Source organism: Perna viridis, chromosome 9 (genome assembly GCF_037379345.1).
Source record: "Perna viridis isolate PV_CMFRI_1.1 ecotype Kerala chromosome 9, ASM3737934v1, whole genome shotgun sequence".
NCBI classification, from domain to species: domain Eukaryota; kingdom Metazoa; phylum Mollusca; class Bivalvia; order Mytilida; family Mytilidae; genus Perna; species Perna viridis.
Window position 1 is genome coordinate 34,309,493 of NC_142453.1, and position 126,282 is coordinate 34,435,774.

The 126,282-nt window shown below is 32.4% G+C and overlaps 4 protein-coding genes and 1 pseudogene across 6 annotated transcripts; 1 reads left to right on the forward strand and 4 right to left on the reverse strand.

The window, feature by feature from the left end:
• Window positions 1-15,834: 15,834 nt before the first annotated feature.
• LOC148607939 (uncharacterized) lies at window positions 15,835-18,911 on the reverse strand (annotated as a pseudogene).
• A 19,991-nt stretch (window positions 18,912-38,902) lies between these two features.
• On the reverse strand, window positions 38,903-50,139 carry LOC148607940 (nucleoside hydrolase-like). The gene is made up of 6 exons (XM_088545567.1): window positions 50,100-50,139; window positions 43,221-43,410; window positions 42,388-42,562; window positions 40,648-40,764; window positions 39,818-39,954; window positions 38,903-39,365 (listed from the first exon to the last, which is right to left on the reverse strand). Exons 2-6 carry the CDS (start codon window positions 43,398-43,400, stop codon window positions 39,036-39,038), a joined length of 939 nt encoding a protein of 312 aa, XP_088401693.1. The 5' UTR covers window positions 43,401-43,410; window positions 50,100-50,139; the 3' UTR covers window positions 38,903-39,035.
• A 2,690-nt stretch (window positions 50,140-52,829) lies between these two features.
• On the reverse strand, window positions 52,830-66,771 carry LOC148607941 (uncharacterized). Of its 2 annotated transcripts, none has more exons than XM_088543617.1 (8): window positions 66,664-66,771; window positions 63,281-63,431; window positions 62,799-62,903; window positions 60,825-60,948; window positions 58,623-58,834; window positions 58,309-58,358; window positions 55,871-55,978; window positions 52,830-55,625 (listed from the first exon to the last, which is right to left on the reverse strand). In XM_088543617.1, the coding sequence occupies exons 2-8, from the start codon at window positions 63,410-63,412 to the stop codon at window positions 55,433-55,435; spliced, it is 924 nt and encodes a 307-aa protein (XP_088399743.1). In that variant the 5' UTR covers window positions 63,413-63,431; window positions 66,664-66,771; the 3' UTR covers window positions 52,830-55,432. The 2 variants fall into 2 exon arrangements, with proteins under 2 accessions (XP_088399743.1, XP_088399744.1); XM_088543618.1 differs by lacking the exon at window positions 66,664-66,771 and adding an exon at window positions 66,406-66,424 and having other exon boundaries at window positions 55,293-55,625.
• LOC148607942 (E3 ubiquitin-protein ligase RNF10-like) lies at window positions 66,744-86,839 on the forward strand. Of its 2 annotated transcripts, XM_088543615.1 has the most exons (18): window positions 66,744-67,144; window positions 67,510-67,679; window positions 70,370-70,575; window positions 70,962-71,052; window positions 71,279-71,336; window positions 71,643-71,769; window positions 72,309-72,448; window positions 72,646-72,761; window positions 76,444-76,488; window positions 77,950-78,069; window positions 78,858-79,191; window positions 79,733-79,866; window positions 80,209-80,326; window positions 80,724-80,837; window positions 81,734-81,871; window positions 82,922-82,983; window positions 83,303-83,504; window positions 85,296-86,839. In XM_088543615.1, exons 1-18 carry the CDS (start codon window positions 67,048-67,050, stop codon window positions 85,397-85,399), a joined length of 2,376 nt encoding a protein of 791 aa, XP_088399741.1. In that variant the 5' UTR covers window positions 66,744-67,047; the 3' UTR covers window positions 85,400-86,839. The 2 variants fall into 2 exon arrangements, with proteins under 2 accessions (XP_088399741.1, XP_088399742.1); XM_088543616.1 differs by lacking the exons at window positions 66,744-67,144; window positions 67,510-67,679 and adding an exon at window positions 68,441-68,574.
• A 12,491-nt stretch (window positions 86,840-99,330) lies between these two features.
• On the reverse strand, window positions 99,331-102,705 carry LOC148607943 (ficolin-2-like). Its single transcript, XM_088543572.1, has 4 exons — window positions 102,664-102,705; window positions 102,190-102,283; window positions 100,862-101,029; window positions 99,331-99,584 (listed from the first exon to the last, which is right to left on the reverse strand). The coding sequence occupies exons 1-4, from the start codon at window positions 102,688-102,690 to the stop codon at window positions 99,331-99,333; spliced, it is 543 nt and encodes a 180-aa protein (XP_088399698.1). The 5' UTR covers window positions 102,691-102,705.
• Window positions 102,706-126,282: the final 23,577 nt, after the last annotated feature.

Sequence of the window (126,282 nt, forward strand, 5' to 3'; positions counted from 1 at the left end):
ATATATTTGGATTTAATACATTCTAACAATTTTAATCAACACAAAATTTATGATTCATACAAAGCACCTCTTAACACTAGCCCAATGCCGCATTGTTTTATTCATTATTGCCGCACACTCAATTGTCCCATACCTAATTCAAAAAGGAAGTATATCACTCTAAAATACCTAATAAAAAACAAGTTAGAGTTACAGCTTAGGTTGCGGTCAGAGGTAGTGGTAAATCGTGGTCATATGAATTTGCTATGATAGGAGTAGGGTGAGTATTGAATCTATATATCTATATTTGCACATCTATACTGTTTTTGGTCTATATTCCATGCCAACGTTGATAAATCATTTCAGGATTTGTTTAATTATACCTTTATAATTATTTTGAAATTAAAACATTCGCAGATGACATTCAATGTTCGTTATGTATGTAGATTCAATGTTAATTTGTTTACTGATAACACCTGCAGCTGTCTGTAGTATCCAAAATTTAGAGATGTTATTGCTTTAATTTCCAGTCTTCAGAGCAATTAATTATGTTACCATTGAAGCAAGATAATTAATAAATAGTGATAGTCAGTTCATTGTTTAATATTGGGTGTAGTTTTAAAAATTGTAATCGAAGTATATAGACGTAAGTTCTTTTGGTCTGAATTAATTGTTGGCAAAGAGCATATCGGCACATCGTATCGTAATCATATTCCAAAATCGTCATTAAATTGTTAAGTAAAATGTGGATGTATATTTTGTTCAATACAACTAGAATAGAACTTTCATGTTTATTTCCATAACGGAAACTTCGGGGAAACTTAGTAAACAAGTATTTCCAAATAAATGTTTAGAAGTGACACCGTAACGAACTCTTGAAGTAAAGGTCCAAATATTGAAACAAGACGTTAACAAAACCCGTGCACTTGATTTATGCTCCGGGATTGATGTGGCACAATATTCCTTTACTTTCATCATCATAATGGTAATCCCATTTTATTAATTTGTTTTTCCAATACTGCAAAAAGTGGACATGAACAAATATTAACAGCAGAAAAAAAGCATTACGCATAACTCTTTAATGACACAATTGACAAAATATGTCTTTATATTTTTGGTGTTCCTATCTTCGTTTAAATTGTGGTAATTTTTTGGACCTCTATACATGCAATAATATGGAAAAGTTATCATCGTTTTTTATCTACTCATTTACACTGTTTGTTTGTGCTCATTTTCCTGTTCTATCATAGTTCTCCCCCATTTCGAAACTATAAAGAACTAAAATTTACGATAAAAGGGATGACGTTTCATTCCCTATTGTCAGCTATCCGTTTTTAGATGACGACCTACCCTTGTCACCATCGTATGGTGTTTACATATCCCAATTGGTTCGATTTGCTCGTATTTGTAACAATGTTTCAGTTTTTAACAAAAGTAATCTTTATATAACTGAGAAATTATTAATGCACCAAGGTTTTCGATATATAAACTCGTAAAAATATTCACAAAATTTTAACAGATACAAGAAACTCATTCTAAATACAGATGTACTTGTAAAGGATTAGTACGTGCGAGTATCTCTCACCATTTGATTTGCGGTAGTATTCTACACAAAGCACGGACAGCTCGATATTCACCCAATAAATTAACTAAACCGTTAAAATCAAGGGAACCAAGGCTATAGCGGTAATCAAAATAATGAAATCCTGGGAAAAAGACCATGGAAAACAGACATACACAACAAAGAACATAAAATAACTAAAATCATACACACAAAGTTATAAAAGCAAATGAGCGACTCGGACTCCACTAAACTAGGAGCATGTACCAGGTGCACCGGTAGGGTAAGCCTCCTCTGCTTTTCCGAAAGGTCGATTCTTAGAGGGTATAGTTATGATACTGCCGTCAAATCGTTCAGGGTAACCTTTTTAGGTATAAACATTTAGTCCCTTATGCGACCTTTATATAGAAATTAAAACTTTATATTTAAAAGAAGGAGTTATTGACATGACATGGGTTGTGTCCTTATTGTATGACTTATTATGTACCGTAATTTTCAACCATACATTGATTTTACATACGATTGGGCCATAATTTTGTAGGTCTAAAAGGTATGGAGCTGACATGCCAAGTAAATGATTGTAGTCCTTAGTATGTACATTTGTTAAATTAATTTTCAGTTTCAGTATTTCCGCTGTAACTAAGGACTCCGCCCTTTTTTTATCAAAATTTAGGTGGGTTCAATAGTGAAATACTTTTCCCACAGTGGTCAGATTTTAAAAAGAGATGGTTGAGAGCCCGCCTGAATTCTTTAACCCCGCTGCATTCTTTTTTGCGCCTGTCTCAAGTCAGGAATTTCTGGCCTCAGTATGCCTGGTTTCGTTTTAGTTTATGGTTACGTCGTTGAAGAATATAAGTATACAAGCAACTCATTCGATGTACCTGTGTATAATGATGTTTTAAACGTCAGCTGGAAGTCACATTTATATGCACAATTCAGTTTCTAATAATTTTGAATTTCATTTTAAATTGATTTACCTTACCATATTTGTTGTACACTTTACAACAAAGGGGTTCCTGAATATATCCGTACATAAATATAACCCTATGTGGAAATGCTATAATTTGCAAAATATGTCAACATATGGTTAAAATTTGAACAAGAATGTTTAAAAACTAAGTCAAGAAGGTATATTAACTTCGCATATTTCGTGAAAGCATTTTTATATTTTACTTCACCGCGAGAGTCAATAACAAAAAGTTTTATATAGCTTAAATACATCACCTGCATATTTGAAATTATTAAAAAAAACATATTAACAAAGTTAAAGTTGAAATTAAGGAGAACAAATAAACCAGGTAAAGCGTTTAAGGGGTTTTACATTTTATATATATAGTCAGGCCAGTCTAAGTTTTGAGCTTGTGAGTAGTTTAGAGGACTATGGCCCATCAGCAGTGACATCGACCCATTGGTTTCCAAATACAAAATAGTTTATACCCCGGACTTGACATTCTATGAGGAACTAGCAATCGGCAGGTGTACCTAGAAAAACATACCCTACCAGTAAATCTGGTCAATACTTCCATTTTTGTTTTTTGTTTGTTCTGTTTTTTTTATGTTTCTTTTTTGTTTTGTTTGTTTGTTTGTTTGTTTGTTTGTTTGTTTGTTTTTTTTTTTTTTGGGGGGGGGGTTTGTCAGAGTTGCTTATTTACTTTTGTTTCTTTACATTTGTACGTGTTGTTTTGGTTTTTCATGTTCTTTGTTGTTTTTGTCTGTTTCCCCTGTCGAGTCTTTATCCATAGATTGCATTTTTTATTTCCAATAAAATCTTTATTATTTTTCCAATATGATTACAGCATTTTATTTATTTAAGTTCGAAAGGATAACCAATGTATATCCTTTTTTACTCCAGGTGCCGACCAATTCATTTTGGATGAAAATAAGGAGGAGAAACTTTATAAACAAAATGAAGACTTCAATTTAAAAGACGCATAAAGGCGTTTTCTTCAATTTTAATATGATATGTTCAACTATAGAGATACCGGTCTGTCGGACTAGTTTCGATACATATAAAAGAAATTTATTGCATTTTCTTGCACAATTATCCTGCTGGCCTTTGTCTAACACAACATCACAGGATATTTTTTTCGTGTTTCGTTTTTTTTTTTTTTACTTTGCGATCTCTACTTTTTGTCATTTTGTTTCGAATCTTTTAATATCTAACATTGAACAGGTCTGCGTTCTCAGCAATATATCATGACACCGATAATAAGGTGTCATTAGGCACATAAAATATCGGTGTTTACTCGACTTATTTCCCTGTCCCCTGTGGAGAATTGGGCTATGAACAATTCCTCTCTATTATGATCTATTTGGTGCAATCCTTAATATATCTGTCCAAGACTTGATGCATACATCTTCATTTCTTGTCGACAGATCTCCGCCAGGTTCCCTTGGGTTTCCTATATTCCTCTTTTATTCAGGGGCCAGTTAAGATCAGGTTTAGCAATCATGTTGTTGTCCATTCTTAACACTTGCTCTATCCAATGTTCCCTTCTTTTCTTTACCATAGCACTGATATTTTCTAGTTCTGCCCTTTGCCTTACTTTAGTATTTGAGATTTTTTTAGTCAGTACATTGTAGATGATTATGATGAGCTGTGGAGGAAGATTTCTAAAATCGTTACACATTTTGTTATCTTCCGTTTCACTTCCATATTATAAAACAGTTATTACGTTAGACCTGAAAAGCTTTACCTTGGTTTTTCTTCCGATTTGGTTATTGTCTATACTGATCATAACTTATGGTAGGCTGTTCTTGCAAGCCTTAGAGTTATTCACTTTTCTTTATTTGTTTCTCATCTGTGACTTATTGTTGAACCAATTGTTGTTCAATAATTTATACTGTCACACAGTCTTTTATTATATCTTTTGTCTGATGTTGGATATCATCCTCGTTTCATTGTTTTTTTTCAGTTTTTTTTTATCTTTAACTCAGTTGTTCTTGAATAGATGTATAAGATTTTAAATTTTCTCTGCAACTGATCTTTTGTGTTGGATGAAAGAGTTTCGTCGTCTGCGTTATATAGATCACCTAGTTTTGAGGGTAAGTTCTATCTTATATCAGTGTCATAACTGGAAACTGCTTTCCTCATAATCAGGTTCATTTTTAATATGAACAAAAAAATCAGTATTTACAGTTAAAATAATATTGACCATGTTTAAGCAACTTGTCCGTAGTTTGAGCACTTATGAGCCTGGATCGGGTCATTTGCTGCCAAACAGACCATACAAAAGCCGAAACATAAAAGGAACGAACATTATCTACTATGAGTGACAAATATTGGTATCAAAGACATCATTATGGGCTTCGGAGTAAAATACAATACTATCACAGATATCAAAAGTATCTCTTCGCATAACAGATGAACGACTGACTTTTAAACTTGTTTCTTTCTTCTGAGGTTTTGAACTACCAACAATCAGCAATGGACAGCTATCAAATATGCAATTGAAATGTTCAATAATTCACATTGTTAATACAACTGACGCCACCTTACATAATAACATGTTTATCTTAGGACAGTGAAAGATAGACAAATCAGACAATGTAAATGAATAACCATACATCAGAAAATGACAAGAGTCTGTCCTTTAACATAACCGACATATGAAATAAAAAGACATCTGCAATATTCCGTGCTCAACGATAAACAGGCGAGGTTCCGATTGAGATATCTAATTCATCTCGGCAGTGGTATGTGAAGTTGTTAACATGGAAACGATACCTGTGAGAACCATTTATCTTTCACATCGTCACACTACATGATGTTATACACAAAGAGTGCCAAAGGATTGACAAAAAAAGTGCGATCTACACAAATGGCATAATTTATGACATGAAAGCAGTTTTACATCTGAATATATCTCTTACGTGATATATAGTTTGTTGTGTGATTTTCTTCTGAATGACGAGTGTTAAGAGTCGGCTACTTGATAGGTTTATAAATTTGATGATTGCCCATTCAATAACTCTTAGATATGGTATTTTATCGTCCAAAAATATTCTAATGAAAATGTTGCAGATTTGAAAAGTTTTTATTTTTTAAATTGGATCTTTGTTCGTTTCAAATACAGAAATACAGGAGAATTCTTCATATTAAAAAAAAAAAAACAAACAAACAAAAAACTTGGAAGTTTGCCGTCGCCCATTGATGTTACTTTAATACGAATGGCAGGCTCAATCGTATTACGAAACAATATTTAATATGTAAAAACAAATTGTGCGTACACTGCATAAACATTATGAAAAGAAATCGTCGAAAGATGACATGACATTTGAATAAAAATTAGGATGGAATCGTTCGGAACTATCTTTAATAATATGTCTAAATTTCTTGAAAATATCAAAATCTATTTATTTCACATATAAAATATGTGTGCTAAATATACCTTTCTAATATTTAGCACCTTTTAAACATGTCCTTTGATATATATGCAACTCTGGTTCTCCGTGTTTAATACATCAGGAGTTCATCTCTAAGAACATCGAGTATTGGACTAAACAGTAGTCTACTGTTTATTATTTTAACTTGGTTATTTGCATAGTTATTTCCTGTAAATATATGTTTATAGAATTCCAAATTTGTAATAATGTTATCAGCTGGTTCGTTCAAAAAAAAAAAACTTTATAGAAAGCACATTTTTAGAGACCAACTCCATTTATTAATTATGTCATTAGCATGTACACAGAAGTAAAAACAACTGCTGAAAACATATACAAGACACAATTGTAAGTCTTGATACAATTTCCAACCTCGTTAATCGCTATAACGGCAACCCTAGATTAATGAAAACGACAAACAAAAGTGACAGTCAACTTAAAAGCCAATCCGATTTGGCTCTCATGAAAAACAACATATTCTTGCTGTGGAGTTTGCTTTCTGTAAATAAAATATTTCAATTATCACTTTAAAGTATACCAGTACCCCTTCAATGTGACACCTACTTACTGACGCAAATAACAAATGTATAAAATGAGAAGGAATCGAATACAATCTTTAGTAGAAATACATTCATTCACAAATAAAGAAGAAAACATAATGGATTTGTGGAAAAAGTACGAGCAAAAATTAGCAAAATAACACCGTCAAAGAGAAAGAAACAATTCGTTAAACAATTAGATTCGAGAAAGGTTTTTGAGGAAATACGAAGGGTAGACGTAGAGGCGACGCGGGAACTCGTTTTGAAATTAGAAGATCTGAATATAAAAGACAGTTCTGGGGCAAGTTTAGTGAGTGTTTTGTGTCAGTCACAGTTTGGCGAAGAAGATGTTTTGCCCATAGTCAAGCATTTACTTTGTAAAAATGTTATAATTAATAGTAAAGATAGACACGGTAAAACTGCAGTCGATTATGCAAAGGAACGAGGATACAGAATAATATACAAGACACTTTGTGAGGCTGATATTCAAAACTTTCTTTAAACTCTTAGCATTCTAACGGATTAGCTTATGTGATTGTAGAGATCAAATTAATATAAGCATTAAGAAAAGCATTGCATCAGTTAGAGTTGTGCGTGCCCTGAGTGAATGTCGATAATTCTCGAAATATGTTAGCAAAGAATGGAACTACACGGTTCGTTAATATACAATAGCAGGTGTACCCCAAAATCTTGGATATTTTTTATAATTGATCAGTGATATCTAAGTAAAAGCAGTTAAAAATGCTTAATTCAAGGACAAAATAATATATGAATAATTATTCGATAATTTTTGTATGAAATAAACGGCTAGAAACTCTAGATTTAGCTTTAATTTTAATGACATACTACTCGCTTTTTCCGACACAAATACATTATCAAAATACAGATGTTATAAAGATATACCAATGCGTTTTAGGAAATATAAGCAAATGTAAAGAATACAATGGTAACGGACTGTTTCAAATGTTATTTTCTCCGTTGCCGGACTAAAGTCATTCGAATGCCTATTTTGCATTATTCCATAAGGCTCAACGCAGAAGCTTAATGTATGACGATAAAACAGCAGTTGACCAATTATATTTGCCCAATTAACAAACACCTTGCTCCTCTCTATGGTACAGTATCAGTCTATCATACACATGTGTTCCACGTTGAATGTAATTAATGATCAAATTGGACACTTCTCATAATTTCACTATTTATATTATAACTTTTGATTACCTTTAATCAATTTTATATTTATTTAATTTTCAGAACTTCCACGTTGCATGTTTAAAATTTTCAAATCTAAGTAATTTCCTTAGCGAATATGAAATATGGGGGCCATTAAAGCAGACATCGATACAATTTTCGAATACATAAGTTCGAACCTTACACCCACATCAAAGATTATACATAGGTTAAATAAAAAAAAGTGTAAAGTAAAGGAGAATATACAATTAGTGGAGTCTGAGTTTTCATAAACCTTTGTTGCTTTGTACGAATTATTGTGTTATGCTGTTTGTTGTGTGTGTCTGTTTTCCACGTCTGGTCTTTGTCCCTGGACTACATTTGTTTGATATCCGCTAAATTATTTGTTCCCTTCATAACTTTAAAACATTATAAATATATTATGATTTGTTTCTATATGAGCAAAATATGGACAAAACTTTTATTTTATTAAAAAAAACCTCCGTAAATATGTCGTGCAATTAATCGGTTCGTCAATACATTCATATTGCAATACGTGTGGAATATAAACTTCGAATATTTTCTATGGTACTTGTCTCCCTGTCATTTGTTGTATTTATAACATTTGCCTCGTTTGGGTTAACTTGGTGTCAAATAGATCGTTAAAATATTACAAAAACATCAGAGGTAAGTGGATTTGCCCACATTGTCATCATGAAAATTGTAAAATATTTTGTGATAAATCAAATACGACATTATACAGAAACCAAAAGTATTCATTCAAGGTACGTGCGGGTGAACTTTTTGTAGTTGATATTTTCCCGCTTCCTGGGACTACAATGTATCTGTGATCAAGTACATATTTTTTTTCAAATATCCAATTGAATTGTTCGATAATGCATACATTGGTCATGCAACTCTCTCAATCTTACACTAAAACGTGTTTATCTCAGGGCAATAACTCATAGGCCTATTTTATACAAGAGTGTTGAAATTGGTGGACTTTGTAAAAGCAAGGATATGCCATTTACTATGACATACTTCCAACTCTAATTACGAGCAAAGTTTGATAAAAATAACTGTTTGCTTTTGCTCTGACAAAAAAAAAATCTATCTAGACAATAACACAATGATTCATCGATTATACAGAAATATCAAATACATGACTTTATACATCAAAAGGACAAAAGTCCATCCATCGACGTTGGACATAACTTTATAAAATGACATATAGAAATGTAAACTGGGAGAACACCTAGTATACTGACTTGGTCCACGATTTAAGAGTGAACGTCAGAAAGATGTGTGTAGATGATCTACGCGACGAAAACTGAAGTTATTATCCGCGGATTTATAAATGTTCGATTTTTTTTGGTTTTCATTTTCATACCGTTACCCTACATGATATCATATGCGTTTCAAAGGATAGGTTCCTAGAATCGGCAAAACAACGCCATACCTACAAATGATAGCTTTTGAAAAAGTAGCATTTTTTTTGCAATCGATTTTAAATCATACCAACATTAAAAAGAATATCTGTCACTTCCTATATTACATGACAAGCGTCCCTGTTTGAAGTTCACTATTTGATTGGCCAATAAGAAGTAAAACTTACAATTTTCATTCGGAAAATTTAAAATGAATACTTCGTCCCTCAAAGAAATACAAAACAGCCGATTATTTAATTTTTTTATTTGAACATGCTGAAATAGGCAATCGCCGTAATTGCAGTAAATATTTGTTTTAAGTTTGTCTTAGTAAAATAATGTATACGTTTTTTTTAAGTCACATTAAATTTTTCTTTTGAAAAGTACTCTACTTTATAATTTTTATCTCTAAAGCACAACAACTAAATAAAAACTAAGACTACATATGTGATAAGTAACTCTTTATAATTAATAAATTGAATGAGTGTGATGGAACTTTTACATGCATGCATCTCCTTTTGTCCGATTTTTAAACCTGCTACATATACTTTAACACTTATGGCCTTCTTCACTTATTCTGCTGACGAGAGGTTATCTCATTGAAACACATATGCAGCATGCCTAAATTTCAATTGTGATTGGTATGTTATTTATTTACATAACTACGACAATAACTTCAACATTTTAAATATGTTTCCTATTTTGAACCAAGTCATCAACATATTTGCCAAGTTAGTAATTTTGTTGCATTGTAAAATCATTACCCAACACTGATAATTATTTGAATATTTCTGACAGTAAGAAGTTTGAAGAGAGGTTTATCAGTTTAATATACTACAGGTTTGTTCACTTAAAAATACATAGAATGCTGGACCAAACTCCGAACATGTAACGACCAGTGCATATCGCACATACGAATAGGAATAATACTTTTAAAGCCTAACTTACACATGTACGTGAGCCCATTGGAGATATTTCATACTTTGGTTCAACGTGTGGGGTTCAACGTAGAACTAACGTTAATCGAAAGATGGCAAATAATAGTTGAAAAAAGCCCAATGTTTACCAACTTAGAAAAAAAAACAGTTAAAGCAAATGTTCTTAGAGAAAAATATAAAATAAATGTTAAGTTTGGAAATAGTTGGACCAACGTGATACCTTTTAAAGAATGAAAATAGTCAACATAAAAGCTCGTTTATACCGTGATCTTTTGATATCTGTAATTATGTTTGATATCTGTAATTATGTTTTATACATCACCCCGAAACCTTTAACGAAGTCCGATGTGCTACTTTTCTGATATTGTATAACAATCTATTTTGGACCCACATTGACCCAATCCAGGTTCATTAAAACTAAAATAATTGATATTCATTGACTTTAGTACCATCTTCTTTTGTTAACTTCATTGCACACTGACGTAATAGCCTTTTAATTGTCTTATTGAATTCATTGCCATAATTCAAATGGTTTAAACCGGTATATATTCCGTTTGTGACGATTTGGATTTGTCCTGTAAAAACATTCCTTGCCTAATCTTCAAAACTGTTTTTATTCATAATACAAATTCACATGATGCATAGTTATAATTTAAGAAAACAAACAAGAGAAAATATGTGTCTTGTATAATCATTTCTATTGTAGCAATTATCCTCTAGAGAGTATTTTGTCGAAATAAACCATGCTTTCCTTTCAGGTTTTTTATGTACTATATTTAAATATCCTTGACAGTAAAAAACATTGTAATTTTGATCTACAATGTAGTCGATTAGAAGTTGGCAAGAGGTTTTTTAAATATTTTTCGGTGATTTGTATCTAACATCGGCTTTAAAAAAATCGACAAAAATTGTTTTCGAATCTGGTTTATATTATTTACTAGAATTTATACTGTAACAGTTCTATTTGAGCAGTCGAAATACATTGACCGTATTTTTACAAGTGATATACGGTCACTGACTATATATAACTGTTGTGACGTCACATACGTTACATTGTTTTGAGATTGCCGGGATGTCGCTAGTTTCGAATAAACACGTTGTTTTTCTTGCTTTAAACATCGTTCATCTTTTACATTCTTGTTGCAGTTTAAAGACAATAACAATGCTCTGACTTTACTAAAACTTTGATATACGAATTTGCTGGAACCGGTGAAAATGCTCGAAAAAGCCTGAAATTTCCCTGCGATTCTAAGCCTCATCCGTATTTCAGTTTTATGTGAAGTCAGTGCATTGTTTTGTATGTATAATGATAACCATCCTCTTCAGACAGCATACATATTTTTGTTTATTTTTCCGTTTTTAAATTCTTATGAATGGTCTAACATATAGGTTTTAGTTTAAATTATATTAATACTAAGTTGAAAATCTTTATACATTGTAAAGTGGTTAGAAGTCTTATCTAGATCATATTTCAAATTGTTTGGCACTGTTTTACTTCTGTCTGCATATATAAGAGTAATCAAAGGAACCCAGATACTAGCGGAGACCATACGAATATAATCCAGGGATAAATACCAGACATAAAAAAACAGATATGCACAACAAAGAAGATACAATAACCAAAATAACATACAAAGTAACAAAAGTAAATGACAAACTCGGACTCCACTAAAAAAACTGGGAGCATTGGCAAGGTGCACCGGTAGGGTAAGCGTCCTCTGCTTTTTTAGAAACTCCCACTGAGTTGCTCATATAAATTGACGTCCAGGTTAGACGAACGAGGAAAAGAGACTATGACAATTTGAACAAATCAGTTTTCATGATGCAGATCGATAGACCGTAACGGTCCATGATTTCATGATAGGGACAACAAAACTTCTCTTGTGATGATTTCAACCTTGTAGTAACTTAACTCTGTTCCAGAATCTTAACTTTAAGAAGTCTAAATCGATACAAAAGTCTGCGTAATTACACGCTCTGTCATAACGTATGAATTGGGATATGAAAACTCCATAGGTAGGTGCTGAAGGGAAGTTGTCACAGATGAAAAGAAAGATGACAATAAAGAATGAAAAAATCATTGCTTTTTTTGTATAGTTTGGTAAATAGTGTAAATAGTTTTTCTTTACTATTGACACCTAAGTTTAGGTCAATCTATGAAGCTGATTTCTCAAGTTCTTTGGGGTAGGTGCAATGTGTCAAACCCCCGAAACTAGGATTGCCTAACGATAATACGTCATCTATAAAGTGGAAACCGAGATTAAAGGATCTAGCAAAAAGATGTTCCTTTTTTGGATCAGATCAGCTATAAAGTTAGCCTAATAAAAGAGAATGAATAGGTCAGCAAGCAGAAGAGCACAATTTGTGCCCATTAAAATGCGGACCGTTTGTTGCAAAATGCGTCCACCACACTGAACTGTCGATCTTTTTCGGTATATTTTGAGAATGATTTGGAATTTCTTTTTACAAAATATGAGGAATCTCTACCGACAACTACATATGTTTATCTAGGTGTACCGTCTTTTTTTGTAACAACGATGTATAATGTTTTTGAGTATATGGAATAGAAGCATAAAGAGTTGAAAAATTATAGGTTTTAATGCTAGTGTATTATCATAATAATCTCGAATTGAAGGTTTTAAGGTCTGTCGAATTTTTCAGGATCAACATTGAATTAATACCACTGCGGGAGTAACAAGTGTCGTGGTAGGACTGAAGACCTTCTTTGACTGCTGTGAGTATAGAATTTTTAAAACAAATCGAAAAAAGTTTGGTTGTACACTTTGCAGATCCAGCTATTTAGCGCTGTTTGTATTGATTCTTGTGGAGTTTAGGAATGCAGGACATGGACGGTAGATTACAATCATTGTCTTTGGAAGAGAGTCATTGATAAACCAAAATAATAAACGTAAAGACGAATATTTGTTCCATTCCGGACTAATTGCCTCTAAGTTTATTTGGGATTATAACGTACTAGAAAATTCTCCATTTTAGTGTCAAAACGATTGCAGAAACTTTTGAAAATCCACCTCTTTCCCAAACTGACCGAAATTAACATATGAATGATTTTAAGATACCTAGATAAGGTACTTAGATCCAGTATCCTCTTGGTTGATCAATCTATAATAAGAAATTCTAAAATGAATAATCAGGAATAACCGGTGTTGAAGTAGATGGCTTTGCTAGTCAAAGTCGGGGTGTTGAATAATAGCTCTAGTTCATTGAAAAGGGCACGACCGATTTTAGATTGTGTTTTGTTTATTTCCTTTACTCCTTGTGTCTTCGTAATTATTTAGTTTCAATTACATTAAATCGGGTCAGTGGGGGTCCCAAACAGATTTACATGTTAAGCATGTTTATATGAATGATCTTTTGTAGTTGTTTCGTCGTGTTATCTGGGTTTGAAAAATCCAGTTGAATTGTTCAATGATACACACAATCCTTAGGCAAATGTTTCAACTTTACACAAAAATGTCCATTTCTAAGATCAATGGATCGTAGATCAATTTTTAGGAATATGTAGCTAATCCTAAGTATGGCAGCTAAAATCATTAGCTTCGATACGGCATTTTAGTGTGACATACTTCCAAATTCGAAATATAAAGCAGTTTTTGCCGGGATTCAGTTTTGTCTTGATCTGACAAAAGTACATAATAATGCGATTTTAATGGCCTTACATTTTAAAAGGACAAGATTTTCGTCATTACTTTAGATGATGACATATAGAAATGTTTACTGAAAGATGCCTATAATGCCTTGGTCTACGAAGAATAGGTGAACGTGATATGTGTAGATTACCTACGCAATGAAATCTGAGTTTGGTAATTATACCAGGGAACTACAAATGTCAACTCGTTTCATTTGTATACTGTCACAAAGCATGATATCATACCAAAGAGTGCCACCGATTTTAATACAAACATTTTGTATATACATTAAAAACTGCTTCCTTGTATATTGAATTGATAAGCATTAGAACGGAAAACAATAATTACATTAACTTAAGAGCCGAGTATGTCTTCTTGAACAGCCTTTGATATGCAAACTGTGTATGTGCAGTAACAACTTTTATTTTAGTAAATTGATGAATAATATTTTTTTTGCGTAACGTATCATATCATATGACAGACGTCTTACTGTGTTTCTCCATTTTTACTCCCGGAATGTCAAGTTGGTAAGTTTGTTAGTATAAAGTTCGCATTGGCTAAACAATGGTAGAAAAACATTGGCCAAATGTAACAGCTGAAACAGTTTCCCTTGCGTACTGAAACAGTTGGACGATCGAAGGCTCAAATGTGATAGATGGACCGTTTTTTTGTTAGTTTGTTTTTCTTGTTTTTGTTTTGCAATTTTGACTATATTCATTCTTTAAAAAGGTACTACGCTCAAACAGTGACAGTACTGGCTGGCCACACTACCTCTCTAATTGTCTCAAAACTTTTTGTAGATAGTTATCATACAACTATTTTCTAAAACAAAATTCATGATTGATGTTGCCATGGTAACGGCCACACCTTTATTTCAGGTTGTGCATCCAATAAAAAGGGGCACAAAATGTCATTTTTACTCATTTTTGCAGGAAATACCTACTATTTCAGTTAATATTTACCGTTGAATACTTTTTTCCTTAAAAACTTTCATATTTTTAGGTTATATTTAATATATTTTTAAAACGATTTTTTGTTGTTGATGAAGTACTGGCTGTACAATAAAAATCAAGATTTTGGCAGTAAGCCAAAATTTAGAATTTGCCTAAAATTGATGACTAAAAACGATTTTTTTCAGCCTGATACCCGATGATTTGCAAAAAAATGTTAGTTGTAATGGAAAGAACATACCTTCATGTAATAAATCAACACATTCCGGAATAATGGATTTTACAAAGTAAATTTCTTTTCCAGACGAAAACTTTTGGTTTTTGACCTAGGGTTGTGGTATTAAGTATGAAGGTAGAACACATGAAAGCAATGTGTCATATACCAAATTTGATAATCTTGATCTTTGACCTCAATGTCAAATACTCAAACTAATATGAAATTGAGACATTTGTTTAGTATGTTAAAATAGGTTCCCCTAGTGCACTTTTAAAATCATTTTTTTCTTACCTGTGAAGCAATATTACATCACCTCTTGCATATCATGTTTATATTGCCCCAATTGATTTCCTATGCTGGAGCAATTAACAATTACTCTGATTTCAATGAATGCAAAAAACATATGCATAACAGATGTCTTAAGAGTATTGAGAAATATGTCTAAAAAGGCATCCTACTAAATTCTTGCAAATATCAATATTTGGTCCATTTTTTGTTGCTTCTGAAAGCATGATTGATGATTGTTTCTTGTAACTTTTCCTTTCTTGTGTTACATACTACAAGTTGTTGGTGGATTAATTTATATTTTTACTTTTTGTGTGTTATAATTTTGTTACATGTACTTCATGTGGTTTTTGTTGTGTATGTCTGTTTTATGGATTTTGTTATTGACACTGAACTTTCAAATTCGCCTATCGATACAATCGCCTTGTATTTTGTTTGAAATGCCTGTAACAAGTTGGAACCATTGCTTTTCCAGCCTGTGATAACATCTTTGTCATATTTCAGATTTATTTCTTTTATGCATGGACAGATTGGTGTTTTGAATTGTATTCTTGAGATAAAACAATCAAAGCCGATGCAGATTGACACATACATCAAAGATATTCCAAGTTTTCCTTATAATAAAAACATACAATTCCCTGTTAATGTAAACAACAACATGCATTGATTTTTTTTTGCTGCATACCAATACATAATATGATGATTTATTATTACATCTATATTTCAAAAGTTCGAATGTTCACTACTCCATAAACTACATGTGCATGGAGTCTTCCATGAAAGACATATGTTGCCTGCTCCTAAGTTTTCAGTAAACAGAAAGTTAATGAGTCTGATTCTCTGGTCTCGAGAAATAGCTTGTTGTGTAGTGAGAAACTGTGCCCGACTTAATCTGTTGACGCCATTCTTTTTTGTAAGCTCATTTCCTCTGAAACTTTAGACGGATCTTCTTTCCTCCCGGTTTTCTTTCCAACATTGAATTAATCAGTCAAAAAAGCCTTTTGGTCTTCAGTAAAGGTCATTTTCGGCTTATTAACTTTAAATGCCCACCCCTTATCACAATGGGCACTATTATTTTCACAAACATTTACGGCATTTGTTGAGTACATTGCACAGAAATTTCCTTTTTCCAGCTTTCTTGCATCGCAAAGCCTTGCTTTGTCGGCAAGATTGAGTTTTTCTTCTTTGATAGAACAATTTCCTAATTATACATGCTGATCAAGAGATGATGCATACTTGAATGTCCGTGAAGATCCCTCCTCCGGACAATGGAAAACTTTCAGAACAGTCTTTTTTTTTAATAACTGGTTCAATATCTTTATCATCATCACCATCATTATCACCATCAGTGGCATCATCTTCATCATGGTCATCATCATCATTAATTTCTGCAATTAATTAAGACTGTTGATTTGTCATATTAAATTACTACAAAATTAACTTTCAGGACACCAGACCAAAACATGTAAATTTTGTGTAAGTTGTCAGTGCATGCAGTAAAATTGGAAGAGAAAACAAATTCCTGAATCTACAATTCAACTCAATAATTTCATTTTTTTTCTACAGTACACAAAATGTCCACTCTGTCAGTGATTAGCATTTATAGTACAAAATGTACATCCTACAAGATATTGAAAGACCAAAAATTATTCACTTAGAAATACATAATATAAAATTCTACTGACTTCATGCAAACTGAATTTTACTGTGTTCTGTAATATGTGTTATTTCATTCACATTGACTACACTTGTGGGAAGTTAGGATCCAAATGAACTGCTTTAACCCCACAACAGTTTTGCACTGTATTAAGTCATGACTTTGGCTTATGTGTGTATGTTGTCATTTCTCCCTTTTGTTTATACTGCATGTGTATTTTGATACACCACTTTTTAAATTGTTTTTTTTAGAGTTTAATTGCAGTCTGTCCCAGGGTTTGATTATACCTCATTATTCATTGAATATAGCTTGGGGTCTTTGGTTTTACTTTATTTTACTACTACAAACTGACAAAACAGAGTTATCATTTCTAAAGATGAAATTATTTTAAGCATAATTACCATCGACTACTATTGTGAATGTCGGGCATATCCAATCTTCATGGACAACAAACTGCATCACAGGAACTTTCTTACTAGCAATGCTATTCCATGGTATCAATTTATTAATTGACCTAAAAGATAAAATTAAATTACATGTATTGACCTTTCCATCAACACAATTCAACTAAGGATACCATGCTTATTACAAAAACCAAATATCGTTTAAATACGAGCAAATGTAAACACTTGCTGGAGAAGTTTGGCCATATTAAAAATGGCTGCTTGGTTCAACTTTTCAACAACACCTTTTAAGTCAGGATACTATATTTTTTATAAAAAAACTAAATATAATTGAAATTCGAGCAAGCATAGAAAATGGCAGGGAAATGACTCTATATTTGTTTTTTTTTTTTTTAAAAACAACATTATTGTTTTGGTGCATACATGTATTAGGGTTTATCACACGTAGTGCAATGAACAGTATGTGCAACAAAAATTAATATTATTTTTCAATAGACACAATTTTAATCATTGTCGATCCTTAAGTTACTAAATTTTATCTCTCTGTATTATTTGACAAATAACACAAATGTTAAAACAAATCATCAATCAATTTATTGCTATTGATCATGATCTCTTGATTTTGAGAGTTGTGATTTAATATTGCTATGATAAAATTATCACAGAAATAGGATGTTCTTGTAATTAACTAAGTAAATTCATTTATATACCAAATATCATTGACCTACATTGTATGTAAGTAGTTCTTTAAAAATTGATGTGGTCAAAAACAATGGTAGACGCCGCCGTCATCGACTTTACGAAAAGCAACACCTATGTGTCGCCTTTTAGAAGAGACAAAAATCTTACAGATATTTCAGGTTCATTTTCTGTATTCTTCTCTCAGGTATAGACTGTACCAGTGGAAGATGATCCTGAGCCAGAGTAGAGGTTCTTTCTGCATCTTGAACAAATGACTGAAAAAAATAGCATATATGTACATATTGTATGTCTGGATGTAATAATTCTAAAATACATGTACTTTTTTTGCCATTTACTGGTCATTGTTTGGTAGTCCTACATGTATAACTTGGCTTTAAGAAGGTGGTAAAGGGTAATATTTGTGCAATATGTTGGACACTATTCATATATTTTTTTGTTCAACATGATGACATTTTTATTTTGTGTCATTATTTTTACCAACCGACACTTTAATTTTTTAAGGTGTTACCCTTAAGGGTGAGGGGTGGCAATAAAAGACCAGTAATTTCGTGTATCATTGTGTGTAAAAAGAAATCATATGAGGCTTGACAGGCCTGAAAACCATACACGTTTTTAAAAGTTTTAAATTAAATATATAAATCATTGAATGTTTCACGATGAATTGACACGTTACACGTAGCACGATGTACACTAAATGTACATGATACATGTTGAAAGCATTATAAAAAGCGCCCGGGAAGATATAAGTACAGGTAAATCAATTATTTTAAATATTTTGTGGTATTAAATAAGCATTTATTTTTACGTAATTTGTTCCAAATTAATAAAGTACTAGTATTTGAAATTGAAATAGAAAGGGGAAACGAATATTTCAAATGAGTTAGAGTTATTTTTGATTAATTTTAAAAAGTTTTATTAGAATTACAAACAAAGCCAAGAAGACATCATGACATTCGTATTGCAAAGTGTACTCTTTAGTAAAATTTGTTTTGTTTGATTTGCACACAGTAATGCTGTTCTAGCAATCGTTTTCTACTATTTTTTACCGACATTTATAAGTTTGTTTTCATCCATGTCCGGCGTATGATGTGTTCATAAAAAGGTCGGTTTAATCTTAACATGTATTTTGTCAACCCAGCTCTTCTGTTTACATTTTTGTTTCTTAATATTCAATCAACGGTACGAGACCTCTTGATGGACACATGTATTTTTAACCGAGTCTTAATACAAGAACATTCAAAGATTTACTACGTTATAATTATCCTCCCATTGTCATTATTATGGAGGCTAATATTTTCTTTCATTTAAAGGGGAGGGGGGTATTTGTGAAAATCATGTACTGTACAACACAAACTATAGGTGGCCTAAAAGACTATTTAAGTAATGCGAATTTGATGTGCTGCATAAACTCATGGTAATAATCACATCCATGCGAAGGAAGGCTGCATTTGGGGGACATAATATTGGGGATAAAATTGATCAAAGTGAGACTGTTTTGCTTGTCAAGTTACTGAATATGTGTTTTAGATATTTTTTTGCTGGTCGGACTGAAATATTTTTTCTTTTTAATATTTATTTGGCAATATATCCACTTTTTTACGATAATGGTTAAGATAACTATTGGGAGTTTGAACTGTCGGGGTTTATCATCTGATAAGGTTAAGAGACAAGATATTTTTCAAAAATGTAGACAAAAATATGACATAGCTTTACTGGTTGACACGCATTGTAAAAAAGAATTAGAGACATATTGGAGGTCTGAATGGGGTTATGATGCAAAGTTTTGCTCTCATACAACCAACAGTAGAGGTGTTGCTATTCTTTTTCAGAACTCTTTTCAGTATGAAATTCTGAAAGAATTGCATGACGAGTCCGGTAATTTTCTGATTATTTCTATAAAAGTTCATGATTTAAAATTTACCTTAGCCGTAGTTTATGGTCCTAACAGTGACAACCCTACTTTTATTGATAATTTACAGCAAAAGATAGAATCATTTGGAAACTCATCTGTCATTGTTGGAGGTGACTGGAATGTTCCTCAAAATTATGCCATGGACACAATTAATTATGTTAACAAAAATAACCCTAAATCTCAGGAAAAAATACATCATATGATGGAAGAGTTAGACTTGGTAGACACATTTCGTGAATTACACCAAGATATAAAAAGGTTCTCATGGCGAGGCCCAAATAAAAAGCATGCCCGTTTAGATTATTTTTTATCTTCGTCAGATTTTCAAGCTATTATAACTGAGTCAGAAATCGGTGTAGCATATCGGTCTGATCACTCCCCCATCCATATTACTATTAACTTTAACGATAACCCTAGGGAAAGGGAACATGGAAATTCAATAATTCATTACTTTACGACAGGGATTATATCGACCTAATAAAAAAATCTATTAATGACCTTATTAATCAATATAAAATTGATGATAATGATGATTTATATGAATCTGCATTCAGTATTGATGATCAGCTTTTATGGGAAACGTTAAAGATGTCGATAAGGGGTAAAACAATTTCATACTCCTCATTTAAGAAAAAAGAAAGAGACAAAAAAAGAGACCACTCTAGAAAACGAACTAGCGAAATTGAATGAAAATTTTGCACAAAATGAAGAATTAATTAAGCAAAAAGATCAAGAATTAAAAGCTATGCGTGAAGAAAAAATTAAGGGAATTATCATGAGAACAAAAGCAAAATGGAATGTTGAAGGTGACAGAAGTACAAAATATTTCTGTAACCTTGAAAAAAGACATTTCACAGAAAAAACTATACCTAAACTTATAATGGAAGACGAGTCTGAAATAACTAACCAGACAGAAATTCTCAAAGCACAAAAATCTTTCTATGAAAATCTGTACTCGAGTAGGAATACTGAAATATCGGATAGACATTCTGTTTTTTTCGATTCAAATAATCCTTTCATTTCTAAATTTAATCCTGAGGATACTGAATCTTTAGAAGGTAATATATCTTCTGCGGAAATGCTCTTTGCACTCAAAAATATGAAAAATGGAAAGTCGCCAGGTATAGACGGATATACGGCAGAATTTTATAAATTTTTCTGGTCTGACTTAAAGTTCTTTATAATTAGATCATTCAATCAAGCATATGCTAGAGGTGGTCTCTCTGTGTCCCAACGACAAGGAGTAATTACATGCCTCCCAAAAGAAGGCAAATCTAAATTTTATTTAAAAAATTGGCGTCCAATCTCATTATTAAATGTAGACTACAAGATTTGTACCTCAACTATTGCATTTAGAATAAAAAAAGTCTTACCTAAGATTATTTCTGACACTCAGATGGGGTTTATGAAAGGTAGATATATTGGGGAGTGCACCAGGCTGATATGTGATATTATTGAAAAATGTGAGGAAAATGAAATTCCAGGTCTTTTAATGCTCTTAGATTTTGAAAAGGCTTTTGACTCTGTAGAATGGAACTTTATAGAAAAATCCTTGGAGTTTCAAGGCTTTGGTCCATCTATTATCCACTGGTTTAAAACAATTTACAGAAATTCAGAAAGCTGTATCCTTAATAATGGACACCTCTCAGAACGTTTTAAAATTGAAAGAGGCGTACGACAAGGAGATCCGCTATCACCTTATCTTTTTATTTTGTCTGTTGAGTTACTCAGTGCTGCCATTAAATTTGATCCGCAAATTAAAGGGATAAGTGTAAACAATTCAGAATTTTTAATCAGTCAATACGCCGACGACTCGTCTTTGATTCTTGATGATGATTTACAGTCTGTTAATAAGGCATTAGATTTAATTGAGCTTTACTCTACTTGTTCTGGGTTGAGAGCTAACTTTGATAAAACACAAGCTGTATGGATAGGGGCTCGAAGGGGCTGTGGAATGGAGCTTCTGACAAAAACTACTGTAAAATGGAATCACTCCGGTTGTTTTAAGTTACTTGGGAATAGTATTCTCTTTCAAAACAAGAGAAATATATTGATAACTTCACTCAAAATATCACTAAGATAAAGAAACTTTTAAAAGATTGGTCATTAAGAAATATATCACTAGTAGGAAAAATTACAGTCATAAAATCTATGGCTTTACCCATTTTAGTGCAATCATTTACAGTTCTTCCTGATCCACCGGGGCACATTATTAAGGAAATTCAAGACATATTCTTTAACTTTCTTTGGAATAGTCAAGTTGATAAAGTTAAGCGAACCACGGTTGTGGGAGCTTACGATGAGGGAGGGCTAAAGATGCCTCATATCCTGTCTTTCATGCATGCTTTAAAAATTTCTTGGATTAAGAAAATCTTGGATCCAAATAATGCTGCCCCATGGAAAGTCCTACTGGCTGATATTTTAAACAATCATGGCCAAGAAAAGTTTTGGTTTTATACTAAAAGTGCACTAAACAATTTTTCAAATAGATTAAATCCATTCTGGAGAGATGTTGTTAATATATGGGCATCTATTAAAGAAGATCCATCCACAGCCCTTGAGCATATAATTTTTCAACCACTTTGGAATAACAGTAATATTAAGATTGGTGGACGACCCATACCTTTTTCTCGCTTTGCTAAACCAGAACTATTTTTTGTAAATGATATGATAAAAGAAGCTGGAATGTTTCTAACCCCACAAGAATTACAAGAAAAATATGATATAGCGCTTAACTTTTTAGAATATCACAGTTTGGTGCATGCTATCCCACAAAGGTGGAGAAATTATTTAATTGATAATAGAGTCGAAAGACTTGAAAATATCACAAATAAATATATATCTCTGATTCGTGCCAACCAGAAAGTTGTGAGACCTTTTTATAATATTCTTTTGGAAAGATGTTTTGAATCACCTAAAAAATCTCAAAACAAATGGATTAGAGATCTGGGACTAGTGGAGGATGAAAACTTTGAAATTTAATATGACATTCCATTTAAAACCCTACTTAGCACAAAACTGCAATCATTTCAATATAAAATAAATTTAAGAATTTTATATACAAATAGTCTTCTTTTGAAATGCAAACTCTCTGAGACAGAGCTATGTAGCTACTGTTTTGAGACAAAAGAATCCTTAATTCATTTATTCTTTGAATGTAATTTAGTGCGCACTCTTTGGCTCCAGCTTAGGGATGAACTGAGATCAAAATGTAATATTACAATGGATATCACTCCAATATCATGCACATTAGGTTATCCCCCTTTTTATGAAAATTGTGAAATATTGAATACGTGCCTCATAATCATTAGATATTACATTTATGTTTGTAGAATCAAAAAAGAAATACTGAATTGGACAAAATGTTTGGAGACCTTAAAATATTTTAGAGATACTGATCTAAAATCATTATATCTATGTTCAAACCGACAGTCTCTATTCACCAAGTTAAAATGGCAATCTATAGACAATCTTTTTCAATCCGATGAGTGAATTTTAACAAGTCATATGTTGTTGAATGAAAAAATAGTATAAAACCAGTTTACCATATATACTTTATGTAACATATATGTTTTTTCTCATACACTTTTTTTTTTGTGTTAATACCATAAAATGTCACTTTTGATCATAATAAAATATATTTGACAACAAAAAGAACACATCATACAAGAATGTACTAAATCTATCAGCATTTTGTCTTACGTGGGGTGTTTAAATCCAATTCAACTATAATTGTTAACTACATTGTATAATATAATTTTATAATAGACGACTGTTACTTCCTCAATCCTCGATTACTTAGTATGTTATATGACATAATTATAATTTGAATTTGAAACGGAGATAACATAATACGGTGTATGTATCAGATAAAATAATTTGAAAGTTTTTTTTTCTCTCAAAATCATAAAAAAAAATCATCAACTGTTCTTGGTTTTATTTTTCTTATTTGTTCATGTCTATTGATTTACAGATCTATGCGCATGTCGTCCTGGGTGCTTTTTTACAGTTTTATTTATCTCAGGGCTTTATACTACTCATTGGGCGTTTTTTATTACTCCCCGGGTGTTTTGTATTCTCTTCGGGCGCTTTTGCTCTCCTCGGGCGCTTTTTAGTAAGCCCATGATATACATGTAAACGATGAACACAAGTTAAAAGCTTAAATAATCAGGGTACTTGAGTGTTTCAGGGGCTGCATCTGTTGCCTTTAATATTATATAGTTGTATATAATATGTTTTAGTACAGTACAGATGTGTATATGTACATGTAGAACACTGATTTATTTTGTTGGTAGTTTTCATACTTACGCTGTGCCAACTGGAACATTGACTCCTGTTTTTGCGTGTACTTCGAGGACCTTCTCTAGAGATATGTTTCGGTCTGCCTTCACCCAAAACCATCCACCAAAAATGTTATTCTCTTTACTATGATTCGAAAGAATGTCCGGTATGGCACACGTTTGTTTGATTGCCTGATTCTTTGATGATAGTGAAGATACTTGAAATAGGTCGCTAGAACAATTTTCTGTCCCTGATTTGGAAAAATTGCAAGACATGATTCAGACTTCACATTGTTGTTTACTTTTTGCTTTCTTTCAATCAATGGAGAGTTCTGTGAAGGGAGATAACTTTGCAAGAAAGTAAAAAAAAGTGGCAAATGTTAAACCATTATTTTAAGATTGTGTACGAATGTCCCACAATTTTTAAAAGATATTTTTTTTTATTTGAATCTATTGGATTATACTGCATATAAGTAGCATATTCAAATCAATGGGCATTAATGTGAAAAGTTAAATTGTTTATGGAATGTTTCCACAGTAATGTGCCCTTTATTGACTGTTTTTCATGGAAATTGGTGGTTTTAGCAGGTAAAAATTTGTTTTCATTACTTTTTAATCATAATTAAGTGAAATTTGTGACGAAAACATTGGCACACCATCAATTTTCATTTTAATATAAAAGGACTTTTTCCACACCTGTCAAGTGTCCTGGTATAGATCCACATCTCCAGCAGATCAAATAGGAAACTATTTTTAGATTACATGCAAAACATATCATATTTCAATCATATTCAACAATTGTGAAGAGTTTCAATCAAAGTGGTAAACTTGCCTTGTCATCCAATTTTGACATTTACAGAGAATTTATATTAAAGACCTTCCAGAACAAGTCTATGCACGAACAAATATATGGGGCTCCTGAAACAAGTTGTAAAAGAGTAATCAAGGGAACCAAGGTTATAGCGGTAATCAAAAGAATGTAATCCGGGGACAAAGACCAGACATGGAAAACAGACATACACAACAAAGAACATAAATCAACCAAAATCATACATACAAAGTAACAAAAGCAAATGAATGAGCAACTCGGACTCCACTAAAACTGGGAGCATGGACCAGGTGCACCGGTAGGGTAAGCGTCCTCTGCTTTTCTAGAAACACCCGCCGAGTTGCTCATAAAACAATTGAATTATGGAATAAATTCACTTTAAGACACTCTGAACACAAAAAAGTAACGTGTTTTGAGAGTGTTAATTTTGTCATTAAAAGATAGATAATAATAGTGGTGATAATTATTTTCCCGGAAATTAACTTACCTTGTATGTATTATTTTGGTTGTTTGTGCTCTTTGTTGTGTGTTGCGGTTTTTTCATGTCTGATATTTGTCCCTGGATTACCTTCCTTTTATTTCAGCTAGAATCGTGGTTCCCTTGATTACTCTTTTAACTGAAAAGGGTGGTCCGTTGAAACACTTTGTCCTGATTTACGTTCATATAAATATGACTGTGCATAAGATTGTATAATATAAATATCAGGGTGGGAACAGTTCCTTGTAAAAATAAATAATGGAGATACCATTTATCAACACAATGTTGGATAAAATAAGGATAAATGACATTGTTAATTGAAAATATATAAATGTGGCACCAAAATACCATCATCGTCCTTACAAACGACATTTGTTAAAGTAATCATGACCAGAAAAGTTTATTTCAAAACTTATCGCAACTTCATAGTTCTATTTTCAAACATTTTCTGTGATACTTTTGTAACTCGTTTTGTTTTCATATTCAATACGGTGGGCGTTTATCTTTTATAACAAATAATCCAAACAAATATTGTAACTGATGTTATAAGGGAAAGAGAAACATAAAAAAATGTTTATTTGTCCTGATATCAAAATTTCCCATATTGTATTGCAATTCTTTTGCAGCCAAATTTTCATCAGTGAATTATCAGAACAACAACAGAATCGTGTACTTGGTGTAGAGTTGAAATGTCTTGTTCAACAGTAAGACTATTAACTCTAAATCATACTGTGATCTAGTGTTAAATACTTTAACTAAAACATGTCTGAATATAGCTGAAATATTGCTGCTCGGACGTTAAACCCCAACAAACAAACAAACAAAATCTAACTAAAACATGTTATGCATTAATTAAAGTTTGCATAAAAATAACATCATGCACATCCTCTCTATGTTTACCCTTTACCACAAAGAACTATCACGTTCAGGGGAAATAATGTTTATAATTCAACCAAATCTAAAACCGAAAACATTAAATAAGGTAAAACATGTTTTTTTGTTTGTTTGTTATATGTTAATAGCGATGCAACTATTTAATAATGTCATGTCAGCCGGTTCAAAACCTAGACAATACAGGTTTCCCCGACGAAACTAAGTTTTATTCAAATGTGATTTACATGTACTCAACAACTGTAAACGCATAATTTAAGACAATATTTTCGAATAATTTTGGATCATCAATCTATAAACGATTAATAAGGATTTTGAAAGATCAAATGATACATAAATCAGTTACAAATAAAAACAAAAACAAAATAAAGAAATAACGCCGTAGAATCGTTATTATAGATCTAAAAATGTTTAATATCAAAGTTGGAAAATATGGTAGACGACATGATATGAAATTGATTGCAAACTCATAAACAAAGATATACATTGTATATACATGCATTATGTACTATAACATGTATAAGAAGATAATGAAATCATTACCGAATTGTTCAGTGTCGATGTTTATAGAAAGCAGACAGAAGATACAAGTCAAAAACCAACAAAATTCACTTTAAATTCTTATTTCTAAACAGTTGTAGGCTACACAATGATTCTTAGTTTTTCATCTGGTTGTTGCACTTTAATTGAAACTGAATAGATTGAACACGCCATTGGCACTCTTTTTCCCAATACAAATTGTATGCCGAAATACTAGATTTAAGTGAAAGTATGACGTAAGAGGAAAGAAACGGCATCGTTTGTTTGGTGGGTTTTAAGCATCATGAATCACCTCTACCATTGACAGTGTCATGTTTTCATATTTAAAATAAATTAGATTCAATGACAGTCAAAGAAAAAGAGGAAATATATGGCGATTTTGGGTTCGAGAAAGGTTTTTGAAGCAATACGAAGAGAAGATGTAGAGGCGACACAGGAACTCGTTTTGAAAGTGGAAGATAATATAAAAGACAGTTCTGGGGCAGGTTTATTGAGTGTTTTGTGTCGGTCAAAGTTTCGTGAAGAGGACATTTTATTAATGGTTAAGTGTAGGAGTAACAATGCCATAACAGATGGTAGATATAGACACGATTATGCAAAGGAAGGAGGATGCAGAAGAATATACAAGATACTTTTTGATGCTAAAACTTCCTACGGAACCTCAGCATTCTAACGGGTTGACTGATATGATTTTAAAGATATAAATAACGTGAGCTGCAGAAAAAGTATTAGCAAGGAATGTACGAAAGAAAGATTAAAGGCCGTATAAAATATGTTGTCGTAGACCACAACTATACGAATGTTAGATACAGATACAGGTGTACCTAAAAACATGAGATGTGTTATATATGTGATATCTTAATTAAAACAGTTAGAAATTCAATGTTTAATTTTAGTTAAAGGACGAAATGAATGTATAAATTTAGTTATTCTGCACTTGCAGCTTGCCATTAGAATATTTATAGGTCTATCGGCCCTATCAACCAACGTCAACAATATAATTTATTCTTAATTTTGAATTTATCCCGTACACGTACATGTAAAGCACGTGGACAGAATTACTATTCTTTTAATTGTGTTTCGAATTATCGCGCTTTCAGCATTTAAAATATATTTTCTTAACTACATCTACTGCGTATTTCTAAAATAATCATATTTGTATATACACTTAACTTTCCAAATTACGTTACATATCAAACCCAAAATAAAATTCTCTAATTTTAGTGAATTCGATAGCACGTACAATGTAAAGGCAGCAATTCGGGCAAAAATGATAAACAGAACTTTCAAAAACAGACATTAAAACTTAGAAGAGATTCAATAACAGAAGTCAGATTAAAATCAGAAGTGAAAACCAAAAAGAAACTAAAAACATATAGATTTTATAATATTTGGATGTTTTCCATGGTTAAAATGTGGACCATAGTATGTTTTTAATCCAGATGCTGTCTATCTCCGAAACATTCTTGTTCAGCTTTTGTATAATTATTCGAACTAATCAAAATATGATAGTTAGTTGAACACGTACACTGACATAACATGAGATTCATAGCACATCCATAGACAATTGCCGTGATAGTCTAACTGATTAACAAAAATCCTGGTTTTGGTCAGCTTTGGTGCTAAATAGATAAAAAAAGGTCCACATCATCAAAGGGGAAAAAAATCAAAACTGGATTAAAAGAAAAGTTGCATCATGGACTTCGTAAAAGGTTTCGTAGTTATAAATTAAATACAGAATTGTGTCATAAATCAAAATTATATATTTGCGATGTGGATGGGAAAACAATTCGTAGTTGTTACTTTTTGCGTTGTCGAACTACCGGTGATCAGCATCGGATAAATTCAAGATCGAATAACTTAATAATGCTTTGTTCATACAACTTTCTCAAACTTACAACGAAACATCTAAGGGCAATGTTATAAATACCATTTTTACACAAGACATTTAATGCATTGTAAGAATTGTAGCCAATGTTACAACTGAAACATAGACATAACATTCACTTTGACAAAAGGAAAAGTTTGTCTAGAATAACAGTTTTATTCAGACATAATTAAAAGGACTGCACAATAATAATATGCTTTGTGAATTGTTTTAAAAAAAACAAATTGAATGAATGACTACATATCCCAAAAGGACAAGAGTTCATCGACTTGTGGCACAACTTTAGATGATGACATATCAAAACATTAACTGGTAGACCACCCTGTATACTGCCTTAGCCTACGATTAAAATTCTAATTTCAGGTAGAGATGTGAAAAGATCTACGCGATGGGATTTGAGTTTGTTAACCAGGGAATTACAACTAGCTGTTAAAACTTTTTTATTTTCACACCGTTACAGTGAAAATATATTATTGGTTCTTTGAATTGAAAAAAAAAATGTTATAAGGACAAATGGTAACTTGTATTACATCGAAGGTCTTTTGCAACTGTATACATGGCGTACATTAAAATGAATTTTTGTCACCATTTTTGTGAAGTAGAAATAATTGTCCTTGTTTGAAATCCGCTACTTAAAGTCCAAAAAGGTCAATTTTACCGTCTGCATCAGGAAAGTATAAAATGACTTCCACACAAATCCTTCTTATTTCTGATGAATATATTAAATCAAATAAGAACAACCAAAAAAAAATGTCAACCTTATAGCTCATTATTTTAATTTTCTAATTAAATATGCTTTGAAAGTGCATTAAACATTTATTATTTTATGTTATGTTAGTGAAATAAACGATTCTTTGTTAGTCACTTTTCAATCGTGTTACCGATGTCAAAGTTTGTTCCGTTCTGATGCTCTAACTTCTTTGTTCGGTGGCTTTTAGTTGCCATGAACTAGATAAAAAATGGCCTAGCGTAGGATTAAAAATAGTTTCCTCATGTACTTTTACCGCATACAGGAGCTTAAGCACGATACATTTACCGTTTCATTCTTTACAAAGGAACATCATTGGCCTATTGTTTCTCAACGTTGAACAAATTACTTCAAAACTAACTATTCATTGCATGTTTGTTTTTAAGAATTCGTTTTCCAACTACTTATTTTCCAATATTGGCCAGTCGTAAGTAAGTTGTTGACGTTATGTTAGGCCAACCTTTGTCCAATTATTTCTTGCCATCGTTTGGCCAAAGTTGGGTCTACATTGAACATCAAACTTGGACTCAAAGTAAATGTTTTTGTTAGGCCAACATAAATAGGCTGTTGGGGAGAGTATTAATCCTTTTGCCAGACAGTGATGTCCCTTCTTGTGTGTTACATATATTTATCGTTACTAGTTCCGCGTTTGTTCGAGCATTTTTATGTACGTTCAAATATAACAACTTATTTTATGTTTTAGTGTAAAGTTGGCAAATTCCTTTTTGTACCTGGCGATATTACAAATGTTCTAATAATTATCATCGTGTAAAATGCGGGTAATGGTCTTCTCATACTACAATATTAATAACTTGGCAACGATATTGATACTGTATTTCACTTATTTCAAATGACTTTGTTGTCGAAATTATACAACTAAATAGAATACCAATCATATTGGAAATTTGGACACGCTATACACGTGTTTCAAGGTAAATCTTTGATCAGCAGAAGCAGTGAATGAGGACATCAGTTTAAGTATAGAAGAAGTTACAATAAAATATATCATGATTATTATCATACTGATAATTCCAGTATAGTTGTGCATTCCCATTACATGTTAGTAATTTAACTTTAACCCTGTTGCTTTAATTTACTTGTGTAATCATTGTGTACTTAAACGGTCATGATATTCTATTGTTTTGCAATTGTTCCTAATGTTATATTGTATTGTTTTTGTTTCCTTTTGTGTTTTTGTGTTATCTTTTTTCTTGTTGTTTTTGCTTTTGTTTAGGTTTTGTTTATGTTTGCTTTATTATGTTTTTAATAAAACTTGTTGTAAGCTTTAAATTCAAGTTTTCTTGGTCTAACATGTTCACTTATCAAATATCGTTTGATAAGTAGTTATTGAAAACATTACATTGTTACAGGGTTGGGAAAAAAGTTACCGAAGACAGAAAGCAGAGGTCATTTCATGTTCTTGTTTGGGAAACCCCTGAAGCGGAAATACTTAACAATATTAAACAATATGATTTTAACATATTTTCTATTACTTTCCTTATGGAATAGTTCAAATTCAGGTGGCTTCCGAGAATAAATTTTTATTTTGATTATTAATTCAAAAGGTCAAACATATTCAAAAGATTACATAAGAGAAGAAAGTGTTATACTCAATGAATGCCCACTAATTCGTATATAACAATATATAGGTGTTGCATACCTCTTTACACATGCATTGTCTGTTAAGTTGATACAAATAGACCGTACTGATTTAATTAATAATCATAGTAACATGTTAACATGTACATTTATTAAGTCTCTTTTGTATCAACATTTAAAAACATTTTTAAGAAAGTGCAACATTTGCTCAAAACGTCTTCTGCTTGTTGACATTGCATAACAGAGCATTTGTTCGTTCCATTTGTCTCATCAGCAGCAGGAAAGAAAAAGTGTCTGATAACTAGGGTAAATGGTAAGTGACAAGTTGGAAGTGAACATAAACGTTTCATTAATTATTAACCATTTACTCTTTGCATACTTCTTATTGTTTTAAATATTCATTACATATAAAATTAATTCATGTTTGTTTTTATAAGGTTGTATTATGTATTAATGCGTAAGACGAAATTGTAACTTTTCTTTAAATGTATGCAAACTATTCAAAATACGATTGTGGAGAATAAAACTCCTTATTAAGTGATTTTTTTTATTTTACAATATCAATTTTGTTAGCACTTTATTTAAAAAAAAGCTATATATATAAAGTTCATCGAAATGACATCTAAAACATTGGCCTTTCCAATATCAAATGACTTAATGATTCGGACATCAGCAGGATGATCAGACCTCCCCCAATACAAAACAGACACAAACTGGCCTCTAGTATGTACGCCCCAGGCGGCAACTGTACCATACCTGGACAGAATCAGTAATGACGGAGTTATCTACCGCTTTGGCTATTGCCATTAGATCTCATGCTGCGTAGTCTGCTTTTTGACAGCGTATTTATTTCTTGCAGCTGTCATTCTGGAAAACTCCATGTGGAAGTGACCTTTAACGGAATCAACAGCCGCCCACGTATCAAATCATTCCTAAAACAGACAGTGCATTATCACAGTTTCTAGAAAATACTTGCAATTGTCATGTTTGATATGATTCTTAGTTTGTCCATCTGGTTGTTGCACTTTTATTAAAATTGAAGAGATTGTACATGCCATTGGCAATCTTTTGTCAAATACAAATTGCATGCAGAAATACTAGATTTATGTTTGTTTATGTTATTTTTATCGTTTGTTCGATAGGTTTTTATCACCATGAATCACCTCTACTATTGACAGTGTCTAAACCTATTATGGTTTCATATTCAAAATAAATTAGATCTAAAAATAATATTTGTATACATTTTAGAATCGATGTTACACACAAATAACTACAGAATATATGATGAAGAACTCTTGCTAAAGCTTCCAATTGTCAAATTCAAAATAACGTTTTCGCAGACTAAGATGATACTAAAGTCAACTAAATGCTAAACCATATATTTTTGCTCCTGTAATAAACAACATGTACTTGCGATGTGGGGTTATTTTCCTTTTTTTCTGTAAAAATAGTATTTTCACTATATCCTTTATATACAATAGTACCATCTATATGTGACACCTACGTATTGACACACCGTGAAAATTTAAAAAAATTAAAAGAATCGGATAGAATTTTCAGCAGAAATACTTTCATTCAGAAATAAAGAGTACACAATGGGGATGTGGATTAAAGTATGAACAGAACTTAACACAATAACAAAGTCAAAGGAAAAGAGGAAATGTATGGTAATTTTGGATTATAGAAAGGTTTTTGTGGCAATACGAAGAGGAGATGTAGAGACGACAAGGGAACTCGTTTTGAAAGTAGATGAGATAATATAAAAGAAAGTTATTGGGCAAGTTTATTGAGTGTTTTGTGTCAGTCAAAGATTCGTGAAGCGGACATTTTATCAATGGTTAAGCGTTTGATTTGTAACAATGACGTAATAGATGGTGGAAATAGACATGATTATGCAAAAGAAAGAGGATACAGAAGAAGTTACGAGATACTTTGTGATGCTGATATTTAAAATTTCCTACAGAACTTTAGCATTCTAACAGGATTTTAGAGATAAAAACAACGTAAGCTGCAAGAAAAGTATGTAAAAGGAAGGCACGAAAGACAAATTAAAGGGCGTTTAAAATATGTCGGCGTAGAACACAACTATGCGATTGTTATATTCAGTTACAGGTTTACCTAAAAACCTGACAAATGTTATATATGTTATATCTAAATTAAAACAGTAAAAAATACAATGTTAATGTTTAGCTCAAAGACAAAATAAATGTATACATTTAGTTATTGTGCACTTGCAGCTTGCCATACGAATAATTATAAGTCTATCGTCCCAATCAACCAACATCAACAATATAGTTTATTTTTAATTGTAAATTTATGCTGTACACATATATGTAAACCACCTGGAAATAATTACTGTTCTTTAAAGTGTGTGTCGAATGATTGCACTCTCATAATTTAAAACATATTTTCTGAACCACATGTACTACATAATTAACGCATTACATATCAAACCCTAAACGAAACGAAAATTATCTAATCTTAGTAAATTCTATATCATGAACAATGAATAGGTAGCAATATGGGGAAAAGTGAACAAAACTTTCAAAAACAAGCATTAAAACTTAGCATATGTTCAGTAACAAAAATAAGTTCAAATCAGAAGTAAAAACCAAAAACAAACTAAAAAAATAGATGTTGTGATATTTGGATGTTATCCACGGTTAAAATGTGGACCAGTGTATTTTTTTTTATAGTTTTTGTATTATTATTCAAACTAATCAAAATGTTATAGTTAGTTGAACACGTTCACAAACATAGCACATCCTTAAACAATTGCCGTGATAGTCTTCACGGCATTTCATTTATCGTGTTCTTTTTGTCGTATCTTTCCTTTTCGCTTTTGGTTTTAAGTCGCTTAAAATAGACATATCGAAAAGGTTCATAAAAATTTGAGTAATTTATCTTTTTTTTCAAGACGACCACACTGTTATTCGTGTAAAGATGTAAAAATTTATCAATAGTTTCTTTGTTCCATGGGTTCCTGTATGAATACAGGAAAAATAAAACGCATGACAAAAGAAAAAAAGACAAATATGACTATAGAATAGAACGGATAAAAAAGGATGGGTGAATTATTAAGAGGGCTTAATCCAGTTCACTGTAATGTATTATCTAACTGAAAATATGTTATACATTTTTAGTTAGTTTGCGGCATGTAGAATATTATCATACAAAAATATTTCCCTTTTTACAAATTGATAATCCATATGAAATACTGCAAACAATAAAACCAAAAGCAAAAATGCAATCAAACATACACTATGTAACATCATATATATTAAACAGAGTGCTAAACTTTCATAAATATGTAATAACGGCATGTTGTCTGGTTTGTCTATATACGGTACGGCTTTCAGAGACGAAAGTATGTTTTGTTCGAATTCATTAAAAACGGTTAACACAATAAATAGAACACCTGTCTAAATACAAACATGACGTCCATAAGGCATATGGTGGGGAAATTACGTCAATAAAAGTCAATAAAAGTTAAGAAAACAAATGAGATGAAATTAAAGTCAACGAAAATGCCAAACCGTTCTTGCTACTATGATAAACAACAAGTACTTGCGGTGGAGGTTGATTTATTTAAATAAAGTTCTTAATTATCACCTTTAAACATAACCGTACCTCCACATTTGACACTTGCCTATTGACGCACCTTGCAAATATATAAAGAGAAATGGTCGGATAAAATTCCCAGTATAAATATTTTCATTTAGAAATAAAGAAGAGTAAATAATGGGGTTGTGGATTAAAATACGAGAAGAATTTAACAAAATAACAAAGTCAAAGGAAAAGAAGCAATATATTGCATTTTTGGATTCGAGAAAGGTTTTTGTGGCAATACGAAGAGGAGACTTGGAGGCGACAAGGGAACTTGTGTTGAAAGTAGAAGATCTGAATATAAAAGACAATTCTGGGGAAAGTTTATTAAATGTTTTGTGTCAATCGAAGTTTCGAGAAGAGGATGTTTTACCCATAGTTAAGCATTTAATTTGTAACAATGTGATAATAGATGTTCGAGATAGACACGGTAAAACTGCAATCGATTATGCAAAGGAACGAGGATACAGTAGAATATACAAGATTCTTTGTGATGCTGATGTTCAAAACTTCCTACAGAACCTTAGTATTCTAACCGGTTAACTCTTGTGATTTTGGAGAAAAATCGATGTAAGCATCATGGAAAATATCGACTGGAAAGGTGAAATAGAAGTGTTGAAGGCCAATAATTCACCAACACTTTTGGTGTAGAACGCAACTACAAGTTTATCATTAGATACAGTTACAGATGTACCTTTGGATTTGATATTTTTAAGTACAAACAGAGTTTTAAACTCAATGTTATATGCTTAATGGACAAAATAAATATATACATTTAGTTATTATACACTTTAAGCTTGTCATTAGAACGAATACAAATCAAGCAACGTCAACAATATATAAGTTATTGTTAATTGTAAGACTATCCTGGACACGTTCGTGTAAAACATGTGGGAATTAATACTGTACATTTAATTGCTTGACAAAAGATCAAATTAGACACTTCAAAGAAAATGTTCCAATTTACCTGTAGTTACGTATAACTAATCTAATCATTTTTGTATTTTCCCTCCAGTTCTGTACTACCACATTGAATATTAAACACAGAACGAAAATCACCACTCTTAGAAAATCCAATACTATGTACAGTGTAAAGGCAACCATTCTGGCAAAACAATCGACGGAAATTTTAAAAACATACATTATACAAGCACAGAGTTCATAACAGAAGTAAAATAAAAATCTGAAATGAAAACATAGAACAAAAATTAAAACCAAAAAAAAAAAAAGAGAGAGAAAAGAAAAAACAAAAGTAGGCTTAAAATTGTACGACAGATGCCTATGTCAGACGTTTGTCCCAGTAGATATTTGGGCCAGTACATTTGCTTAATCCAGATGCCACCAAACTCGTGTATCATGGGATCATGGGATTTTTTTCAGCTTTTGTGTAATTGAACTGACTAATTAAACATGTAAGTAAGTCGAACGGGTTTACTTACATAAAATAAAATTCAAGCACACCCCAACACACTCACGGAATTATTATTATTGTGTTCTTTTTGTGTCGTACATGTGTCTCTATTTTTCGCTAAGTTTGAGGCTTTAAAGCGCTAAACTAATATAGTCGAGTAAGAAGTAATTTTTCAAGATACCGGTGTAGTAATTGGCGAAAAGATATAAAACTTGCCAGTAGATGCTTTCATTCCAGAGTCTTTTGTATGGATAGATACATTGTAAACAACAGGTGACAGATAAAACTCTTTACTAAGCAATTAGTTATGACTCCCTCATTTTTTACCCAAAAAATACCGGTATTTTCAGTTAAAACAATTGACAATGTATAAAAAAAGATTATTTGAACAGGATCCATTGTATTAGTTATCTTTCGTGCCAAATAGAGGTCCAGAATATCATAGAAAAGAGGATGAGCAAAAATGAATTAATGAATTAAAAAAAGTTACAACATGGACATTGTTTGAGGTTTTTTTTAAAGAGTTATAAACAAAATACAGAACTATTACAGAAATCAAAAGTATCTATTCCCGCTACGTATTTGTTTCTTTTTGCATCGTCGGTTTACAACTGATCACATTCAGAAAAAAATATAGAATGTACAACTCAATAATGCTCACGTTGTTCATACAACTTTCTCAGCCTTACATCAAAGCGTGTTAGCTAAGGTCAATGATATAAAGACCATTTTTGTAGTGAATGTTATGACTTGTAGTCAATGTAACCACTTAAAACCGAGACATGACATTTTCTGTGACATACTTCCAACTCTTTTGTTTGTTTGACGAGAATAACAGATTGCTCTGACGCAAATACAATACCTACACAACAACATGAAAGTATATAACTTAATAAGAGGATACAAATGAATGAATGAATTTATTTCTCAAAAGAGTAAAACACTATTGTCTTTCGTCATAGCTTAAGAAATGACATATAAAAGCATAACCTGAAAGAAACATCTAGTATACTGCATTGGTCTACGATTAAAAGGTGAACGGCAGGTAGAGATGCGTAAAGATCTCCGCGATGGAATTTGAGGTTTTTAGCCAGGGAACTACAACTATTCAAACCTTTTAATTATCACACCGTCACACTGCAGATGTTATACACAAAGAGCGTTATCCTAAAATTGGTAGCTTGTATAACATGGAAGGGTTTATTGCAACTGTATACAACACATACATTAAAAAGAATTTCTGTCACCATTTTCGTTAAAAAAGAAAGTGTCCAGGTTTCAAGTTCGCTACTTTAAAGGCCAACAAGAGGCTCCCAGGAGCCTGAATTTCTCACCTGGTTAAAATTTGTTGTTCATGGGTAATAAATTTAACAAGGAGATGTCCAACAATTTTGACTCAAGAAGACTTTGGTAGGACTTATCATAAGGATCATTTCAGCAATTGAAAGTTACTTTCTATCTATTATAGGTTTCAAGATATTGGCTGAAACTGTAAAAAAAAATAATTTTTCACCTTTCAAAGGCAATAACTCTTACACGGAGTCGCCTGACAACTTTGATCCCTGAGAACTTTTGAAGGCCTCATAATAAGGATCATTTCAGCAATTGAAAGAGTTTGGCTAAACCAACGGTTTTGAGATATATGCGAAAAACTACTGTCTAACCCCTTTGTTCTATTTTAGTAATGGCGGCCATATTTTTCGACGAATCAAAAATCCCCACGTTAGTTCTATGCAGGATATCCCAAGAAATAATCAGGTTCTAATCAGTCAAGTAGTTTCTGAGAAGAAAAGTTTTGTATAATTGTGGGCGACGACGACGGACGCCAACTGATGGCAATAGCTCATATGGCCTTTGGCCAGGTGAGCTATAGAAGGTAAATTTTATGGTCCTAATTAGGAATGAATATATTTAGTTAAAAAAAAAACAACTTATAGCTAATGCATAGGACTAAATAGTAAAAGAGCAACCAATAGCAAAATAGATTATACGCAGTAACTATTTGTTAAAGGAGACATGACACAAAATATTCATTTTTAAACGTTTATATTTATATAAAAAAAAACTATAGTATGTTTAGATACGAGTATAACACATGTTTTCGCATCAGGTTAGCGCAAATAAAGTTAGAATGATTCATTTGTGTTATCACAACGACCTAATTAGTATTCATACATAAAAACCGGAAGTAACACCCACTTACCATATATAGGAGTGCTACGTCATTGGTTCTCAATCTCTATTTGAGTGCATTGAAAATGTACACACGTGCCCGAAAAATTTTTAAAAATCTTCAAAACAAGCTTGTATATCTAAAGCAGAGTGGTCCATTGATCTGTGTATGAGTCAGATAATCGTGTATAAAGAGTAAGAAGACTAAAGTATTTCTCGTTTTCTGTCAGCGTTTCATTTTCGTTAGGCATACATCCCCGCGTGGCGAAAACACAACTACTTTGCACACTACTTTTAGGACTAGGATAGACGGGTGCAAATAAAATAGAGACACTCTGTGTACTGTTCTTTCTTTGCAGCTGGGTTTATCATTTAACAAGCCCGGTGGACTTAATTATGGCCAAGAGAAAGCGTGAGCTGCTTCTTTTATCTTTACATGGTTCGGCGCCTCGTGACACAGGTGTCCAAGCAGATGTATGATATCGATAATTGAATATACTTGCATTTCTTTTGTCTTACGAATTTTGAAATAAAACTATTTACATGGAGACTTACACAATACACAGATATATGATTATTGCCAAGTATTACCAGTAAAAACTACGTTTTCCAAGTTATTCAAAAATCGGCTGGCCAAACTTCGATTGTTGATATGATTATTTCAAATACGATTGAAGTGACTTAAACACTTTCTAAAGTGATTTTGTTTTTATTATTAGAACATTATTAACAACTAGCAGACACATATTAATATGTTCATCAAAATGAATTCATCAAATATACTGTTCATCAATTTACTGATTATAAATCACTTGCCATGTGTTACTTAACCATATCCATGTACATTTCTTTGGCCTTTTCGATATCAACTGTCTTAACGATTCGGACATTAGCATGATGGCCAGTTACTCCACTCCAATCAGACACAAGTTGACCCCTGGTGTTTACACCACCAAGCTCAACCGTACTCCATATCAGGACAGAATTAGTTATTATGGAGTTATCTAGCACTATGGCCATTGCCAGCAAATCACATGACGCGTAGTCGGCTCTTTTGATGATGCGTTTATTTCTGTCAGCTGTCAGTCTTGAAAACTCTTTATGGAAATGACCTTTAGTGGTGTCAACAGCCATCCACTTATCAAACCATTCCTAAAATTGATATAGCATCCAGAAACTACTTATAATTATTTTTTTGTTGTATAATTATGATGGGTGTAGCTACCTGAGAAATGATTTCAGCAAAAGTCTGTTTAAATGTAGAAAACTATTGCTTTCAATTCACGAAATATGAGTTTTAAATTATTTTTTAACAATAAATGTATTTTCATTCCGAAATTATTTTTGTGAATTCTTGTATGTATTCTTTACCACATTTCTTCAGATGTATTCATAAATTGAAAACGTGTGTGTATGTGTGTGTTCGTTTGTATTTGTTTGTGGTCACATGATTTGGAAATGGGATTTAAAGTCAAGGAAATATTGACTTACATTTGATGCACTTTAATATTCACCTTGGCAAAACAATATCAACATAAAGTGCATCGCGAAATATCCCGCTATGGTAAAATAGTAACATAAGAGAAAAAGGTTTTAAAACATACCCAATCAACACCAATAGATTTACATGTTTCCAATGAAACAATCGTGACTGGACACGTCAGCTCCTGTAGAGTTATGTGAGCGGCCTCAGGATCAGCCATGAAGTTAAATTCCGCAGCTAACCGGTCCGTTCCCTTCCCTAAACAATTAGAACGCACCTTCAAGTAATTATACAATATCGCAGTCTTACAGATGTAAGTTCTCTATTAACTTCAAATGAAATAATTTGGTATACATTGGCATGAAGTATTGGTACATTTAACGAGTTGTGCCGTGAAATCACTTACTGGAAATTTAACATATTAATAATTGTTTAATTGTGGTTTTAGTGTAAATAATTCTTTAGATTTCGAACACTTGATCCATTATGAAATGGTCTGTCACTTTACGATGCTTTGAAAAGTTACAACTTGTAGTAAAGCAGTCCATGTTGAAGACATATTCGTACAGTTATACAAAGACACAAAAAAGTCTTCCATTTCTCTTCTATAACATTTATAGTAGTAATGTGTCCAGGTACGAAACCTTTGACATAACGCATATCCACACCATATGGTCTGCCCGTACATGATAACTATTAAAGGCGATCTTTGCAATAGCTTTGAAATTCATATTTAAACGAAATGGTTGGTGTGACATACATATACCATGAATATATTTAGATGTTCCGTTTAATTTCCAGGGAAGAGTTTTTCTTTAAAGTAAAACAAGTAACTATAAAACAAAAAATGTGAACGCACAATGTTATTTGCACAAAATTTGTGCAAATGCTAGGAAAAAAAGCTACATCTAAAATTATACATATTAGACCGTCAAGATAATTTAATCATACCTTCAATATTTCCACCCATAATATAGACATCCTTTAATTTCGTCCCTAATTCAGGGCATTGACGGAGGGCCAAAGCTACATTTGTAAGTGGTGCCAAAGCAACTAAAGTTATTTCTCCTAAAAATAAAGAAATGAATGAAATGAAAAAAAATAATTACGTTGCAGTTAAACGCTAATGAATCGAAATAGGTACTGTTAGCACCAGTGAGACATGGAGTGTAATTTATTATATGATTGATAAAAATTTCTAATGGCTATATATTATGGCAACAATGTGTTTGAAGAAATAAACTTAATCATGCAATCGATATGAAATAAAGTACATATCAAATGTGGAACATGTACATCGTAAATCACCCGAAAAGGTCAAGTAAACTCTTCAATATTCAAAAGTCGAAATATAAGGGATAAATCATTAAAGTTTGGCGATGATGACACTATTACGTGGTGAAAGATCTATGAGTTAAGAGTTAACATTTTTTAGACTAAAATATGTTGTTTCTGAAATTTATTGTTTATAGACTTAGTGTTAAGTATATTTCGTGCCACTGAAACATGACAGATAATATTACGTAATATGCAAATTGATTAAAAGAAAAAAACGTTAATATAGATATTACATCTAGCTACGATATACCTATAGATTATTACATAGCATGTTCCATATATACCCTGGTATCAGCCCGAGACATAGCCAAGGGCTGATATCTTGGCGACTTTGGTAAATGAAGACTTGAATATGTCATTAATAACTTATTTATCAATTATAAATTGCATACTAATATGTACATACAAATGCATGATAATTTACATTTCAATAGAATAACAAATATAAAAAAACAAAAACAAAAGTTTTGATCAAAGGGAATTTACCACATTTTGTATGATCACTTATCACGACAACAATTAAATGCCACTTTGTTAATAGAAGCATTTTGAAATTTTAAATTATGATCTAAGCCCCCTTGATGTGTTTATGGCATTATAAGTGCGTGTTTTTTTTTTTTTTTTTTTTTTTTTTTTTTTTTTTTTTTTTTGTTTTTTGTTTTTTTTTCATTCTTCTGTTTTATGCGTATTTGACTCTGTTGCAAGCGCGATATCTGCAATTGTACTATCACCTGGTTCATAAATGGTAAACACATTGTTTTAAACGGTATAATTACGCGCATACTCATTCAATTTGCGGAATTCAAAATTGTAACGAGTCCCGGACTGCAAGATTACTGGTTATTGCCCGAGACTGATGGCACACTTTTAAGTCCGATATTATCAAAAATGAAAAAAAATGTACGTCTCAATATTGAATATGTGATCATATATATTATCACCAGATACTAACTGTTATTGTCAGTGCTACTATCAAAGCGTCAAAATCGCGATAAGCGGATAATCGATAGACCCTTCTGTGTTAAGCTGATGAACATGATCAATATACACTTCCACGAGGTAGGGCTTGGTTAGAACAAAAGAATTTTCCTCGTGGAAGTGTAAATTTTGCATGCTCTATGTATGCTCATCGAGTATCCCACAGTTAGAACAAAAGGGTTTCCAATTCAAGCGAGAAAATTACTTGCCTGAGTGATTAACACTAATTATTAATTACTTATATACACTGACCTTTGACACCATATTATTGATACATTGCTTATATAAAAAATTTACAAGAAATTTCGATTATGGAGGTATTTCATTTTTTCTTCCAATTGCGTTACATGGCTATATTAATAAAAATATGGTTACCAGGGTTTTCCTTTACTATACGTATTAATGCATTGACTGCATGTTCTTCCTTAATCAATGACGTGTCTGCTGGTTCTGGATCGGGTACATCTCCAAGCCCGTCTTTACCATGATAATGTGATGCTCTTCTGCCCTCTGCCAGAATAGATTTCTGTGCACCCTTGAAAACTGGAATCTAAAGTAATTCTATTTGATGCTCATAGTCTAAGCATGTAGTAAAGTTCTAAGCGTGACGTCTGTTCATAAAAATGCAATGTTCGTTTGATTTCGAAAATTTAAATGAGACTGAGACTGAGATAATTTGATCATTACTCGTGCTGTAAATGGATTTAAAATTTATTTGTAAACCCCTAAAGTTAGATTATCTTTCTCCGGAGAAAAAGAAATTTTTACCTTTATCCCTTGGGTTGCTTTCAAAGAAATTGCGCTTCCAAGAAATGTGGACAAACAAAATAAGGGTAATAAGTTATACCATCCTTAACTTTTTGTATTGTGTGTATAACTAATATGATATTACAATCGTTCTATTTGAGCAACCAAGATACATTGACAGTACATGTATTGATGATATACGGTCACTGACAGTATATAACACTTTGGCTCCGCCATGTCTCTTACCCTTGCACGAACTACCCGTATCCGCATCGGGAACCGCTTGTAGGGAGCAAGTCGCATAAGAATTGAATTGATTAAAACATGATTAGGATTGCAGTATTAAGTCAATAATAGTATATTCACTAGAAATATATATCCGCCCGTAAATACACTGCATTTGTCTATTTAAACACCTATGTTTCAACTGATATACCAATGTGCAAAAGAAGTGAACTTACGTCTAACCGGTCACATACTTTCAGCACCCTAAGTGTGTTTCTGCAGACGTTTTCAATATCGACATTTCCATTTACACACGTGATCGCAACAATTTCCACATCCGGTCTTGAAAGTGCCAACATTATGGCCTCGGCATCATCGACCCCTGTATCAACGTCTATGATTATCCTTTGAACCATCTTTCCTCCACTGGGCAAATGATACAAAATGACATATAAATTAACAGGTGTGGTACTACTCCACACAAATACAAGAAAAGGGGTTGCACATTAATTCCATTGTTCCAACTTATTTAGGAGAATTTTTATTATCGGGCAACGTAAAATGCAACTAATATTTGATTATGTATAATTATAATAACAGCCAATTATCGACTGTTCCCTATATAATTAATTTCACAAAAATGGCATGTGAAATAAATCCTGTATTTTCATTCTCAGACGATTTTCTCCCACAAAAAAGTAAATGATGATGTTAAAAACACTCGTGATCATTACTTCTAAAAATAGCTAAGAGCCAATTTAAACAAATCTTTTTTTTAAATGAATACAATATACATTCATCTGAATGTACAGCAGAAAGTATCAAAATTAGGTTCTGATATTTTTATGCGTCTCAAATCCGATACTTTCTGCTATTACTTTAAACAAATCTAAATTGTATTCATTTTGAAATAAAATGATTATATATATATATACTTCGGTTAATGATTCTTTCCAATTAATTATCCAATAAAGATATGATTGAGCCATGTTTACATTTTGTTCTTAAGTAAACTTATCTCGTAGTATATGTTTTCATTTGTTATAATTACATTTAAAACATAGAACTATCTACAACTGTTTCTATCAAATTTGTCTGCCTGAAGTCTGTATGGAGTGTTTAACCAAAGTATCTACCTATTCACTTTTTTAATCGACATTGATATATTCACAACTTTAAGTGTGGCTTAGAATTCATAGACAGGGCTCAGATGTCATAAACAGAGAAGGGGAAGGTCGCTTATCGGGTTTTTTTTAAGTACACACATACACCAATCATTTTGAATTCATTCAGCGGTATTAGCATACTTGTAATGCATAATCAACATTTTACATAACATAACATAGTAATAAGTCACTTTGAATGTTTGTGTTTTAATATCCGTTTTGTTATCGTGATTTGTGACAATTGTTTTTTTTATTAAAACACCAGTAATGTCACATAAGTTTGTGTGTTTTTAATGCACTTGTATCGTGTGCATGCTAATAGGATTTTCTGTATTTTTTTCAATTACATTTGCCATGGCTAATTTTGGTTATACTTTTCTGTGTGTACTTCCTTTTTGGTGTGAAAGTTGTTTCCTAAATGTTTTCCTTTGTGTTGTGTATAATAATAATCTCTTTTTTAAACAGAATAACATATTTAGTCCGTTGTTGTATATATGTACATAGTAAATAACATACAGAATAAAATGTAATAAAATGAATACTATAAAAGGACAAAAACAAACAAAAAAAGACAAAACAAAACAAAACAAAAAACAAAAGATAATTAACTGCACTTAATACTATATATAATATTGGCAGTAATATTTCTAAAATAATATTCTATGTATATTTTAAACTTCTCAGTTGTTGTACAATTTCTATTATTTTTTTGCATATTGTTCTATAATTAACTACCTGATATAATGAATGATCCTATAAAATATTCCATTTAGGCTCTTGTTACAAATAACGTATTTCATTCACTCTTTCTAATATTTCTATAACTTATTTGATGAAAACATTAAAAACATATAAGTACTCGGGTATAGTTGATTCAAAGAATTAAACACTAGGATAGCTTAATATATATAATATAATATATGGTGTCATAAATTATGCACATTTAAAATGATATGAGCAGTCTTTTTGTAATTTGAATAGTATATTTACTTTGTTTACACTTTTTGAATAGGACCATACAGTACAACAATAATTAAAATGTGGGAAAATTACGGAATTGTATACTTCAAGGATGCTTACCCTACCGGTGCACCTGGTCCATGCTCCCAGTTTTTAGTGGAGTCCGAGTTGCTCATTTCCTTTTGTTACTTTGTATGATTTTAGTTACTTTATGTTTTTGTTGTGCATGTCTGTTTTCCATGTCTAGTCTATGTCCCTGGATTACATTCTTTTGATTACCGCTATAACCTTGGTTCCCTTGATTACTTTTTCAAATAGAGCTTCAGTAAATATAAAACTTCCAAGGCGTTTTAACACACCAATTTTTTTTTAAAGTTTATTGGTTATGATATCACTATGATAAGACCAAGATCAATCAATATTAACACCTAAAAGTTAAGAATTTTCCGCAGTTTCCAGTACAATATTATCTATGTTAATAAAAAATATTTTCCTACATTTAGTTTCTGCTCAGTGCCAATAAGCATGTACTGAGTCTTCTATAGAATCATTGTAAGTTTGTTACACGTCATACATTGAATACAACATTCCAACCAATACATTGCTCTGTTAGACAAATATGAATTAAACCATTTCAAACTATTTTCACACAAGCCACACATTTTAAGAGTAATCAAGGGAACCAAGGTTATAGCGGTAATCAAAAGAATATAATCCAGGAACAAAGACCAGACATGGAAAACAGACACACACAACAAAGAACATAAAGTAACTAAAATCATACATACAAAGTAACAAAAGTAAATGAGCAACCCGGACTCCACTGAAAACTGGGAGCATGGACCAGGTGCACCGGTAGGGTAAGCGTCCTCTGCTTTTCTAGAAACACCCGCCGAGTTGCTCATAAAAAGTCAAGTCCGGGGTAGACAAACGAGGAAAGGTAAACTATGACCCGTTGAATAAATCAGTTTTCATGATGCTGATGGATACATCATAACGATCCACGAGTTCATGATGACGACCATAAAACTTCTGTAGTGATGACTTCAATCTTGTAGCAACATAACCCTGTTCCAGAAGCCTATTTGTTAGAGTTCTAGCGCGATACAAAAAGTCTGCGTAGTTTGGGCAAGCTCTGGCATAACGTATGAGTTGTGATATGAATACTCCATACGCAGGAGCCGAAGGGATGTTGCCACAGATGAAAGGAACGTTGACAATTCTGAATGAAAAGTCATCACGTTTGTCGTAAAGTTTGGTCAATAGTTTTCCTTTACCATCGATTTCTAAGTGTAGGTTAAGATATGAGACTGACTTCATAGTGTCTGTAGTATCCTTTATCTCAAGTTCTTTTGGGTAGATGCGATGTATCAAATCCCCGAAATTAGGATTGTTTAAAGATAATACGTCATCTATATAGCAGAAACTGAGATAGAAGGATCTAGCCAAACGATATTCTTTCTTTCTGATCAAATCAGCTATAAAGTCAGCCTCGTAAGAGTGAAGAAATAGGTCAGCAAGTAAAGGAGCACAAGTAACGCAACAATATAAATATGGTATCAAACTCTTTACTCAGATCTATAAAACAACTGTTAATTTCCTTTCAACTGTATTTTTAAGTCAACAATTGATTAAAATGTTTTAAAACAGTTTCACATGAGTGCTGCAGTCTGAAACAAGACTGGCAATTTGTAATTAATTTATTGTGTGACAAATTCTCCGTTTGTTGTCTTTTTGTGTTGTATGACATTTCCTTCGTTTGTTGGCCTTCGTATTTTGTTGCTTGTCTATTCCAGTACAAAAATTCTGACTATTTTAAAATTAGCAAACCATGTTCCATCACTTTAAACGCTATATTTGACTACAACGATGACGAACCGCATTGTACCATATCAAAATGTGGTATTAAAAATTGCAAAACATGCAACATTCTTATAACCGACCCTTACTTCTCCAGTTCCCCTATAAACAAAACCTTCCATACAAGAATTCATGATGACTTAAGTTGCAAATCAACAAACTTAATATATGGATTAGAATGCAACTTACGTGGTTTAATATATGTCGGAGAAACGCAAGAACGATTAAATAAAAGAATGTGCGGTCATCGTCCGGGAATTAACACCACCAAATTATTAACACTTTAATCAACAAGATCATTCAATCCTCTCCATGAAAGTTTGTATTTTAGAAAAAAAAATACCATCCTACGAACAGTCCCATTCTAAGTAAAAACAATCGTAAGGAAAGAGAGGAGTACTGGATACGCAGACTAGGTACTGCAATACCTTACGGATGCAATGACAACATCAAAAGTATAGGAAACCTTTCAAGCCAATATAACAATAGCATAAATGTGATGAATTTATTTGACAAAAATCCAAGACGGGAAAGGAGTTATGGCCATCGCCACTATACGTCACCTAAGTTACATGATGTCTCCATAGATGGTCTCCTTCCTTTCATACAAAAACCTCTTGTACTTCATCACATTAGAACCAAACATTATTCTATACCTCTCACTCTACTACACTCCCTTTACAAAACAAGTCTTGACACTCCTGTTTCTGACCCCACCTCATTATTATACAGACTTGTTGCCATCATTTTGGATATTGGTTTCCACAGACTCTTTAAACCAGTTTATGTGAAAAATCAAGATGAAGAAAAACGATCATTTCTTCCACTACCGTTTGTCAACAAAGGTATAGATGCAATTAATTTGGCTAACATCCTCCATCACAAAAACGTTACCAACAAAATTCCCCCATATTTCAAAGACAAATCCATACCAATTATTTCATATTCCTATACTTCACCCATCGCATCCAAAATTTACAAGTATAAAAGGCTATTGCAGAACCTCGAGATTGAGGACTTCAAGGCTAAACCGCCTGACTGTTCTTGCAAAACCTCTCCATTCAAATATGGTCCTTCTGTTCACGTCGTTTTGGGAGATTTAACCATTATCGAAAATGAATCTCTGCGTAATATCCTTTCTAAAGGTCCCAAGTACCGTGAACCACGCTCCATAAATTGGAATTATAACTTTAAAGTTCTCATGGATGCCGTCGAGGACTGTGCAAGAAAATGGACAAAACGAGAACAAGAAGACATTGATTCTCTGTCAGAGTGGTTAAAGGCCGTGAGGTCTTTAATTTTGAAACGAATGAAAGTTTTAAGTAGGTCAATGAATGCCAAGGCTACATCAGTTTTTAAAGACCCCTATGTAGCAAAAACATTGTCTACTATACATGACAAATATGTTGTCGTACCAGCAGACAAAGCCCAAAACAACATTGTTTTTGTCTGCAAAACGTTTTATATCCAATGTTTATCATCAGAGGTAGACGTAGAAAATAATAGCAGTGATAAGACCTATACTGCTGCCACTCTCTCCAAAGAAGAGATTGTGGAAAACCATATTTGTCCAGTGTGGTGGACTTGTTTTTCAACAAACAGTCGGCATTCCAATGGGAACAAACTGTGCTCCTTTACTTGCTGACCTATTCCTTCACTCTTATGAGGCTGACTTTATAGCTGATCTGATTAGAGAGGAAAAATATCGTTTGGCTAGATCCTGTAATCTCAGTTTCCGCTATATAGATGACGTATTATCTTTAAACAATCCTAATTTCGGGGATTTGATACATCGCATCTACCCAAAAGAACTTGAGATAAAGGATACTACAGACACTGTGAAGTCAGCCTCATATCTTGACCTGCACTTAGAAATCGATGGTAAAGGAAAACTATTGACCAAACTTTACGACAAACGTGATGACTTTTCATTAGAATTGTCAACTTTCCTTTCATCTGTGGCAACATCCCTTCGGCTCCTGCGTATGGAGTGTTGCCGAAACTACGCAGACTTTTTGTATCGCGTTAGAACTCTAACAAATAGGCTTCTAGAACAGGGTTATGTTGCTACAAGATTGAAGTCATCACTACAGAAGTTTTATGATTGTCACCATGAACTCGTGGATCGTTATGGGGTATCCATCTGCACCATGAAAACTGATTTATTCAAAGGGTCATAGTTTTCTTTTCCTCGTTTGTCTACCCCGGACTTGACTTTTTATGAGCAACTCGGCGGGTGTTTCTAGAAAAACAGAGGACGCTTACCCTACCGGTGCACCTGGTCCATGCTCCCAGTTTTCAGTGGAGTCCGAGTTGCTCATTTACTTTTGTTACTTTGTATGTATGATTTCAGTTACTTTACGTTCTTTGTTGTGTATGTCTATTTTCCATGTCGGGTCTTTGTCCCTGGATTACATTCTTTTGATTACCGCTATAACCTTGGTTCCCTTGATTACTCTTGTCCTTTTACTTTGTCCTTTGTGTTTTGTGACTTGTTTTTCGTGTTGTATGACTTCTTCGTCGTCTGTTGTGTGACTTTGTTCTTCATCTGTCGTGCTTTGTGTTGTGTGACTTGTTCTCCGTCTGCTGACCTTTTGGAGTTAGAAGGCTTGTTTTATCTACAACTGTTTGCTTATCTGATTTTCGTCATTGTAACTATTTGTTTTCCTTTTGTATTGTGTTACCTGTCTTTTGTCTGTTGTTCCTGTGCTGTAAGACTTGCGCTGTGTTGTCATTGCGTTGTGTGACCTTGTTCTTCGTCTGTTTTCCTTTGTGTTGTGTGCATTGTTTTCGCTTATTTCCCTTCGTGTTGTGTGACATTTTAGATTGTTGTGCTTTGTCTTGTGTAACTTGATTTTTCGTATATTGTCCCTGAAATCTATCTACAATCTATCACAGGCCGTTTGAACCCTTGACCTATATCAACCAAAGTGTGTAAGGATGCGATAATTGAAGGTCTATAGGTGTGTGATATAGATTAAGCGACATAAAGAAAACGATACAGTGTTCAAACAATTACTATGCATATACAAAAAAAAAAACGTTTGAACAATAGGACTCCTTAGATATCGTTTATGTATTTTACAAAATGCACGGATCAGGTATAAATCATTGTTTCAAATTACTTACGTGTTTCTCAGTTCAATATTTAGTACAACGTAAAGTACGAAGCGCGAGAAAACCAAAACGATAATCTTATCACAACGAATTGCTAAAATTACCCAAATTGCCCTTAGTTTGTAATGCGATTATTTAGAAAGTGCATCATATATGATCTTATATAAACAGTCGTATGGCAAGCCAAAGTGGACAAAAATCAATATTTTGTCATATTACAAAATGAATTTTTAATATTACAAAATATTTTTTTTTAATATTAGAAAAAAAATTAATATTAGAAATTCATTTTGTAATATTACAAATTCCTGATTTAGTAATGTTATAAAATACCACACACTTTGTAATTTTAGAAAATGAATTTGTAATATTAGAAAATGAATTTGTAATATTAAAAAATCGTTTTTTAATATTAGGAAATGCTCATTTTTGTCCACTTTGGCTTGCCATACAGTCGTGATAAACAATGAAATAATTATTTATGTTACTTAGTAAACTTCATCCCAACATAAATCAAAACAGTAGGTGCACAATGGCATCACCTAACAGAGAATATTCAAAGAAATATTAAATAATTACATGCATCGGAGTCGTTGGAAAAAACATTGTTATAACTGTAATCTACATCGAGCATACTTAAAAAAGACATGCCACTCCTAAATGTACAGGCACTTGCTTGTCAATGGTCGTTTATTATTGTAGTAGCCGGCCATTATTTAAGAAATTACGTGACTGTGAGAGGGAGAATCCTTTTTTTAGTATGCTCGACGTATATTTCAATTGTAATAATTCATGCATTGGAAATTCTCTTTTACTGTTTTACTTAATTTTGAGATGCTTTATTTCACTGTTTACTTAAATTTTGGAATAATCCCAAACCTTGTTCATCTCAGATGTGAAAAAACTATAAAATGTACAAAAACATAACTGAAAGTTTATGAGAGACTCTTATAATGGTGTTCCTTTGTATATCCTACGCGAGTACAATGTTGGTTTGCAGCAATAACCTCAGTGCAGAAAAATGCAGAAATACCAATCATATGTGTTGCTAAATCCATTTTTCAAGGAGTTACCTCTAACCAGCAGCATTAGAATCAATTGTATGGGAAGATCTAATCATAAAAATTATAACAGAAGTACTCAAAACCAAATCTATCGAAAAGGAAACCAAATCCATCACCATTAGGTTCTATCATAAGCAATACAAGTAATGAAATCGATCCAGTTGTTATTGCATACAAAAATATTAATCATAAATATTGCCAATTACGATATGCTGCACACGTGTTTCAATGAGTAACCTCATCTTATCAGCAGCATCAGAGGACGTTTACCCTACCGGTGCACCTGGTCCATGCTCCCAGTTTTTAGTGGAGTCCGAGTTGCTCATTTACTTTTGTTACTTTGTATGTATGATTTTAGTTACTTTATGTTCTTTGTTGTCAAGTGAAGTCCAGGACAAATATGTTGTCGATTAGAAATTACAGCATTTTGTAAACATCTTCCTCTGTATATTTGGAAGATGATTTGTAATTATTTCTTACAAAGTATGAGGAATCTCTAGCAAGAACTATATATTTGGATCTAGGTGTACCATCTTTTTGGGAAAAACAACGATGTATAATGTTTTAAGTCGGGATTTTAACTGAGTATGGAGAATAGAAGTATACAGTGTTGAAAAATCATAGGTTTTAATGCTATTATATTCAGATAATAGTCTTGAACTGATTGTCTCCAAAAGATCTTTCGAGTTTTTCAGGATCCACATTGAATTAATACCACTACGGGAATAACAAGTGTTGTGGTAGGACTGTAGACCCTCTTTGACCATTGTGAGTATAGTTAAAAGTTTTGAAAGAGGTTTGGTGGTACATTTTGCAGATCCAGCTATGAAATGTTGTTTGTATGGATTCTTGTGAAGTTTAAGAATCCAGTACATAGACGGTAAATCACAATCATCGTCCTTGGTAGAGAGACCAAAGGAGGATAGCACAGATTTAAGATTTTCCACAATCTCTTCTTTGGAAAGTGTGGTAGCAGTAAAGGTCTTATCACTGCTATTTTTTTCTACATCTACCTCTGATAATAAACATTGGATGTTTAAACGTTTTGCAGACAAAAACAATGTTGTTTTGGGCTTTGTCTGCTGGTACAACATATTTGTCATGTATGGTAAACCTTTATTAACTTAAGGCTTCAAGGAACATTCTAGTTATTCAAACTGGTTTTAAAAGCTTGTTTACTTGAATTTGATTTTTACAGTCAGATAGACTAAAATTTAAAAAAAATAATGGGATGTTTTTTTATACTGTGATAATGTGACCTACTTCAATTAATAAAATGGATTTATTGTTATTGATGGAAGATTTTTTTCAAAATCGCTGAAGTTAAAATCACATTTTCAACTAAAACGACATAATGGTAATAATTAAGGTACCCATTAATTTCTGAATATATATATAGTACTCCACTGTTTAACACACAAAAACATCCGTCACCTATTGTATGATCAAAATCATGCTTTGGACAAGAAAAAATATACCATTTAAAGAAACTGGCATTACTGGTACATTACAGTTTATAATTTATACCCTAAACATACAAAAAACCAAAATTCAGAATCACCTTCAATTTATAACGACCTGAAGTTCTTGATTTAGACAAGCGCAAAACATGTGGAGATTTTGACGTGGATTCAACCCTCTCTCACCTCCACACATTAAATAATAAGACACAATAAAACTCAATTCATGGTTTATTTGTACTTGAAATACTTTCACTAAACAGGTGCAAAGCTTTATCACAACCAACTACAGTAGTTATTCAGACAAGAAATTTATTACATTTAAAGCTAATGAGCAATGTTTAATATAAAAGTGTGAACATAGATGCATATTGCTCCTGAGCACATGAAAACACAGAATTGTTATGTTTGAGGCACATATGCTAAAAAAATCAGTAATATGGTCATTTTTGACTTCTGCAGACTTTCCAAAATTAAAAAAAAGTATGAATGAATAGTCAGCTAAGTACACCTACAGAATATCTATGTCTAATAAACTGATCACTTTCCCTCTACTAATTTCTGATATTGACATGTTAAATTCATTCTATAATTCACTCTCAAACAGTATGCTACCAAAATGTTTCAACACTTTCCTCTTGTGATGCCAACTTTATTTGACGTCACTAATTATTTAGAGTACCAATCTGCCAGTAATAAAATTTAATATTTATTTGAAATAACAATGAAGTATTCAGAAATTTTCAAATAAATGGTTATCATGAATAACCAAAATATCATCACTCTTGCAAACAATGTCTAAAGATTTAACTCATCCATGTGTTCTTGTTAAATCTTGGCCTCCTTCAACACTAGTGATCATATTTTGGTTAATCCCTCTTACCATTTAATTATTCCATGTCTTCTCAAAATGTCATACAAATTTCAGACAATTACCCAAAAAAATGAAATTAACCCTCCCTTCAATGTTAAGATGATTAAGTAATATATTGGTTCTCCAGAACTCTGAAAAAAGCCAAAACGTAAACAAATTGAAAGAGTAATCAAGGGAACCAAGGTTATAGCAGTAATCAAAAGAATGTAATCCAGGGACAAAGACCAGACATGGAAAACAGACATACACAACAAAGAACATAGAGTAACTAAAATCATACATACCAAGTAACAAAGCAAATGAGCAACTCAGACTCCACTAAAAACTGGGAGCATGGACCAGGTGCACCGGTAGGGTATGCGTCCTCTGCTTTTCTAGAAACACTCGCTGAGTTGCTCATAAAAAGTCAAGTCCGGGGTAGACGAAAGAAGAAAGGAAAACCATGACACGTTTAACAAATCAGCCCTCACGATGCAGATGGACACACTGCAATGACCCACGAGCCCACAATATTGATAGTTCCATTTGTGTCATTATACTGCTTCCTCAAAAAACCAAATGTAATCACAGTGATCTTGTTAATTGTGGAACACTTACAGATTTCCACAGGTATATCAACAAGAGACTTCAATATCAAGAATGAGATCTCTGCTCCAGGGTTTATATGCAGCAAGGGACGATATGGAACAATGTAATGTCATAAATCTCAATCATTATCAAACAAATTCTAGATAACTATTTCATGTCATATTTGAATGTAATTTCTTCATAAATGAATAAATTATTTAATTTATAATCAGAACATAACTTCATTTACTGATTGCGTTTTCAATGACTGTGGGCTGATATCAATGACAATGCCATGGGTAACAGGCCAGCTGATATCAGATTGCAACTAACGCTATCATCAAAGGGGCAAAGATGTCTAGACCACTTCCAAATATGTTAAAATTCATCAGTTTGGCAAAGTGTAAAATCTATTTGAATTATTTTTTACCATTCATATACAGGCAAATGTGCCACACATGAGAATCAGATGGTTTGCATCATATGATGATCATATGAATATCATATGAATCAAGCACCATATGATTATCATATTTGGCACATTTGGCTATGTACTGATATGAAGAGAGGTGTCACAATTGAAATCTCAATGTAGGATATAATAAAAAAAAATGCATGTATGAGAAAAACGTGCTTTTCCAAATATTTTGGATGAGGAAAATTTATAAACCTAAAATCAATCACTACATGCATGTTCCAATTTCACCATTGCTTGAACTACAAATATATATATAAAAAAAATACAGTAAAAAAAAAGTGCATTGCTTTAAAAACAAAACATAATATCCATGTACTCATGATTATACTACACAGAATAAAATCAACTTATACAATACATGATTATATTTACATACATATAATAATCAGGTACTCTAAAGCACATGATTCCTTTTGTGCTTTATGTTCCATATTTTTAAAATAAATACATATTACTTGCATAATCAACCTGGCACATTGAAAAAAAAAATACAATACAAATTTTAAAATATTGGTTAAAGCAAACAAATATAGAATCAACTACAACATCTGTCCTATAAACAGTCTTTATGTATACATGTATCTTCTTCATAAAAAGGAGCCTTTTACTTCAATTTGTTTACTTTAGAAATACAATTTTTTTATGATTTATTATCCCAGTTCTTGAAAATTTAGAAATACACAAAAACCACAATCTTTGAGTCATACTTCAAACTAAAAGCCAAGCAATTTCAATACTTTGCACCCTACTTAGCACAATATTTCTAAATGTTTTTGTAATTGCTACATAAACAATAGTCACATCAGTATCTTTACAAAATTTTCTGCATCCCTATAAATCTAACACTATTGTTATTAAGGTATTGATAAGTATTTTTTCCATGTCTTTGTCTCACTTTATTATCATGGAGTAAAGCCAGAAGGGGACCGGCACTGATCAAGAACAGCAGGACTTGGTGATCGTGTATTACGGAACTTGTGATGCATGCCACTAATCAGGGCTTTGTAAAGTGGTGTTGCTGTGCTGTATCCATTGCAAAGATTCGAAGGACTGTTTTCTGAGTGGATGTTCTTTCTTGGTGTGCCACCAGGAGACCTGAAACATTAAATTACATGTTAATTGCTCCATGAAAATCAAAGAAAAGCAGGTTTCTTCAAAAACGTATTTTTTATTTTCAAATTGAAATATATTTTTCCAGCTTTAATTATATTATTTATACATACTTTATAAATTATGCTTCTTCGTAACACAAACATGTCATTTTACAATAAACAAATCATTTCCATTTTCTTCTTCATCAACGCGTCAACTAAATGACATCTGTTAACTGTTTCACATACCTTGGATGGCCTGTTTTTAAGAGTTTATTTGGATCAATGGACAACAGTTCATCATGGAGACTTCTCAGTGATCCTATGGATTTCCATGTACCCATTGATGCTATAGACCTAATAATAAGATTGACATACAAGCAGTTCCATTGCCTCACTGTATGTAGGAACTAACAACACTCCATCCATATTTTTAGGATGTCCTTTCTGATCAACCAATACAATTTCAGCTTTCATGATTGTAGAGGTATTTAAGTAGTACTCCAGAAAAGAATCATGCAAAAAGTTATACATGGTTGGGAAGCCTACATATTTTCTTCTTCAGATATTTTGTTTAATATGTTACAGTAAACAAAAATTAACATGCGGGTTTTCATATAACCCCTGTCATAGGAGATATAAAATATAAAAAAATGTAATATAGAATTCAAAATTAAGGGTGATAACTCTGTAAATGACACTGAAACAAAAGAGAAACTACATATGTATTGAAATTTAAATGTGAATTATCTCCTAACAGCAGACAGATTGGAATGAATGATTATACATTTCATCATATAGATCCACAAAATATCTTAATAACAAAATTATGTGTAGTCTTTTTTGGGGGTATCACATATTATAGAATTTGCATGATTCTTACAAAGACTGCTACTTAATATGGAAAGGGAAGAATCTGAAAAGTCTGAGATGGTCATCTGAACAGACAGTAAAATGGGGTGGTGTTAAATCCTACATCAGTGATTAAATGGAACAGATAGTTGGTTTAATCAAGTTTTATTGCAGCAATTTTCTTTTAATGTAATAAGTAATGTTGAAGACATTCCCACTCGTTTTGTATTTCAAGCAGACACTGGTCAGACCTAAGGACATATTACATAAATTATCATATCAAAGCAATGTAAATTTATAAACAATTGGTCAGACAGAAATGATTGAATTTCATTTAACAGGAAGTAGATGTCCGACAGGCCTGAAATTCTGATGCCACGATATGGGACCCGTACCTGAGGCTGGATACCAAATATCAACAGGCTGTGATTATCAGTTGCTAAGAAAAGTGTTATACAAGTAATTTCTCTGCTCAGCTGCTGCCTGACAGACATTCCACATATTATAACCCGATTTTCAGATGTGAAATTTGGTCAACAATTTATCATTATCAGCAGAATGGACCACACTGATACTTTTACTAACAGCTAGTGAAAATGTGACGAAAATTTTACGTATTTGGATGACATGCAAATAAGGTTCTTGCACAAAGTAAATAAAAAGTAGTAATACAATTATCGTTCTGATATACTCGAGCATGTCTTGGTAATACTTAACAGAAATATTCGAAAGGAAAGTTCTTATAACTAATGTCAATATCAAGGCAAAAATTATAAAGTTGAAAAAAAAAACTAATTAAACTTAGACATGTAGTATCTAACAACATTTCATTCTACTCTCTGTTCAGATTACCTTTCTGATCAGCCAATCAGAATTCATCTGTCATGATTTTGAAAGCATAATTCAAAAGGGAAACCAAGGATTCTGAAAAGGTCATCTGAATTGAAAGTAGAATGGAGTGTTCCTACAGGCTGTGACTGACTAGAACAATTGATAGGTCTAATTTTAATTCGACTGGAAACAACTGTAAATATCCCAATACACAGAATAATCAGGTTAACTACTATTTCAAATTTTTCAACCTGACATCATTCAGCCTGACAAAAGCTTAAAAATATTCAATAAAGGAATCTAGCCTATGTTATGATATTGTCTTGTAAGCTGAAGTCTAGAGAGCATCTTACACTCTTACAAAATTTTCTATCAGAAATTTGCTCATGGAATAGACTCATGGGTATTTTTGTACTTGTTTAAGTGTGAGTTCAGTGCTCAATATACTCTGCATTGAAAACAATAAATCTGTGCCCAATGGCTCACGAGTGATACCCCCTTTTTTCCGCAATCATTAAATAGATGTTATACAAGTACAAAAATGCATTCCCACACCAATAAGATGCTTTGTATAAAAAGTCAACAGCCTGTGATTTATAGAAGCTGAAAATTATTAAGTCAGTGGGTAAACAGGAAGTAGATGAGCAAAAAACCAGAAAAGGGGAAACATGGTACATGTCATCATTCAAAAGCAATACACTAAATATCTAAGCATTCCCTCCAATGAAAGCTGAGAAATTTGCTACATAAAAAAATGTGTTACAGAATAAGTTCAACAACAGAATGACAGACAAAGATAAAAGAGTTTACCAATTCTACCATAAAAACAAATCTTTTCTTGTCACATAAGCCTTCTTCTATTCCAAGTTTTTTTTTTAATTTATTCTGCCACTGATAAAAAAAGGATGTTATAAGATAAAAAGTTGAATTAAATTGCCATAGTATATACATTGGTGGGGGAATAGACATATAAAAGAGACTTATTCGGAATGACACCAACTTACCCCCGTCTGTTATCCAATTTTTTTGATTTCATACTGGCAGGAGTATCAACCTGAAATAGAATTTAAAAACTTAACTGTTTAGTGTTTGGTAAATGTTGCAAAAAATTAAAGTCAAGACAGTCTAAAACTACACACCCTTAAGGCCTTTTACATGAGTTCTGTAGTGTTTTTTTTCCGATCCTCTCTTAAAGTTTTATGAAAACACGTGTGGATGTAAATGTAAAAAAGTTTCTTATCATCACATCATTAAAAAAAATTGTTTCAAATTAAAGTGTGTAATATTTAATTCACAAGACAATTTTAGATATACATACTTGACTATTCACATCTTTCAATGGTGTACGTAATCTTTTGTTATAATGGTTTGGTGGACCAGCTGTTTTATCTGGACTAGTCACATGAACTTTGACCTTTGAACTTGTAGGCAAAGGTGGAGGAGGCGGAGCTGTTGGGATTGGTGCATTTTCATCGGATCTCAATTTTTTCTTTTCTGCAAGTCGTTTAGAAAATCTCCTTCCTTTGGATTCTGAAACAGTCGGCAATAAATGTTGACTATTGTTTTGTACCATATCATTTTAGATGACTACTATGAAGTTCAGTTTTATTAATGTGTAAATGGCAAAAAACGTGCCAGAGGAGCAAATAAATAGCAACTTCCAATACATGAACAGTCTTCTTCTACTTTTAGGGAAGAACATCTTTGCAGAACTAATATATCATTGTGATGGAATCCATCTCTGTGGACCCTGCTGTGATAAAAATGCTGTACACCAGCCATTGTTTCATCATGTGACCACAGTGCGGATAATATATTTTACGAATTATGTTGTTTTGGTTGTCAATTTTTACACATATTTACATAATGCAAAAATTTAAACATTAGTTAATTACTGTTATTTTTATTTTTTTTTAATATGGTAGTTTATTGGATTTGTTCCAATAGAAATTTGTAAGTTAACATTAACTGATCATCCTTCATTTTACATGAAAACTGTGATCAGATAAGCAATTGGTCATCTGTTATTGGTTTATAATAGTAAAATCCAGATTGAAAAAAAGCACAAGAAAGAAATCTGTGTCAAGCAAAATTCATTTGACCTAGAGGTCAAAGTTCCAGGCTAAAGGTCACCAACCACAGTATACTACACATCATCTTGGACTCACCTACCCTCAAACCCAAAATCAAATCCCTATACAAAAAGACAAAAAAAAAATAACATCCTTGACTGAAAGATTTCAATCTCTTATACTAATAATGCTAGGGTGAAAAATTAACAGAAAAAAATATCCTGAAGTAGAAATTTCACTTCAAGTGTTAAAAAATAAGAAAATCAGCAGAAGAACTCTTGATTTCAGGTTGCAATTTTTAATGGATTTGTGACCAAGTCAACCAATAAAAATGTTAGATATAAATTTCCATGAAATACATTTTATATTGCATTTTAATTATAAAATCTGATGGTCTACGGCAATCCATATCGAAGAATTACAAAAACGCTAAATTTTGACAAACTCTTAAAACTTAAAATAACGAAATAAAAGAACCAGAACAGTAAGAATCATGTTTTTTTAGGAATTTATTTTCACGCAACAATTCAAGGAAAGATAACTCAGTAAAGAAAATTACTACCATGTCAGTGAGGAACTTTTTTCTATTTTTGCAATCCCTATTTGATTTAATTCTATGAATGCTAACAAAGACTTGCCCTAAAACTAATTGTAACATTAAAATTGTGTAGTCATATGTCAATAACTGTTGGAAAAATGTGACATTCTATGAAAAGTTAGCAAGAATAATAGGATAACTAACTGAAGGAGTTAATAACCAAAATATTATTACAAGTGCCAAGGAACATCTAGATTTAATGAATGTTCTGAAGTGTTAATTCCTCAAGCGTTCTTGGCATGGGTGATCACATATTCATGATAACCAATTGATTATCCTATTAATTACATAGTTTTTTTCCTAATTTATCAATATTTTCAACATGAATTTCAAATTCTGTGATTGGCAGATTGATATCAAAGTTGTGCCGTTTTGGCAGGATAAAGTCAGAGTGTGAAATTATTGAATTTATTTCACAGAAAGTATATTGTCAATATAATGGTGTGTTTGTTATTTATTATTTTTTGTGTTGCTTTCATATTTTGTATAATAATATGAAATCACGTTTGCGTTACCACTACAAAATGCACTAGACTGTGGGGGTATATGCATAAAATTGGCATGAATTTGTAATGCAATGATGGTAATGCATCTGTATACCAATATCACTGACCTAGCATAAGGGGTTCATGTTGAAATGAACTTATCAGAAAACTTAACGTTAAGTTTGTGGACGCCATTAACACTGCCACCCGAAAGGCAAAACATTTTGGTTCATATCACATCATTATTTGCATATTAATTCAACAAAACAAAAAGACTACACAGGCACTATAGTAATTGGTAATATAAGCATGTCACTGCTAACTAATATTAAATGGTATCAAAATCATTATCTAATTGGCAATACCTAATGAATAATTGAAAGCCTTGGTCATTCCATTCTTCAGCTGCTCAACTTTCTGTTCACACTCAGTATCAGAAACTGAATAGCGGGCATCTATGTCTGTTCCAATCATGCTCAGCATTTTCAACTATTAAAAAAGAATTGAAACTAAGTAATGGTCTATTTAAAATGAAGCAAAGGATTTTTTTTATTTTTAAAGAGGTCTACATGTAAATGTAAATGTGTATTTAATTGACCTCTAAATAATCCCAGCAACTATTGGTTCCCTGGAAATGCTGTACATAATCGCTGTGAATATGGGTTATGGATTATTTTATTCCCAACATCATACAATTAGTTGATAAGGCAACCCAATTTTACTGACATCACAGTTTTGTGCCAAACATAAGCTATGTCCTTTTAGAATGAAAAGAATGTGATTTACAGACTCTATTTTACCACTGCTTTATGTCATTATTTAATATGCACTATCGTTTAAGGAAGATAAAGTGACATAAATGGCCAGGTCATGGAGAAACAATGATTAAATGGAGTCACCATAAATTATTAATTAATTCTGGTTTTATTTCCAGTCAAAATATGCTTGGGCAATAGATGAGCATGAATCACTAATTGTGTGTGTTACATGATTTTAATGAGGAACTTCATGCTTCATAAATGCAGCATATTAGAAGTACACAAAATATATTTGATATCTTTCCTATAAAAGACTATAGCAGGACTTATAAGGATCATTTCAGCAATTGAAAGTTTCTTTCTATCTATCATTGTTTTCAAGATATTGGCGGAAAACTAAAAAACTGTCATTTTCCTCTGTCAAGGGCAATAATTCTTACAAGGAGTCCTCTGACAACTTTTATCCATAAAGCTTTTTTGTCCTAATAATAACAATCATTTCAGCCATTGACAGAAGTTGGCTAAACCTAATGGTTTCAGAGATATATGCGAACAACTACTGTCTAACCCCTATGTTCTACTTTTAGTAAGGGCAGCCATGTTTTTTGACATATTAAAAATCCCAACATCAGTTCTATGCAGGATATCCCTAGGAACATTCATACTAAATTTGGTTTCAATTGGTCAAATAGTGTCAGAAGAGAAGATTTTTTAAAGAAATAACATTAAAAATAGCAAAAAACGTCACAAAAGGGCAATAACTCCAACATGGCTTAACAGATTAAATCGAATATTTGATCACAGACAGATCTCATCATACTGAACAGTTTCACGCACATCAAAATTTAGCTAAACCTAACAGTTTTGGAGACATAGGTGAAAAACTACTGTCTGACCTCTATGTTCTACTTTTAGTAACGGCAGCCATGTTTTTTGATATATTCAAAAATCCCCATATCTGTTCTATGCAAGATACCCCTAGGAACATTTTAACCAAATTTGGTTTGAATTGGTCAAGTTGTGTCAGAGGAAAAGATTTTTGAAAGAAATAACATTAAAAATAGCAAAAAATGTTGAAAAAAGGGCAATAACTCCAACATGGCTTACAAAAACTTGACTGCAGATGGATCTCATCATGCTGAACACTTATACCCTTGTCAAAATTTAGCTACACCTAACGGTTTTGGAGATGTATGTGATAAATAACTGCCTGACCCGTATGTTCTATTTTTAGTAATGGTGGCCATATTTTTTGACAGATCAAAAAACCCCACAACAGTTCTATGCAGGATTACCCAAGGAACATTCATACCAAGTTTGGTTCAAAGTGGTCATGTATTATCAGAGAAGAGTTTTGACAAATTGTTACCAGGATTACCCACTCATACATGTTATACTGAATACTGAGAAGCAGTGACCACTATTTAGTCTTTAGTGTAACTTGGTTGGGAATCAAACCAACAAATGCCCAACTTTAGTCAAACATGCTACCCCAAGACCAACAAACCGTTTTTATAAAAATGTAGAAATAGATTTTTTTTTGTGATACTGCAGTATCACAAAATAAACATTTATATGTACCTTCATGTATGAAAAGAGTCCACCATTTTCTTCTTTTTCTTTTTTCCTCTTCTTTAGCAAATCTTTTACTACCTCAGGACTGTTATCTAAATGTTCTATCAGCTCCTGTTGGTAAAACAAATATTGCTTTAAACTTCTTACTGCAATTTAATTTCATTGATGCTGATATATGCATCGTTTTACTAGCTTGTGGGTTTAGTATAAAATCTACAAGGTGCATGCCTAGATAATATTCTGGCATAAAAATAAGTGTAAACTGTAAAAACGGTAGCTCTGGGTAATAAATTCATAAAGGTTCTATTCTGTTGAGTAGTTATAAAAGTATGCAAATATAAAAAAAAAAAGGTCAATATTATTTTTCACTTTCCACAGTTAAGCCTATATATGTTAACAAATATTCCCAGGGACTCCAACTGGAAGGTAGTCAAACTTTAAAAAAATCAAATATAGTGTCTTTATTGTGGTGTTGTTGTTGAAACAACCTTCAGTGCTTTTTCAGTTTCTGTTTCTGCCTGATCTTCAAACTGTTCTTCAGTCAATAGTTGACAAAAACTTCTCTTCATAGGAAAGGCATCATCAAATTCCTCAAAGTTTTCTAAACGTTTATCTCCCATCTTTGTTAAAGTATAAAATCTAAAATGAACAATATAATTATATTATGACAAAACAAGTTCCAATGTCAGAGTGGCAACCCTCTAGAGTGTTTCAATGGGAAGTGTCATAAAAGCCCTATACACAGGTATGAAAAAACATAATTTCAGAAATGTTTATTCAAATTTGTTTACATTTAAATACCTCACAAGAGATTGGTTTGCTGGAACTAAAGTACATGTTGTATTTGGATTGATTAACAGATCATAGTTTTATGTCAATTTGGCAGGGATATTTATCAATTTCATAATGAGCATGTCAATAAATTGAACATGAACTTTATATTGCAACCCCTGATGATTGGTCAGTCATTAATATGATAATGTTTGCATAGTCCACAAGTGCCTTATATTTTCAAAAAGAAATAGCCATTTATGTGCATGTATGTATATGGAGGAAAATTTAACAGTGTTAGAAACAGTTATTTTTTTGTTGTTGATATAGACCCATCATAATTTGAGCAACTTGAGCCGATTTCATTATAGACCTGCCTGATTTTACATAGACTCGGTTCGTAGGTCTACTGCTTAATTCTTTCACTGATTTAATATATGAAATATAAATATTCCCCATATACATGTACAATTTGTATCCTATTTTTGTCATTTTAAAACTTCAAGTTCATGTTGTGTTTGTAATGGAAAAATCATTTTCTTTTTTATTTTACAGTACAGTAAACCTTTCTTAAATTGCCACCTTTTATTCAAGTGGTTGAATGTGTGTGTATCAAGTTTGACGAAAGCGAGGTATGATCAAACTGAAAGTAAAAGTGTTAGTTAAATGATCAATGGGAACCACAGAAAAAATGTTATATTATTGCATTCCTATTAAGGTAAATCATTCCTAATGTTTCTAGCAGATAGATTTTCCTAGTTTTCTCAAAGATGATGTCCAATGAACATACTTTTAGGCTTTTAATTTCAAAAAACGAAGGTCACTAAACTTAATTTTGAGATACTTGAACCTTAAAGGTAATCTTTTACAACATTCTATATCGATTCTGTAAGGAATTTTCAATACTTAGTGAAATACACATATACACTTGAAGATAACAATTGATTAGGTTATGCTGTTGGAGGTTAACAGGATCAATTTATATCTTTGGTACCTGAAGAGCTGTATCCACTAGCAATATGCAGATTTGGCATTTTAATGTGGGAAATTCAATGCAGAAATTGGCAGACAATTTGATGGCGATAAGGGAGGTCGGCCATGAAACAAGGGGTGATAGACAAAAATCATTTGATGTTTTCCTTGTAAGATTTAACATAATTCAGTACATTTTTATTCAGGTAACATGGTACACTTGTTAGAGAGTTAAGTCAGTGTGATTGCCCTATTAATAAATATTGATATTTAACTTTATACCATATAAATTTAACCATAATAAGCTCAAGCACTGGCTCTCGCTGCTCTTGGATTTGAAGTATCTGAAATCTGAGCAACTGTACAAGGTCAATATAAGCTCACACCAATTTGCGTTGTGAACTCTATGGTTATTATGTGTAAATTACCCTTAAGGTTCCCAGATATACTAATGAAAAGAAGTCATGTAAAAATAAATTCATCTTTTTTGATAGTTTTCAAGTCTTTTTCTATTTTTTTTTTACTTATTTAAAGAAGTGAATGTTATGTTTTTAAAAACTTCGGGGAAACACATGGATGTACGTACGGGTATCTCTGCTGTTCAACTGTTGCTGTTGTCAAGAACCTAACCCGTCTTGGAAAAAAATATAACTCCGATTGTATTATCAAAATTGCACCATAGCTTTTCTAAGATAGGAAAGGCAATCATTTTCTTGTTTGGAATTTGCAGCTGTTGTCTGAATTTTGTTTACATCACATGATATGTGCAAAATATTCCCATCATCTGTGGAGAACTGTAATAGTTCTAGTATCTATACAGATTGATCTGACAGGCCAAAACTAAAATGGATGTGGCTAGAGATACCTTTAACGGATAAAAAAAATTGTAAAGTATTGCAAAGTGCTATAAAGTTATTGACCATTTTGAGAGCAAGGCGAAAGGGGGTATGGGTATGGAATTTTGTGAAAACAATTGTTAAAGTTATTTATTTATTGAAAAAAAAACTCCTTTATATGATTTTTACGAGTCTTGCACTGACGGTACATGTATGGTACATTGTAAATTAAAAGCTCACGGTGCTCGCTGATTTAAGCAATGCTTATCCCATATTCAATCATAAGATCTAACCTACGTAAACAGTGACAGTGTAACCTGGGTTTAGATATAGTAACCTTAAGTTAACTGACTGGTCCTTTTTGGGATTCGGCTGTGGTGGTCAAAACAAAAAATATCTCCAAACGGGATTACAGTAAACTGACTGACAGCACGGATAACTCTCTTTATATATATGGACAAGGAAATATTTCTCAACCTTTACAAAAGTATCGTACGCCCACATCAGGCGTCGGTTTCACAAAAAGTCGTAAGTGTGATATTGATCATAAATCATGATGTCACAATGCTATTTTAGTTTATGAAGTCATTACTTACAATCAACTCTAAACTTACGACTTTTTGTGAAATCGAGACCTGGAGAATGGGAGTAACATATGGTCAGTCATTTATAAGAAAGAAGCTATTAAATTGAAAACATCCAAAGAAGGGCAACAAAATTAGTTAAAAATATACAACACTATGAGCTAAAGTGAGAGACTTGCATATCTAGGTTTACCATCACTTCAATACCGCAGGTTAAGATCAGATAATGTGCAAACATGTAGACTCGATAGCAAAAGTTTAATTCCAATTAGACCAACAACAACCAGAGGGCAAAATTTCAAAATATATAAGAAGTATTCTAGGACCAATGTAAGGAAATACAGTTTCTCACGAAGAATATTAGATATATGGAATAATCTGCCAAATACTGTTGAGGAAAGCAATTCGGTAAACGCATACAAAAACAATCTCAATAAACATTGGAACAACCTCGTAATAAAATTTACGCCAGATGTATATGGACCGGAAGTCCAAAAGGCGAACTTGAGAAGGGTCTTAGACTTAAGGGCTTTAAGCCCAGATTATATGTCTGACCTCGGCCTCGGGACAAGGTAAACAAGGTAAACAATATCACTAGATCTAAATAAAGCAAAACTATTTTCAGATTGTTTTTGAACCAGTGGGTATCTGTGTTAAGTTTGGACAACTGTTACAACAAGTTTGAGGAAATATTGAACAAGATGATACTTTTCCGATCTTTTTTTCAAATCAAATTATCCGCCCTTTCTTCGTTCTCGCACCTGGTCGAAAACTCACGATGATCGCTCACATCCGGGTATTGCTAGGCGCCTGTCGCCATTTCAGAAAGTGTCGGAGCGGTCGAAGATCGCTCTATTGCGTAATTCTCCAGCGCATCCAAGCTTTTTAGGGGCTTGCGTCCCCCAAGTATTCATCTTAACTACCCCTTTACTTACTTTATTCAAAGCGAAGGCTTAAAATTCTGTAAAGAATTTTTATTTTATTTGATCAGTGTCAATCATGGAGCTGTGAAAATGGTGTCCGTTAAAATCCATTTCTGTCAAATCCTAAAAGGAAAGACCTGTGGGTCAAACCTAAACAATTCAGAAATTTATGTTAGAAGAGAGTGCTATTGCTATGGAAAAGAAATCGTCAAATCGTCAATCCTCCGTCCCACCGAAGCAAAATGGTTCGGAATCAAAGAAATCTGGTGAGCCGTTCAAATTGTGAATGTTGACATCTTTACTACTTGTTGAGTTAAATCTTCTATTTACCTCTCAATGAAATCACAACTGATTAACAAATACAATTACTCCAAATTCTGACATCTGTTATAATTATTACTATCGTACAAGAAACCAACATGTACAATTTTGTTTCAGTGTACATAGTTAGGAAGTATAAATGTAGATGGATCACATTATTAAACTAATCTGTGATTGATTCATGTAAAACTAGTGTTCACTGTACATGTTCATATTTGTATTGCAAAATGAAGCTGGGATAATGTTATACAGCAAATATCAAACCCAAGAAATTCATGAAAATAATTGTGCAAAATTATTCTCATTTCAGATAATGGTAACCAAAAACAAGTATCATCAAAGTATGCTAGGAGAAGGGAAAATAATGGCAGTAAATCATACTACCAAGATGCTAGTCCCAGACGAACTACTCCTCAGAAACAAAGATATAATGTGGACAAAAGACCACGACCCAGGGGAGGAGGATATTCTAGAGAAGAGGTAATATTCCAATGCTTGGCTTAGGCCACTAGCCCGGGCCTAGTAAAACTTGATTCAGGCTAGTGAAATGATGTATACTTTTCTCGATTGTTGCATCCTATACAGTCATCTAAATAATCTATCATTCGAGCTAGTCATTGAAAATTTTGAAGGAAAAACTGGTATTCTTTACTTCCCTCCAAGAACGTTGTACTACGTTTACACCTGTAGGGCTATCTGTTCATTTGTCTAGAGGTTGTGTATCTTAATATTTGTTAAGAGGTTTGGTGAATTTGAGTTAAAATGTATGTCTTAGAATCAATCTCAAATCTCAATTTTACTTTTCATTGTTTCCTGTCTTTATTTTTTTTTTTTTCAGTGTTATTGTATGGGACTTTAAATGAAATAAACCACATGTTTATTGACAGCTGTTTATTGTTTTAACCTATATAGTAGTCATACAAAAATGTACAAGAGAAGTCCTTAAACTTTGGTCATCTATAGATGGTGTATGGAATACACATCTTACTTTGTTGAGATGGAGTTTGTAATTTGGAAAGTGTTTTTGTTAAAACTGGTCTTATTCTTGAAATATTGTGTTAAAAGTATTAGTTGCATGACTAACTTAAATGGACTTGCTGTTTGTAGTTGTATTATGAATGTTTAATTTTAGATTTAGCCTTTTAAATTATATTGATTTTTAAGGGAGATAATTTGGTATTGCACCATCACTCTGCAATTGAGTAACTTGGGTGCATTGTACAAACACATGTACAATATACATATACTTGTTTCAAGATATTGTTAACATAGGTGGTTATGAGTTTTTGGAGTAAACTTTTGATTTTTATTATTCTGAAGTACTGTCCTCGGACTAAAAGGCCTAATAGGCTGTGTTTTCATGAACTTGCATTGGGTAAGTCTGAAGTCGTAGAGAATAAAGCTAGCTAGGGCCCTGTAATCAATGGCTAATTAACACATTATTGGACAAGAAGTCCCTATCATTTTGACAGAAATGACCCATATGGTGAATACAACAATGCCACATCCAATGATCTCAGAGACTACTCCTTCAGTGTGAAAGTAGACACTTGCCTGGTGGCTATTGTGAGTTGACAGATTTTAGGGCACACAAAAATATATTTCAAGCACCCGTGCAGGCAAGCAATTTTTATTTTGAAAATCTATAAATTCAATATCAATTGCTAGCACCTACAATTTACATTTTTTTGTACATGTATACCTTATTTAAGAAAACTTCAGTGAAAATGATGATATGGCCAAGTTAGTAATTGAAGTATGACTGTATCTGGTTGGTTAACATTAAAATCTTCAACTAACCAAATCTGCTCTTGTGAATTGAAAAGCAATTTGCCCAGGCCATTGTTTATTTATTTCATAATCAATGTTGATGCTTTGATAGTGTTTTCCCCAGAAATTAGTCAAGGCATGGTTGTGTAATTGTTTTAGAGGCACTCTACCATTACAAAAGGTCATATTGGGAGCAGCCTTCACCCTAGTGTGATGTAATATGTCATAAATGTGTCCAACACAACAACATACACTACCTTTAACCAAAATTTTTATTTCTCTACTCTTCACAGTGGAGTCACTCAACTATTCTGTGACTCCATCAAAGTGAAAACAGAGATTAGATTGCTTCATATGAAGACTTTTCAAAATTTTGTTCTGTCCTTAACTGAAATGTTATTAATCGGCAAAAACCATGAAGTATATCTTGGTATGAAGACAGTGTAAGTAAACTACAAAGAATTTTAGAAGTGATGACTCCACTCAAAATGTCTTCACACTGGACAGTGGAAAAATTAAAATTTGTGTTGACAGTACATAGCAATATGTTTATCTGTCAATCAGTTAAAAAAATCATTTTGTCAGTGTGGGAAACCATTTTTTTCCCAACTTGCCATTCTGGCTAGTTGAATATTGATCTTGCTAGCCAAATAGAAATTCAACTAGCTAATTTTTGGGGTTTTTTTTTTGTCTGTACTATCATCTGTTTTCTCTCGGATTTGACTATCTTCTGCCTTTCTTTTTCTTTCTTCAACTATCTTTTCATTCATATTGAAATTTATCAAAAACTTTTCCATTTTTGAATATTCCCTCCCATTGAAGTTTTTTATGTACATTACAGTAACAAAATAAGTACTCCATTTCTGAAATCATATTTTAAAAAAAAAATTATATTTCAACAGATTCATCATTATGAAACAAGAAAATCATTTGCTTCTTGTTCATTTTTATTTTGACAATAAACAACTAATTTGCAAGGTAACAAATATTAAATTACCAAGATAATTTAGTTTGAATACTAATACGAGATTAGGACCGTCGCCTAGGTTTTGGCACATCCTGTTTACTGGAAATTAAAATGGCAAATTGTAAACAATGCTTCACAAGTCAATAAAATTGTGCATATCATGCCAAAATTCACTTGACGTATTCAAGCTAAACTTCTTAAAATGTAGGGAACACATTTTTAATGTATGATATTAAGAGATGTTTTACTTAATAACCTTTTGGCTGGTTAACTTTCCTTAGAACTTGCCAATGAAATGACGGTCACCAAATTGACGAGTGTAAGCAAATGAGAACTCACCAAAATACACATCTGCTCGTATTTGGCGAGCTGGCGAGTGGTGGTTTCTCACACTGTATGTGTATAAAATGAATAATGTATGCTTTATTTCCAGGTGACGGAGGAGTATCCAATTGATTATGGTTCACCTCTGTTAAAAGGTAAAAAGGTTAATCTAAACCATTTGCTTAACTTTTCCTATGCTCGTGCAGAGACATATGATGACCCTCCACATTGGAGAGGAGCAGGAGCCAGGGGCAGTGGTAGGAGAAGACAGAGTGGGAAAGTCAGCTACAACAAAGAACAGTTTCTACAAGCCAAGTAAGCTGTAGATTTTATGACATTGTAGGTTTAATGGACTTGTCAAAGAGTTTTAGAACTCTCTTTGCATGCATGTATATTTTATTTTAGTTGTGTTAAATTGTATTAAATTAAAAGCTTCTAGCAAAAGTAACAGAAAGGTGACAACAGTTTGCAATGAAAAACATTCTGTTTCGTTTTCGTGTTTACAACCCTGACCCACATGTACATGATGTATTTATTGATAGTATTCTTGTGTTGTAAGTCCTATAATTTGGTATGGTGTTAATGACATCAATTCACAGCATGTATATAGTCTGTTTATCTGTTAGGCTTCGTTATGTAACAATTATGTTTTCATGTTGCAAAGCGCTGCTTTTTTAAAAGATATTTAACCTTCATTTCAGTTGTCAGTTCATTGTGAAAGAGAAAGGGGACTATGCCATACATAATATTGATCCTGACAAACTTGTGGATTGGGAAGCTGTTGAATTGATAGTAAGATATTATACAGTGATATGTCAAATTAATATTTGAATTTCTTCAGTTTTTGTTGTGAAGAAAGTGAAATCTTGTTGCAATCTGTTGTTCCCAGTTATGGTATCTTAATATTTTTTTCATTTTTAAACTGGTTGCATGCTAACCATGAATGAAGATTGTATGAGAAAACAATGTTTGCATACTTTGATATAAGAAATAATTTAATTTTATCTCTATTTTGTAGAGAATGAATGGCCATGAAGTGTCATCCTGTCCTATTTGTCTTGACAAACCACTAGCAGGTATGTCTGAATACTACTATTGAACGTTTTATTCCAAAAACTTTTTTTTGATAATGAAGATGTGGAAAAGCTATAGAGACTAGAAATATGGTTCTTCGAATTGTACAGTAGTCATATTGTTCTGAGGAAATTATAATAGTTTTTATAATAGTCTTTTGAGGTAAACAGAACTTGATCCTGAATAAATATACCGACTTTTTCAGGGATATTTTGTTTTATCAAATTTATGCTTTAATAATATTTTTTCTTTCTTGGTTTCTTAACTCAAGAATGGGATGCACATAATTGTTTAAACTTAATTTTTAGCCAAGATGACCAGGTGTGGACATATTTATTGCTGGCCTTGTATTTTGCATTACTTGGCCTTAGGAGAAAAGTCTTGGAGAAAATGTCCCATTTGTTATGAATCAGTCCATGAAAGTGACTTGAAAAGGTTGGTGTTTTGTATTGGTCAATTCTGATTTACTTGTACTGAACCTAAAATTGTCTTAGTGTTAGAATATTCTTTAAATGGACTTAATGAACTGAATGAAATATTCTTTAAATGGACTTAATGAAGTGAGTATTCATTCCATGTTGTGCCATTTAATCATAATTACTGTTTAATGGTGCTTAAACCCTGTAACATATTCACCCAAGTGGTTTGTTGAAAGGTTTACTTGAATATTTGCAATATAACTAAAACGAAAATATTCCCTTGGTGAATGAACAAATGACTTCAGGACAAGTACTTGTTTACTTATAAAAAGAACAACACTAATTAACATACAAGATGTAATCCACTCGTACATAATTTTATGACCCCCAATTTTTGAAAAATTACCCCTAAATTTGCTACCAAAGGGGCCGTTGACCCTCCACTGTTAAACTCTGCAATAAAAACTGCTGAATAGTTATCAGGGAAATGATAAGAATATTTTTGTATCCTTTAAAAGCATTTTGAAAAAAATTAATTTGGTTAATTTATTTCAGTGTAATGATGCAAGAAGTGCACAAATTTAAATCAGGGGAGACAATTACAATGACTTTAATGAGACGTGAGAAAGGCATGACATATGCTTTACCAAAATATTTGTGGGAGAAGAAAGAAGGCAGTATTCATAGCTACAATGGTATGTTTAGCTATTAATTATTTGTATTATTCAACTTATATATGAACAAAAATTTCAATTGGTTTGAATTTTTTTTCTCTCAATTTGAACCATAGTTTTTGTGCATCTACTGTTTATGCTTAAAACTGGGATAGTTTATTTTTCAAGCTTCACTTTAACAGGAAAATAAATGTAGTTTCACATGTTTTCTGTTGTAGATGAAACTAAAAAGACCAACTTTTTAAAGTTATTGTCAATATCTGAGAAAGATATACTGACCTTTGTTCTGCAGCCTGAGAGACAAGCTTTACAAAAGAAGCTGGAGGAGGCTGAGGTAAGTAAGGCCAAATATTAAATGCTGTTTATTTCCCTTATCCTTGTTGACTTGGAAAATTGATTGTACTTTACTGACAAAAGGTTATACATGTTACATATCACTTCATTCAATTCCAGTGTTTTTGTTTGTAAGGCTTACCAGTGTTTCCTCTTCTAAAAAAATCTGAATTATTGTCCTGCTTATCTACCCATACCTGGGCTGGTAAAGGTAAGATGGGAAAGCAATATGTTAATTTCAGCGAAAAGATAACAGTGGTATATACATTTATACTGCAGTCATTCTATTAGAGCAACCATAATGTATTGAGAGTATATTAATTGGTAATAAACGGTCATTAACAGTGTATAATACTTTGGCCTAACCTATTTTCCTGCCCTTGAATGAACTACCTGTGTATCCCAGTGTCAGTATCGGGGGCCACTAGTTTGGAGAAAACGTTGCAAATATGTTGTATGAAAATTAAACTTTATCAAAAATTGATGAGGATGGCAGTATAAAGATAATAACAGATATTGACTAGTAATAAAAACGACACCTGAATTTAGCACGAATTTAAAAAATTTACTCAGATTCTATACCTCATCAGTTAAGGGCTGTTCCAGCAAAACATACATGGAACCCGGGAACATATTTTAATATATACTTGGTTGTGGGTTGGTGGAAAATGCATCTCTGGCCTGGTACTGAGCTTGGAAATTCACTTCTGTGGGTGGTTGTTGGGAAATGAAGGAACATTCTGTTGTAAGTTGTTTTTTACTTTCTCGAAATAGTCCAAAATGAATCCTGTCATTGTATAAACCTTTGTATAAAGATATGTCAACTTCCGTCGTTGGTTGATGTGGTTCATAACTGTTTCTCGTCTCTCGATTTTTATGTAGATTAGACCGTTGGTTTTCCCATTTGGATGGTTTTACACTATTAATTTTTGGGGCTCTTTATAGCTTACTTTTCGGTGTGATCCAAGGCTCTGTGTTGAAGATCATACTTAGACTTATTATTATGGTTTATACTTTAAATAAATTGTGACTTGGATGGAGAGTTGTCTCATTGGCACTCATACCACATCTTCTTATATCTATTCATTGTGTCTGAATTATCATCAAAGCAACTCTTCCACAATTTAACTTTATGGGTTCTTTTGAAACTGAATTTGAACAGTTGTTAAATCACTATGTAGTCATTGCATACTGATATAAAAAATAACCCATTCCAAAACTTCAAAATGAAAGGGTATAGGCTATTGAGTAAATGTGTAGGTGACAAAACCACCAAATTATCAAAGAACAGGGCTTTTACTTCTATTCTTCATCTTAAAAATTGTCAGAGAATCTACAACGATGGACAAAATTACCATACCCTTAAACAACATAGCCCCAGTGTCCAAACAAGCAGAATTCTCAATATTGATAAACATCAAGATTACTTTATACTATCTTGTTCCTCACCTGCACAGAGTGCATGCAAACTTAAATGATGCTTCAGTACAGCATATTTCAAGCTGAAAGTGCTAGATATACAAGAAGAGAAGTTTTCTTGAAAACATTGATCCCTGATAAAACAAATGGATTTTAGGAAACTTCACACAACTATCAAGTCAATCATATGGATACACACAGAAATTTCAGCTGGTTAGATGAGATACAAAATAGTTCATGGCAATACACCAGCTTCATATACAGTCACTGTTGTACAGTGTGGATCAATACAACTTCTGCATTATCTTCTACTACTCTTCATATACCTAATATCATCAACCTGTGATATAAAGTGGTTGTTTAAAATTTGATATGGACAAATACTCTTACAATTGCGAAAACCAGAAAGTTAATCCCTATATTCTGGCCTTCTTCGAATTTGCTCTTAGGCAAGACAAAATCAACTAGCTGTGCATTGGAAAGAGGATGTGTGCATAAAAATGAATGTTAATATATGAAACTATTTTAATATACAGATATATGAATGCACAAGTAGTAAAAGCATTAGTCTATACATGAATATGTGCAACAGGCAAAACAGCGAATATACATGTTTTTTAATCAGTGTCTTAGTTAGGTAAAATGGAGGCGAGCAGCGCCCCACCCCTCTGCCATATTACCCCCTTAGTGCCCATTTATAATTATCTAAAGATTACACTTTTGTTAATAAATTACCCCAAGCCAATTAAGAAGGGTCACCTTCATTTACCACATCCTGTTGTAATTAACCCTCAGGTGATCAATCAGCTGATCAGGGTTGTCGGATGATGATCATTGACAAGTAGAATTTGATCCCAATTGGATCCATCACCATTTCATGGACAGCCAATCATTGGTTAATAATTATTTTCTTTTGTACAATTTTAAAAATATTTTCAAGTTGACAGGTCTATGTTATGTAGAACCACGGGTGTAAACAATTGCATGTTGCATATTTTGTTTATTCAATATGTCGGTTATCTCTGTCAGTTCAAATCTTTTTAAAATTTTCTATATCATCAACAATACAGATAATTTTTCAAAAGTTATAATTACATTAGTTAGAGAAAATAATATGATTTTGAAATTTAATTGGAGCAATATTGAATATTTGTTACATTTCATTCAACATTTTACCTCATAGTATGTCATAAATGTTAAGAATCACTTGCCCTTAATCTCCTTTACGGTCTGATAGTATACTGCTTTAAATTCTCCAAAAGCAGTGTAAATTTTTACTTTCACATCATTCTTGTATTATTCAATAAGAATACATACAAGAAAACCAACAAAAAAAATGAACAAAGATATTTCTTAATTAATAGAAACATAAATCTTAAAAAAAAAAACCTTCAAATACACCAATGTCCCTTTTTGGTTGAAAAAACATGCTACATGTTAAAGTGCCCTCTTCCCTGCGCACCCTCTATTTTCAAATCCTAGCTAGAAGACTGATTATGTGTAAATGGAATGAAGAATTCATGAAATCATGCAATGTCTTGCTATTGTCTGTATGAAATACATGTATGTCACATGCAGCTGAAATATATAAAAAATTAAAGAATCACCATGGGAATACTGTTAAAGAATATATATATGAATTTAATATACAGATAAATGAACCCAAGCGGTAAAAGCCCTAGTCTATACATGAATATGTGCAACATGCAAGTGATAGGCAAAAGTACAGAATGTGTATAAATGAAATGAAGCATTCATGAAATCATGCTATGTCTTGCTATTATCTGTATGAAATATGTCACATGCAGCTGAATTATATAAAAAAAGTAATGTATCACCATGGAAATACTGTTAAGAATATACATAAATTTTAATTTGCTTCTGTTGGTGCCTATAAAGCTTGGGTTTTAACCTCTATGGGTGGGTAGGAGTGGAAAAATATCGCTTCTATGGGAGGTTACCCCGATTTTCAAGTGCCTTCCCCCCATCCCATGTATGTTTTACTGGAACAGCCGTAACATTTTTTTTTTTTTTTTTTTGAGGTCAATACACTTTTATATATTGTCTATATGTATTGTGTACCATTGTAGTAATAAGTAACTTAGACAAAACTGATATATTTTATGCGTATAAGTCTGTTAGATAGCCTGTATAACCATTGCATCTCAGGATTAAGAACTTTTTTATTATAATGTGCAATACCAATTGTATGTGGAGCATGATATTAAGTTATGGTAAAAAAAAGGTTTTTTTTTTTTTTTCAGACTTCAGAAGTAGCATTCATCGACTCAGCTCTACACTTACTTAAGGTAAATACAGTACACTCAGGGACATTTGGTTCTCTAACACTCAAATCAGAGTTTTAAATCTGTGTTGCTCAGTGAAACACCCTGTCCATCGGATTTTTTATGGGTGAAATAGGGGTGGTACACTCACCAAGCTGGGACATTCTATATTCTGGTTGTTAAGTGTGTATGGAAAACCACTGTGAAATTCACACAGCATGGTGAAGTGATCGAGGACAATGTGGACAATGGTACAATGTATCTGAGCTTCCAGGTCCCTGACCTTCAAACCTGAAAATCACAATTGGGGAGTCCAGGGGAGTTATAAAAATTCCAAATCCAATTGCAGAAATCTACACTAGTATTGACTTGTCCACCTTTAATCTAAGCTGTTGACACAATAAAATAGTGGTTGAGACTATTAGCACTTGATATCAACAATTGACAAATATAGTGCGAAAAGATAAAAAAAAAATTGTAAAATAAATATTTATTGTTGATAAACACTTAAAAACTGTCGTGTATTGAGTTATAATTAATAAAATCCATTTGTTGACCTGACACGCATCAGAGACTTGTATACAATGTGTTCATTTAAATTTAAAACTGTGAGAGGTTTGTCAAGCTGTTCAATTATTAAAACTATAAGAATCAAAAAGCATCACCAGACTTGTTTTTACAAGTCCGTCACTCAAATTAGAATATGTTGGTACAACTTTCAATACCTTTAAAGTGTTTTATTTATAATTATTATAGTTATTATCAAATTAAAAGTGCAGTATTGGAAATAAAGAGATTGCATTATTACTTGATAAAAATAAATATTATTCTGACTACATGATATCTCCCACTCCTGGGACGTAGCTGAAAATAAAAAAATAATACATCAACAAAAGATAGATATGTACAAAAATAACAAAAAAATAGAATGTACCGAATAAAATGATATGGCTATTATAAGTCTTTGTCCTAACAAGAAAGCTCTGAATTAATGAAGGATATACACCTGAGAAACAGAAACAGGATATACATTGTATCTTACAATGAATTCCCTGTCATGTCTCATTGAATTTTTTGACTATTACAAGATACAATATACAAATGGCGTTTGTTGGATGGAATCTGGGTGTTTCACACCGACTATGTCGGTTTAACACTGAGTTTCACTCAGGTCGGACTTAAAATGTTAGAGAACCATTCCCCTCTTGAGTGTAGTGTACATCATCTTACCTATTCAATCAAAAAAGAAAAGAGAAACTTTTAAAATTTGAAATCTCACTTCGGACATTAATTCAGGACTCCGTAGATGTTACATTATTATACTTTATATTGTACTTAGCAAGGATGATTTTCTTCCACTATTTAGCAGTTAATCCTGCTTTTTTTTCAAAACTGGGTTTTATGATTCCTTATTATACCCCACAGACAAATTTTGAATAAGGTTATATGGGACCCTGGGTTATAAAAGAAATTTTTTTTTTTCAGTCGAGAGAGTCATTTGTAGCTAAATCCAGTGGTACCAGTACCAGGTCATCATCATCATCTGAATCTACAGAGGAGGTAGAAATACCAGTGGTTACATCTAAGATCCTACCTTCTACTCAGGTAAAATGTGATTAGATTTTGATATACTGTATATCATGTTTCATTTGCACTTTTGGTTTACTTTTAGGTTTGGGAGTTTATAGCAGTGTTTTAGAGTTTTCAAAATTTTCAGTTTCGATGGGAAAACTTTAATTAAACATGATGGAGATTACCTTTTCCACACTTGAACTTCACTTTCCAAACTTAACTAATCCTTTGAAAAATTCAAGGTTTCTGCTTGCCAGAGGGAAAGTGGGGCATAGTAATGAACTTTCCCCCACCAGTATTGCACTTGCCCTGGATGACGGGAAATGGAATCTTGGAACACTGTATAGGAACCATAATTGTATGATATTGTTTTGGGAACAGCTGCAGCCTGCCTGGTGGTATTTGGGTTTCTTCCAGGTTCGTGGATGACCAGTGGGTGGGCTTGAGCTGACAATTTTCATTCTGGTGGGGTTGATGTCTTTCCATATCCCTTCTCTTAATAAAACACCAGGTAGACCATTTCAATAGAAAGAAATAAATGAACTAAAAGTTAACAATGTTCAAAACAGGTCAAAATTAAAAACCAAAATGATAAATACTCTTATTAAGCTCTTTCTTTGATTTTGGTACCATTATTTCAAAGATTATAGAACAAAAGCTTTTACATAGAAATTGATTAAGTAGAGTATGTAGATATAAACCCTTATTTACTACAGCATATTACAAAACTTTTTTTGCATATGGAAACAATACTGAACTCAGTCATATTAAATCATATAATGAATGGAATCCAAAGTAGTTATAATTTAATTGTTTTGTAGACTAAGACATACTCTTCAGCATTCTCAGATGAGGAAGAGGAGGTGAAGATTTTACCTCAAACCGAAGAGGAAGATCCAGTTCTTGAATCCATAGCGATTCAACAAATGTCAAAATGTAGAACAACTGGAGATGATACCACCTTGGAGCCAGAGAGGGAAGTTGGCGCCATATGTGGCTCTCCCCAGGACCCTCGACAGTCCCCACCTGTAGATTTAGTACCTGATTCCCTCCCTGTAGAAGAAGCTGCTGAACATCTAGAGATGCCTCTTATTGTTGATGATCAACAGAATAAGAAAAGACCTATTAATGACAATGCTTTCTATTTCTACCAAGGTATGTGCTAATGTGAAAGTACTATTGTTTGTTGGGTACCAATTTTCGTGGTTTTCGTGGGTAGACCAAACCAGGAAATTTAGTTTCCAACAAATAAGAGATTCGCATTGATGGGTTTATTGAAAACATTAAAACCACAAATTCAAGAATCCACGAACTTGTTTTTCTTTCTTGATTTATAAAAATTGGTATCCACGAATTAAAGTACATTCACAGTATTTATCAAAGTATCCAATTTACTTAATATTTAATTTATCATACAAAGAACTTAACTTAAAATACTTTAAATCAAATATTTATTTTATTTATGATCAGTTTTTACCATGAAATTTATTTGCACAATTACTACATGCATGTATTAATCATTGTTAAATAAACCTTATTACTAATGTATGTATTTTGATTTTAAATGTTTACATTCAACTTGTACCGTAATACTTATAAATCTTTTCACTGCTTCCAGTCATTTATTATACAGCATTTTAAACAAAATAGAACTATTTTTTAGTTTCTTTTTCTAACATTTTTTTTTTGTTTTCAGCATCCGATGGTCAACATATCTATCTACATGCATTGAATGCTAGGTGTTTAGTGAAAGAATATGGCTCCTTGTCAGAGTGTCCTCAAACTATAACTGCAAACATAGTGCAGATGGAAAATATATTTATGACAGAGGTATGTTATACACATGAGATAGATTTGTTTTTATTTCAATTTATTACTATCTTATCAAAAGCTTCAGAAAAAGAAGAATTTTGTACAAATTGTTTTGATACGTTGTAAATCATTATTGGAAATTCCAATTTTGATGTGATTTTATTTTCTTACATCTTGACACTAAGATTTTTTTACCTACTAATGACTGTTAGCAAAATTCATTTATGAAGGCTCCTTAAGTTCAAAGATTTAATATGTGAGAAATAAGATGATGCATGTTCACAATAATTTAGGCATAATTTTTAGTCTTCTAATAAACATGCTAATGTTTGATTGGAAGTTTAAATTCATGTGTTTCAGGAGTTAAGAAAGAGACTAAGATACCTAGGACATTTACCTCTTACTTGTGAGTTTGAAGTTGCAGAACTTGCTTTAAAACCCCCTGTGATATCAAAGGACACAATTAGATTTTTCTCGGGTAAGAAATGATGGTTTTTGTAAGTTCCGACAGAAAGGTTGATTGAAAAAATTAAAATTCAGAAAAAAAATGACACAAATGTTTAATTTTTTTTTTTTTTTTTTTTTCAATTGGAATTGAAACTAATATTTTTTTCTAATAAAAAGAGCAAAGTATTGTTAATATTTTTACCTATAAAAAAGAGCAAAGTATGACGAATGCAATAATGATAATTCGATCACAATTAATGGGTTTATAACTTAATCTTTGAGTGTTTACATGTACATGGATATGTATAGGATGTGGATTCATTTCCATCCTTCTTTGTAACGAGTTGCAATATATTTACTTAAACAAATCATTTTTAATTTCAATGTTCAAGAGGGCATGGTCAAACATATTTTTTTTGTTATTGTAGAGGAAATAGACAAAAGAAGACGTCTTCGTCAAAAGAAAAACCGGGAAGAGAGAAGATGGAATAGAAAAGCACAAGATGAAGAGAATAAAAAAATGGCTAAATATAACATCTATGGTTAGCATTCAGACATGATTTTCTACAGTTCCAAGGCAGAATTCTGCTTTTTGTATGACTTTTGAGTATTAGTTGATCTTTATAACAAGGTTACAAACCACAAAAGGAAGGTTTGTATTGATTTTTGGGGTTATAGCCACAACAGTTTCACAGTGAAGGACCAAAAAGAGGTCTAAAGCATTTCATATAATTCAACTATATAAGTAAAGGCTTAGGAATGTCTATGATATTGTTCCACAATAATCAATATTTTATGCTACAATGATCACCATTTGGATTTATTTGAAAGGGGTGGGAGGGTTAAAGTGTTGAATTTTGAAAAATTATGGCCAAAATGGGAGCCAGAAACAGGCATTTTCCTAATGCATTTTTCAATGAGATGTCAGTTGTCTTTATAGATTTTGAGTTATAAGGGATCAAAGGAGCCACACCAAAAAAAAGGGGGACATTTTAATTTTTGTTCTTAAATTTTTAATTGAATTTCCAATTTTGTACTGTATTGTGTCCAAACCAGTGTGTCGAAAACTAATATTGTGTCCACACTTGCTCAACTGTTCAGGGTTTGACCACTGCTGTCGTATCATGCTATGCTCAGCAAAGCCCTTTATTTAATCCAATGCAATGGTCATAAATGAGGTAGAAAAAGGGATATTACTCTTAGATCATCAGATACTTGTTGATACTTGGTTGCAACATCAAATGTAGCCTTGGTATTTTTAAGTTTTTATTAATTTTGAAAGATGCTAGCTAGTTACGTAACTTTTCTTCTTTTTCTTTTCCTTTCCTTTTAACACTATTATGCTTGTTCTAATTATTTTTCATGCTATGATGTTCGATATTATTTGTGATAAGTTCTATCATACACTGTTCAGGCATGATACTTTCTAATATTTAAGGTACAGATTCCAAGATTGTTCAGAGTCAATTTGTTCCAGGAGTGTTATCTGTAAACAGACCAAGTTCACCAGCAGCTAAAAGTGATGACAGCAGTCAGAGCATGTCTTCACTAAATACTCCTGTGGGGTCACCATTAGGTATACTATTGATTAATTATAGACTTTTGAAGAGTCCAAAATGTTATGTATGAACCTGTTCTGATTTTATAAACAGAAGATGAAGTCCTAAGACATTATAATCCACACATAACATAGTGATTGAGTGAAAGTCATTAGTTATATGTTACATATGTACTGGTGTTTTTTTTTTTTTTTTGGCAAACTTTCTTTTTTGTCAGCAAGGCTTCTGTCATAATTGTGCAATACCGGTAATTCTTAGGCAAATAAATATTTGAAAACGTCTTAAATCCTTGCTCCAGTGCCACTAAACTTGAAAAATTGCTGCTGAAGTCTGAAAATTCTCAACAATTTTTAGCTTCATCAATTTCAAAGATTTTGATTGGAGTTACTATGGATATAAAGAATTTTCTCAGACTTCCATATTTGTTTAGAAGTATATCACCAATATAATTTTATGAATAGAAACATGGCTTCAGGCTCATGATACATGCCAATGGAAATCACAGAATGCTACATCAGATTTAATATTAATGCATGTAAAGATAATGTAATTAATGATGAATTAAGTCAAATTCATGTTGGTGTAAAAGTTTGGTGATAGAGTTTTGACAGGTGTATAGATACTCCTGAAAAATTGAACTTGAAGTGGTCATGAATACATCTATCTACTTTGAGCTTTTCCAGTAAAACATAGCACCATGCCAGAGGAAGACAAAAAGAAATTGCTTCAATGCTTTGATCTAGTGACTTAAAAATATGATAAAATACAATTATCATGATCAAATTTTAGCCTCTCTTGGATAAAACTTGATATAGACTTCAACCTCTATCAATGTAATGCAGTGTATTAATTTAAACCTTTTAGAAAAGAAAATAGAAACAACAGAATTATGAGTGTTTTGGTATATTTTGTAGTTGAGGTACGATTTTAACTTGTCTATTAAATAATATTTCTCACTGACTGTTGATCATTCTCTTTTACAGCAAAGTTTTTAGAAATATGTAAGAATAATTTATACATTGTTCATGCCCAAGGCTAGCTATGAATAATAATATCTTTTTTTGCAGTTGATACAGAGATAAGTGAGAATGCAGATGGACAACAATCCTCTGGATTTTCATTTGCTCAAGTAAGAAAGTTTAAATAATTGTACATCTGTAAATCTGCCTGGGTTTCTGAGTATCTTACAACTTCGCATTAACCCTCATTTTGCAACCACCATATATATAAATTGAGTGATTAATACCATGAATTGAATAATCATTGCACCATTTTTTTTTTTATCATATTCTTGTCAATAAATTGCCTAAAATGCCTTTTTAGGGTCTATTTTGTTTCACAGAAACTCCCAAGTTTCCACAAAGTGTTTTTTTTTTTTTTTTTTTTTTTTTCTTTTTTTCTTTTTTTTTTTTTAGAAGAAAAAACTATTTTGATACTTTTCTGTTTAGATGCTGAAAGCTGGTCAGGCCAAGACACCTTCATGGCCAAAGGTGAAACCCAAGGCAGAAGCTACCTCACCTCCTGAAACTTCAAGGTCTAAGGATAGTGATGGCAGTGATAACGAGGACAAAGTACCAGTTCCTATGTTTAGAGAGTCATTTGGTGATGCCATACAGTTGGCTCTTGATAGCCATATGGCTCTAGCACAAGGTATAACTGTACAGATCATGTTGTCTATTGAAATTTGTTAGGTATATAATTTACTGTCAGACATGATTTTCTTCCAATCCCGAATTTACTTTTCCATTTTTTTTTAACTGTATATTTACTTCCGATTTTCCCAAGTTCCTCTTGCTGTTGGCTTCAAATAAACATTTAGCTATGAATTTTATATCTCCACAATTGGATAGTGTATTGGAATCACCTTGTCTGTCCTTCTGAATTTTGTTCAATTACCTTAATTCTAAACAGATGGATGGATTTGTATCATATTGGTATAAGGCTTTATATAGGTGGCACATTCTGTAAACAGTTTGTGTGCTGTTGATGTCAATTTCCTGTATGAGTCGGGGTATACTCAGCATAACCAAGCGTGCAACTACCACCACAAGGTAAATGGTTGGTGTGCTACGATATAGCCCAGTATTTTGCATGACGATATGATAAAAAATACAAGTGAGGCTGCTTACGATACTGCCAATATTTACTTTTGCTTTTGTTTGTTTGTTTGTTTGGTTTTTTTTCTTTGGAGAATGCAAAAATGTGCGACGTCATTGATATATGGATAGGTATTGAATTTGGAAAAAAAACATTCATGGGAAACTGGTGATCGGTGTTATTTATTTTTATTCATGTAAGCCTGCTTAAACGAATAAAATGGAGAGGCACCACTGTCTGGGTATTTGTTCACATTACAGTCGAACCTCGATGTGTGGAACTCGGGATAACTCAAACTAATTTCAAAGTCCAAGCAAAACTCCCCTTACTCCAATACAATTTTACCTCGGATGAATCAATATCTCAGATATGTTGAGGTTTTCAAACAGCCCCCTCGATAGGACTTCGAGGTAAATTAGCCCTGATGTCTTGAAGTCAACTACTTAGTCGGAAAATTGATTACTTTATTACAAACCGTGGTCAGAGTGTGTTTTTACAACGACTAGCGTGGCTTTTGAAATTATTTGTTGTTACTCTTTATGGCTTGATTAATCTAAATATAGCGTGTATAGTGAAAGGAAACATACTTTATTTATATTTATCAAACATCGGAATTCACACTAACAGTAATATCAAATATTTTGATAAAATATAAAAATTACGGATGAATTGTAATAGTATATGTATCTGAATATTTATTTAAACTTCAAACAGACAGTAGTAAAAGTGTATTTCAAAGACTGCATTCGTTTCTTAGTGAATCTGAAATTTTATTGTAGTAATGTAGCTCATATGTTGACGAATCTCTTGATTGCGAGTCATCGGAAGCAGCATGTTTTGAACTTATGATGTTTCCGATGTGTAAGAAGTAAAAAGGAAATTTCCCTTAAACACTTGGCACCATTCCATATTTAAAACATGATAAACAACACATAAACATTACTTCCGATATGAAATGCAAGTCATCACAAAAACCCTGTAAAGTGAAAAACATGTACATGTACAAGCACAACTAATAACGTAAATGCAGAAACAATCATGGCATTGACATAATTATGTCCGTGTTATACTTGACCTCAGGTAACTCCTGGTCCCTCGACTTCCACTTAATGAGGTTCGACTGTATGTATCTTGATACATATTGGCATTTGTCCAGAATAGTTTGTTGTTCAGGTGTATCGTTGCAGTCCTTGTGAATGATTTTTAAGGGGAGGGGTGACAATCTGGAAAAAATAATTCTGCTGTTAAATGCGAAAGAAGTAATAGAATAAAAAATATTTGTTACAGCTTTTCTGATGTTGATCTCATAGAAATCTATATGTACATAAATGTCTTTATCAATAGGTGATGGTATTGAAGTACAGTCAACAGAGAAAAATAAAGGGAAAAAGAAAAAGAAACAACAGACACTCTTATTTGCTACTTCAATGGCACGTGGTGGAAAATAAATGTCTGCATCAAATCTTACTTGTAGCACTAGATTTCATTTTATACTGCAAAGGTGCTTAAATTGATTAATTCTATATTTGCTATCTCTATACAAGCATTGTTTACTACATAGAAATTATATTTTTTCCTTTTCATATAAACTGTGATGTAATTACTTTGTGAGGCTAATTTCAGATAAGAAACTGATGTAATTACTTTGTGAGGCTAATTTCAGATTAGAAACTGTGATGTAATTACTTTGTGAGGCTAATTTCAGATTAGAAACTGTGATGTAATTACTTTGTGAGGCTAATTTCAGATAAGAAACTGTGATGTAATTACTTTGTGAGGCTAATTTCAGATAAGAAAATGTGATGTAATTACTTATTGAGTCTTAACTTATTTTTGATTTGCTCAAGAAGATCAGAACAAGTTTTTAATCTGAATTTACTTGTTCTTTAAGAAGAATTTTTTATGAATGTTGGATTAGGGTAAATGACATCAGTCTTAATTTAGGAAAATAATTTCAATATGAAGAAAAATGCCTGTTTGAAAGAATTGATTGAACTGTTTTATGCTGAGTTGCCAAATTGGGTGCAACTGCAGACCAGAATACCCTGGTAATACCAATATCCTTTTTGTTTTGATGTAGCAATATCATTTTGTTAAGTTGAAATTTTAAATAGTACTCATCCATAATTGATACAGCAAACTTTCACTTACATAGTTACTTTGAAATTTTCAGGTGCACAGTGTATAGTAATGACCTTGTACATGGATAGTGCTAAACATTGATAAATGAAGGTCAATATAAACTGAATATCAGATTTCAGTTAGGGTACATTTGGACCAGGGTGTTTTGGTCTGATTAACTAAGTATTATGCTGCCAAGTTGGGTGCAGCAAACTAATGTACTTTGTTCTCAAAAATAAACCTTGAATGGAATGAATTCATTTTGGGACTATCTTAGAAGAACTTACAAACAATGCTAAGGTTTAATTTTTGTCTTGTCTTGAATATTAGACTGTTTTATGTATCGAAAATTGAACCAGCTTTTTGTTTGAGACTGCCACCAAAACTTTCTTTCTGAACTGAGTATAGACTCTAGTTGATTTATTGTCATAAACAAGAAGGCAACCAGAAGCTTAGTAATTCATTGGCAATATTTCAGAATAATAAGATGATATAAATAATTGTAAAATTTAGTAGAATGTGTCATAAAAAGGAATATTTAGCAATATCATTGGAGCTTTAGTATTTCCTTCCTGTCAAAATAGCATTTGTTTCATATTATCCACTCCATCATCCATTAACATGATAGACATGTTGTAAAAGTTAATGGTGGATGTAACAACGGTATTTGATGTAATCATTAAGTTTATCTGTGGTTATGGTTGTTCATTTGTTATGTTTTTTATGACTATTTAGTGTACCATCCCCAATAAAATCTGCTAAAGCTTTCTTGGTCTTTATTAGATTGAATGCTGTCTTTTTAGTAGTCCAATGCAGTGGTCTTTGTTATTTATCACATTCAGATGACCTTCAATATTGGCATTGTTTAACATTTATGAATACTGGTAATATGTGCATAGCAACTTTAGTAAACTACTAACTGAATCAATTAACCTAAGATACTTAACCAGCAATTTTTGCAGTTATCTTCATTTGCCTGGTGAAACAAAAATTGACATTCATTTTAATAAGTTGAAAAAGGTTTTAAATTGTATTCAACATTTTCTTGGTAGCATTGACCATGAAATAAAAAGATGATGTTTCAATGTGCACCAAGTTTCAAAATATGTATGACTAGGCTACATATCCTCGGGTGATGTAAGGCTTGTAATTGGAAGAGAAAATCTTCGCTTATCTATGTGTTTTGATATAATGCTGTTGATGAGAGCACATATACAGCATACTTGAATTTGCTGTATTAATGTGAGTGGTATTTTTATTTCTTAATTTAGAATTGATATCCTATTGATATGCATTGTTAAGTTACTTTTGACTGTTAACAAAGTAAAATTTTTTTTTCTGATTTATGAATTGTCATAAAAAATGACTTGATGTATTTGGCAATTGACTGCACATTTATAAGCTTTTCTTTCTTTGGGGTAGTGAAAATATATTTCAATGGTAAATAACGTCACATGAACTGTAAAAAATTCTGAGTAGTTAAGACTTGAGTATTTCGTGGTGAATTCCATGAAAACAGTTTCTAGGGACTGCATTTGACTTCAGACTCTTCCACTGAAAAAGCCAAATATATTTATTCTCCAATTCAGTTCAAAGTATGTACAAAAGTTTTGAAATGAGATCTTTCTTATCAAAAGTGACGCATCCAGTGAAGGAAGAAAATTTATCCTTGATGGGAAGACATGATCAAATTTAACAAAAACTGAGGAATTGATTGAAATCATTGGCTTCCCCATTTGATAACATGCTCATTTTGACTTCCAAATTGACCATGTACTTTGGATCAACATTTAAAATAGGTGCTTGGGTACCTTGTATTCATAAACAGCACACTCCAAGTTTTAGTTTAAACATATTTTATTGAAAAATAACAAATCTCTTGATATTTTCGAAAAATGTTTGTTTATAAGCTTTTACAAGCCATCACCCTTGCATATACAATGCTCAATTAATTACGCACTTAGCAATAATGATAAAGAAATGCAGTTATTGGTTGTGTTTTTGTTAACAATATTATTACAGAAAAAAAGAATTAACAATGTAACAAACAAACAACTATTAAGGAAGTGTGAAAGTGATAATAGTATAAAGAGAATTCAAGTGAAATAAAACTTTGTATTTGCAGGTCAAATTTATTAATATTTTGCTTCAAACAGGACAAGGAAACCAAATCATTATCCTGTCAATTGTTCTGTTTCTGTTAAAGAGAGAAAAAAACGTGAACTGCTATAATCACTTCATGCCCGTCTACGTTGACGTTTGTTTTCTAGCGTTGTAATTTTACTTGTAGTAAATATTAATTGACAGAAATATTCTTGTAAGGGACTTGTTGCATATTACCCTAAAATAAAGCGATTGATTGAATAAGTGTTGTCCAGTTCAATCAAGTAAAGGAAATATAAATAGGTAACCCTCAATTGAATTTACTGTTTGCAGTAGAACGTGTAACATAATTGATAGTGCAGTAACATTTTTAAAAAATTGATACATTTTCATTAAAAAATCAGCATTTGCGCTGCATGAAAATATTTCTACTTTGAACGACTTTAACTTTTCTCTCGTGGCGTCACGAACGTAACCCATGTTGCCAGGATGCCCGCTTCAATATTTTTTTTTTTTGCGTAAAACATCATTTGTCTGAAATTTTGTTGTAGTATATTGACAGTAACAGTCATATATTAAACATAGGGAATAGTTGCCCAACTATAATGGGAACACCACACGAGAAAGACAATACATGGAAAGCAATTCACAATTAAAGAAACTTAAAAAAAAATAATTAAAATCAACCCAAATGTTTCTGGAAACCGATAAAGGAAACAAGCAATACATTGAAGAAAAATGAATTTTGACCTTACATACTGCATCAAATAGTTTTGCATGTTTATAGGATGTATGCAAGTACTTTTAAGGACATAATTGTTAAAAGTTTTACGTGTGAAAAAAAAGAATTTGCTATTAAGATCTCATATTGTGTAGTTCTTGTCTGCCATGTCTATAACATTCTGGTAATTAAAATTTTCTTAAAAGCAGTTTGAAATGTTTGAATTTTGCCATTTGATCCAAAAGGTTCCCTCAATCTTATGTGTTTGGTTCAGTGTAATGAACAGTGTGAATCGACAACAGCATCGTTTGTTTTGTCCATGTTCGATAGTTTAGACTTCAAGATGTACATATTTTCTATGGAATCCTTTGAGGAAAGCATATGCTATACAAGTGATCGTATTCAACAGATAATGGTTGAAACTTTCTAATGCTAGAAGTCGAGAAATCATTTGGAAAGAAACAAATAGCATACTTTGTCGGAGCGTAACCTATGTATACTTGAATGCAGATGAAACCATTGATGAATGTACTTAAAGAATTTATTCACGATACCATCCATGATATTGCATATTTGTCCCAACAACGCATGTGATTTTTATTATTTGGAAACCTCTGTGTTAAACACGATAGCCCAAGTACATAGTAAAGGGCGATTTCAATTCTTTGAAGCAGTAATTCTGAACTCGCTGAATACCGATCTTGGAAATGGGAATTCTTCATTCAGGCTACTCATAACTTTATTGAGTACACACTATTGTACGCATTAACCCAGCACCGCTCTACGCTGTATGCTGTATGTATATGTTTAAGAGATATGGCAAAGCATATTAGACTTTAATGTTGAAACTTTTTAAATCCTTTCTTCAGTCTCATGGGGTTTGTGTGTTTGTAAGGTTTATTTTTATCAAGTTCGAGATTAAATTCAAATTCAATTTTCAACAAATAATTTATGAATGAAGTATGTTCTTGAGGATTTTGCGTTGCCTTAATCTAACTTGTCGATTTCGGATGCTGTCCACCATTTCCAAGTTATCTGCTGTGCTTGTAGCATGATACTCGGTTAGAAATTAATTATTTCGCCCTAATGTCAATGTTAGTCATTCATGTGTCCTTTTGACTTTTTAGTTTAATTTGAAGTATCATAGTTTTGTTACCGTGGGTTTTATTACTTTTGTTGTCGGGGCCTTTCAGAGCCTTCTGTAAAGTGTGGTTATATTTACTGAAGACCATTTGGTGGTCTCTGTTAGTATTTACTATTTTTATAGGGGTTATTTGTTACGTTTCACCATATCTATTCATTTTTCCGTCGTTCTAGTTTCATTTTCCTTTCCGGAATTCCAATGTAGAATTAATTGAATTCTGAAGACCGATCTGCATCTGGGAACTCGGAACGTTGCATTACAACGAAGATCATCTATTTAATATTTTTCTTATCATTTTTATCTTGTAAAACTAGATATTATTATTTTTGTATTGAGTCAACTGACGAGACTTGCATATCCTATTGATACTTCGAATCTACGTCGGTGCTAAAGAATTTAGGAGAACATTGTTTCAATTAATACAAGACTGACATGACTATACAGAATATACATGTGTTGAAAACAAATAGTGCATGGACAGCAAACTTTTACACTCCTATTCATACACTGTATATAGGTTATCCCCAGTAATGAGTATTTTGTTTTCTAATTGCATTAAATAATTGTAATTCTCAACATGCGAGCTTTAACTTAAAAATGTTTACAAATAGAGTGGAAAACAGTTTCAAGAAAGATGATTCTCCTATTTATTCCGTAGAAAACTGACAATTTTATATGACGTGCATTTGTAATCACTGGTTAAGAATGGGGTTTGGGTGAATTTTAACTTTTTTATCTTAATGATATTAAAGTAGATGACTTTTTTGATACATTGCTTCACTAATATGTACTCAAAAATGAAGATTGTGTTTAGTTTTCACTGGAAATAATTGTAAACCACTTAAGGTATAGTATAACTAAGGATCAAATGCCCCACATAAGAAAAATATAAAGGCAACCTTTATGCAGCAGCTGTGAAAATTAAAGTAATAATATATTAGCATAGCGCAAAATACATATCAATCTAAACATGTCTGACGAAACATATTGATATACATTGTAAGTTTTATAGCACATAATTCCTGTAAATTCAAGGTCAGTCTACGTTTTATCTTGAATGATTTTTGTATGTGTGTTTTTTTTTTTTACTGATTGAGTTCGGATTTTTCCTCTAATTGTTTTTTTTATTACATTTATTATTTCATTTTACTGTTTTTGCAGGTTTCATTGTTTCCTTGGATTAACCGTTAATTAATGAAACGTAGGTTTTCCTACTTAATCTCTCTGATTTATTTTATTACCAGCATATAAAACATGATATTATAAGAATTATAAGATCACCCAACAATGTAAAAAAACATGATGAAATAAATTGAGATTTATTTAAAATCTAATTATAAGCGCCATCTACGAGGATATAAAGATAATGAAAATAACACCATTCCAACAAATACTACAAAAAAAGAAAGAGAGAATGTTTTAAGTACAGATTGCATAATAAAAGAACGGTGCAACCATAAGTTCTAGCCACTAATTTTAATTCTGCAGTAAAACGACTCGATAAAACAAAACAAAACATTGCTTTCAAATTAAAACTCAAATGAAACAGCGAATCAACTTAAACCCGAACCACATATTATTGTATACCAGAAACAAAATGTGAAGAATTCTAACATTAACATAAAAATCAGTTGTTGTATCCCTCTCAATATCAATTCAAATTATTTAACCTCTGCAACGCTTTAAATTATAGATATGATTGTGTAAAGGCCAGTGATATTTATTGAGGATGGGCCTTGGTGAATACAACTTAAATCGAAATTTAACTAATAATGACGATGATAAAAATATTAATAATATTAATAACAAAAATAGTTATAAAAATAATGAGAATAATTATAAAAGTGATAATGAAAATACTAATATAAATGGGAAATTGTTAAGAAAACCATCTTACTACTACTTTTAGGCGTGTTTAATTGTGTTATATTTTTCCACAGTGACCCGATTTTAAAGGGGGAGTGCTGTGATCACACCAAAGTACTTCATACCCCCCACCCTGTATTTTTTGCGCTTGCCTCGAGTCAGGAATTTCTTGTTTTGTTTCGTCTTTAGTTTTTTGGTATTTCACTTGAGTATATAGTGGCAACTATTTCGCTGTACCTGTGTATAATGATGTTTTGGGGCCAGCTGCATCCTGCTCTGTAGTGTGAGGATTTCTTCGTCGTTCACGAAAGACCAATGGGTGGCATTGGGCTGACATTTTCATTCCAGTTTTTTTGTTGTTGTCTCCTTGACATATTCACAATATCTATTCTCTTTATAAGTGTGGTGTCCTAAAAAAAATTGTACAACCCGTTAGTAAATTATAGTTATAATTATGTTAAGGCCATATCTGACGTGGATGAGCCGTGTTAATATAACTTAAACCGAACCACCAACTAATAATAATAAGAAGAATAATGATAATAATTCTTATTATATGATATTTCTTCTAATAAGAATAATAATAATAAAGAAATTCAAATGATTCAATTATGTTTTATACAGGATTGGTTCTGGACTCGTATTCTACATATTAAACGGATGAGTATTTGTGTTACCCAAAGAACACAGACTCAATACCAAGGGCAGTAAAGCAATTTGAAAAATCAACAAATTCCTCAAAAACATTAATATTCCAGCAAGACGTTCCATTTCCGTGTGCAATAGCCTAATAAAAAAACTGAGAATTCTTAGATTATTTCTCAAGACCAGTAATCTAACAGTTATTGACACGGAAGATACAACTGCAATTTTAAAATAAAAAATGCAAATTAATTTGCCCGATAATGTTTTGTTATGCAGATTTGATATATCAAATATGTATAACATTACAACACATACAGACATAAGAATCAGTAGACAGAGCATCGTGTTCAACAATTGAAAGGCAGTTGTTATGGGGTACATTTTCTTCGCAGAAAAGAAATATATGAAATTATTAAATACGTACTTGCAAACAATGAATTTAAATTAAAAATAAAATATATAGATAAAAATACGGAATTCAAATGCGAGCTCCTATGAACCAATGTCAAGCCTATTTAAGAATACAAGAAATCATTATAGATATTTTATCTGTTCGGGAACAATATCGTAAATCTCTCTATACTTATAGATGATAATTTTATTATTTCATAATAATAAATCATTCAATAGTGTCAATAGAACTCACCCACTGATAAAAATTATATTTGAAATATCTGCTGTTGAAGTGCAGTTCTTACACATAACTTTTTCAAGGGTCAAACATTCATAAATAATAGAATTTTAGATTTGCTACCATTCGTTCCAGTCACTAATTTTAATTTTGCAGTAAAGGGACTCATAAAATCAGTAAGAAAACATTGGCTTCAAATTGAAAAAAAAAAGATAGAGCGAAACAACTATTTCCCAAATCACATATTTTTACATTATTATTGCATATAGTAGATAGAAACGTATAAAGGAATTACTAACAATCTACAAAGATTGAATAGATAATGTGAATCTAGACTAAAGAACAGTACCGGGTGTCGTATCCCTCTAAAAAAAAGTCAAATTATTCAGCCTCCGCAACGCTGTAGTAAATTATCAAAATCAGCGATACCTGATGAACCTTGTAATACTAACAACAATAATAAAAGACGAAGAATGAGAATAAAGGAAATTAAAAAAAAAGATGAAACTCAGTGTTTAGATATACAGGATTGATTCTGTATTCGTGTATACTACATACTATGGTGGTTGGTCCTGAAATGCAACACTACGAACGAAACACATTATTGTTTCTATTGTAATTTCTTCCATTGTATATTTTTGTATGTATCCCTTTTTGTAAATTATTTATCCTCATTTGTTATTGAAACTTCTGTTTACAAATAAAGACTCCCAGCTACTTTTACTTAGATTATATCGTATTTGTAATCACTGGCTTAGAATTTGGTAAGGTTTAACCTTTTATTTCAATTTTTATGACTCGATACATTTTGACACATTGGTAAAATTTTATCAATAAAAAGTAATATGATTGATTGGAGCTCAATTTGTGCCCTAAAACTAAAGGCTGTACACATTATATTTGGGTTGCCTTTCTGACTGTCACTATCACAGTTTCCAAATTACTTGCTGTGATTAACAGTTTAAACATCTTTTTCATTCAAAAATGTATCCTTGAAAATTACAAGTCCCAAGTGCTGTGAATCTCTCATTTACCACTTTTGGACGGTCTATTAATTGCACCGCCATGTTATTATGGACAAAGTCTCAATTGCTGAGGAGAATGTGTGAAACTTTCTTCTGGGTTACCTCAATATATTTCTACACAGCCAATAATTTTCAAATTATTATAAAATGGACAAATAAATATAAAATTGTATCCATCAACGTCTTAAAAGACAAAACAGCACCTCCTACTTCCGTGTCGACAAATTTTGTCACTTCTGTCAGAATATTTTTTCAGCCATTCATAGTTCTGGTCTTACATTCCACATATATAGTAGGCGCTGACGCCCCGTCCATATTAGTTCTATTCCCGGTTTTACCACATCCTCTTATTGTCGTTATAGATACATACCGATTCATTTCGGTTTGCGTTTGGTTTAGAGGAGTCGATTGAAAAGGCTACATATCCTACCACCATACTGTTTTTTCTTGGTGTATTTTTCCATACTGAGGATTTAACTCTTTCTATAACTCCTGAGAGATTACAGGTTTAGTTAAAAATTGGTTGAAGAAAGACAAAATGCCCATTTATAAAGTTGCAGTCTTTGCTGGTTAGTTATATTTTGTGAGTAGTTGTGTCAGACCTGGTCGTATTTTTGTTTTCTCGCTTGTTGGTTTGGTTGCTCAAGTTTTCTAGTGGTTGCAGTGGTTTATTGAACACGATTCTGAAGTATGTTAAGAAGGATTAAGTCTGGTGGAACAGGTTTCTCGATTTGTAGAACGGTGTTTCAATGATGAGTTTTGAAGAATGGTCTGACAAGGATGTAGTTTTGGCAAGTGATTGTTCTTTAGTTGGTTTTGGTAGTTTTTCAGGTTCACAGTATTTTCATGTCTTTTCCCCTAGGTTAATCGTTAAGAGGTCTTAGCATATCAATGGGTTGGAGTTTCGTACCGTTGTTGTTCGAAGACTTTGGGGTTTTAATTAGAAAGGAAAGAAAATGTGCATTTCGTGCGACAATATGTCGTCATGAAAGGGACTGTAGAAACGTTTTTTATGCAGTCTTGTCTGCGTGAGATCTGGTTCTTATCTGCCAGCACTTCCCTTTTGAGGAGAATAGAATCGCTGATTGGCTTTTAAGATGGTCACTCAATGAATGTTATCATGAATCCGTTTTGTTTTGGAACAGGGTAAACTGTCCCTGTTGGAAAGAATTATTTGTTCCAGATAGTCTTATACAGTTTTCTGCCCCGTGGTTTTTTTTTGGGGGTTTTTTTGTTGGTTACAAAAATTCATCTTTGTAAACTTCAGCAAGATACTGTTATTTCTAAGACGGATTATTGACTACTACTGTTAATGTTATACCCTAATATATTGAATTCCTTAGGCATTCATTTAAGAGTATAGTCTCTATTCAGAATTATGTCAGTGGTATCAAGACTTTGCACTTGTTTGAGGGTTTAGAATTTCCATCTGGTAATTCGGATGGGTTTTGTGTGAATCTTTTGTATCGAGTTATCGCTCGTTTGCAGCCTCGCTGAGCTTTGCCTATTAGTCCTAAAATTTTGTTGGATGTATTTAGATGTCTTCACATTTTAAAATATTTGAATGATTCTACTTATTGTTTTGTTTGCTTCCTTTTATAATGTCACGTAAGTCTAATTTAGTTCCTGATAGTTGATCCAGGTTTGATTCTTCTAAGCAGATCGAATATTATTTTTAAATGTGATATTTTATAATAGATCAGACATTTTGGTTTAAAACTATTCTGTTTGGTCAGTGGTGGTTAGAAATTCCTATAGTTGGTATTTTGTTTTGCTTTTGTGTCCAGTTTCGTGTCTTAATATGTGCAAGTTAGTTTCAGTTAATGTTTTTGAGTCAGCCTTACTATTAACATGTGGCATTCGAAATAAAGTACTTACGTACTCAAATTTTCAATTGAAATTGCGTCAACTATTGGATTTTTGAGTTTTTTTCGTCGTGGTGGAGTGTCTTGGGCCTTTCATGCTATATTCAGCTTGTATGGGGATTGGCAGAGTGATGCATAAAAGATTTTTCAGACTTGATTAGGAATCAATTTTGTTGATCTCGGATTATATATGCCAGCATTTTAATGGGAAAATCACACGTTGGAGATAGGTTCAACTCCTGGTGCTAGCATTTATTCTGTATACCAATATTTAAAGGACAACCAATGCAACAATATTATTTTTAGTAATTTGATTTTTCATGTTGGCACTAATGACATTGGTAATGGATTAACCTCTTAATTTTGCACTATTTTGTTAATTTGTTTAAACTGATGAGAGACATTTTAACTTGTAAGATTATATTACCTACCTTATTACCTCGCACAGTGGTCTTTTTTAGTTGTTAGAATTAATAATTGTTTATCAATTTTTTCAACTTGTGAAATCTTCCAAGATTTTTATGCAACGGTCGAGATGGATCCTTAAGAGGAATCTTTTTGCCAAGAATGGTTTACCATTGAGCTAGATCACTATTTCTTGAGGCTGGTTTACCTGTGGACCTTTATTAGTACTCAGGAACCGGTGATGATGGATACATGATTTTGATAAGTATGTTTTTGCTAGTACTTATTTCCCCGCTTTATGGTGGCCGTTGGCTTGTTTAATGAATGAAGGATAATGAACACTGGAAAAGAGTTAAATTTTGAGTTATTTAACTTTAAATGTACTTGTATGTTTTTCTTTCAAAATATTTTTTTTGACTTATATTTGACTCTTATTAATGCCTTAATTTTGTATGTAGTCATTATATGAACATTTATTGCACGTATTGTGTAGATTTGGTATTTTGCTTTCTTACGTCATAAAGAGGGGCGAGAAAATGGTATTTTTCTATTTGTATTAGTACATCCCCTTACTCCTTTCGTTAAAGTTACATACCGATATACATGTTTTTGCTTGGTTACACCAGGGTATTTTTATTATATGAATTGTATTTTTCTTTTGTTTTCATTTGCCCTCACATCATTCTTTTTTTCTTTTGCAGATTGTATTTAGTATATATGTTGACTGTTGTTTCAATCGATACTTTTGAATAAGTGAAGATTTGGTATTGGTATGTTACTTCATAAAAAGGGCGAGAGAATTACCGCAGTGGGGTGAACTCAGGAATGAATGTTTTGTTTAGTTATCAATAGATAACTCATTTAAACAACTTAGGGGGATATTTTAAATATTATTGGCCCATCAATAAAGGGAAAATGAACTCTTTATGCACCATGTGTGGGAATTAAAATAATCAGCATGACGCAAAATACTCATCTGCCTGAACATGTCTACACATGCACACTGAAATTACACCACTTGAAACATTATTAATAAAATTTGTATAGTTTATATCACAGCAGTCGGGTTAACTCGAAGTCAATGTGTTGCATAAATACATTGTTTATCCTGTTTGTACCATTTTTTGGAGTATCTGTACAACCAATGTCTACCTTTAGTCGATGGAAGTTCATGAAATAAAATCATTATAAAACGATAAATGGCTAGGACTGTCAAGTGCATATGTCCAATACACATATTCCCAATCCAAACAAGACGGATCAAAAAGTCTGCGTAGTGTCAGCAAGCACTGGCATAACGTATGAGTTGTGAAATAAACACTCCATTCGCAGGTTCTGAAGGGATGTTGCCACGGATGAAAGGAAAAGTCAACATGTTTGTCGTAAAGTTTGGTCAATAGCTTTCCTTTACCATCGATTTCTAAGTGTAGGTAATGATATGAGGCTGACTTAACAGTGTCTGTAGTATCATTTATCTCAATGTCTTTGGGGTAGATGTGATGTATCAAATCCCCAAAATTAGGATTGTTTAAAGATAATGCGTCATCTATATAGCGGAAACTGATATTAAAGGATCTAGCTAAACGACATTCTTTCTTTTGGAAGAGATCGGCTATAATTCAGTCTCATAAGAGTGTAGGAATAGGTCAGCAAGTAGAGGAGCACAATTTGTTCCCATTGAAATTCCGACCATTCGTTGAAAAACGCGTCCACCACACTGGGCAAATATATTGTCAATTAAAATTCCAGCATTTTATTAACATCTTCTTCTGTATGTTTGGAAGATGATTTGGAATTATTTCTTACAAAGCATGAGGAATCTCTACCAAGAATTGTATATTTGTATCTAGGTGTACCATCTTTTTTTGGAAAAAACAACGTTGTATACTGTGTTTTTAGTCGGGATTTTAACTGAGTATGTGGAATAGAAGTATACAGTTTTGAAAAATCATAGGTTTTAATGCTGTTATATTCTGATAGTAGTCTTGAACTGAAAGCTTGAACTAGCAGTTGAAGAGGAATTGCGGTAACCAAGAATCGAGCGGTAACTAAAGCAATATATTCAAATGATTAAGACTAGACAGGAAAAAATATAAACACACAACAAAGAAGGAAAATAACACATACAAAGCTATGAAACAAAAATAAAATGATCTACCCAGTTTCTACCAAAAACTGGTAGCATGGGTAAATGAAAAGTCCTCTGCATTTTTAGAAACACCCGCCGAGTTGTTCTAAAAATCACGCGTTCTGGATAGACAAAATAGGACAGGAAAATTATGACAAGGTGAACAACTCCGATGAGAGGAAAATTAACAATAATCGCATGTGTTGTATCGTTGGTAATGAGTTTTCCGTTTCCTTCGATCTCAGGATATGATGCTAACTTGATAGCATCAATAGTCCTTAAAGTCGATTCAGCTAGTGTCACGTTTGTTCAATCTTGCAAATTTAGTATAAATTTTTATTATTCAACAAATCATAATAAACAAAATATAGAACAATATTGGATAAGTAGGTTTTGTTATTAGTTAAGAGGAAAATCACATGAAATGACTATTGACCATCATGGTTCGAAAGGAATAACATGAAATGCATATGTTGAGTGCATAGATTTCCAATCCCAGCATGATGCAACATTACAAATTTCAAAGCTAAAACAATTGTAAAAAATATATCAATGATACTGACAGAAACCGAGAACTAACAGTTAAATATCTTGTTTGTCTAATCTTGCATTTTTAGTTTATTTGTTTTTATTCGTTTTCATTATTTATTCATCAAAGCACATATCAATTAAATATAGAAAAATGTTGAATTTGCAGCTTGAATTATTGCTTAAAGGGTAAATCACTAAAAATGTCTTTTAACCATCATTGTTGTGGTTCGTAAGGAATAATAATTTCCCTTAAAACTGTCCCAAATAACTCCTTGACTTTGAAACCTATGTCGCCCACCAAGGTAAATACCATTTAGATTACTGGCATGACAATGGTAATACCACCAACCTCCTATGAATTGAACAGCACAGTTTGTACCAGGTTTACGGTCGTTGTCTCTATTCCTTGTTGTAAACTTCATACCGTTATGTGAACTCAGGCTGTCACCTATGCAGTAAAATAAATTTAAAGTGATGTCAAGCGTTTTCCACCAGTGTTTGTTTTGATTTTCTACGTTGTTACCCTTAAAGTCGTGGTTTAAAAAAACTAAAAGCATATGAGAACAGTTCTATCTAAAATATTTTAGGGCGGTGGTAAAAGATGATTTCCAAACAGTTATTGTATTTGCTTGTTTAATTGTTAGCATCAACTGTCTAATATACCATTAAATATTAAAGCCAATTGGATATATATGTACTGTTCCGTCTGGCAATATTGTGCTCTAGTGCTTACATTGTAAGAAATACCCTAAAAGATTACAAAGATTATAAACTAAAAAGGATAGCATTTAGTATAATAATTCAAATTAAGTAAAATTTCCCAGTAAATATGAGGTCTTCACAGGCTTGCCTAAAAGCAGTCTTAATATTATGTAAAGTGTATGCACAAATTACTGATCTGACCCATATCATCATTTCTAGCTACTCATAGTGCATTTTGGAAAAAGAAACAGTATCCCCACAAGAAAGGTTCTATCATGTACCGCAGGTATTTTGATTTTATATGATAGGCTACTTAATTGATAAACAAAATGAAACTCCACGGATAGGTCAAAACAATAGCTAATGTTCAAATATAGTCAAATAGTGAAAAGATTGTATATCTTTAAAATGAAATAATGACATATATTTTTCAGGATTCTTTCTGTTACCACAAGGAAGCGCAATGATTTTATACTTTTAACACGAGATTTTTTTTATAAAATAAATGGATGTCTAAATGGCGTTTAGAAGATCAGACATATGAAGGGAAAGAGTAATGACCATTAAAGCTTATGGCTTGAAGTTATCAAGCATTTAATATTCACATCCACGGTGATTGTTAATGCCAGTTTCTGTAAATATCAAACAGTGAGTGATGGTGAATATTAATGCCACCAGAACTACAGTAAAGAAGTGAGGCTAATAATGACCATCACATTTTTTAAGAAGGAGTTAATAAGTTCATTTAAATGCACTATTTGTCGGGATTTAAAATTTCGTAAAATATAAGATTTTCGAACATTCTATTGAAAATTTCCAAATTGTTCACACAGGCATGTATAAACTGGCGGTCCATATTAATACGTGGGAAAGTTATGAGTAAAAAGAGACCAAGTGGTATGTTAGTGATATGCACGCTTCAGAGTTGTTCTAAAATTTTACCTTATTTTTACATAGACTTGTATGTAATTGAGTCCTCTGAGAAGAAGAAAGAAGAAAACAAAAACAGGTGATATCACCAACCTGCGTTTCCGCTGTATCCAACAATATACAACTTGTATCCATGGATGCTGGAATTCACGTGAAAAGAACCATACTTTGCATATCTATGATTATTCCCGAAATCATCTAAATCGACCCGCAGTTTGTACTCCCCCTGTGATGTGATATGGTGGATAAGCTCGTTTCCCATTAGTAACATGAAAATATGTAAATGTATTACTTCAACGTTCAGCAATGTATCAACTATCTTAAGTATCTTATTTCTGTTTTTCATGTTGCTCTTCATGGGACTTTGTAATATATCATGATTAATCATATATTTAGATAAATGTATACTTTCTTTGTATATACATTATAAGTTATAGTTTAAACATGATATAGCTCTTGCGTATGGAGTGTTCATATCACAACTCAACCAAAAACTACGCAGAATTTTTGTATCGTGCTAGAACTCTAACAAATAGGCTTCTGGAACAGGGTTACGTTGCTACAAGATTGAAGTCATCACTACAGAAGTTTTATGGTCGTCATCATGAACTCGTGGATCGTTATGGTGTATCCATCAGCATCATGAAAACTGATTTATTCAATGGGTCATAGTTTACCTTTCCTCGTTTGTCTACCCCGGACTTGCCTTTTCATGGGCAACTCGGCGGGTGTTTCTAGAAAAGCACAGGACGCTTACCCTACCGGTACACCTGGTCCATGCTCCCAGTTTTTAGTGGAGTCCGAGTTGCTCATTTACCTTTGTTACTTTGTATGTATGATTTTAGTTACTTTATGTTCTTTGTTGTGTATGTCTGTTTTCCATGTCTGGTCTTTGTCCCTGGATTACATTCTTTTGATTACCGCTATAACCCTGGTTCCCTTGATTACTCTTTCACCACCAGGCATGTATCACATACCCTGTATTATATTCTGAGCCTATATTTATCTAATATCTGTATCGCAACCCTACTCGGATCACAATTGAAGTATAATTGAAATATGATATAATGAACATGACATGTGAAAATTGGTATTGCCAAATAAATCTTCGGCCTAAATTACCTTCGTGCATATTGCCCTTGAGGTGATATATGCGTATCGGGTTGATGCGGCATGTGACACAGATTTCAGCATGTAATATTCTGTATATATTTTGTTCATGTCTTTCGACAGTATTATTTCTTTAGTTGTATGCAAGCAACATATACGACATTTCATTTATTTTCTTTTTTCAACAGATATATAAAGTTCCGAGTTACGGAAACTCAAAGAACATTCAGGCGAACTTTAATACTAAAAACGCCCTTTTATATAAATAAATAGAATATGCATTTGTCTGCACTCCTCTATTTTCATACCCAACCAGAATTCTCCATTCATTGAACCGAATCCACATTTATACGACTCCCATCCTTTGTAAAAATCCACTGATCCATCTTGACGCTTCTGAAATACCTGTTTGACAACAAGCTAATTCGAAAAACATATAAATAAACAAATAGTAAAGGCAACAATAAAATAAATATATAAATAAGAATACACATATATATTGAGACGTGGATTGGTTATCAATTGATATCATGGAGTAGTATGTTGTAAATCGTGACGAAACATAACGCAACTACATATGCCCATGGGAAAAATCCACCTCGATATCGAAACTAAAGACAATTATCACATAAACAGACACAAAAATTATAAAGAGATATAGATTACTGCATAAATAAAATTTGCATATTTTGTAAACATGTTTTAATCTCATAAATTATACTTATACCCGCTTGAAAAACGGGAGATACATAATGATCGTTGTTCTTTTATATTGAAAGACCTACTGTCCATCCACCGCCATCTTTGTCCATCTCGCAGAAAACATCATAACCAGTTGAATCATGGGGGTAAATTGTGTAAACACCAGAAGCGTTTACTGTTTTGTCAAAATCGCCACAGTCTTTTGGCAAGAAAGCTGAAAATGATTTTTGACATTAAAGACTTTAATTATCCAGAAATCAGGACTAATTTGTTTTAATGTATTTCATTAAGGACGTATAGCAAAAAACATATGCGCAAGGTATTTGGAATGGAACACTAATAAAAATGTTCGAACACTGTATATTAATGGTACGAAATTAACTGAAGGAAGAAATGATTTTACTCAAATCAAAGTAATTTCAATACAGATCATGATACAGTTCATGAATTAGTGATGAATCTCAAATATGAACTACAAGTATGCCGATTTATAGTCATTAATAATGAAGTGAAGGAGTAAACAAGGGAACCAAGATTCTAGCAGAAATCAACAGAATGTAATCCAGGGACCAAGTGCTCAAAACCAAAACTATCGAAAAAGGATACGGGAGTTGATTTCCGTAAAAAAACTACCCTTCGTCCAGGGATGAAGTGAAGTATATTTTACTACTTACCAAATTTCACAATTCTAAAACTATCCACAACAGCCATCAGAATAGGCCAAAAAATCCTTGGATATTATCCTCAATACTTTGTAATTAAAATTGTACCGAATTACATCCGAGATGAAAGGACCGAGCGATTGCTCCATTCCCCCAAAATAGGAAGAATAATTTCATTTGCATGAAATCTTGATTTTACATGCATTCTACACCTAAATTTATTTTGCCTCGCTTCACCCGACCTTTAACCCTAACCTGAAATCTTAGACCACCCCCTCGCGTTAATAAATGCTAAAAAGGGTTTAAGTAATGGGGTGTTCGGGGAAGTTACATACAAAAACAAATAAAGAATTATGCATCGATGTAGGACTCTTTGGATTTTTTGTTTTTTTTTTTTTTGTTTTTTGTTTTTTGTTTTTTTATATTTATTTTAAACCTTCACGAAATGCCCTGTCAAAACACTAGTTTTTAACGTTTTCACATTGCGCAATGCATCTTGAGCAGGAATGAATGTAACATGCTTAGATCCCTAATTTTGTAGACAGATCACATAAACCGAGATATGAACTACTTGTAAAATTAATTGAGACGTTTCCTTTCTTATTTTCACAAAATAAATATTAGAAAAGACAAAGTATGTTTTAACTAGAAAACTTGTATGATACTGCCAAAAAATGTGTTCCCATAGAACTCAATTTAAAAACACCCATGCAGTATTCAACCTCATTAGCATGAATATGACACTAAAAAACAACTCCGCCTCAGATGAAAATGACTCCGTCTATAAGAACTGCTAATTTGAAAAAAAATATTGCTTTGTTTTACAAATATAAATTAAAGCTTGTTTTACATAAAAAAAACAAATAAGGTCAATCGGGCAATGAAGGACAGCCATCAGCTATAGTCAGCTTTGATTATAATATCAATGAAATCAAAATGAGTTAAACCTTAGTTGGAGCATTACTTATAATGTATTTGTAGTCATTCAACATAATAAAACAGACGATCCCTATCAGTACGTCTGTTCATTCGCCAATTGAATGGAAATCTCTAATATAGATTTTCTTCAAACGGTTACTGAACACCGTTCATGATTATGCCCACATACGTGGGCACTTTAACACATGTTCACAGAAGCACAAGAAAATACTTTCCATATCCACACTAATCTTCGTAAAATAATAATAAACATCCAGACATCCTTATAATCTCTTATAACAAATTGACGTTCTCCTGTAGTGGTACTTTAAAGAGATAAAAGATGGGGAATGTGTGAATACATCGATAAAGACAACTCAGTGACATTTTAATTAGACGAAACATTTAACATAAATGTATCGATGACAATTAAGTACAGTGCGCTAAAATTCCTTGTGTTAAGATTCTATTGATACTTAAGCAACAAAATGGCGCTCTTCCTTTACAAAAAGTTCAAATGTTATGTCATACTAATCATATCTTTCCTACGCCACTAACACCAAATATATAAAGGTAACCGGAATCAAATATATATTTCCAAATATATATCGAATGATAAATTATAATACCACAAATAATAATTTATATTCAGTAATTATATTGAAAATCTAAATCGAAAGTTAACATTTGAGTCATGTCCCATTATTTTCAAGCTTCATTTTACCCTTATTCAAAGTAAAACAGTTATGGGAAAGTAGTACATTCATACCAATATTAATTGAATATTCTATTGTGTTGTAAAAAAGCAACCATGTATTAATCTGTAATATACCCTATAACTACAGGTTCTAACATAACATGGTACCTTACGCGTGAAAGCTGTAACTTTGTAGTCTTTTATAATAGCTATGTTGAATAAAGTATGTTTTCAGTCTAAACGATCATCTGCACAAAGAAACTATTAGGGTAAAGATCTTGTTTTCGGCACAATAGCAAAGCTACAAAAACAATACTAATATTGATGCTTTAAAGAATAACATATTATTTCTTTGTACAATATGCAATTGTGTGTACAATAGTTATGTTATCATCATCTTATAACATTGTCTTCTGAAAAACAAGACTTTCAAAATTTTCCACAAAACACAAATACTAACATGATTCTTAGTCACGCCACATAGCGCATTTGTGCTAAAATGTAACATTGTTGGTATAAATAACTTGCACAATAAAGTACCCTGACATGCTTGTACCATGACCATAAGTACAGAAAGTTTTGCCAAAGTGTCGAATTTTCGAGAAGCGAATACAATTGTTGTATGAATGTGGATATTACATATTATACAGCTTAATCGTCAATGGTACATACACACATGGCACATAACAATTCCATTGATTGTACTGGAAATGTCAATATCTAAGCCGCTTTCAAATGTGCACAGCTGGTTCTTAACGTTAATTTTATAGTAGTTTCTCATTCAAAAGTCACTGATAAAACTATATATATTAACCAACTTACCAGTACTTGAAGGCCTTTGTCCGTAGCGTTTTAAATTTGACTGACTTTCCTTGGGTAATACATGTTGTTCTTTGGAATAAAGAAAACATTCTTTAGCGACGTTATCCCACAGAAACCTCTTACAACGGTGTATAGAACTTTCACACGGTAGAGCACAAAAAATAAACGATGAAACCGAATCTGTTGCTACAGTAAATCTATCTGTGCATTTCTGCTGTTCTTCGATACGATAAATATGACCAGAGGTAATCGAAGCTCTCATTTTATATGCTAAATACAAATATACGATGATTTTGTTTTTTTTTGTATCTGCATTGTTTCTACTCAAACTAAACCAACTTCCCGTTTGTTGGTTGCTCAAATGTTATGGTACTATTATACAGGATTGCGTGATTTAAAAATGCCTATTATAGAAATATTGTATTGACCAAGTGAATCTATTGGATAACATATAGTTTGAATTATTTCCTTGGGGCATGAAAGTAGATTGCAGTACGATGAAATGCAGATTAGTTTTAGCAAAACTTTTATCAAATTAATGGGTCGTTAATACAACTTTTGTGTTGACCATAATTTCTTCAACAAGTGTAAGCACAAATTTAAGCAACCTCTGAAAGGCCTCGATAAAAAAGTAAACATTCAAATAATTCCCCATAACCAAACCTAAAACTAATAAAGCGACAAAGATATATTAATAACCATTATAAGTTAAAACTAGACAGGCATATGAAACCTGCAGTGAGGTTTAACTAGTTTTATAAAGCCCTAACCCTCTTCAATTTAAAGTCAACGATGAACTGAATCAACAAACAAACACACAATAAAATTGTCTAAATGATAGATCCAATTCCCTTCTTGAAATACCCAAATAAAAACCATATAGTCAGAAAGAATAAAAGAATATTCCCTGATAGAATGATTACAATTTATAGAGGTTAGCTCATAACATATTAAAGAGTGAATATATCATCACAACTTCCAGAATTAGAACTAATTGACAACTACCGGTACAATTCTAGTAAGCTGGTTTGATGGTAAAGTCAAATGTTAAATAGTCATTTTTGGCCGAATATCTCTATGCGCGAAAGGTTAAGGACACATAAGGTTGTTTTTGTGCATTGTTACATACCATTTATAAAAAAAATCATTTCTTGTCCCGGTCATATATCATTACTGTCGGTTAGCGAAGGCTCTTTGTTTTTTAAACTTCAGGTTTGACCACGGGACTTAGTCAAATGAGAGCTGGATTATGAATTTCCAAAATATTTTGTTTCGTTCTGAGTATGAAAATTCGTATTGCATATAAAAGTGATACTTTAAGACAGCTAAGATATTTCCCTTTACTATGAAAATGAGAGGAAGCCAAATAAACCATGAGTTAATCGCAACATTTTTAAGAGTAATCAAGGGAACCAAGGTTATAGCGGTTATCAAAAGAATGTAATCCAGGGACAAAGACCAGACATGGAAAACAGACATACACAACAAAGAACATAAAGTAACTGAAATCGTACATAAAAAGTGAAAAAAAAAACAAATGAGCAACTCGGACTTCACTAAAAACTGGAAGCATGGACCAGGTGCACCGGTAGGTTAAGCGTCCTCTGCTTTTCTGGAAACTCCCGCCGAGTTGCTCATAAAAAGTCAAGTCTGGGGTAGACAAACGAGGAGGGGAAAACTGTGACCCTTTGAATAAATAAGTTTTCATAGTGCAGATGGATATGCCATAACGAGTTCATGATGACGGCCATAAAACTTCTGTAGTGATGACTTGTAGCAACATAACCGTGTTCCAGAAGCCTATTTGTTAGAGTTCTAGCGCGATACAAAAAGTCTGCGTAGTTTCGGCAAGCTCTAGCATAACGTCTGAGTTATGATATGAACACTCCATACGCAGGTACTGAATGGATGTTGCCACAGATGAAAGGAAAGTTGACAATTCTGAATCACGGTTGTCGTAAAGTTTGGTCAATAGTTTTAAATTACCCCGTCTCATGAAAAATTGAACGAAATTGAAAGCATCCTGTTACATTTAAAACAAAAAAAAGTTTGAATAGCGAATAAAATGTCTTTTTTCCAGATAAAACAATTGCAATCTATAAACTCCGAATTCATAAAAGGATATCCTCAATCCCTTTCTCTGGACAAACAGTCAACAATTTAGTTCGAAATATACACAAATTTGTATAGTCCTTTAACAGGAACTCGGCGACATTCATGTTTGAATCCTGCGATATGTCAAAGAAGAGAAAACTGTTACTAATGGACAAACAATCGTATGGACGGACAGCATGGTCACTGTATAACTGTTACAGTTAATAATCGTTATTAGGATTTAGTTATTATACAAATATTCAGTTATATATCGAGCAATTTCTAACTGGTTTAGTAAACACATTTTCGTCTTGGATTTCTTCAGCAATTACGAGTGATGACTAAAAATGACATTTCTTCGTTTATTATCTTAGTAAATATTACACGTTTGATTTGATTTTTCCAATTAAGACTAAAATATTCTTGAGTCAACAATCTACATATATCAGTTTACGGTTGAGGACATTACTTTTCACGAACTATCTGAAGATGACATCGATCAAAACAGTGAAAAAAGTGTTCCCGAGGCAGCAAGACCAATTGAAAACGGACCTTTCTAAAATGCACCTGCAAAACAGGTCGTGCACGTAAATGTTAAAAAATTATCACTTTCCATATACAAATAAAGTTCATTATATGTTGTCCTTTTTGGAAATAAATCACTTCGTATATTAACACTTTTAATACAAGCATATATATTTTAGAATATTTTTGTTTTATTTTCAGGCATGTTAATATAAGATATTTTCAGTCGGTAAATAAGTATATATAAAGTCTAAAGGAAGCTACCAACCAGCAACCTTAATTAGTGTCGGATCGTTGAGTCATGTCGATGTAGCACAGCTAAAATAATATGTAAGGTTGAAGGATTGCACAACGATAAAGATGTTAATACACTATAATAAAACATAAAATGACTTTTAAATAAAATGAGTGTGTATGAAAGTAAATGGTCTGTGAACACAACTCACTACCTAATCAGGTGAAAACGGGTACGTATTAAACTTTTATCGACAGTTAACAAAGATCTTGAACATTATATTATTGACACACGCTTTGTGCTGATCTCGAACATTGTGTAAAAGTTTAAAACTAAAAATATGTACACTGTAAAAGGAAACTACAAAAAAGGAAGAACTTAATGTTTATGTTATTTTATTATTTCCGTGTCGGTGTAATACACGGATTTTTATCCAAAATCCCTCCCGCTTCACTCTCTGTAGATCGCTCCAGATCGTGTTTTGTTCCACGAATAAGATTTGCATTTTGTTGAAATCATCGAGGCAGTGGTTTGGTAATCTGAAGTATTGACCCACAGTGAGTAAAGGCATTTTTGTTAGGTCACTCATGTGTCCTTTCAAGCGTTTGTGAAAAGGCTGTTAAAATTCATCAACATATTGAAGGCCACAGATGGGAGTGTGAAGCAAATATATTACATTAGCACTTTTGCAGTGCGCGTTACAAAATATTTGTACCGTTTCCCCGTGACCGTGCTGGTGAATAATGACGAGTGGTGCATTTGGCTGCAACATTTACACCTTCTCTCACCACTCTCGCCTGGAGTCATGTTTGGCTCAGATATTTCAGCCCTAACAAGCAGACTACGCAAACTGTCTGGCTGTCCGGAAGCAATCATAGGTGGTTCAGGAAAGACTTTGGATAGTGATGAGAGAGGCCCAGTGCTCACGAATGGTATTGTGGCTGTTTTTAAGGAAAGGGTGGTATGTTAGAACACAAGAACTCCTTGCTGGCCGAGTGGTCTAGGGTGCTGGACTTCGTGCAGGTGGTGTTGCCATATATGTCACAGCGGTACAAGTCCGAGTCTCGTGGAGAGAACGACCAAAAATTTGCTTCGCAAATTTGACAATTCTTACATCGTTGTGAATCTTTCAGACCCTTCTATAAGTTTACATGATCTTCCATATGTTAATTTGATCCGATGGAACAGTTAAGGGAAAAGAGCCGTTACATTCCGAGACTTATATATATATTCTTGTAGAGATCTTTCTTAAAGCATTCTATTCAATTATAAACATTAATGATATAACTCTGTTTCCGACTGATTAGATTTTCAAAAATACAAATAGGTATGCTCCAGCACTTTTTGTGCTTATCAGCACTTATCTTTTCATACAAAATTAATTTAAAACACCACAATTGATACTAAATTGCATTTATCTCGCATCAAATATCAATAAACCTTTCTCCGCTATCACCTGTTTGCAATCAAATGCATCTATAATGAATAGTGAATTCATTGGAAAATATAAGTTTATAAAGAATTTATGCAACCTTCCAATATCTAATGGAGCTTTGGATACAGTCGGAATGAAAACAAAATCTTTATAAATATAAAGTGTCAGTCTCTATATGTATGGATTATTGGATGAAATATGGTATTAATAAAAACGCCATTTTAAAAGTGTAATGAGACTATTTGCACCATGAGTATAAAGTAGAAACAAGATTTTGCATATCACTTTATTAAATTGAGTTATAATTTCATTGAAATACACTGTAAATGAATATTTCAAGGATATGCAATATCGCTTGCAGTATATATCACACCCTATATCAAACTGTATCATATGCGGAATAAACACTCGACCATTATCACCTCATGGTCCGGTAGTACTTTGATTGATACAGGAGTCTCGTTTGTATACTGCATGTGATAAAGATTTTAGCAGGTAATATTAAGTATGGAATGTGAAGAAAAAGTAATACAATGTACACGTGTATTATATCCATGTAAGTCGAAACTGATTATCATTATGGTTCTTTTTATTACATTGTCAAGATTTACCAGACGCATTGATACAGAATGCTGATCGTAAAGAAAGATACAGGATTTTCATGACACAAGAAAGACACACCAAATAAAGTCAGAAATTTTATGTCAACATTATATTGTTCTTAGTTACAAATCAACATCACAGAAGTGCAAAGCGTACTAGACAGCAAAGCAGATTTGCGATATGCTTGATTTCCTCATTGATAACATATTTGGCACATTTGGAGGAGCTATTTCTTAACAACGAGTTGACATTGTAATGGGCACTAAATGTTTATATTCAATTCTTCAGAATCTCGTAAAAAAATATAAAAGCTGATAAATGATGTATTGTCCATCAACAATCCTTCTTATCTCTTTAATATATCCACCGAAGCTCTATTTGAAAGAGACTACAGTAACAGCTTGTTCTGCTTATTTTAAGATGCAGTTCGAATTTAAGAACACTGGTCATCTCAGCACTATAATTTATGATGAAAGCGACGACTTTAATTTTCATATCATAAATTTTCCTTATCTGTGCAGCAATTTATCTTTAGCTCCTGCATATGGTGTTTATATTTCACAATTAATTCGCTACGCTAGAGCAAGTACTAACTACTCTGATATCCTTGAACGCAATACATATCTGCATATAGTTCTTGCAAAAAAATGCAGTTTACATGTCTGGGAACAGAACAATTACACTTAAAACTACAAAAATACATGTAACTATGGTTACTGGAATATGCAGTAGAGTATTTTTGAAGGTTCCCTACTTGAAATCATGCTGTTTGTAATATAGTAATAGATGTATCTAATAATCTAAATGTTTTCTACTTTTATAATGAGTCTTTTTTTGCTCATATATAAATCAGTATACAGGGATGGATCCAGCGATTTTGAAATAGGGGATCCATACATCATTATTAATCATCAGATAACTAGAAACCATACGCGGAAGAAGTCCTTAAGCAATATCATTGCCATTTTCTGGATTAAGAGGATTAAAAACACAGTAAAAATAGATGGGACGGTTATAACCGCCCAACCGTTATTGTTGCCTGATTTTGCACAAAATTATATATGCATGTAACAATACTCCCTAACAAGGAGGTTTCTATACTTCCATATCAAGCGGTTAACACATACATGTATATTTTCATGAATTTACATTCTGGCATGTTGCAGTTTTACCGACACTTTTATGATTTTTGCTAGATTTCTTTTCAGTGGTATTCATTAAGAGGTTTCTCTAGATGTACCGAGGAGAAAGCAAAAGCAAAACGGACCATTTTGTGCTGGGACACTTTTTAAGCATGCAAAACAATTTCAAGTGCTTGTACATGTATATGTAATTTGAAGCAGCTGTAAATGTATATTTCATTATCTAATACAAAAACTATACAAACATGAATCCTGATTTCTTAGCACTTATTTATTTGCTTGAATTGTAATGTTATATATATTTGTGAAACACACATACAGACAAAAAATGAAAGAAATGCACATATACCATTGAAGGCAGACAGACATAAAACACTGAGCTAAAGCGCAATAATGATTCATCTGAAAAACTTGTACTCATAGAGTATGGGTTCACCAATAACTTTTTTGTTTTGGAGAAAAAAAAAGATGGATTCATACTCAAAGTTCACGTGTAATAAAAACATCATATTTCCTTATTCACTTTTTATGAGCAACTCTGCGGGTGTTTCTAGAAAAGCAGAGGATTATGTTGCATTGCAATACCCCGAGCGGGATAATTCAGCACCCAGATGTTTACTATACGTAGGATATTTTTAAGATACAATTCTAATATGACGTCCTTGACAGGCTTTGAGACCACAACTGTGGTCGATTTTCGATTGCTATATAAACAGCACGCGACTTATTGGGCGTGGCTTGTGTGTGTATGCAAATTACTATCCACCATAATCATGAAAACAAACAGTCAAATATGGACAAATATGCCGGGTCTTACGGTACCATAATAGGTCACAAAATATAAAAAGTACTGTTATCGCCATATTAGAATCGAAATAAATCACGGAAACTCCCTTTTATCATTGTTTTACCACGAGCTGACCACTTATGCCGCACAATTTAACGATATGTAAAATATCGGCATATATGGTCAGCCTGTGGTAATACAATGATAAAATGGAGTTTTCGTGATTTATGTCTTAATTAAACTTATTATATGCCACAGTATTATTTGTTTTTTTGTTTTTTTTCTTTGTTTGATTGATTGATTGTTTGTTTGTTTGTTTGTTTTTTTCTTTATTTGTTTTCATTTAACCAATCCTAGAGTTTAGTTATACAAACGGTATCATATCTAAATCTATATACTGTGTCGTTCTTACAAATTTAAGGAGTCTCATAGGTTAAAAAAGCGTGATTTCTGAATAACAATATTTTTATGCAATTTGTTATATGAAGGATTGGATACATTATAATTTGAATTCCTGTATAATCCACAAAACATAATTTTGCTCTAATTGTTAATGAACCGAAAGTATTTAAACATTGTTTTATCGAGATCAGAAATAAAACATATATTGTATAACTTTGTTGTATCTGCTTACAGGGTATCATATAAACGCTTACCCTACCGGTGCACGTAGTCCATGCTCCCAGTTTTTAGTGGAGTCCGAGTTGCCCATTTGCTTTTGTTACTTTGTATGTATGATTTTAGTTACTGTATGTTCTTTGTTGTGTATGTCTCTTGTCCATGTCTGGATTACATTCTTTTGATTACCGCTATAACCTTGGTTCCCTTGAATACTCTTTACTAAAATTTAAGAAAATTAAATAAGTTAATTATTAACGTTGCTGTATACATACAATGTACACGTAGAACATTATTATCCAAAGAGTTGAATGTTTGTCAAGTTTGTATTAAAGTCGCATTCCCATGTCTGAAGAGATAAGATTTTATTTCATCCTCCACTGGAAGAGAATGCTTTGTATTGCATTTTTTTTTAAATCAAAGAACACTTCAACATGATCAGGTTTTTGCTCTTATATTAATGCCATCGCTTTGCATTTTCAAAACGAATTTTATTTAATTCACTGAAAATATGCCTTAAATTCGAGGTACATGAATATCCATATGTAGGTCCGACTTATATAAATATTTATATTTTCTATTTAACTCGTTTTATCTATTATATGGTGACGTTACGATATCGAGTTACGGCGTTTAAAGAAAGAAACATTTCTTTTGAAATTTTCAAGTAAATTTTGGCACGATGTTTACTTTCATCGCATAATTTAGTGCTTTGTGATATCAAGTCAAAGATAAAAATTCCGGCGGTTTAAGAAAAAGTAAAGATGATGGGGGTATGTTTTATGGGAATTTTTTATTACCTTAATCTAATTTTGTTAATTTCTGAAATGTTCCTACAATTTCCAAGAGATGTATTACGATGTTACTAGACCATGTTTTTCGATGTAGATGTATATGAATCATCTCACTGCTTTGGTAATTTTTGTGTCGATATTTTAAAAAAGCTATTCTAGTGCAATGTATCATTGTTAAAGATTATACAAAATTTGAAAATATTGAGAAAATACTGTTCTTTTTAATTGTATTGTACTGTATCAGTGAACGTTACATAGATTACAAAAGGAGTGCAGAGATTAGAATTGAGTAAACACACACATTCGAAAATAAAGAGAAGGTAAATAAAATCTATGACACTTTCTGCTTTCTAGTAAAAAATACGTTAAATTTGTAATGTTAATTTTTAATTGGTCCATCCTTTTTATTCTTTTTGGTGAATTCAAAAGAAATATGAAAATATGTTAATACTAAAGAATAAAAATTTCATAAAATGCCTGAAGTACTATTTAATATTTATTTCAATCATTGTTTTTTTCCTTTAGGAAACAATTTACAACTTCGAAAACTTTTGTTGCTGTGTGTATCTCTGAAATTGTGTCAATGGTCTGTTTCTTATTAAGATGAAAATTAATATTCAAATAACTTCAGATATTTGAACTATAATTTTGCCTAACATTTCATTCATCTTTTACCATGGATAGACTTCCCTTGTTGCCAGGGCCTATCAGTGCTTACTTAAAGAGGATTTTCCAATTGTCGAAGACCTATTGGTGACCTCAAAAGGCATTCATTGTTTTTCACTTGAGTTATACGTTTTAATGCGTTATAATGTTCTATTATATAAAACCGGACACTTCGTATTTGGCAAATACGCAGAATTATGGTTCAATAAGAACAAGCTTTTAATTATAAATGCCTGCAAATCATTCTTTAAAGAATTGGAGGTCTCTCCATTTATAATTGGAAACAAAAAAGTCGCCAGAAAGTTTGGAAAAAGGTTTGCGAGGATATTTGTTGACATTTTATTAAAAATAAAAACAATTAATCATATTACGATTTACATACTTGAAAACCATGCTTTCAATAATATCTAACATTTTAATGTATCCTTTGCGACTAAATTATTTTGCAATTTACATCACAGCCATTACCAATCTATGTTTTTTGAACGATATTTAACTGATAAAACCATTCATTTTTTTCTTTATTCTTTAATTCCGAACAAGATATCCCCATGAATACTTTGTGGAATCAATCTTTTCAATAAGCTCTTATTTCCTAAAAATGAAGACGCATTTCACTTCATTTGGTTTTAGTTTCATAAATATTTACAGATTATCCCATTGAATAATTAAGATTCGGAACGTATATATTTATGAATTCAATTAAAATTGTAAACTATTTCAACACAAACATACGAAACTATTATTCAAGACGAAGATAACTTAGAAAGTCTTATAGTGCCTGCAATCAACTAAATGTTTGCAATGCAGATGGAAGAGTAATTAAGTTATTAAAAGAACCACGGTCTAGCGGAAATCAAAAGATATATAATCCAAGGACAAAGACCAGATATGAAAAACAGAAAAACTCAACAAAGAACATAAAGTATCAAAAATAATTCATACCAAGAAACAAAAGTAAATGAGCAACTCGGACTCCAATAAAAACTGGCAGCATGGACCAGGTGCGCCGTAAAGGGTAAAAAATTAATTGTAAAATTGATATTTTTGCACGCATATGGATTTACAATATCTAACACTCTGTGCCACTCGAAACAGTTCTGAATAATATTTTCACGAATAACTTTAAACAGCTTTAATTTTCTCTAATGATTTTAAAGATACACTTTCGACGTATCTGACTTTATAATAGCAATAGTTTAAAAAGTCGGAAAATCTATTTTAGGATCACTGAATTTGAATTACGAATTTATGTTGTTATGAATTTTAAGCGGATTAATAATTACCTTTAGACCTCTTCGTATATGTTACTGTCAACTTAACACAGACTAACTTTCTTCAAAAACAATTTTCAATAAACAATTTGTATCATTTAAAACTGAATATTTATTTAAAAGCAGTTTCGATTCAAAGTTTTCGATCATTTCGGTTTTATTGATTATAACGATAGTAAATTTACTGATCTTTATATTGTTGCAAAATGTATTTCTGGTCAGTACTGGATCTTCAAGTACAACTTTTTTCCATATACTACAGCTATATGTACAATTAATTCAGGTTGTCAGGAGTCAGTCGAAGGCAAACCTATGTCTGGGAATTTTCTCACATTGTCACTGGTTTTTAAAGTCCTTGTTTTTTTCTACGATTGTATGTTATTAATATGGGTTTAAGCAGTAGTGATACAAGTAGTATTAGAATAAATAGTAGCAATATTGACAGTCCAGACAACTTTGCAACGTTGGTGGTCGGTGAGTATCTAGACCATATATGGTTTATGTTGTTCTATATAGAAAAAGGAAAGTAATATCATTGAAAATAGCAAACAAAAACGTCAGAAAAAGCCATTAACTCTTACATGGCCTAAGAAAGGAGAAAGGGCAAGAAAAATAATCAAGGGAACCAAGGTTATACCGGTAATCAAAAGAATGCAATCCAGGGACAAAGACCAGACATGGAAAACAGACATACACAACAAAGAACATAAAGTAACTAAAATCATATATATAAAGTAACAAAAGCAAATGAGCAACTTGTACTCCACTAAAAACTGGGAGCATGGACCAGTTGCACCGGTAGGGTAAGCGTCCTCTGCTTTTCTAGAAATACCCGCCGAGTTGCTCATAAAAGTCAAGTCCGCGGTAGACAAACGAGGAAAGGAAAACTATGAACTGTTGAATAGATCAGTTTTCATGGTGCAGATGGATACACCATAACGATCCATGAGTTCATGATGACAACCATAAAACTTCTGTAGTGGTGACTTTAATCTTGTAGCAAAATAACCCTGTTCCAGAAGCCTATTTATTAGAGTTCTAGCGCGATACAAAAAGACTGCGTAGTATCGGCAAGCTCTGGCATAACGTATGCGTTGTGATATGAACACATACGCAAGTGCTGAATGAATGTTGCCACAGATAAAAGGAAAGTTGACAATTCTAAATAAACAGTCATCACGTTTGTCGTAAAGTTTGGTCAATACTTTTCCTTTACCATCATTTTCTAAGTGTAGGTCAAGATATGAGGCTGACCTTTCAGTGTCTGTAGTATCCTTTATCTCAAGTTCTTTGGGGGTAGATGCGATGTATCAATCCCCGAAATTTTGATTGTTTAAAGATAATACATCATCTATATAGCGGAAACTGAGATAAAGGATCTAGCCAAAAGATATTCTTTCTTTCGGATTAAATCAGCTATAAAGTCAGCCTCATAAGAGTGAAGGAATAGGTCAGCAAGTAAAGGAGCACAATTTGTCTTTCGAATGCCGACCGTTTGTTGAAAAACACGTCCAACACACTGGACAAATATGTTGTCGATTAAAAATTTCAGCATTTTGTAAACATCTTCCTCTGTATATTTGGAAGATGATTTGGAATTATTTCTTACATATGTAAGAGGAATCTCTACCAAGGATTATATATTTGTATCTAGGTGTACCATCTTTTTTTTTGGGGGGGGAAACAACGATGTATAAATGTTTTTAAGTCGGGATTTTAACTGAGTATGGGGGAATAGAAGTATACAGTTTTGAAAAATCATAGGTTTTAATGCAATTATATTCAGATAATAGTCTTGAACTGATTGTCTCCAAAAGATCTTTCGAATTTTTCAGGATCCACATTGAATTAATACCACTACTGGAGTAACAAGTGTTGTGGTAGGACTGCAGACCCTCTTTGACAGTTGTGAGTATAGAAGTTATAAGTTTTAAAAGAGGTTTGGTGGTACATTTTACAGATCCAGCTATGAAACGTTGTTTTTATGGATTCTTGTGGAGTTTAGGAATCCAGTACATAGACGGTAAATCACAATCATCGTCCTTGGTAGAGAGACCAAAAGAAAACGGCACAGATTTATGGTTTTCCACAATCTCTTCTTTTGAAAGTATGGTAGCAGTATATGTCTTATCACTGCTATTATTTTCTACGTCTACCTCTGATAATAAACATTTGATGTTAAACGTTTTGCAGACCAAAACAATGCTGTTTTGGGCTTTGTCTACTGGTACGACAACATACTTGTCATGTATAGTAGACAATGTTTTGCTCCCTTGGGGTCTTTGAAAGCGGATGTAACTTTGGCACTCATTGATCTACTTAAAACTTTCATCCGTTTCAAAATTAAAGACCTACGGCCTTTAACCACTCTGACAGAGAATCAATGTCTTCTTGTTCTCGTTTTATCCATTTTCGTGCATAGTCCTCGACGGCATCCATAAGAACTTTAAAGTTAACATTCCAATTTATGGAGCGTGGTTCACTGTTCTTAGGACCTTTAAAAATGATATTACGCAGAGATTCGTTTTCAATTATAGTTAAATCTCCCGTAACGACGTGACCAGAAGGACCATATTTGAATGAAGAGTTTTTGCAAGGACAGTCAGATGGTTTAGCCTTGAAGTCCTCAATCTCGAGGTTCTGCAATAGCCTTTAATAATTGAAAATATTGGATGCAATGCGTGAAGTATAGGAATATGAAATAATTGTTATGGGTTTGTCTTTGAAATATGGGGAAATTTTGTTGCTGACGTTTTTGTGATGGAAGATGTTAGCCAAATTAATTGCATCTTTACCTTTGTTGACAAAGGTACTGGAAGAAATGATCGTTTTTCTTCATCTTGACTTTTCACACAAACTGGTTTAATGAGTCTGTGGAAACCAATATCCAAAATGATGGCAACAAGTCTGTATAATGATGAGGTGGCGTCAGAAACAGGAGTGTCAAGACTTGTTTTGTAAATGGAGTGTATTAGAGTGAGAGGTATAGAATAAAGTTTGGTTCTAATGTGACGAAGTCCAAGAGGTTTTTGTATGAAAGGAAGGAGACCATCTATGGAGACATAGGTAATGTATAGTGGCGATGGCCATGACTCCTTTCCCGTCTTGGATTTTTGTGAAAAAAAATTATCACATTTATGCTATTTTTATATTGGCTTGAAACGTTTCCTATACTTTTGATGTTTTCATTGCATCCGTAAGGTATTGCAGTACCTAGTCTGCGTATCCATTACTCCTCTCTTTCCCTACGATAGTTTTTACTTAGAACGGGACAGTTCGTAGGATGGTAAATTGTTTCTAAAATACGAACTTCCATAGAGAGGATTGAATGATCTTGTTAATTAAAGTGTTAATAAACTGTAGGAAATTTGGTGGTGTTAATTCCCAAACGATGACCGCACATTCGTTTATTGAATCGTTCTTGCGTTTCTCCGACACACACTCAACCTCATAAGTTGCATTCTAATCCATATATTAAGTTTGTTGATTTGCAACTTAAGTCATCTTAAAAACAGCTGAAAATAAAACAAGAAGTGTTGGCATATTTAATTGTGATTTGGGATTCTTGAATCCGTCACAAATGAGAAAACGCAAAGATTTCTGATAATTCTTGCATTGAAAGGACAGATAAAATTGCTTGAAGTTCACCAATATTCGGATATTCTGTCGAATTATGTATTTTTTGGTTACTTTCTGGTCATATTTTTGGCAAGGTTATAGTGTTCACACGAATCAACTTCATATTTAGTTAATATTTACTTTGACGTTTTTTTCGAAATATTATAAATGAGTCATTATTTTGGCAAAAAAAGATACCTTTATGTTGAAACTTTCCGACTCCTTACTTCAGCTTCATTGATACGTCGAATTATAAACAAATGACGCATGTGTACTACCGCTACGATGCTAAGTAAGCGAGGATACCCGCGTTAATATGAATACAAAACTGACATGCCCGTATCGGATTTGCATGTGTTGAAAAAAAATACATAAGCCAAGTTTCACATTCTTATTTATACACCATAAAAGGTTCTTATCAGTAACAGGTGGTTTTAAATTATTTTTCCAATCGGCATTAATTAAATATAGGTATTCAACATGCAAGCTTTGGCAAGCATGATAGAATATACTGCACTTAACAAAGTAGAGCGAAAAAATCAGTTTTGTTATGTGCTAATGACTTCAGTTGCAGTAGATACTAAGGTTTAACTGATTTCTATTTCATTGAATATAAAATCGAAATAAATTACACGCCTTTATAAAACTATTCTATACACTGAAAATCGAGTTAAAATTCCATACGTAGCTTTCGTTTTGTTACGAAAAAATACGGATCGCTGGGATTGTGAAAGGAGAGGAAACTTTTAATTGTTAATTGCCACCTATTGTTTTTCAGCATTATTTACTTTCCTTTTACTGTTTTTAATATTTCATATTTTATCATAATATCAGAACGAAAAATAAACTTAATACATTTTAAACTTCTTAAAATGTAAAATATCATTTCTTAGCAAAATATTTGCAAAAGCTATACATTATTTCAACATTATAAAGGCAATGTGTTAATACATATTTAAAGTATTGAATGACTTGCATTTAAGAGCCTTTCACAATAGCATATCTGAGCATATATAGTTCATATGTTGGTTACAAGGTCATGCAGTCATTTCCGCTCACGTAATACAAAAAACGTTTAACACTGGTGTTTTTGATATGGGTAAAGTCTCATTCTGTTTTCGTAAAGTTTTGTAGATAAGTATATCTATATAGATTATACTGCTTTGATACTACATAATTACACGAAGGAAGAATATCGCCCATGACGAAGTCTGGGTATGGTGATCTAATGTATGTATACCACGCTCAACAGCAGACAATATGTGTTATACTCTACTGAATAGCATTAAGATCGCGTGTTCGGATCAACTCTCAAGAATTTGCCCGGATGTATTTCCGAAAATCATATTTCTTTTTGTTAGTGTCAACAAGGGCAAAATAATTTAGGTCATCACATTTCGTGCGAATAGAATATATGTTCTGCACCTGCATAGGTTTTTAAGTGGAGCGGAAATTGCCGGTCCTACTTCGCTGCATATTTTTGTAGCTTCCCTGAACACCCCATAACTATTTTTTTCAGAAAATTCAACGAGATGGGCGGATCAGGATTTCAGGTAAGCGGGGATCAAAATAATTGAATACCGAGCGAAGCGAAGCAAAACAAATTCGTGAATTGTCAAGATTGCATACGAGTACATGTTGGGGGATGTAGGGTTCGCTGGCATTTCTGTTCTTCGATCCACGCCTAAATGTTATTTCTCACACGCAATGTATAAATGCAGTAATCCGCCTGGATATGTATTTCCAATATGATACTCATAATTTCATTATACACATACGTATTCAGAAGAGAAAATGTTGTTACAAAAAGCGTCGTCAAATCAAATGACAAAACTTTAAATATGTTTTTTCTGTTTAATAAGTCATCGAATATTCATTTAATTTTAGGGAGATCTAGCTAGTTGTGTATTAACCCGGTCGTACTTCAAATTATAGTAATGTTTTGTTTGCACATGCAGGAACAATATCAATACTTATTCATCTGCAATAATTATGAATATTGACCCGGTCTTGCACTGCACGGTCTGTCGCATAAGGTTCTGTTAAGGCGAGTTTCGTTTAGTGGAAATCCCTATTATGCGCAATTTTTAAACGAAACTTGATCAATATACATGTCTTATATTATCCCATCATTAGTGTAAACTCAAAGTTCCATGTTTTTGCATGAATGTTTTTTTTTTTTTTGGTATTATTTTCATACCTTCTTTCTTGGTTTTTTTCTCATTTTAATGCTTGTTGTATTTTTTTACTGGATCATTCCTCGTATTTCTTCTCCATCGCTGTAATTTATCAGAGGCAATTAAAATATCTATATCTTCTCGCAAATTTGATGTAAATTCTTTTGTTTGTTTTTTTTTAATTTACCAACAACTGTGATATGTAGCAATCATCACAAATTGTCTCCAGTGATACATTTTGAAGCAGCCGCATAGAAATAGATAGACGATCAATGCATTTTAGCATATTGAAAAATTCATTATTTATATGATAGTCTCATTTATTTGACAAAAATATTAAATATTAAATATCTAGCAATTTCAAGCAACAGTTGCGTCAAAAGTTTTACAACCGGAATTAACACAATTCGTAGCTCCCTATTTAACCTAAATCAAGACAAAAACTGTTAGGACGTGATTGAGTGATTCAAGATCTTTAAAACAATTCGTATCTAATCGGGCCTTATGTCACTTATAGCACTTTAGACGGAGATAATTTACAAATGATGTTTGTAATATGAGTCTATCATGTAAACAATACTTTACATAATTATAAATATTAGTTGTAATAAGCTGGCCTAATTGTCTAGGGCGCTGGATTTGTGCAGGCGGTGATGCAATAGTAGTCACATCGGTACGAGTCACAACAAATCAAGTTCGAGTCCCGCGGAAGGGAACGACAAAACTTTCCTTCGCAAATTTGACAGTTCTAACATGGTTGGGAATTTTTCAAACCCTTCTATAAGTTTACGTTATCTTCCCTGTATCAATCTGATCCGATGGAGCAGTGTAGTGAATAGAGTCGTCACATTCTGCGACGTTGTATAATATTGATTTTTTGTGACATGCATCATTAATTTGATCCTCTATCCTACATAATAACACCTAGATGAACTGTCCCGTACTACCATACATCGTGTACTAAGTTACAGCCGTAGATTAATCCTACGAAGAGGAATCACCCGACCAGCGAAAGCTATATTTATATATAGCCTAGCTGGCCGAGTGGTCTAGGGCGCTGGACTTCGTGCAGGCGGTGTTGCCATAGATGTCACAGCGGTACAAGTTCGAGTCCCGTGGAAGGGAACGACAAAAATGTGCTTCGCAAATTTGACAGTTCTAACATCGTTGGGAATTTTTCAGACCCTTATATATATATATATATATATATATATATATATATATACATACCATTACAAATATCATATCATTGAAAATATGTTGTATAATTAAAACTGTATATGATATAAACATAAACGATTTACATAAAAATGTAAAAAATAGTTATTGGAGTCAACAATATTCTCATATTTAGATAGAAGCATAAAATGAAATAGCTGAAATAAATTAATTAGATCACTAGATACAATTATTTTCAATAAAGTAAAATCGATGCATTTAACACAGGATCATGAAAATGGAAACTGAAAATGGAAAACAAAAACATAAAAATAGCAAACAAAAGTATTTGCCCTAAAACTTAAGAAATAAAATGTTTAAAGTTATATAAAAGATTCGCAAAATTCAAGTACATAAACATATACACAACATTTTACACAAGATATCTATTAAAACGGGAAAAATATTGATAATGATATAAAACTAAAAAGTCTATAAACGGAAAGCAGAACAACAATCTTGAAATGCAAGTCTAAAATGATTAGTTTGAAAGAAATTCTTTTGAAACGTAAAAGTGATGAATCATTTCACAAATCGCTAGATCAACTATTCCAGATAGTAACATTGTCGAAATGTCTCTCGCCGTATTTCTTGGTTCTACCACGTGGAGGTTTGATAACACCACTGCTCTTAGATCATAATGAACGGGCTAGTTGGTACATGTATATACCCGCAATTTTTTGTAAATATGCAGGTGCGCAAACATGACGCGATTTGTAAACATATGCCAGGATTTTATATTGGCAGCGGTAGTTCACTGGACAACCATGTAAAAATACGAGAGTTGGCGTTATATGTTCTTTTTTGTAATTCTTAAAATCAACCAAGCTTCTGTATTTTGCATGCGTTGTAACTAGTTCGTTAGAAAAGCGGGAAGTCAATAGTACATTGCATCTCCATATTCTAACCTAGTTGTGATAAGCGATTAAATTAGTGTCTTACAGGCATCCTCGGTGAAGTAGTTGCTGATGCATCTAATGTTCCTAATCTGGTGAAAACAAGATTTCGAGGTAATGCTGATTTGTTTTTCCATAATAAATAAATGGATAAACAAAATATATACATAGATTTCTTCGAGGAAAATATTGCATTTTGGAAAGTTATTTACCCGGTATTTTGGTGCAAAATGTTCTGATTAAGTTTAAGAAATAATGTAAATATATACAGGTGCACCTGGTCCATGCTCCCAGTTTTCAGGTCAGTCCGAGTTTCTCATTTACGAATCACAACTAAATAAACAATGCATCATGATATATCTGATTGCATGAAAAAACCTTAAAGGATTACAAAAAGGTTATTAAATGTCCGTGTTGTGAAAATAATGAGTGCTTATGAAAATTTCGTTAAATTATCCACGACTCACAAGCTTAAGTACTCCGCAAAATATCTTTCTTCCTCTCTTGAAATCAACCAAGCTTCTGTATTTTGCATGCTTTGTAGCTTGTTTGTTAGAAAAGCGGGAAGTCCATACTACATTTCATTTTCATAATCGAGATGTGACTATGGAGTAAATAAGTGTCTTATAGGCATCCTCGGTGAAGTAGTTGCGGATGCATCTAACGTTCCTTATCTGGTAAAAACAAGATTTTGATGTAGTGCCGATTTGTTTTTCCATACTAAATGACTAAACTAAACAAAATATACACCGAGATTTTTTCGAAGAAAATATTATATATTGAAAAGTTATTTACACGATATTTGATTGCAAATTGTTCCCATTGCGTTTTAGAAGATTTGATCTCATCCAGTCAGTTACATACGCTTAAATGCAATTTGAAATATCTGTCCAAATTTTACGGGGTTCAATTAAGAGGTAGACCTGGGTGTCATCGGAATATCACTGGTAGACCATATAATGCTGTCGACATATTCCACCAATCGGTATTGGAATGAGATGGTAGAGTCTAGGACCTTACACAGACCATTGTGATACACCATATTTCAATTGCATGTCAGTTGACCAAACGGACAAATCGCAATACGCTGATTTCTAGAAAGAAGTTGAATATGATCTAATTCATACTAAAGATGATCCAGTAATTATGTAGGAATGTTCAACAAGTTCAAGAATTGCGTGGTATATTACGTCAAACGCAGCGCAGAGAGGTCTAACATAACCAGTACGGCACAATGTTATCATCTAGTCATCATGATGAACCCGCAACAGAACTGTCTTGGTGGAATGTCCGCTACGGTATGTAGATCGCAGATTGTCTAAAAGAGCATTTCCGTTGTAGATGAACTTCAAGACAAGACGCGACTACCTTTTCTAACTTTTTAAAACGAATGATACGTTCGAAACAGGCGATAATTTTTCAACACATTTTACCAAGGTCTGGCTTTTTCATAAACGGTTTTATAACAGCCTCCTTAAATGACTAAAGAACGTATTCCTCAGCTAAAAACGTGTTTACGATTTCCATTAAAAAGTGTCGTATAAACATGCGGATATGTCGGGATCGGAAGACTTTAATGAAATTGTCTGGAGTATTTTGCGAATTTCATCAACTGACACAGGTGACCAATTAGTCAATGAAATTCCGTCAAACTGACGTCGGCTCTTGAAACGTCACTATTTCACATATTTCGAATCGTTTCTATTTTTTCAATGACAAATTTGCCAAAGTATATGCGTTTCGTTTTTTTTTTTTTTTTTTTTTTTTTTTTTTGAGATGGTAAAATGACTTTGCGCTTGTGGCTTAATAGAACATTTTTGAGTTTATGAAGTTGTCTCTGATCACTTCCAACTTCAGATATTTTGTCACAATAAAATTATTTTTACCTTATACAAAAAACAATTTAAAACTCTACTTTGTTTTGGAAGGAATTTTTAGTGAACAATCAAATTAGGTTTTTCTCATCATACACTCGGCTTTTCGATGGTTACGTTTAGCCAACCGCAAATCTTCAGTGTACTATTCAGTATTAGGCCAAACCGTTATTTCCTTTAACTGCACCGAAGAATAATTGTGCATAATGCTTGTCAATTCCTATATGTACGTAATCATACGATCTCCGAAAGTCCTATTTGGATATTGGATTCCTGGTGAAGGTTGTATTTTTTTTCATTTAAGACTAGACTTTGGTATGTTTCGAAAGTTAAGCAAAAATTTTGTTTCTCGTTGTTTTAGAGATTTAAGGTGAAGCTGAGACGCAATAACTAAAAAAAAAATACGTTAAGTTACCTTTAGGTCAGATAAATTTGGATCACACACGATAGGTTACCCCGCAGGACTGAGGCATTTCAACTTGTTATCAAAGATCTAGGATATGATCATGTTTTTGAGTCCATGATCCACAAGTTTTAGCATCGCCGTTTAAACTGTTATTAAGCTGAAAGGTAGCACATAAAAACTGAAGATAAGGAAAGCAAGACGTCAATATGAACTCCAATAAAAAAATAAGAGTGACATCACA

Bases quoted from the DNA above. Each gene is read 5' to 3' on its own strand.
- LOC148607940 (XM_088545567.1), bottom strand. From the start codon at position 43,400: ATGGTTCAAAGGATAATCATAGACGTTGATACAGGGGTCGATGATGCC. The intron at 42,563-43,220 runs GTAAGTTCACTT...GAATTACTTTAG, and splicing joins AAGTATGTGACCGGTTAGAC to ATTCCAGTTTTCAAGGGTGC. The intron at 39,366-39,817 runs GTATGTTTTAAA...TATCAATTTTAG, and splicing joins AATCTATTGGTGTTGATTGG to GAATGGTTTGATAAGTGGAT.
- LOC148607943 (XM_088543572.1), bottom strand. From the start codon at position 102,690: ATGGACAAAGATGGCGGTGGATGGACA. The intron at 102,284-102,663 runs GTAGGTCTTTCA...GTTGTCAAACAG, and splicing joins AAGATGGCGGTGGATGGACA to GTATTTCAGAAGCGTCAAGA. The intron at 99,585-100,861 runs GTTGGTGATATC...TTTACTGCATAG, and splicing joins TGGATACAGCGGAAACGCAG to GTGACAGCCTGAGTTCACAT.
- LOC148607942 (XM_088543615.1), top strand. From the start codon at position 67,048: ATGTTAGAAGAGAGTGCTATTGCTATGGAAAAGAAATCGTCAAATCGT. The intron at 71,053-71,278 runs GTAAGATATTAT...TCTATTTTGTAG, and splicing joins GGGAAGCTGTTGAATTGATA to AGAATGAATGGCCATGAAGT. The intron at 76,489-77,949 runs GTAAATACAGTA...TTTTTTTTTCAG, and splicing joins CAGCTCTACACTTACTTAAG to TCGAGAGAGTCATTTGTAGC.
- LOC148607941 (XM_088543617.1), bottom strand. From the start codon at position 63,412: ATGGGAGATAAACGTTTAGAAAACTTTGAGGAATTTGATGATGCCTTT. The intron at 62,904-63,280 runs GTTGTTTCAACA...TTTTACCAACAG, and splicing joins AAACTGAAAAAGCACTGAAG to GAGCTGATAGAACATTTAGA. The intron at 58,359-58,622 runs GTATGTATATCT...ATTCTATTTCAG, and splicing joins TGAAAGATGTGAATAGTCAA to GTTGATACTCCTGCCAGTAT.